General features: G+C 44.0%; 2 protein-coding genes across 7 annotated transcripts; one reads left to right on the top strand and one right to left on the bottom strand.

Moving 5' to 3' along the window:
- Window positions 1-29,213: 29,213 nt before the first annotated feature.
- On the bottom strand, window positions 29,214-121,709 carry LOC137423211 (uncharacterized). Its single transcript, XM_078773616.1, has 7 exons — window positions 121,592-121,709; window positions 120,770-120,910; window positions 119,581-119,769; window positions 115,968-116,099; window positions 111,201-111,739; window positions 106,388-106,784; window positions 29,214-34,974 (listed from the first exon to the last, which is right to left on the bottom strand). The coding sequence occupies exons 1-7, from the start codon at window positions 121,707-121,709 to the stop codon at window positions 34,790-34,792; spliced, it is 1,701 nt and encodes a 566-aa protein (XP_078629742.1). The 3' UTR covers window positions 29,214-34,789.
- A 194-nt stretch (window positions 121,710-121,903) lies between these two features.
- Window positions 121,904-139,443, top strand: LOC144891356 (uncharacterized). 6 transcript variants are annotated; one of them, XM_078774549.1, is made up of 3 exons: window positions 121,904-122,016; window positions 135,869-136,046; window positions 136,495-139,443. In XM_078774549.1, the coding sequence occupies exons 2-3, from the start codon at window positions 135,960-135,962 to the stop codon at window positions 138,307-138,309; spliced, it is 1,902 nt and encodes a 633-aa protein (XP_078630675.1). In that variant the 5' UTR covers window positions 121,904-122,016; window positions 135,869-135,959; the 3' UTR covers window positions 138,310-139,443. The 6 variants fall into 6 exon arrangements, with proteins under 6 accessions (XP_078630675.1, XP_078630681.1, XP_078630680.1 ...); XM_078774554.1 differs by lacking the exon at window positions 121,904-122,016 and adding an exon at window positions 122,031-122,312; XM_078774550.1 differs by lacking the exon at window positions 121,904-122,016 and adding an exon at window positions 122,031-122,375.
- Window positions 139,444-144,179: the final 4,736 nt, after the last annotated feature.

Below are 144,179 nucleotides of genomic sequence, written 5' to 3'. Positions count from 1 at the left end.
CAAGTGCGAAAAGTGGTTTTTCAACACTAACACAAGTGCGAAAAGTGGTTTTTCAACACTAACACAAGTGCGAAAAGTGGTTTTTCCACACTAATACAAGTGCAAAAGTGGTTTCCTGCACCAACACAAGTGCGAAAAGTGGTTTTTCAACACTAACCCAAGTGCGAAAAATGGTTTTTCAACACTAACACAAGTGCAAAAAGTGGTTTATCCACACTAATACAAGTGCAAAAGTGGTTTCCTGCACCAACACAAGTGCGAAAAGTGGTTTTTCAACACTAACACAAGTGCAAAAAGTGGTTTTTCAACACTAACACAAGTGCGAAAAGTGGTTTTTCAACACTATCACAAGTGCAAAAGGTGTTTTTTCCACAATAATACAAGTGCAAAAGTGGTTTCCTGCACCAACACAAGTGCGAAAAGTGGTTTTTCAACACTAACACAAGTGCGAAAAGTGGTTTTTCAACACTATCACAAGTGCAAAAAGTGTTTTTTCCACACTAATACAAGTGCAAAAGTGGTTTCCTGCACCAACACAAGTGCGAAAAGTGGTTTTTCAACACTAACACAAGTGCGAAAAGTGGTTTTTCAACACTAACACAAGTGCGAAAAGTGGTTTTTCAACACTAATACAAGTGCAAAAGTGGTTTCCTGCACCAACACAAGTGCGAAAAGTGGTTTTTCAACACTAACACAAGTGCGAAAAGTGGTTTTTCAACACTGTCACAAGTGCGAAAAGTGGTTTTTCAACACTAACACAAGTGCAAAAAGTGGTTTTTCAACACTATCACAAGTGCAAAAAGTGTTTTTGCCACACTAATACAAGTGCAAAAGTGGTTTCCTGTCCCAACACAAGTGCGAAAAGTGGTTTTTCAACACTAACACAAGTGCGAAAAGTGGTTTTTCAACACTAATATAAGTGCGAAAAGTGGTTTTTCCACACTAATACAAGTGCAAAAGTGGTTTCCTGCACCAACACAAGTGCGAAAAGTGGTTTTTCAACACTAACACAAGTGCGAAAAGTGGTTTTTCAACACTAACACAAGTGCGAAAAGTGGTTTTTCCACACTAATACAAGTGCAAAAGTGGTTTCCTGCACCAACACAAGTGCGAAAAGTGGTTTTTCAACACTAACACAAGTGCGAAAAGTGGTTTTTCAACACTAACACAAGTGCGAAAAGTGGTTTTTCAACACTAACACAAGTGCAAAAAGTGGTTTTTCAACACTAACACAAGTGCGAAAAGTGGTTTTTCAACACTAACACAAGTGCAAAAAGTGGTTTTTCAACACTAATACAAGTGCAAAAGTGGTTTCCTGCACCAACACAAGTGCGAAAAGTGGTTTTTCAACACTAACACAAGTGCGAAAAGTGGTTTTTCAACACTATCACAAATGCGAAAAGTGGTTTTTCAACACTAACACAAGTGCGAAAAGTGGTTTTTCAACACTATCACAAGTGCAAAAAGTGTTTTTGCCACACTAATACAAGTGCAAAAGTGGTTTCCTGCACCAACACAAGTGCGAAAAGTGGTTTTTCAACACTAACCCAAGTGCGAAAAATGGTTTTTCAACACTAACACAAGTGCAAAAAGTGGTTTATCCACACTAATACAAGTGCAAAAGTGGTTTCCTGCACCAACACAAGTGCGAAAAGTGGTTTTTCAACACTAACACAAGTGCAAAAAGTGGTTTTTCAACACTAACACAAGTGCGAAAAGTGGTTTTTCAACACTATCACAAGTGCAAAAGGTGTTTTTTCCACAATAATACAAGTGCAAAAGTGGTTTCCTGCACCAACACAAGTGCGAAAAGTGGTTTTTCAACACTAACACAAGTGCGAAAAGTGGTTTTTCAACACTATCACAAGTGCAAAAAGTGTTTTTTCCACACTAATACAAGTGCAAAAGTGGTTTCCTGCACCAACACAAGTGCGAAAAGTGGTTTTTCAACACTAACACAAGTGCGAAAAGTGGTTTTTCAACACTAACACAAGTGCGAAAAGTGGTTTTTCAACACTAATACAAGTGCAAAAGTGGTTTCCTGCACCAACACAAGTGCGAAAAGTGGTTTTTCAACACTAACACAAGTGCGAAAAGTGGTTTTTCAACACTGTCACAAGTGCGAAAAGTGGTTTTTCAACACTAACACAAGTGCAAAAAGTGGTTTTTCAACACTATCACAAGTGCAAAAAGTGTTTTTGCCACACTAATACAAGTGCAAAAGTGGTTTCCTGTCCCAACACAAGTGCGAAAAGTGGTTTTTCAACACTAACACAAGTGCGAAAAGTGGTTTTTCAACACTAATACAAGTGCGAAAAGTGGTTTTTCCACACTAATACAAGTGCAAAAGTGGTTTCCTGCACCAACACAAGTGCGAAAAGTGGTTTTTCAACACTAACACAAGTGCGAAAAGTGGTTTTTCAACACTAACACAAGTGCGAAAAGTGGTTTTTCCACACTAATACAAGTGCAAAAGTGGTTTTTCAACACTAACACAAGTGCGAAAAGTGGTTTTTCAACACTAACACAAGTGCAAAAAGTGGTTTTTCAACACTAATACAAGTGCAAAAGTGGTTTCCTGCACCAACACAAGTGCGAAAAGTGGTTTTTCAACACTAACACAAGTGCGAAAAGTGGTTTTTCAACACTATCACAAATGCGAAAAGTGGTTTTTCAACACTAACACAAGTGCGAAAAGTGGTTTTTCAACACTATCACAAGTGCAAAAAGTGTTTTTGCCACACTAATACAAGTGCAAAAGTGGTTTCCTGCACCAACACAAGTGCGAAAAGTGGTTTTTCAACACTAACACACACAAGTGCGAAAAGTGGTTTTTCAACACTAACCCAGGTGCGAAAAGTGGTTTTTCAACACTAACACAAGTGCGAAAAGTGGTTTTTCAACACTAACACAAGTGCGAAAAGTGGTTTTTCAACACTATCACAAGTGCAAAAAGTGTTTTTGCCACACTAATACAAGTGCAAAAGTGGTTTCCTGCACCAACACAAGTGCGAAAAGTGGTTTTTCAACACTAACACAAGTGCGAAAAGTGGTTTTTCAACACTAATACAAGTGCAAAAGTGGTTTCCTGCACCAACACAAGTGCGAAAAGTGGTTTTTCAACACTAACACAAGTGCGAAAAGTGGTTTTTCAACAATAACACAAGTGCGAAAAGTGGTTTTTCAACACTATCACAAGTGCAAAAAGTGTTTTTTCCACATTAATACAAGTGCAAAAGTGGTTTCCTGCACCAACACAAGTGCGAAAAGTGGTTTTTCAACACTAACACAAGTGCGAAAAGTGGTTTTTCAACACTAACAGAAGTGCGAAAAGTGGTTTTTCCACACTAATACAAGTGCAAAAGTCGTTTCCTGCACCAACACAAGTGCGAAAAGTGGTTTTTCAACACTAACACATGTGCAAAAAATGGTTTTTCAACACTAACACAAGTGCGAAAAGTGGTTTTTCCACACTAATACAAGTGCAAAAGTGGTTTCCTGCACCAACACAAGTGCGAAAAGTGGTTTTTCAACACTAACACAAGTGCGAAAAGTGGTTTTTCAACACTAACACAAGTGCGAAAAGTGGTTTTTCAACACTATCACAAGTGCAAAAAGTGTTTTTTCCACAATAATACAAGTGCAAAAGTGGTTTCCTGCACCAACACAAGTGCGAAATGTGGTTTTTCAACACTAACACAAGTGCGAAAAGTGGTTTTTCAACACTATCACAAGTGCAAAAAGTGTTTTTTCCACACTAATACAAGTGCAAAAGTGGTTTCCTGCACCAACACAAGTGCGAAAAGTGGTTTTTCAACACTAACACAAGTGCGAAACGTGGTTTTTCAACACTATCACAAGTGCAAAAAGTGTTTTTGCCACACTAATACAAGTGCAAAAGTGGTTTCCTGCACCAACACAAGTGCGAAATGTGGTTTTTCAACACTAACACAAGTGCGAAAAGTGGTTTTTCAACACTAACACAAGTGCGAAAAGTGGTTTTTCAACACAAACACAAGTGCGAAAAGTGGTTTTTCAACACTAACACAAGTGCGAAAAGTGGTTTTTCAACACTAATACAAGTGCAAAAGTGGTTTCCTGCACCAACACAAGTGCGAAAAGTGGTTTTTCAACACTAACACAAGTGCGAAAAGTGGTTTTTCAACACTATCACAAGTGCAAAAAGTGGTTTTTCAACACTAACACAAGTGCGAAAAGTGGTTTTTCAACACTAACACAAGTGCGAAAAGTGGTTTTTCAACACTAACACAAGTGCGAAAAGTGGTTTTTCAACACTATCACAAGTGCAAAAAGTGTTTTTGCCACACTAATACAAGTGCAAAAGTGGTTTCCTGCACCAACACAAGTGCGAAAAGTGGTTTTTCAACACTAACACAAGTGCGAAGTGGTTTTTCAACACTAACACAAGTGCGAAAAGTGTTTTTTCAACACTAACACAAGTGCAAAAAGTGGTTTTTCAACACTAATACAAGTGCAAAAGTGGTTTCCTGCACCAACACAAGTGCGAAAAGTGGTTTTTCAACACTAACACAAGTGCGAAAAGTGGTTTTTCAACACTATCACAAGTGCAAAAAGTGTTTTTTCCACACTAATACAAGTGCAAAAGTGGTTTCCTGCACCAACACAAGTGCGAAAAGTGGCTTTTCAACACTAACACAAGTGCGAAAAGTGGTTTTTCAACACTATCACAAGTGCAAAAAGTGTTTTTTCCACACTAATACAAGTGCAAAAGTGGTTTCCTGCACCAACACAAGTGCGAAAAGTGGTTTTTCAACACTAACACAAGTGCGAAAAGTGGTTTTTCAACACTAACACAAGTGCGAAAAGTGGTTTTTCAACACTAACACAAGTGCGAAAAGTGGTTTTTCAACACTAACACAAGTGCGAAAAGTGGTTTTTCAACACTATCACAAGTGCAAAAAGTGTTTTTGCCACACTAATACAAGTGCAAAAGTGGTTTCCTGCACCAACACAAGTGCGAAAAGTGGTTTTTCAACACTAACACAAGTGCGAAAAGTGGTTTTTCAACACTAACACAAGTGCGAAAAGTGTTTTTTCAACACTAACACAAGTGCAAAAAGTGTTTTTTCAACACTAATACAAGTGCAAAAGTGGTTTCCTGCACCAACACAAGTGCGAAAAGTGGTTTTTCAACACTAACACAAGTGCGAAAAGTGGTTTTTCAACACTAACACAAGTGCGAAAAGTGGTTTTTCAACACTAACACAAGTGCGAAAAGTGGTTTTTCCACACTAATACAAGTGCAAAAGTGGTTTCCTGCACCAACACAAGTGCGAAAAGTGGTTTTTCAACACTAACACAAGTGCGAAAAGTGGTTTTTCAACACTAACACAAGTGTGAAAAGTGGTTTTTCAACACTATCACAAGTGCAAAAAGTGTTTTTTCCACACTAATACAAGTGCAAAAGTGGTTTCCTGCACCAACACAAGTACGAAAAGTGGTTTTTCAACACTAACACAAGTGCGAAAAGTGGTTTTTCCACACTATCACAAGTGCGAAAAGTGGTTTTCCTGCACCAACACAAGTGCGAAAAGTGGTTTTTCAACATTAACACAAGTGCAAAAAGTGGTTTTTCAACACCAACACAAGTGCGAAAAGTGGTTTTTCAACACTAACACAAGTGCGAAAAGTGGTTTTTCAACACTAACACAAGTGCGAAAAGTGGTTTTTCAACACTAACACAAGTGCAAAAGTGGTTTCCTGCACCAACACAAGTGCGAAAAGTGGTTTTTCAACACGAACACAAGTGCGAAAAGTGGTTTTTCAACACTAGCACAAGTGCAAAAGTGGTTTCCTGCACCAACACAAGTGCGAAAAGTGGTTTTTCAACACTAACACAAGTGCGAAAAGTGGTTTTTCAACACTAACACAAGTGCGAAAAGTGCTTTTTCAACACTAACACAAGTGCGAAAAGTGTTTTTTCCACACTAATACAAGTGCACTAATACTAATACAAGTTTCCACACTAATACTAATACAAGTTTTTCCACACTAATACAATACAAGTTCCACACTAATACACTAATACACAAGTGCAAAAGTGGTTGCCTGCACCAACACAAGTGCGAAAAGTGGTTTTTCAACACTAACACAAATGCGAAAAGTGGTTTTTCAACACTAACACAAGTGCGAAAAGTGGTTTTTCCACACTATCACAAGTGCAAAAAGTGTTTTTTCCACACTAATACAAGTGCAAAAGTGGTTTCCTGCACCAACACAAGTGCGAAAAGTGATTTTTCAACACTAACACAAGTGCGAAAAGTGGTTTTTCAACACTAACACAAGTGCGAAAAGTGGTTTTTCCACACTAATACAAGTGCAAAAGTGGTTTCCTGCACCAGCACAAGTGCGAAAAGTGATTTTTCAACACTAACACAAGTGCGAAAAGTGGTTTTTCAACACTAACACAAGTGCGAAAAGTGGTTTTTCCACACTAATACAAGTGCAAAAGTGGTTTCCCCTCCCCCCCCCCCCCTGCTACTCCCACCTGAGGACTCAAAATACCAAAATGACTCCAACGATCCAAAAAACCCCAAGGACCCAAAAGACTCAGAGGACCTTGAAGACACCTAAAACCTTTTTAGACCCCTTTTACCTTAAAAAACCGTTTGGACGCTAGATCCAGTCATCCTTCAGGCCTTTGCACCCTTTAAAAGTACCTTTTGACCCCTTATGCCTTAATACCATTTCGACCCATTGCACCCTTCAGACATGTTGGATTGCTGTGACTTTTGACCATTTAGATCTTTGCACCACTTGGCCCTTTTTAGATCCTTTTTACATACTTGAGAGATTTGACCCTTACACAATTAGAGATTTGTGGTGTTGTGCATAGAAGGTACGCTAGAGGGGGCGTGGCCAAGAGGAGGAAGAGTTTCGGGTAAAGGACAGAGCGTGGAGAGGATTGAAACGGGACGTGCGTTCAATGTTGGATTGAATAAAACAGTTGGACCTTACTGAATTCTTCTTACTGAACTTTACGACACAACAAATTGGCGACGAGAGTGGGACTGAACTTGAATCCACCGACACCCTTTCTGCAAAACCCGGGTGAGCCTTCAATGCATTTTACGGCCTGGACTCGTGCCTTTGAAAACGACGTGCTGGAGGAATGGAGGAACTACGTACTGAAGTTCAGAGGAACAGTATCTGATAATACCTATGCGACTGCACTTGCGGCCTTGAGGAATTTTTTTCTCCCAAGAGTTAATGTCGTGGCAGAACGATATAAATTTCGGCAACGTGCTCAAGAAAATGGCGAGCCTATGTCACAATACATTGCTTCATTGAGGGAAATGGTCGTCACATGTGAGTTTGGAGAGCTGGCAGATTAAATGATCCAGGACCAGCTGGTCGAGAAAACAAATTCACCTCGCATTAGAGAGCGGTTACTGCTACAAATGGGACTGACATTACAGAAAGCTATAACCATCGCTAGACAGACTGAGTCAGCAATGGCGGAGGCCAATATCATAGGCCAAGGGGCTGCTAGCGCCATACAGACCATACACCCTGTGCAGACACAGGATTCGCAGAGCAGCAAAAGACCCTTTCGACTCGCTGGGATAGGTATTTCAGATCAGCGATCCCAATCGGCTGAAGGGAAGATGTGTTATAGATGCGGTTCTGTAAACCACACAGCTAATTACTATGGATGCCCAGCAAAGGACGTACAGTGCAACAGCTGCAAAAAGAGAGGACATTTTGCTAAAGCATGCCGGAGCTCAAAACATGTTCACGAAGTGACTGTACTGGACGTGAATGTGTTGAGTGTAGACAATAGGACTCGAGATGCTGATAAGACAATGTGCAGTGTGCACTGTACAAGTTACTGCTGCCGGGGGAGAAGTAATGTTAGATAGAGGCTCGGCAGTATCGATACTTCCTGAATCTGTCTACAGGCAATGTTTCAATAATGTGTCACTGACTGAGCCAAAACTACACCTGGTTAGCTACCTGAGAAACCCGATTCCTGTGCGTGGTTGCCTGCATGCCGATGTGACTTTCGAGAATCGCTGTGCACCTGCTGAATTTTACATAGTGCGGAGCGGCACTGCCATTCTGGGCAGAGACCTGGTTTCTGCACTCGACATGCAATTGCTGAATGGTAGCATCACTTCTACCACCCAAAACAGGGCAAATCAAACTCCATTCGCAAATGTTACAGGTGACAGCAAGGAGGACACCCTTGGCTGTGCAAAGGGGTTTATTCATCTCGTTAAAATACGACCCAATGTGACTCCAGTCCAGCAAAAGCTGCACCGCTTGCCTTTTTCTGTGAGAGATGATGTTTCTCAGGAGTTGAAAAAGCTCGTTAAATTTGATGTAATTGAGCCATTTGAATCTTCAGAGCGGGTTTCACCAATTGTAGTGACAATGAAGAAAAACGGAGGGATTCGTCTGTGTGTGGATTTAAGAGAACCAAATAAATCGGTGGTGATTGACGGATATCCTCTTCCGCATATGGAGGAGATGTTTGCCGAGCTGCGACGCAGCACTCCTTTCTCCACACTGGATCTGCAAGGTGCATACCACCAGGTTGTATTGCATGAGCACAGCAGGGACCTCACTGCCTTCATTGCGCATGAGGGACTGTTTCGCTACAAACGAATCCCTTACGGGCTCGCTTCACCACCCAGTTGTTTCCAGAGGATGATGCCTGCCATTTAAAAAAACCAGCCTGGAGCTCGGTGTTACCGAGATGATGTAATCGTTTTTGGACGGACTCCCAAAGCACATGATAAAAACCTCAGAGGTACTACAACGTATTGATGCAGCTGGGCTGAAACTGAACCTTTCAAAATGCCACTTTAGACAGACGGAGTTGTCATTTTTAGGACATGTAGTGTCACACGCAGGACTGTAACCTGACCCTGCTCATGTTGTTGCGGTGTCACAAGCACCCCCACCGAAAGACGTGCAGAGTTTGCACTCTTTTCTCGGACTCACGTCATGGTATGCAATATTCATCCCTAACTATGCATCAGTCGTGGAACCTCTGAGAGAATTACTACGGGGACCATCCACCTTCTCCTGGTCAGTCAAGGCGCAGCAAAGTTTTGATTCAGTTAAAGAACTGATTGTCAGTAGTCCAGCTCTCGCTCTTTTTGATCCAGAGCGATACACCATAGTGACAACTGATGCCTCTGATTATGGTCTTGGAGCGGTCCTGATGCAAATCCATGCTGACAAAACAGAGAAAACCATCGCATTTGCATCCCGAACGCTGACTGAATCGGAAAGAAAATATTCCACGGGGGAAAAGGAAGCACTTGGATGCGTGTAGGTGACAGAGAAGTTGAGGACTTATATCTGGGGCAGACATTTCACATTACGCACTGACCACAGTCCTCTCACTACACTGCTTTCCACAAAAGTATTGGGAAGAGCTGGAATGCGTGTGACCAGATGGTCCACATGGCTTCTGTCATTTAATGATGACATTCAGTACAAGCCTGGCTCTGAAAATGTAACCTCTGATTGCTCGTCTCGCCTGCCACTGCCACTGCCTACTTCAGAGCCAAGCGTGGAGGATGATGTTGAGGTCGTCGCGCTCACATCAACCCTCACTGCTATAACAGCTGAATAATTCAAAACTGCCTGTATTTCCTGCCCTGTCCAAGCAAAGCTGCGGGAAATGCTTACAAAGTACTGGCCGAAAACGTCGAAAGGCCTGGATCCTGATCTCCTTCCTTACTTCAGATTGCAAAATGAACTGTCATTACAAGAGGACTGCGCGATGAGAGGTACTCAGCGCCTTCTTGTCCCTGATGCAGTACAACCACCTTTCATCAAATTAGCACATGGCACTCACCAGGGTATGGTGAGGACAAAGCAGTGGTTAAGGGATCTGTACTGGTGGCCGGGAATGGACGCGCACGTAGAGTCCGCAACCAAAGCTTGCATTACTCGTCAGCAGCACGACAAGACAGCTGTGACACACGCATCACCACTGCAGCCGGTTCCTTATCCTGACGCAGCTTGGGAGAAACTGGCAATCGACATAGTGGGGCCCTTCGATTCTGCACCACTGGACTGTCATTTCGCCATCACACCGATTACTTTAGCAAATGGCTAGAAATTGCCTTCACCTCCCAGGTCACTTCCACTACAGTGATCAAGTTCCTGTCATCTGTCTTCAGCAGAGAAGGTAACCCAAAAGAGTTGATATCCGACAATGGTTCACAATTCACTTCTCGGGAATTTGAAACCTTTCTGAAAGACAGAGACATTACACACAGAAAGTCAGCAGTCTACTATCCGCAAGCGAATGGAGAAATAGAACGATTCAATCGAAGCTTAAAAGAAAGCTTGCTCACTGCTAACATCAAGGGGAAAGACTGGAAAACATTTACAACGGACTTTCTTCAAACATACCGGGCAACCCGACATGCCACAACACAGCGATCACCTGCTGAACTGCTTCATGGGAGAGAGATGCACACCAAGCTTCATGTATCTGGATTACAGATGCCAAAGGTCAACACACCATCACGCCAAGACACAGCACTCACAGTACAAGAGAAGCAGAACAAGCAAAAGGCATACACCAGCAAACGGCGGGGGCAAAGGATGTGAACTTTGAATGTGGCTCCTTCGTCCGAGTGAGGAAACCTGGCATCCTCCGAAAGGGACAATCTAAATTTTCAGCGCCTCTCCAAGTTATGGAGCGAAGAGGATCTCGCACGTACAAACTGTCCGATGGACGGATCTGGAATGCTTCTCATTTAGCATCTGCCTGCCAAGGGAATGAAGGACGATATCGAGCAACCACTCCTGCCTGGCATCACCGCACCACCAGCTCAAGACATCAGAATCTGTGCCGGTCGGCCGGGATGCCAGGGTTCAAATAACTCCAGTCTGGACACGAGATTATGTGATGATGTAATCTAAAGTTCTTCGAGAGTAAGATAAAGAAGCTATGATAAACTTTTGCATGTCTATTATTACTTGTTTAATGGTTAATCCACGCTGTGGTATTACTACATTTCATCTTCTAGTTAACTATATATACATATTGTTGGTCACTGAGTTATGGTATGCATGTGGTTAAAGAAAGGGAGACATGTGGTGTTGTGCAAAGAAGGTACGCTAGAGGGGGCGTGGCCAAGAGGAGGAAGAGTTCCAGGTAAAGGACAGAGCATGGAGAGGATTGGAACGGGTCGTGCGTTCGATGTTGCATTGAATAAAAGTTAGACCTTACTGAACTTTACGACACAACAAGATTAGACCCCTTCGACACTAACTACTATTGGAACGTACCCTTTAGAGTTTAGACCATGTAGAACCTTTCAAACGCACACCATGAAAACATCTGTTATCTTCTTGCAAACCACAGACTACTTTTTTCAGCAAGTGATGCGCAAACACTACTGACTCAGTTGCATTTACAGGATCCGGATGCCCTCCACCAGTCGTGACTTTGTGGTCTCCTGTGAAAAAGGAAGTCTTCTGAAGTAGCTCATCAGATAGAAAGTGGGCAAATCTACCTTTGTTTCCTCTAATGCCAGGAAATGATCCAAGACTCGTGATTTAACTTCTGGTCCCTGAATAAGCTCCTCATTGGTCTTCATTTTGATGTCCTCTTGGATCGTGTTGAAAACTTGATGCATCAAACTAACATCCTGTGGATGTAAAACCAAATGCAGCGTAGTGAGATGCAGGTGTTATCGTGCAAGCCAGATTTGCATGTATGAGTGTGCGTAATGCAGATGGGTGCACAAATCCAATGATTTTAGAGGCTGCTGCAGATTGACAGTTTATTCGATGATGAACTAGTGAATATTTTCATATAACTGAGTATGCACTGGTTCTGTGAAAATACACAAATGCTATTTGGAAAATCCAAAATCATAGTTTTGAAAAGTTGCAATAAAAAATTCCTAAAAAACATCCAAAATTATTTTGTATATATTTTTTGTTCTCGATATCAATTAAAATGAGTGAAATTGAATCAATATTGAAGATCTTTCGGTCTTCCTTGATGACATCGTTCCAACTTCCATGCCTGCTATGTGGGCGAGTTCCAGTGGTTAGTTCACAAAGAAATACTTTTTTTGGGGAGACGATGGTCTGGCATATGGCACACGTGACCCAGCTCAATCTTGATGTCCTCACCATTGTGCTTATAATTGTTATGTTGGCATGAACAAGGACTTTCATATTGGTGATCTTTTCCCACCAGGGAATATGCATGATGTGGCATAAGCATCTTTGGTGGAACATCTCCAGCTGGTGTAGGTGTTTGTGTCGGGTAGCCCAGGTCTCACTACCATATAGCAGTATTGCTAAGATGACATGGTGGTATACAATCAGCTTGGTGTTGAGGGATAGACCTGATCGACACCGCCCTTGACTTTGGAGTGAGTAAAACGTGGATGTTACACTGGCTAATCTCCTCTGGATTTCACCATCCAGGCTTCCATCACTGGTGATCATGCTTCCCAAGTACACAAACTTGTCCGTTATTTTTAATGGGGTGTCTCCAAGAATAAGGTGTACCACTCCAGCTGATAGCCTGGTGTTGGCTTAACGGTTAGGGTGCCGGCTTGGGATCCTGAGTGTCAAATCCTGGTCGATTTCTGAATTAACGCCAGGGGGTTGACTCAGCCTGTCATCCTTCGGAGGCCAACAAATTAAGTACCAGCTCACTGGTAATTGGGGCACTGCATCAGCAGCACAAATGTGCTTCCAGAGAAATGATTCAACCAGCAGCCACAGGCTGCATACAAAACAACAACCACTCCAACTGATTGTAATGCTTGGTGTAGTATCTCTGTTTTTTCTTTACTAATTGCCTGTCCCCCACATCATGGAGGCATCAATAATTTTCTGTAGTTCCTCCACCTTATTTCAGGCAAAGGCAGCATCATCTGCATAAAGGAGTTATTTGATGATATCTAGCAGGGACTTGCTAATCCTTAGCCTGAGCAAGTTAAAGAGGTTGCCATCCACCTTGTAGCTAATACCAAACCCGTAGTCTTCCAAACCGTCAAGTGCCATTCCAATCACGTAACTGAATACGATGGTGAAGCAGGTGGAAGTTAGAATGCAGCCTTGGCAGAAACCTGTCATGATATCACACTTTGAAGTTCATTCCCCATTGATCGATACCTTTTCTTGCATACCTACATCGAAGTTGTGGATCATGAGTTTTGATGGAACACCGCTCTTTTCCAGCAATCAAATGCAAGATCCTTGTCTACCGAGTCGCAGGCCTTAACTACGCCAATGAAAAACAAGGTGCAAGTCCTTCCTCTGCTCCCTACATTTTTCTTGCAGTTGTCTCAAAACAAACATCATATCTAAAGTAGACCAACACAAGCAGAATCTGCTTTGGGTATCTGGGAGGAGTTTTATATTAGGGGCTTTAGGTGATTGAGTACCACTCTGGCAAGAACCTTTCCATCAACAGAGAGCAGGGTAATACCTCTGTAGTTTCCACATGTAAAAAGACACTTCTTTTTATACAAGGCAATAATGGTGCCATCTTTCCATTCCTGAGGGAAACATTCACTTTGTCAAATACACTGAATGAGCTGATGGAGACTCCTGAATAGGGCAGGTCCACCTTTCTTCAGGACCTCAGGTGGAATGCCATATACTCCTGGCGCTTTCCCATTGGCCATTTGCTTTATGGGCTTCACCACCTCATCCACATCTGGATCTACTGCCAGTTCATAGAGGATGGTTCTCTGTGGAACCCAATTGATCACTGACCTGTCAACATTTCTAGTTTGATTAAGCAAGGTCTTAAAATGTTCTTCCCAGCAGTTAAGAATGTCTTCTCGCTGAGTCAGGTGGTCGCCAGTGGTAGAGTTTATGGGTTGGAGCCCAAGAGGCTTCCTCCGATTGGAACTTGATGGCTTTAAAGAAGTTTTTGCAGTCATGCTTCTCTGCAAACTCATCAATTTATTTGGCCTTGTTTATCCACCACTGATTCTGCATTCTTCTTAGCTCCCGCTGCCATCGGCTCTTGATCGGCTGGTGTTTCTGAAGCCAAAACTGCTGCAAAGGCCACCCTTTCCTGTCCAGGAGGCTCGTGAAGGCTTCATCATGTGAGTCAAACCAATCTTTATGCTAGCGTGTTTGGGTTCCCAGCATCGATTGAGTTGTGTCGTATATAATTGTTTTAATGGATTCCCATTGTTTAGCATAATTACCGGTCAAGTTTATTGATAGAGCCTCACTTAGAGCTAAACAAAATTCTTGCTGCTTGGGTGATGATTGCAGTAGAGCCACATTAAGATGTGGGCTGCATGGTATCAGATGCTGCCTGGTTGACCAATGGACTCTAAGGCAGGTTCTTGCACATACACAACTTGTAGTCTGTCCAACAGTGAGCACTTCTACTGACATGTTGGTGACAAAATGTCTCCTTACGATGGTATAATCAATCATGTGCCCTACTTTTGATCTTGGATGGTCGGTCCCAGGTGGTCTTATGTACGTCTGCATGGGCAAACATGGTATTTGTGATGGAAAGACCAAAGCGAGAGCATTGATCCAGTAGCATCATCCCTTGGGAGTTGCAAGTACCAATTCCGTAGTGGCCTATCACTTCACCCCATGTACCTGCATCTTCATCAACCCATGCATTGAAGTCTCCTAACAGAAAGAGTCTATCTTTAACTGGTACTTCCATGAGCACTTCTGAGAGCTGGTAGTAGAAAAGGGGTTTTTCTCCTCTAATGGGCACTTAAAGGTTGGAGCATAAGCACTTCTTACTGTGATGCAACAGTTCTTTTTTATACACAGTCGACCATGCATTATTGGGGAACTGACACCTTTCCTTGACCAGGGATTCTGCATTCCCCAAAGCCAGGAGTCTATATGCAGCCTGGACAGTTCCTGAGGCAACAAAGCTGAGCAGCATTCTGTAGCCACTCACCTATAATTGTCATCATTCAGAGGTTCTGACATTCCAGAAAGCCAGCTTTAGAGCACCCAAGGTGTGGCAGGCCTGCCCAGGTCTATCGGGACCATGGGGACCTGCCGGCTTTACCCCTGGCACGTCATTCTCCCACTTGAGGAACCTGAGGTTATCCGCCCTATAAACCTCAAAAATTTATCAATAGCGGGTATAAATTTCACATGTCAAAGCTTGCTCGCCTTGACATCCTAGCGAGTAGGCTGCTCTCTTCTGTGCTCAAATCCTGTATCCAGGTTCACCACAAAGTGACCCCAAAAGGCACATATCACTGAAGCAGCAGGGTGCAGCGGTCTAAATAGGACCAGGGGCTGACCTAAACTGAACTTGTCTGAACATGAACATGAACAGGTTCCCTCATGCACCCTAAAAAGGTCATGTTCGGCATCTACTATTTAACCCATAGCTGGGACATGGATAGTGAGTGCTAGGGCATGTCAGCATGCCAAATGTGCCAGCATACAACACCTCTGGAGCCCATATTCCTCCGAGATCCCTTGCAGTTTAGCCTGGAGGTGCAAGACAACCAGTTACCACGTGTTGCCGTGAAGAGGCACCAGAAGGGTCTTGGCAGGAGAGAGGCTATGTGTTGGTCGAGGGGACTTACACACTCAGCTCCCCCTTTTGCCTGTGGCTAGATAACGGTTTTAAATTAACACACCGCAATCACCTAGCCCTGTTGAAAACAACCAACAAACAGTCCATCATATTAGGTAGGCATAAAAGTATTGGAAGAGATGAATTTAAAGTAAGAAAAAGTAGTATAACAGTTAGTATTTGGTTGCAAATCCCTTGCATGCAATAACTGCATCAAGCCGATGAGCCATCAACATCACCAAACTCTTGGTATCTTCCTTTGAGATGCTTTGCCAAACCTTTACTGCAGCCATTTTCAGTTGTTGGTTGTTTTGGGGAGTTTCGAACTTTACTTTCCTCTTCAACACGTGGAATGCATGCTCAATTGTATTTAAATAACATGATTGACTTGATCAGTCTCAAACCTTCCACTTTTCCCCCTGATGAACTATTTGGTTGCATTGCAGGGTGTTTTGGGTCATTGTCTTGCTGCATGGTGAAGCACCGCCCAATGAGTTTGGAGGCATTTTCTTGTGTATGGGCAGAAAAGAAAATGTTTCTGTTCACTTCCAAATTCATTCTGCTGCTGCCATCATTAGTTACATCATGAACTAGAATGCCACTCAGTAGAGCTCATACTCCTGCCGTGGGTCAAGTTGGAATAATACGTTTTGTTTAATATCCCCCCTCCCCAAAACAATAAATGAAAAAGAAAGTAAGCCGAACTGTCAGATAATTTATTTTGATATATCTCGAAATTAGAGGAGAAAAACATGGATCCGCAATAATATCCTGAGCTTCACCAAAAACTAATCAATTCTTCCTTATCCCAAGGGCAATCATCCCATCAACTTTCATCCAAATACGTTCAGAACTTTTCCAGATATCTTGTTCACAAACACACGAACACACACATGGATGGACACGATCGAATGCATTACTCCCTGGTGGGAGTAATAAAGGTGAGTGAGCCAGTTCCAGAGGCAGCCATGCAAGCCCAAGCCATGACACTACCTCCACCATGATTCACAGATGAGGTTGTATGATTTGAATAATAAGCAGTTCCTTCTTTTCTCTGCACTTTCACCTTTCCATAGCTTTTTTATGGTTTATCTTGATCTCATCTGTCCATAAAACTCTGTTCCCTTGCCCATTGCGAAGAACACTAGCGGTTTCTTTTTTTTTCAAGATATTCCAAATTGTTGTATTTGCAATGCCCAGTTGTGCTATGGTTCCAATTGAATTATTCTGTTCTTTCAGCTTCCAAATTGCGTGTTTTTCTTTTGTAGGCAGTTCTCTGGTCTTCATGTTGGAGTATGCCGACAGACTCCAAAGGCAGACTCCAAAGGCAAAAGCAAATGATAAAACGAAGACTAGACTTTCACAGGTGTTTTAGGTATGAACAATCGATGCAACAATAAACACATGTCAGTCATGTTTTCCAATACTTATGCTTACCTAAAATGGGGGCTGAACATGGAAGGTGCTATTGTTCTACAATGGTAAAACATATATACATAAAAATACCAAGAAATAAAAGCTGACCTTCTGTACTCTTGCCTCATATTCATCTTTTGATCTCAAATCCAAATTTCTTCAGTATATAGCAAAAATAAAAAATTTGACCACTGTTCCAATACCTATGGAGGGCACTGTAGGAGGAGGATACTGCCATTTGACGTCAGCTAGCAAGGACAAACAGTGCTGAATGCCAAAGACCAGTACAGAGTGAACACATTCCTCTCAGTCCTGGATAAGTTGTTCTGTGAGCTCCAATGGAGCTCAGAAGCGTACCAACTAGAGTATAACAATATTTTGCTTCTGTTATTTGCTTTCATTTGAAGAGTATCGATAAGCTTGACAAACCCATTCCAGAACTTCATAAAGTAATCAGAGCCGATATAGCGCACATGATTTATCCAAACGTAGACACAGCCTTGCACATTTTTCTTTGCAGTCTCGTTACCAATTGTGGTACTGAGAGATATTTTTAGCTGCGACGAGCAGCTCTATGAAAGGACCGCGTTGTTGTTCTTGTTGTTGGGGTGCCTTTTTGAATAGCGCATGCGCATACACTCGGCGTGCGTTGGTATGAGGTAAGAACATATTGCAACGGATATCCTCATGATTCTACACGTCGCAGCTGGTGACCACACTGTGGTCATTTTTCTCTTGTTCTTGTCTAAAGTGTGTAAAAATACTTTAGATTATCATTAAGTCAAAAAGGTGGAATAGCTTGGCTTTGCTCGCCAGTGAGTGAGCGTTTGAACACTACATATGATAATGCCATTGATGATGTTAATAAAAGAAAAGTTGGCTCCAAAATGTTTGAGATGATATCCCAATGAACTGTAAAGTTGGTAAACTGCAGCATCCACAAAAGAGTCTCTTTGATCCAGTTTGTGGTGAGTAAGGTAGAGCATGGGTATGTGTCGGTAGTTTTGAAAATTTGCCTAGGGGAGCAGAGAAGGTGAACCTGGCCGAGTAAACCTGATATTATGTGATGTGATTTATATAAGCACATCACTGGTTAAGTTTATATAAGCGCACATACTATTTAATTGTTTAACAAGGTTGTTGCACTCTGCTGAAAGTCCATTAACAACAGAAAAAACAGCGGAATGTGAAAGTAAGAGTGTTCTTAAACAGGAGCAAATTTATGCATTCCACACAAAGACATTTTGCCTGAATGAATGAATGAATGATCGTTTGAAGGCCATTTTCACCCACTAGAGCGGGGGTTAGCCTTGCCGGCCCCATGAAAATCATGGTTCCCTGTTTGAGGCAATGTTTTATGACCAGATGCCCTTCCTGATGCCAACTATTAGTCACCTCTTACGATGTGCAGGGATACGGTGTACCTATTCTAAACCAGGGTACACACCGGGATCATTCATCCCAGCAAGCTGGTACCCAATTTGCCGACCTTGGAAGGATGACAGGCTGAGTCAACCCCCCTGGCATTAATTCAGCGATCGACCAGGATTCAAACTTAGGATCCTAGGATCCCAAGCCGGCATCTTAAACCGCTAAGCCAACACCAGGTTAACCTGCATCATCATTGCAGTACAAGATCACTTATTCAGAGTGTAAGTTAATTTGTTGCACACAAGGGCATAAGAAGAAAAACATTTCAAGGAGTGGAAACATACACCGATGTCTACTTTATATTTTTGCCCAGCATATGATTTATGTACCTGCACTACTACGAGTCTTAGAGCGGTTAAGGTTTAAATAAACAATGCAGAGCATTTAACAATGTAGAGCCTTGCTAGATCCTCTGTCTGAAGGAACATTTCCCACCCCCCCCCCCCCCCTACCCACTACTCCTAGAGACCTAGACTCTTTTACCCAAGATGTTCAATGACATTGCAGTATCCTGATAACTTAAAATAACTATAGAGAAGTATGGGTATTAGAAACAACAAACAATATTTGTACCATTCAAGACATCAGGTGGTAAAACACATCAATTTAGATATAAGAATATATATGGTGAAGGTACATCTGACTGAAAGGAAATAACGAATGTGTGGCTATGCTAATGTAGATGAGCAGAAATTTAGAACCAAGTCAGGGTATTGGCAGGATCATGCTATGAGGGTGCTTTTCAGTGGCAGGGACTGGGAGACTTGTAAGGATAGAGGGAACAATGGATGTAGCCAAATACAGGCAAATCCTTGAGGAGTACCTGCTTCAGATTGCAAAATACCTTAGACAGCGGCGAACATTTACGTTCCTATAGGAGAATGTCCCAAGCATACAGCCAAAGCAATAACGGAATGGCTTCAGAAGAAGAATGTGAAAGTGTTTGAGTGGCCCAGCCAAAAATCCCATTGATAATCAGTGGCAAGCCTTGAGGATTGCTGTTCAGAAACACTCCCCATCCAACTTCACAGAGCTTGAGCAAATCTGCAAGGAATAGGAGAAACTCCCCAAATCCAGATTGCAAAGCTGATAAAGACATACCCAAGAAGACTCAAAGCTGAAATTGCTGCCAAAGGTGCTTCTAAGAAGTATCGACTCAGGAGGTTGAATACTTGTGTAAATTTGACATTTTCTGTATTTCATTTTGAATTATTTTGTTTCCATTTTGAACCATTCTCACATAATGGGGTCATTGGCTTGCTTTTGGCAGCATCATGCTATGTGGATGTGTAAATACATGTGTAGATCAGTGACAAAAAAATCTCAATTTAATCAACTTTGAATTCAGGCTTCAACACAACAAAATGTGAAAAAAGTCAAGGAGTGAGAGTACTTTCTGAAGGCACTGTATACCACTACTGTATTAGAAAGGTACTTTAGGATCTGAAATGGCTTAAATTCCACTACAAAGGATTCGGCCTTCCTGAAACGAAGTCAGAAGGTATATAACTGGGCTGGGATTGCAACTCAGACTAACAGCTCAAAAGCGAGCACTGTCCTGTTAACCCAAAACAATACACCAGGGGAAGTCAAAAAGGTAACAAAGCTAAACGGGGAAAACAGACAACAAATATTGTTACATTCCACACTTACACCATTTATAGCACCGACTTCTGATCGCAAATCTACTTTTAGTATTTTTTGAGATTTCACTACATATCAATGAAACCCACCCACCCTCCAACCCACACCCATCCCAAAAAGCCCTCCAAGTCTTCATGACATGGCACTCAGAGCTTTGTTGGTAAATAAATAAAGAGGAAAGAAAAAGGAAACTATTTATTCCAATAACTTAAATGAAATAGTGTACACTCATTTCATTTGTTTCAGGACCATCTTCAAATGATGCTACTGGCACATTTGGGGAACTTTCAGGCAGATCACTATGCAGATTACATTGACATGAAGGGTGCACTCCACTGTGCAAGACAGGTAAGCACGCTGTGAAATTAAGAATAGAAATAAGAACACAAAACGTAAGAACTTCCCCATTAAAATAAATAAATGAAAATTGCATTGTGTGCATAAATATTTTTTTTATTAGCGAGAATACATAAATACAGGGAAATGTATGCATTCGGCTGCTATCTACAGTGAAGTTAAAAAAAAGGACAGGTCTCTGTGAGAGCATAAAAACAGCATAAAATTCCTCGTGGGACATTGCCCTATAAACACTCACACAAGACGTATACAGCATTATCACACCGAGACAAACCAAGAGATTGGAAAGGGCACGGAAAATCATTATCCTTGGATTATAAGAAAGGGTCCAATAATTTACACAGTCCCAAAGCACTACATGAACAAGAAAACATGACCAGAATCGGACCCTTTCCAGTCTAGCAGCGTTGTGCATGATCAGACTAAACCAGTATGTGGAGAAATGACCAGTCCAGTGGGTGGCTTCATTTTCACTCATTGCAGGAGATCAAAATAAATTACTCGTTCAAGTTGAGCTCAACTTGTAACTGACATTCAAACATGGCAGCCACCTCCCAGGAATCTGCACAACCAAAACTAGACTCCATTGGCAACACCAATATTGGTGGTGACAAATCAAAAATGTGATCTCTTAAGAGATGTAATATTAACTGTCATGTGTATAAGATTATTATACAAGAAAAGACACCACCTTTAATGCATCTCTTGGCATGGCAATCCTCTCGAAAGAGGAATTTGAACAAGGCACCTGCACATGAGATTTGCTTGGGAAAAGTAACGTCAGATAATTCACAAGGAAAAAAAAAAAAAAAAAAAAAAAAAAAAGAACATTAAAACTTTTCTTCCCCTTGACTTAAACACGAATACTTTAAAACTGCAAGTTATCCTTTGGAAACACAATCCATTCATTCTATTTTAATGTGGGAAAAATAAAACACCAAAATCAATTGTTAATCAAATGGTGATTTTTGTATTTTTGTACCTGGGATGTTCAAAAAGAAAGATTCTAAGAACGATATACATGCATCCAAGACATGCCAAGAGATTGAGGCTTTTATTTATATATAAATAAAAAATATATTTATACATCTTATGAGTTACACTTTAAAACATCAGCGAGTCTTGGACTAACGCGAATATCTCGTTCATACAAGTTTTTGAACACTCCTTGAAGGTACGGCATCATTTAGACTCGAATGAAGGATTATCACTGCGCAATTTAATACCGATGAAAACCTGCGATGTACTGGCAAAAACTTCTGCCTCGCAAGTAAAAAGAAAAGAAAAAGACAATGATGAGGAAGAAGAACATATTTTTTAATTAAGTCAGGAACAAACAAGAGGTTGTTTTAAAGACCTTCCGATGTCCAAGCCAGTCAATACAAGTGATATCTATCTATAGTTAATGTGGACGATTTATGGAGAAAAATAAAAATCTAGCTCGGATTTGAATGGACAAGGGAAAGCAAAGTCCAAGAAAGTGCAAAATTACTGCATATTACATTAAATTGTGGGTTTGAAATTGAGCTAAAGACGTTAGACCCACAATATACTATATATTAAAGGGAATACCAAATGCTCATATTCTGCTGTTAAAGCCATCTCCAAACCCTTAGGTTTTCAAAAAAATTACAAGATATGTATTGTATTCAAAATTGGAAGATATTAAATTTAATGATCAAAAGGTCATTGGGGCATGAACATTTATTTTCTTGACTTTTCATCGGTGACAGTGCAGGTTGACATTCCGCTATGATCACCAGTGGCCAATATTATGTGGATTTATATTCCTGTTTTTAATTTTAGGAGTTGTACTTGGAAGTTAAAAGATATTGTCAGGAAAATGCTGAAGCCGTGTTGTTACTGATCTGGTCTGAGGGGTAAACGGGGCATAGTTTAGAATAGCTATTTCACAGTGTATGTTCGCATAGGCGTGATGTAACTCCTGCAATTACAGATAGTGTTGAGTAATGTTTAGCAAGCTTTTGTCTGTCACCTAAATGCCTGTTTCTAAGGCTCCATCTACCCCTCCCAACATTATGTTATGTTTCCTGTGGACAATCTGTTTGTTCGTATTTTTCCAAACTACTCACAGCATGGGAAAATTGTGTGAGAGGTCACACCGCGATCATATGAAGGACTGTGCGACCAGGAGCAAGGCCGACGGGTGATGGGAATTTTCCAGCTCACCCTCCCTGCCGATCAACGTGGGCGCATGAGCCTCACACTTTGTCAGGGCTGCCCAATAAGCACATCCGACATGTGAGCTGAGCGATCCCGAAAGGGTATGGGGGAGAGAGGGGGGAGTGCCGACTAAGGGGTAAAAAGTGTTATAGTTTAGAATAGTTATTTCAAAGTGCATGTTTGCATAAGAGTGCTGTAATCTTACTATAATTCACCAAATGTCCATCTGTCTGTTTGAAGGTACCATAAAAACTGCTGAACTGATCGCAAAGATATTTTGGGTGGGTAATCCTGGGATCTCCAGGAGTAAAATAGGCTATTTAGTTTTCCCAATTTCAGCTTTGGTCTCCAGCATTCTCAGGTTTGGACTCCCGCATAACATTCGCGTATGCATAATGTTCATTGTGACGATGTTCTCATTGTGACGATGTATGTGTTCACGGTAGTGTTTGACGTGACGGTGTGAACGTAATTTCGTAATGTTTTTCGTTTCGTAATCCTTTAATGAACGTTTAATGTTTAATGAACGTTTAATGCCCTTCGATGTCCGGGACCGCACGCGCGCTACACTGGATGGGCCAGCGTGTGCCTTGCCCTTCGCCGTCAGGCTCGGGTAAACCGCTGAGCCCCATCCGTGATGGGGACTGGGGCTTGAGACAGTGTCCCACAAACGAGGAATTCCCAGTAAGCGCGAGTCATCAACTTGCGTTGATTAAGTCCCTGCCCTTTGTACACACCGCCCGTCGCTACTACCGACCGGACGGTTTGATGAGATCCTCAGATCAGCTACTGCATGGGCTGTTCTCGGCTCGTGCCGGTGCACCGAAAAGATGAGCGAACTTGACTGTCTACAGGAAGTAAAAGTCGTAACAAGGTTTCCATCGGTGAACCTGCGGAAGGATCATTATCGGGACAACATGAGAGCGAGCGAGACGCGAGACGTACGTGGTACGTGATCGTCCATGTAGCTACTGTTTAGCCATGTACTGTTTAGATTTTGATGATTTGCGTGTGATATGATTCAACGGATGTTTATATGAATCGATGAAAATAAAAAAGCCTTCAATTTCTGATATTTTACCTTTTCATTTGGGCTTCCCAATTGAAGCCCCGCCCATAGATTAAACTTCGTTTAATCTCCACATGAGAGAATTCCACATAGCTATTTTGGCGGTGAATACGCTAACAGATCGCTGTCTCCATCGATCTTGCCAAGGCCGTAACAGCTATCGGCTCAAAATCCTTTTAACTGTTGATTTGGAAGTTTTTACAATGAAGGAAACACGTATCGGGAGGACATACGACATCGGGAGGACTAACTGCACGCGTCTTCAGTATAAAGCTTAAATCTGTCATGGCGGATCTGAAGAGCGGAATGCTTGGAGAAGTGGTGAACTACTTCGGCATGAAGGACTGGAGGATCAGAAAAGTGGACTCCCACACTGCCACATCCTGCTGATACTTGCTCCCGCATGACGTTATTTTCCCGGGTGCCGCACAAACGGCTGCATCGATCGAGATTTAACAGATGTTTATATAAATCGTTTACAAGAAAAAAGCCTTCAATTTCTGATATTTAGCCTTTTCATTTGGGCCTCCCAATTGAAGCCCCGCCCATAGGGAGGGGTGCTAGTTACTGTAATTAAAGAGTTCTTCATTTTTCCCTGCCCCATTTCTACCCATTTTTTGTGTAATAAATCCGCATTTTCTTAAAATGAGAACCTGTGTGTGGTCATCGGAAATTGGCATACAACTCACAGGTTGGCGTGTTTGGGGTTCGCACAATTAAAAGCGACTGCAAAACTGAATTGTGACAAAAGCTCCGCCTGGATTTTCCTGTTGAAATTTGAAATTTGTTAAATTGAAATTTGCCACGGATGTATTATTTTAACCATCGACTAGTTCCCAAATTAAGGGGGGGAGGAGGAGGGGTGGAGCATGGAGGCCTCATGTCTCCTATCTGCCCGATGAGGCCACCGTCATTGAAGATCTGCGAGCATTCGTTTTTTTTGGAGGATGTAATAACATTTGAAGAGATTGTGTTATCTACTATATAAGAGAGCTGATGGTCTGTGTGTGTGTGTGTGTGTGTGTGTGTGTGTGTGTGTGTGTGTGTGTCTGTCTGTCGCCATTTTTCTCAGATAGCTGAACGGATCCTCGTCAAACTTTCAGAGGTTCATCAGTGAGTGCCTGGGAGTGTTTTAGGCAAACATTTATTTCTTTATTTTTTAAGTTCGTTGTTTTGGAGTAAAAAAAAAAAATCAAGTCGAGACTTTGTTTATAAAAATAATGATCTATATATATAATAGAGCAAATATATGTATGCCTGCACTATACCCATGTGTTGGACAGCTAGTCTGATCCCACCCAAAATTGTATTCTGAAAAAAAAATCATATGTCTGCCATTTTGGTAAGCCCAAGACATTTTTGGAAGTGTCATATTCACAATTGCCATGACCTCACTACAAGTTTTCCATTCAGTGTAAAACAATCAACTGTTAAAATGATCATCGAATATCAAAATGTTGGATCTGATGTGTCATGAGCATTGTGAAGGTGGCAGACAGTATGTAGTGCCTTCACAAACTATTCACAAACACCTTTTTCACATTTTGTTGTGTTACAGTCTGAATTTAAAATAGATTATATTGAGATTGTTTGTCACTGATCCATACATAATACCCCATAATGTCAAAGTGAAATTTCTTTTTAGACATTTTTACAAAATAATTTTTTTTAAATGAAATACAGAAATATCCAATTTACATAAGTATTCAACACCCTGAGTCATTATCATTACTACGTAGAAGCGCCTTTGGCAGCAATTGCAGCTTCGAGTCTTGAATATGTCTGCATCAGCTTTGTACATCTGGATTTGTGGAGTTTCACCCATTCTTCCTTGCAGATTTGCTCAAGCTCTGTCAAGTTGGATAGGGAGCATCAGTGAACAGCAATCTGCAAGTCTTTCCACAGATTCTCAATGGGGTTCTTCTCAAGGATTTGCCTGTATTTGGCTCCATTCATTGTTCCCTCTACCCTTACAAGTCTCCCAGCCCCTGCCGATGAAAAGCATCCCCATAGCATGACGTTACCACCACCATGCTTCACGGTAGAGATGGTGTTAGATGGGTGATGAGCTGTACTCGGTTTCCGTCACCCCTATCACTTTGCATTCAGGCTCAAGAGTTCAATTTTCCTCTCATCAGACCACATAATCTTTTGTGTCATGCTCTCAACGCTCTCAGTTTTTCATGTGCCTTTTTGCAAACTCCAGGCATGCTGTCATGTGACTTTTTCTCAGGAGTGGTTTCATTTGGCCACTCTCCCATAAAGCCAAGACTTGTGAAGTGCTGCAATCATTTATGCTAACAGGCTTACCTTTGGTCAGCCTGTATCCAGGTTGCTCAGCTTGGGGGTCTTAATTCCATTATTTTTCCGCTCAACTCAAGTATGCCTTGCCTCAGAACAGGTCGGTTTCTGTTCAATAAAGCTTCATATCTACCAATGGTAATATAGCTGATATTCATACCTACAAATCGTTGTATTCCTGTATACATCACAATGCTTATAAACGTCAGAGTTCATGCCTTTATTTAATTTCCGCAAAGATCAAAAATCTCTTCACCTGAACCGAATTTCAAATTTTAACGACGGAATTGACCTCAGCAGCAGTTCCAAAAAAAAGTGTTCAACTGTCCAATTCGGTCATTTTGGGACACTGCTGGCATCTTAACAATTGCTTGAGTGCTTAGTTGTTGTTGTTGGAGTGCTTGCTTGAGTGCTTTAAGCTGCTTGGCGAGCACTCTTCAGGCTTCTTTTACAAGTCATGGAGATACAGTAGACAGCGCTCCCTTTTTGTTTTTTTTACGTATGCAGTTTGTTATTACACGAGATCACATTGATTCGCATTTTTGTGCAATCTACTTTCATTATATTAAGTTATATTAATATATCCAAACATACTGGAGTATACTGGAGCTCCACCATGTTGAACTGTAGTTTTGCAAGTGAAAGTTGGACATTTTGTTTGCTCGCTCTGGTTTGCACATTTTGCTGATTTCCTGCTTGATTTTCACTTTTATAGAAGACTATTTAAAGGTAAATATTTGTGGTTGCCGTTTTTGTGCCGTGTTGAAATTTGAGAACAATTTGACTGTCCCCTTTGGGGACAGCTTATTCGTGGGATCTACTCAACTTGCATTTACATTTTAGAGGTACCTCGAGTTGCTTGTTACGGATTCGTCACTTCCGTTGTTGTGATTTTCATCCACTTGAAACATTTCTGGTTCCATGTATTATTTATTATTGTTGTTTGAGGGAAATAGCAATTATTATTGTCAAAAGGTAAAAAGGTTAATGTTTAAATGAAACAGGAACCGGATGGCGATGAAGAGGAAGAGGAGAGAAAGAAGGCGGAGTGAGAGTCGGACAAGAAGGAGCCGAGCTACTTGCGGTCTGGAGCGAACGTTGGCGAGCAAGAGTCACGAGTGAACTATTGGGTTCCCGGGAGAGGGATTCCTGCGACAGAGTTGTCATCGCTGTGACCGATCAACCTGCGTGTCAGGATTTTGGCGGTGGATTCCGAGGAGAATTATCATCGGGCCGTTACGTCTCAAGCACAGGTCGTCGGCCATTTTGACTCACGCGCTTCGCGCGTCGAGCAAGGTTTCTTTGCTTCGTCAGCCGTTTTCACCGCTTTCAGACGTATCTGGTGTGTGTGTGTGCACCGTGGCTTTTGAAGATTAATTTGCGGTTCGCCGACTGTGAGCCGAGAAAGTCCATACCCGAGGGTGTGATTTCCCAGTCGCCTTGATGGCGCCTTTGTGCGGCTTTGGGCTGTGTGACTGTACTTGCCATCCGCACGGGATTCTGGTCTCGATTGGACTTCGTTCTGGCGATCGCTGGAGCGAATCGACTTCGGCTTGAAACCGGAATCAAATTGGGTTTGAGGCCGGGAAAGAGACATTGGGAATGTTCTGGTTTCACTCACTTGGAGCACAGTGAGTTATATATTACGAAACTGATGGTACCATCATAGGATATATTGATTGTACTTTTGATTACTATTATTGTTGTACTGTTATACTTGTGTGATCTTAATACAATATTTGTTTGGTTAGTAACAATTGGTGTGGCTTCACCATTGATCTTTGACATACGGAATAACACTTTTTTCTGCCATGCCTCCTCTCGGGGCTCGGAGGTACACCATGACCAGGGGGTCGGGGAGGAGCACGTAACATGCTGCACACTAAATTAAAACAAATCTTGTTAAAAACGCATGTTTTCAAATGAAATAGATCATTCTGTGCATTCTGCAGGCAAACGTAACAAGTGATTTCATGCAAGGACGTGCAGGCATGATGACACGTTTCCTGTGTGGTTTATCTATGCTACACGTGATTGTACTAATGGATGCATTTTAAGCTGTTACAGTTGCGTTAAAATAAGTTTGGCGCAAATCTGAAGTTTATGAGGGATTATACGCCTTGATGATATCATAGAATTTCAGAGAACTGAAGAATTTTGAAGCCTCGCTGGTAGAAGTATTTATCTAAATGATAGCACATGCTTGCCCATTTTGATATAACTCGATGAGATACCCATTCTATGCCCAGGGAATTCTGAGTATGTGGAGATGTGGGGGAAAGGCGGGAGGGTTGTGGGGGAGTGGGTGGGATTGGGGGGAAATCTGAAGGGGCTTGGTGAGGGAGGGGCCATGAGAGTAGAAAGTTGAGTGGGGGAGATATGTGGTCGCCCAGGTGAACCTGAATTTGGGGGTGTGCATGCGAGCGCACACACACACACACACACACACACACACACACACACACACACACACACACACACACACACACACACACACACACACACACACACCTGGGTAATGCAAGTTGTCATAGCATGTATCACATCAGTCAGCCAACCCTCACATATGGAAAATACAGTGCAGAGGGGAAGGGAAAGACGAGAGGAAGAGGGAAATTCTGCCGTTATTGCGTATGTGATAAATAGATGGTATCGTGTTTTCACAGACAGGTTTTCAGAACCCTCACCTCCTCTTCCCCCCTCCCTCCCCTTCGCCCTCTCTCCCCTTCCCCTCCCTCCCCCCCCCCCCCCACCCCTTTCCTCTCCTATCATCCCTCTCCCTGACATGTGAAAGTACATGTCAGATCTCGTATGGATCATCGTATCTTTGAGACTGTGGGTCTAATTTCTTTCCTTCCTTCAGTCACTTTTTATTTTTACACCCCCATCACTCCCACTGCTTGTAGACTTAGATTTAAGGCAACGTTTTGGTTGTAGAGTGTTTGGTGTTAATGCAGTGGTCTTCGTTGTGGCTACATTGGAATTTGTTGCCAAGGAGAGAGGGAGGGGAAGAACCAAGTTACTGTATATATTTAATGTAGTCTCTACTCCACCTTAATTTTGGTGGTTTGAAGTTTTGGATTGAGCCTTGCCTGAGTCTTGGATTACTTTGAGGTGTGTCTATATTTCAAACTCGTAGGTCTTTGTTCCAACATTCCTCAACAAAATACCTGTGAATCATCATGTCCATTATTGCACCATTCATCTCTTTCATAAAACCAATGTTGGATTCACTTTAAGTGCTGGAGTTATTTTCGGAAACTCAGCCAGTCTCAACTTTATTTTCCATATGACAATGTTTTCTGATGTGGGACATCACACACCAGTACAGGTGACAGAAGTTCAGCTGGAAAACCCCAGATTTGAGATTTAAACCGCTTTTCATTAGCGTCGAGATAAAACTCGTAAGTAATTTTTATATCAAGGGTTTAAAGTCACCTTGCGTAATACAAATTTCAATGATTTATTAAAAATTATACCCCACTTGGTATTCCCTTTAATCAATTTGTATTATGAGCAGCAAAAAGCTGTGCTGCTAGAAATACAAAATCTCATTATGATTCAATCTGTAATCATGACTTAAGTATAAATGTTGCAGTCAGTTTTTTTTTTCTTTATGTAATTTTGGTTCATGAGCCCCAGGTTCTGACTGCAACTGATTCCATAGACACAACACAAGGAAAAGCCTAATGCAATATATGAACACTTGAGTGTATCACATTCACAAATGCAAGAGGTAACTTAATGTAGAACATTTTACAGGGCGAGTCACAAAAATGTACCCGATTTGAAAAATGTATTAAAAATAAATAAAAACCTTCGTAGGTAGAAATGTAGGATCTAGCGAATTAGGAAAGGTAAGCATTCTATTTGAACTCTCCAGACCGTAAACAGAATTAGCGAAGTGAATGCGCGGAGTCCTAGAAAATCAACTAGGCACATTTCACATGAAATTTGCCGTCTCAAAGCAGTGTTGTGAGAGTGTTAAGGTCTAATCTGAAGACTATCTCTTACAAAATCCAATGTATGCAGCAGTTAAACTCCGATGTCGATTGTCGATGTAATGAATTTTGCGTGTAATTCAGTAGGATTATTGTTCAAGCAGGAATCAACATCGACGACATAATTATCACCGACAGACATCATGTTTACTGGAATGATGTGGTAAACAAACAAAACTGTCAGTTTTGGGGCATTGAGAAACCAGCCCACTTTGAGTTACCTTTCCCCTCCCAAAAACGGTGCGTCTCAGTCTTCATCAAATTTACGGCTCATACTATTTTGAAGATTGGGATACTGTGGAAGGGGTGGCTGTGAATGCGGAATGTTACGTACATGTTGAACACGTTTTTCTGGAGTCACGTGAGAAACGTTCCTGGTGCTTGGTTTCAACAGGAATAGGCTGTAATATATTGCTTCTACAAATGGCTAGAAAAACGTTTTTGCACTACCCAATTGCAAACTACGTGGAAATGGTTCTTTCCCATACAGGTTGGTGTGCTGATTTCAAAAAATAACTTCCACAAGCGATATTCCCTCATGCAGAGGAGTTATTCGTCTTTGAATGCATGCATGTGGGGGATAACAAACTCATCGAGTGAATGTGATTTTGGCCAAGAAGAAACACATCTTTGTATTGACAGAGACATTTATCGCAGTCTGATATGAAGTAATAACTGCAATAAAAGTATCGCTTTTATTACCGAGAACATACAAATGTAATGAATTGCACCATTTGGTGAGAAATTTCAAACGAATCATCTTCCTCACTGTCAGACAGAGTATCAGCTCCATCAGGGTTGTACTGTTCAGCCAAGTTTTCAAGTGGTATTCTTATATTTAATTTATATCTTATATATTATTTTCAAGTTTTCAAGACAACATCTCAAGTGGTAACCAAATTCTTCAGGACTGAAGGTGTAGCTGAAAAATAGGACTGTGGGTCCTGAAGCTAATCTGGATCAGAAGCAATAGTCACTCAAAGACCTCCTAAGACCCTGATAGTTTTAATGCCGTGAACAATATTAAGTCCATCACGGGCGATGAAGGTTTTATTATTATTATTTTTGTAGACAAGACAAGGCTCATGCTCATGCCTTGAGGAAATCCAGCCTGGACAGGAAGAGATGAGAGAATTCCATTTAGAGCCACGCGTTGACTACGACAGGAGAGGAAATCCACAAGGCATGCGTGGAGATTTCTATGTATACCATAAGAGGAGGGTTTGGTGAGTAGGGCAGGGTGCCAGACCATAGCGAAGGCAAGAGATATGCCAAGGGAGACGGCTCTGATTTCCTGTCTGGCATTTAGGACCACCATCCATTTTTGAGACAGCAGAAGCAGCATTTCCAGAGTAGAGGACTGAACTGGGCTGAACCCAAATTGATAATCTGAGATCAAGCCATTAGAGAGGAGGAAAGATTTACTATCAGAAGTGATGATGGATTCCATGACATTGCTGATGTTTGGGAATAGGCTGATTGGTCTGTTGTTGGCTTGTTGTAATTGGCTGATTGCACCTTTTTTGTGTAAAGCGGTAATGTTGGCTGATTTCCAAGCAGATAGCAGTTGCCCTTGGGCAAAATAGAGGGTGAATAGAACAGAGAGAGGGTGTGATAGAGCGGCAGAGCAGGATTTTAGCACCCGTGAGCTGATGCCGTCTGGTTCAGTTGCAGAATCGGAGTCAAGGTTTGACAGAAACTTCTCTACCTTGACACACAGACAGAATGACACAGAGTCTAGAAGCAGCTGGGTATGACTGGGTATGGTGGGTACAGAGAGCAATGGGTTTGGGACACAAGATTTTGAGGCAAGCACAGAGTTGAGGCATTCAGCTTTTTCAAGGGCAGTGTCAGATGTGTAGCCATTTGAGGTAAGGGAGCGGATGGAAGGGGAATGAACACCAGAAGGAAGGAGAAAGGTTCGACAGTTCAGTCTTGAGAGTAGAAGATATTGTTTCCTGGCTCTCTTGAGGGTAGACACACACTTGTTCTGAGCTTTGTGGAAGGAACTGAGATTGTCTTCAGTTGGATTTGCCTTGCAAGAGGCAAAGGCAAGTTATTTTAGGGAAACTGCCTCACCACAAGATTGAGTGTACCATGGACGGGAGAGGGAGAGGGCGAGGGTGAGGGCGAGGGAGAGGGAGAGGGAGAGGGAGAGGGAGAGGGAGAGAGAGAGAGAGCAATTTACTTTGAAAGAATTCTCAGGATGAGTTGATGTCAGAGACAGTAGAAATGGGAGATCAGTCCAGAAGTTGGATGGCTGCTTGAAGACCATGCTAGTCAGCCTGAGTGAAATACAAGACTCGTCGATGCTGAGGCGGCTCTCTGAGAATGGCCAGAGAGCTGTCCAATTTAGCAAGCAAATGATCAGATGAACCGATTGGAGCTGAAGAAGAGCAGCAGACATTTGCAGGAAAGTTTGTCATAACGAAGTCTAGAAGAGATAATGTATCGTTGAGTGCGATCCGGGTCGGGAAATTGACAGTTTGTGTCAGTCCCAATGAGTCTGAGTCACACAATTCCTTTGCCGAGGTACTATGGCTGGTGTGGGAGGTACCCACACCCAGCCAGCTGGAAAGTTTCAGTGGTATTCAAGTTTCGGTTGTAGTCAGGTTTCGTCGAAATCATGGGTGGCTTCGGAGAAGAGAGCAAATGCCTACTCGTATTTCAGGGGGTCCAACTCCCCCCCCCCCCCCCCCCAAACTACCCGAGACCCTGATTTTGTGCATTACGAGTGATTATGGTTGTGGTCAAGTTTCATTGAAATCGTGTGCAGTTTGGGAGAGCAAATACCTATTTGGGGGGGGGGGGGTCAAAAACCCTCCCCTACCTCCTGTCGACTCCCTTAATGAGTGCAGATTTTGAAGCGAACAATCCACCTTCGTTAGGCACCAGATATGAAGCTTGTGGCAAAGTTTCATTGAAATTGTGTGTTTGGTTCATTGATAATGACTGAAGTGTTTACGCACTCTCACTCACTCACTCATTGACTGAATTAACTCCAGACAATGCTCGATCACATTAGCTCACCAGACTAAAGTCTGGATGAGCTTGCAATGACGCACTCTGTTAAGGAATCCATCTTTCATTCGATGGATCAAAGTGAATCCAAGTGCATAGTGAAACCTAAGCTAACTCAGAACCCTCATTCCAAAGTTCATTCTCAAAGCTGTCAATAGATTTGACAAGTTTATGCATGCAAGGGTAACAGGAAAACACGGTACCTAGGTCGTTCACCTGACAAATGTTCAGTGACCTATCTTGTAATTTAATTGATAAGCCAACCTACCTTCTTTCATTAGTGCTTGGAACTAGTGTGGCATTGTCGCTTCAAATTCTCGTTGGCCCTCGTCAACAATTTCCATCCATTTTTCTGCAAAATCCACTCTATCCCAACTTTTTTGGTTAAGTTCCTTTAGTCTGTCATCTCCTGGTCCTCCACATGAATAATTCACTACATTTCACAAATTTCAGTAATTTTTACGACGAAAAACAGTGAAACTCTAACCACATGCCCGGACAGCAATCCTCAATGCTGATTGGCTGAGAGCGTGCAATTATGTGACGTGGTGACCGCATCACTCCGAATTTAGTGTGTCCTCGGTACCTGCAGCAAATTGAAACAGATCTAGAGATGAGGCTTGTGGAAAAGTTCCCGAGATTGTATTGTTCATGTGGAAGTTGTGTTTTGAGTTGAGAATGACCAATTTCATGCTCCACATTAATTATATTTTAGTTTGCAAGTGGGTAGCACGTGATGAACGTTTTTGAAGGGATAGAAGGAGAAACTGCACATACAGCTCACCAGTCCACGCATTCGCTCAATAATCACTTTCCTGGCAGATTAACTTCCTATTGATCTGAATTTCCTTGGCCTCCTAGATCTCCTGACCTCTCGCATTTCAATTTGTTTATTTTTCTGTGGGGATTTGTGAAGGAAAATGTTTTCCCAGGGGACCCAATGAATATTCTTGAACTCAAAGATGCTGCAACGAGGGTAGCTTAGAGAGGAGGTGAAACACGTACCCTTAAGCATGCAGAGCTTAGAGAGGTCATTTCGAACATTTGCTAGAGTCAAAAAAAAAAACGTTATGAGTTACTTTATGCATCATATAAATTACATGGTCTTGAATTAATAAAACAACAGATTTAATAAACAATTTATATCGGGTACATTTTTGTGACTAACTCGACATCTTAAAAGAACAAACAACCCAGAAAGGATGAATAAATACACATGTGAAGTAGTTGGCAAAATACAGAATGGTGAGTACTAGTCAAGACAGCCATGTGCAAGGCTGGTCCAGTTTACCTGTCAGGCCAAATCAAACTGGCAAGAAGATGATATGAGAAGCTGCCATTACTTACTTCTGCTATCTACAATGTCATGGGGATTGTCTCAGATGGTTGCCTATGGTCTGTCTTTATGTCACATGGAAAAAAAGTGAAATTTGATGGTGGCTTAAATAAAGTTCCACCAACACAGTCATTCCTTGCAGAACTGATATGAACCATCCCAGCAGAATGTTCTCAGATCTTGATAGTCTAGACATGTTGCAGGATATTTCTTGGGCTCAACGTCTTCCTCTATATCATGGAATTCCAGCGGCATTCGTAGTTTGTGTGTAGTGAGCTGAGAGCACATTTGTGACAGTATGAATGTAAATTACCATTCAGGACGAAGATTCTTCACTTTGTTCAATGCCGAGTTCTCAGGAAACTGTGCCCAAGCATGGAATGCAAGAACAAATTGACAAGCGAAAAAAACAAACCGAGTACAAAAGTCACAATTATATACCTATGACAATGACCTTTGAGTCACCAGCAATTCCGTAGTTGATGGCGTAAATACGGCGGCCACAGGTAGCACTTTCCGCAACCTTGACAGCGGAAGGTAACATCACCATTGCTGTTAGTTTGTAACATCGGCAATGGGCAGGGGGCCTCACTCTTGTCATCTCCTGATGTACCTTCTGCTCCACTCCGCAGGTCACTCGTTCCATCTGGTACAACAGTTAGTGGTTAAGGAGTATAATACAAATTTAAAAGAAAAAATAATGCACAGAAACCTCATTCAACTCTTTTGCATTGGCTAAATCTCATGAGAGAGCTTTGCATTTTTTTTTAGTTAAAAGCATGGAATATAGGCAGGGCAAAGATTTGAAAAATGGGAAGATTAATATTACCTGAAGTTGAATGTGTGCATGAACAAGATAATCAACAGAAAGAGAGACAGGACACAGCTGTGCAGCATCCTACATTAGGATAAATTTACATAAGAGTATGAAGTGCTTGTTTCTTTGGCTCAACCTGCATCACAGCACTCTGGACATACCCATATGCACTCAATCTAATCACCAAACCCCAGTGAATTATTGTATAATCGCCATTAGGATGTGTGTGCCAACAACAAAAGCTAGAGCAATGCGACTGCGTCGCCAATATGCCTTCGCGTAGTCCCTGCCCGTGACAACGGGTAGATGCCCTCGTTGACTGTCCTAAAAATAAATAAGTTGGATTTAAATCCCTTCAGCTGTTCTCAAGGATCACTTTTTTTTTTACAAGACATGACAGGTTTCACATCGATCGGTGACGCGGTTTTGGTGAAGGGTGTTTTTCAAATATCGGCTTTCAAGCTAATATGGCCACCAAACCACGTGAATTATGATATCAAAAATGTACACTCTGCATATGTATGGGATCACATTTGTGAAGTTTTGTGTTGATCAGATAAGGTTCATTTTTCTATCGAAAATGGCTGCCAAACCATGCGACCTACATCATCATTTTCAAACTATAAGCAGCAGTGGTGTTAGATGACATTTGATAAGTTTCGCATTGATAGGGTAAGCGGTTTCTGAGATATCATTATTTTATATTTTCCTTCAATCCAATATGGCTGCCACACCATGTGACCAATGACGTTTTCGTGATCAACTTTTAATCGCCATGCCTAGTCGATGACACATGTTAAGTTTTGAGTTTATCACTTTAGTGGTTTGGGAGAAGATGTTGTTTTAAAGGTTTTAGGTTAAATCCAATATGGCTGCCAAACCATGTCATAAATTTAATATTTCAATACAAATGGGTCATGGATCATGTGCATGAAATTTAAGATGTTTAGGATAAAGCATTCAATTGAAAACATTTATGGCTGGTATACCACTTCATCGATGATGTCATCATTATCATGATTTTGTTCCCCATTGGGAGTACTTGACAATGTGCCAAGTTTCAAATTTTTCCATTCAGCAGTTTGAGAAATAATTTTTGAATTATTTGCGTTTAATCCAAGATGACCGTTTAATCCATACCACGTGACCTATGACATCACAATCATCATAAAAACATTCTAATTGGGTGTTGCTCCTACACTGAAAGTTTTGTCTCAATCGAACATGTGGTTGTTGAGAAAAACAAGGTTTAGCCCGTACGGACAGATGGACGGACAACCCGAAAACATAATGCCTCCGGCCACTTTCGGGGGCAGAGGCATAAAAACCAAACTCAAATCATAGTTGATAAAATCAGCTTGATTCCACAGATGATATAATGATACTCAGATGCACATGTGTTTTGCGTGATATACAAATCGTTCAAAGAAAGAATAAATAAATAAATAAAACATTGCGATCTAGTTCATAACATTTTATGCATTTGTCAACCAAAAGCAAGAATGTCACACATCCTGGGAACAAAAAGTAACAAATAAACAAAACATTTGTCTGTCTTGTGCTAAACTCCTTTCTCCCCTTTTTAAACCCTCTCCCAACCCGTTGTTGAAAATAAAAGTACAACCCCTTTTTCTCACCCTTGCTCTTGCTCTCCTGGTTGCCAGTCATTTCAGCTCAAGACCATCTGAGCAGAAACCACATTGAAAAAATAACCATCTTTACCCATCTCAATCCACTTCGACTCACATTCAAGCTGACTTTAAACCACTTTGGCCCATGACCAGTCAAAAATGTTTGCATCACCTAAACAAGTGCATGGAGTCTTGGTGATAAATCCACTTTGCAAATTTTGTTCCATGTATTTGATCATCAGTGTTTCATTATTGAACTAGCAGGTCAGAAGTCCGACAGCATTACTGATTACATTACAGAAACTCAGATTACCTCAATAATTTTCATTGGATATACTATGAGTATAAAATGCTCTAATATATTAACAATAATAATTTGCCAATACAGGGAATAACAATCAAATAATTAGTGTGCAGCTGGTTTGCATCAATTATGGGTGTGCAGTTGTGCTCTCTTCTACAAGACAATAATTCAAGGCAATAATTTGGCATTTAGCCAAGTCATGGGTGAATACTCGCCTACTCGTCAAAATACACTGTGGGATCTTTAACGTCCACCTAATGCTCCCAGACACACGCCCATATTAACAACCTCGAGGGACTACACACTGAATGATTGCAGATAGACAGCTCAAAGGAAAGTGCACAGTTGGTACCTTTCAGAGAGGAAATCACAATACTGCAAAGTAAATGTCAGTGGAGAAGATTGCATATTAAACGACTGAAAATCCTGGAATAAGAGTTGACACAACAAGAACCGTATAAAATCCCCAAAAACACAACTGCATGGGCAAATTGCTTAAACGGATTAAGATGGATGTTATTTTAATTGGTTGTGAGCTGAAGTGAACTGATACAAAACTTGTAATACAAACTAGAGTTCATAGAACACCTTACCCTGCACAGTGTTGAAATAAATAATTAACTTGAAATAAAATGATTTTAAAGGTCGTATAAAAAAAATTCCGGAAGTTTACCGCCGTTCAGGCAGTGTCTCATACACCGCCTTACTTAATATGTCCAAGTACTGTTCTGCAAAACTCGGGATTTCTGAAAGTGGTAATGAGGCAATTTGCGTTCTACAGTGTTCAAGTACTATAAAACCTCGCCATTAACGGACCCTGTGTATTATCGGACCCCGCATATTCACGGTTCAAAAACGTGACCTGCTTCTACATCCGTGGCCCTGAGCTTCGCGTATTTGTGGTTTTTCGTGGGTGCAAAAACATCCCCACCAGCTGCGCACATGACGACTCTAAAACCATCTTTGTCAGCAGAGCATAAGCAAAAAGCCGCTCCAACCAACCATCTACAGTCACGTTAAAAAGTAAGTACACCCCATGTAAAGTTTTGACTTTTTCAACATATTTCAACATACAGGTATTTGATATTCATTTCAACAATATTGATAGATAAAGGTGATATAATATAACAAATATCATGAAACATTTACATTTTGTAGTCCATTGTATAATTTAAATAAACATAAATGCAAATTTCGCATGTGGAAAAAGTAAGTACACCCATGGCTCTAATAGGTGGTATTGCCCCCTTTGGCAGAAACAACCTCAAGTAGGCGTTTCTTATAACTGTCTACCAGTCTCTGACATCGACTGGGAGAATTTTTTGCCCACTCCTCCATGCAGAATTCTTTCAGTTGTGCGATGTTTGAGGTGTTTCTTGCATGCACAGCTCGTTTCAATTCCCCCCACAACATCTCGATGGGATTTAGATCCGGGCTTTGACTTGGCCATTCCAGAACCCTCCATTTCTTTCTTTTCAGCCATTCCTTGGTGGATTTACTGGTACTAGGGCGTGCCCGTACTATATATATATCTAAAATTATATCCCCCCCCCCCCCCTCTATTTACATGAAATGGTTTGGTCCATTCGCAAAGCCAAAGCGAACGGCTTGCGAGTACGGTGACTATCCCCCCCCCTCTATTTACATGAAATGGTTTGGTCCATTCGCAAAGCCAAAGCGAACGGCTTGCGAGTACGGTGACCATACCTTGGGAACCACTTGTCCGATTAATTTCAAACCTTGAAAAGGCACATCCTCGGGTCCCCAGCAATATACCTGGCAAGTTTCAAGTATATCGGACCGGTAGTTGTCGAGAAACAGCGGTCGCATACAGACACACAGAGATTACTGGAATTATAGATAGATGTTTAGGGTCATTGTCAAGTTGCAAGGTCCACCTTCGGTTGAGCTTCAACTTTCCGACAGATGGCCTCACATTATCGTCAAGCACCCTCTGGTACAATGAAGAATTCATAGTGGATTCTATGATGGTGAGCTGCCCAGGCCCTGATGCAGCAAAGCTGCCCCAAACCATAATATTTCCACCACCATGCTTTACAGTTGGTATCAGGTTCTTGTGGTCAAATGCTGTCTTTGGTTTTCGGCAAACATGTCTTCTGGTACTGTGGCCAAATAGCTCTACCTTTGACTCAACTGTCCAGAGCACATTGTTCCAGAAGTGCTGGTCTTTGCCAAGGTGTTCATTGGCAAACTTTAGTCTTGCCCTGATGTTCTTTCTGGACAGCAAAGGTTTCCTCCTGGCACACCTCCCATGTAGATCAAATTTGTGCAGCCTTTCTAATGGTAGACTCGTGCACTTTGACATCAACAGTGGCAAGAGCTACCTGTAGGTCCTGTGATGACATTCTGGGGTTCTTAGAGACTTCTTTCAGCATCTTGCGGTCTGCTCTCAGGCTGAACTTGCTGGGGCGGCCTGGCCTGAACAAGTTGGCAGTTGTTTGGAATCTTCTCCACTTGTAGATGATCTTCCGGACAGTCGAATGAGTGATTTCAAATTGTTTGGAGATCTTTTTAAATCCCTTCCCAGACTCGTAGGCATCTATAACCTTCTATCTGAAGGCCTCAGAGAGCTCTTTTGATCTAGGCATGGTGACGCCGCACACTTCAACAACAAAGAGCAAACCAAACTAAATGTCTCAGGTTTAAATAAGACAGGCACCTAATCATTTGCACCTGAGCTGGTGCACTTGATTCTAATTTTAGGTATTTGTAGTGATAAATGTAGGGGTGTACTTACCTTTTCCACATGCGAAATTTGCATTTATGTTTATTTAAATTATACAATGGACTACAAAATGTAAATGTTTCATGATATTTGTTATATTATATCACCTTTATCTGTCAATATTGTTGAAATGAGATCAAATTGAAGTATGTTGAAAAAGTCAAAACTTTACATGGGGTGTACTTACTGTTTCACGTGACTGTATCACCAGCCGAGCGCATAACACAGTTATAAAACAATCTTCCACGAGTCATCCACGAGTCATAAAACAAGAGAAAGATGCGGTATTCTGTATTGTCTTATGACGATAGATGTTGAGTTCAAATTGCATAATTTTAAATGCCCTGGCATCACATTCCACATGTTCGAATTTAATTTTAATCTAGATCCAATACAAAAGTTCATTTTTACTTACCGTACCATGAAACAGTCTTGGCCATATCCCCAAAATGTAAATCTTGTGCCGACACTAAGAACAATCTTGTGTCAGGTAAAAATGTAATACTTGAGAACAGCTGAATGGATTTAAATGAAAGTTGGTACAAGTATTATAATAATGTGGGCAGAGGCGTATCGGTCGATGTCGTGACGTCAAAGAGTGTTGTTCTCGCTTTTAAGGTGGTGCTGCGTGCCCTATCAGAGATTACGCTAGCACTCTCTATGTCGGGATGGTGCGGGGGAAAAAAAGTCTGTCCCATCTGCTACATACAAAACTAAAGTTGGATTATCTTCTTTAGAAACTCGCTTAGGCTACATGTGAGAGCCTACTTGGTCTGTTCAGCTGATTGTCGAGGCAGGGATCCCTTTTCAGTTCTCCAGACCAAGGCAAAAGCAAAATAAAGCGACAAAACGAGATCGGTCAAACCCAGGAATTCCTCTTCTTGTTCATAATAATAATAATAATAATAATAATCTTCCCCCGACGGCATATTTCCTAGCTGCCTCTATCAATGGCAATAATTCTGCTATTATCTGACAGAGTTTTACTTCCTGCAACATCCTTTGGTATTATAAATGTAATAGCTTGAAAGGATTCCACGAAAAGTACGTAAAACTACATTCCTTTGTCAAAGAATAGGACCGGGGTAGGCGTGGCTATGGCGGTCTATCAACTTGATGGGGGCAGGGCAGCCAGACATATTTGCGTCAGTGTTGACGTTATGGGTGTTAATGTGGAATTAAATAATATCAGCAGAAATATCACGCTTCGGGAAATGCCTCGTTTTTCAGTGTTACATTTATGAAAATTAAATCATAGCGAGGTACCAGTGCTGCACACCGCACACGTGATCACGAACCCTCCAGTCGAGGGTCAAGACAAAAGCAAACCACGTGAACAATAAATTATGAGTCACGGTTTCTCGGCGGCAGATGCGCTACGTCAGTGCATCAGCCAATGCCTTCATATGGAACAGACTGAACAAGCAAGGAATCTACTCAAACTCTGAATTTAAGGCCAAGTAAAAAAAAAAAAAAGTTTCTCGTCCGGACTTTTTTTGAAAAAAGGAGGAGGGAGGCCCTTACTATATACTATTTTCATTTTTTTGCTATTTTTTTTCCAAGATGGCTGCCATGAATTGAATGACCACTGTGGCTGACTTAAAGACTATAGTTTGTCCAATGTAATGTGAAACATGCCAGTGTTGATTGTTACCGAAAGGCCTGCAATTTCATTTCCAAATTAGCAAATAAATATATGTTTTAACTAAATGGCATATGAATAGAATCAATCAATGGCACATGTCATGTGTTACACCGGACAAACTATATTTGAATAAAACAAAAAAGAAACAATGACAATGTTTAAATTTGGTATGTGTCCTTGTTTAATATAAATACACAATAATACACTAATAGTACAAGAATTGTTCATATTGGGGACGACTCAGAGAACAGACCAAAAGATTGATGAAATCCTAAAAAACAACTACTGTAGTTTCATTGGAAGGCTGATCCTTACATACACGAATATCGTCATATTCCCTACTCAAATTTGTACCATTAAAAGTATGAAATGCAAGATTTTTACACGTAAATTGCACTTACCCAGTGCACAACCGCTGCGAGAATTGACCGTGTTTAGCACAAAGTGTCTGCGTTAAGCCTAGCATGTATTAACCAGGAAGTTCCGTTAGAGGGCGGGATCCATAATAGTTCAGATCATCAATGCACAAGATACGATCAGCAAACGCCCGGAAACGGCAAGTTTTAGACCGAGTTTCTTCGCAAAAGATTTTTTTTTAAACAAGTATATATTTAAAAAAAATAGTATTAAATAGTAAATAAAAGTAGGTGGCGACCAAAAAGGAAGCGGGCGGGGACGAGAAACATTTTTGTTTTTTTACTTGGCCTAATAAATATTTGAACTGATATTTAGTGTTCCTTCCATCTTCCTAGTTTATTTAAGTCTATGCCCTATTGCCTATGGCCACGGGTTGGGGATTTGGGAGAGGGAGGTGGAGGCAGGGGGTGGAGGGGAAAATAGTGATTTAAAAAAATAATTACGCCAGATACCCTCAGTACGCCACTGGTGAGCACGTCTATAAAGTTTGTATGACAACATTTGTAAATCAATAGTAGAACATCATCTACTCAAATATTTTATTAATTATTCAGACTGTGTATTTCTGAGCTGGATCTCTCTCAATGGCAATGACTGGAGTTTTACTTGGTGCAGAATCCTTCGTTATAATTTGTTTCGCCAGTATATTTCTACAGTTAAATAATTACAGATACTCTCTGAGAGCGTGTTCTCTCACACTCACTCAACCAACGCCATCATAGTTTGGCAAGGCCACGCCCTTCCCCACGCTTACTCGATCAACCCTGAACCTTACTATGCACATGCACACATAAGCGTGTCACGTGTACAGTGTATTTCACCAACGTCTTTCTGATGATTTATAGTGAGTATTTTTGTCTGGGGAGAATCTACTCAAGTATTACCGAGGTCTTCTGATTTCTCAGAACCAGAATTTGGATACTACAGATAAATACTTATATCTTGTCTTGATAAAGTTCTTCATTGAAGTTAATTTTACAAAACTATCAGAGAGTGTGCTGGCAAATCGACTCTACGTACTAATGTAGGGATGACGTGGATAAAAAAAATGTCGGCCAAAATGAGAAAAAACAAAAGTTGGAGTATCTTTTTGTACTCTCATAATCATTTATCGAGGACACTTGCAGTTTGAGTGTATAATAAGTTTATTGACATTTCAAGTAAGCAAAACAGTAAAAACCATGAGTGTCTTTCACGTCCGGCCATGCATAAATACCTTTCGAGAGGTGCAGCCCCTCCCCTCTGATACAAAACAAAAGTTGGAGTATCTTTTTGTACTCTCGTAGTCGTTTATCGAGGACACTTGCAGTTTGACTGTATAATAAGTTTTATTGACATTTCAAGTAAGCAAAACAGTAAAAACCACGAGTGTCTTTCACGTCCGGTTGTACATAAATACCTCTCGAGAGGCGCAGCCCCTCCCCTCTGTCCCCACCCTATTGGTTAGAGGGAAACCACACCAGTTATTTTGGGCATTTCTAAGTGCAGGTCATCGTGTAGCCTGAGGCTGGATGAAGACATTACTTGTTGAGAAACGAGCACTAAGACAGAGCTGCAAGATACAGTCAGGGTTACGTAAGACAATATAGAAACACATGCAGTGTTTGACATTGCTGACCAAGATAAAATGGCTTCCCCTTCTCTCCCCATCTTGTCTTCCGCTCCCTCTTTTTGTATATTTTGTTTGTCTGGTTTGTTTTGTTTGTTTGTTTGTGAAATAAATGTTAGCTCTTTCACGAGCCTCGATTCAGTATACAAAAAAAAAAGAAAAAAAAAAAGAAGATATCTTGCTACTTTTGCTCCAAGATTGGGTATCCTCTGAGTCCCATACCATTGTGTTATTCCACATTGTAAAAAATTACAGAAACAAGTGAATAAAAAAATTTATGCTAAATTAAAAAGGCAATGTAGGGATGACAAAATACAGTCTAAAAAAGGTCCGAAACAAGATAGGGATGATGTTGGTTTCGAGAGTAGCTAACAGTATTGCCATCACATTAAAATCCCTACATCACTGCATCATTTACACCATCAATTATTGCTTCAAGCTTCTACAAACACTCCACTGGTTACAACAGTACTTGATTACTCTTGTAGTGTAGCCACAAACTGAGACTCTACAAATTGGCAGCCCAAGTACAATGTTATAATATCAGTACATGATCATCAACTTCTTACAAACTGCACGAACATCTCTAATAACAGCATTCTATAATTACCTGCATTTGTGATTGGTTACTCTAAGTGGATAAAAAAGAAAAGTAGGAAAGACAACTGAAGTTGCAAGAAGTCCCTGAAATTATATAGGAGCTTCTTATACTTAAATACAACAACAACATGCATTTTAAAGGCCATTTTCCCTGCTAGAGCGGGGGTTAGCCTTGCGGTCCCCATGACAATCTTCTCCATTTTGCTCTATTTTCTGCATCTCTCCTTGTTAACCCCCTTGCCCGCATTTCTTCTTCCACCATCTTTAGCCAAGTCTTTTTCGGTCTTCCCCATCCTCTGCTTCCTTCTACATTCATTTCCATCACTCTTCTCAACCAGTCACTTCAATCCTTCCTCAACACATGACCAAACCATCTCAACCTGTTCCTCTTCACAGCATCAATCACAGGCTCTATTCCCATCATCTTTCGCAATTCATCATTTGTCTTCCTCTCTCTCAACGATACTCCACACATCCACCGAACCATTCGCATTTCCACCCTTTCCAACCTTCGTTGCTGCTCTACGTTCATTACCCATGTCTCGCTCCCATAAATCATAACACTTCTCACACATGCAGCATACACCTTTCCCTTCAGCTTCAACGACACTCCCCTCATCATCAGCACGCCACCCAGTTCCCGAAACTTCTTCCATGCACATCTCACTCGAGCAACCGTTGCCGAGTCTGATCCACCTTCTCCATTCAGCATGTCTCCGAGGTAGCAAAATGTTTTCACACCTTCCAGCTTCACGCCGTCTCCAAGATCCAACTCAACATTTCCTCCATCTGCAGCTCCCTCTGTGCACACCTTACATTTGAATGTAGCTGCCACACTGGTTAATGACCCTCTCAGACCACTACATTTTTGATGAACCCACTCAGCGCACATTGTACACTGAATGGAGTTCACTCCGACACCCTTCCTACACACAGCACAGGGCCACTTCCCAGTTCTTTCCACCTCACCACATGCTTTACCACTTGCCATCACCTTCGTCTTTCCGATATTCACCTTCAGACCTTTTGTCTCCATACCTTTTTTTTTTTTTTTTTTTTTTTTTTTTTTGTATACTGAATCGAGGCTCGTGAAAGAGCTAACATTTACTTCACAAACAAATCGACCAGACAAACAAAATACACAAAAAGAGAGAGCGGAAGACAAGATGGGGAGAAAAGGGGAAGCACACAAACACAACATCCGAGAGCAGGGAGATGTGTGGAAGGGAGAGGGCCCGGGGGGAGGAGGCATGGGAAGGGGGGGGGGGGGGGGAGGGAGAAGTATAAAGCACAAGGACACCAAGGACTTCCAGGACAGAAGTTGGTATTTCAAAAAGGGGAATTGGGGTGAAATTAGCGGGGGTAGAAAAGATCAAGGTTTTGGATGGGGGAAGATAAGAGATGGTGGTGAACAGCTGTTTTAAAGACTTGGAGGGCGGAGTGGGATTGAAGAGAGTGAGGGAGTTTGTTCCAGAGGCGGGAGAAAAGAGGAATGAAGGAGTGAAGGTGAGCAGAGAGTCTTGATTTTGGCAGTTTAACCAAAAGAGGGTTGCAGGCAGATCTTGTGCGACCTGTAGGAATATTTGCGGGACAGAGCCCAGAGAGAGCTGGGGGGGGCAAGGCCAGAGAGGAGTCGGTAGAAGACGGAAAGACCACCAACCTGCCTGCGGTGAGTGAGTGAGAGGCCCTTGGAGTTAGCTTCATCGCGGGAGATTCCAATGATTCTGAATGCTTTGGTTTCAACAGCGCGAAGGCGAGCTAGGTGTGAGGCAGGAGCACCAGCCCAGAGGGGAGAGCAGTATTCCATTGAGCTGCGGATGAAAGCCTTGTATGTGGTGAGGAACTCAGGTGTGCCAAGGAAGGACTTCGCACGACGGAGGATGCCCAGTCGGCGACTGGCTTTGGAGGCCAGATTTGAAATGTGGTTTTTCCAGGAAAGATCATGGCAGATAGTGAGACCCAAAAGCTTGAGTGACAGAACTTCTTGGAGAGGATTATTCAGAAAGTGGATAGGAGGGTTGTCCAGTCGGTCTTTTCGGAGAGACATCGTAAGAGTGTGAGATTTGTCAGGATTGAAAGACATGTTCCACTTGTTTGCCCAGTCTGTGATTTTGTCAAGGTCGGCAGAGAGTGAGGAGGCTGCAGACTGCCGATTTGAGGGATGAAGAATGGAGCGACAGAGAGTAGAGTCGTCAGCAAAGAGATAGAGAGGATTTTCAAGAGAGTCAGAGAGATCATTGATGAAGACCAGAAAAAGCACAGGGCCCAGAACACTGCCTTGGGGAACTCCAGCCTGAACAGGAAGAGGAGATGAGAGAAACCCATTCAGGGCCACACGTTGACTACGACTAGAGAGGAAGTCCGCCAGCCATGCGTGGAGATTTCCATGGATACCAAAAGAGGAGAGTTTGCTGAGCAGAGCGGGGTGCCAGACTGTATCGAAGGCACGTGATATGTCAAGGGAGACTGCTCTAATTTCCTGTTTGGCATTGAGGACCTCCATCCATTGTTGAGAAAGCAGAAGCAGCATGTCCAGAGTGGAGTGTCCAGGTCTGAAACCAAATTGATGATCAGAGATCAAGCCATTGGAGAAGAGGAAAGATTTCATATCTGAAGCAATGATGGATTCCATGACCTTGCTGATAATTGGGAGAAGGCTGATTGGTCTGTAGTTGCTGGGATCTGTTTTTGCACCTTTTTTGTGCAAAGCGGTGATGTTGGCAGATTTCCAAGCAGATGGAAGATGACCTTGAGCAAAAGAGAGGGTGAAGAGAACAGAGAGAGGGAGTGAAAGAGCGGAAGAACATGATTTTAGGACCCGTGGGCTGATGCCGTCAGGTCCAGTTGCAGAATCAGAGTCGAGGGTTGACAGACACTTTTCCACCTTGTCAGGAGGAAAGGACACAGAGTCCAGGAGCAGCTGGGTACGACTGGGTACGGTGGGTACAGAGAGGGATGGGTTTGGGACACAAGATTTAGAGGCAAACACAGAGTTGAGGCATTCGGCTTTTTCACGTGCGGAGTCAGCCGTGTGGCCATTTAAGGTGAGGGAGGGGATGGAGGGGGAACAAACACCAGAAACAGATTTTACCAGACGCCACCAGGATTTGGAAGAGGGAGACAGATAAGAGAGTTCGGTCCTGAGGGTGGACACACACTTGTTTCGGGCTTTGTGAAAGGAAATGAGATTTCCTTCCGTTGGATTTGCTTTCCAGGAGACGAAAGCAAGTTGTTTCTGGGCAATAGCCTCACCACAAGATTCCGTGTACCATGGACGGGAGGAAGGGTATGACAACTGAAGACGAGAAGGGATAAAACTGTGCATGAGAGAGAGCAATTTACTTTGGAAGAATTCCCAGGATGAGTTGATGTCAGAGGCAGTAGAGATGGGAGACCAGTCCAGATGATTGATGGCTGCTTGAAGACCGTGCCAGTTGGCCTGAGTGAAATGCCAGACTCGTCGACGCTGAGGAGGCTCTCTGAAAATGGTCAGAGAGATGTCCACTTTAACAAGCACATGATCAGAGGAGCCGATTGGAGCAGAAGAAGAGCAGCAGACATTTTCAGGGAAGTTAGTCATAACCAAGTCCAGAAGAGAAGATTCTCCGTTGACTGAGATCCGGGTTGGGAAATTGACAGATTGTGTCAGTCCCAGTGAGTCACAGAAGTCCTTTGCTGAAGAGCCATGGCTGGTGAGAGAGGTACCCACCCCCAGCCAACTGGCATGGTGACAGTTGAAATCACCACATATGAGGAAGAGAGAGTTGGGATGGGTAGATAGAAGTTGGTCCATATTATCAGACAGCGAGATGTAGATGGAGTCATCACTGTTTGGTGGACGGTACAACACGCATATGAACAAAAGGTGGGAGCGAAGGGGAAGCCGTAGCCAAAGGTATTCCTGGGGGTGAGGTGGAGAGAGGGCAGTGCAGGGCGAGTGAGGAAGAGAGTTTTTTATAAAGATAGCAACCCCACCTCCAGAACGAGGCTCAGGTCTATCATACCGGAGGAGGGAGTAACCTGGGAGAGATACCAAGGAATCAGAGACATCATGAAGGAGGAAGGTTTCTGTTAAGCAGATCACGTCTGGTTTGTCAGAAGCAACCTGTATGGAGAGATCAGTTAAGTTTGAGCGAAGGCCCCGGATGTTTGAGGTCCATACTGTTAAGGAAGAGGAAGGGGGAGCATCGGATACAGAACAGGGGGGGGGGGGGGGGGGGAGCGGTAGGGCAGGATGTGGAAGAGGAGGAAGAGGTAGGGAGAGCTGTTGCAGGTGTGTCAGAGATTACAGAATAGCTTGGAGAAAGGGAAGAATGGGACGGACAAAAGGTTTGATGGTGTTTGGGTGAGGCGCAGTGAGGTGTTATTTGAGGAGGGGGAAGAGTGAGGCAGAACGTTGAGGAAGATGAAGGTGAAAGTTGGAAGGGGGAAGAAGCAGGGAGGACGCTTTGAGGAGGAGGGGTGAGAGGGGAGTCTAGGAGGGGAGGAGTGAGGGAGAGTCTCGGAGGGGAGGGGTGTGGGGGGAGTTTAGGAGGGAAGGGGCAGGGGGGGAGATTTGAAAGGGATGGGTGTTTGGGAAGATTTGGGGGGGAGGGGCAAGGGGGAAGATTTGACAGAGATGGGTGATGGGGAAGATTTGGAGGGGAGGGGTGAGATTGGATTTTGAAAAGTGTACGATTTATGGGAAACGAACATTTATTGCAAAATGAGTTTCTTGAGACATTCGAGTCAAAAATACGTTTGAGGACGCTGAAGGATGGGTGGAGTTCTGGAGAGTTTAGGGAATGAATGAAAGATGCACTGTAAGAGATGCAATTTTTTTTTTGAATGAATAGAATTGGTGAGCAAGTCGAAAGCATCCTTTTATAGAAGAAGTAGAAAAAAGTGTTATAGAATATGGCATAATAATAAAGTTCTTCAGGGGACAGATGAAACATGTATTAACAACTTGATCACGTGATCTCGAACAACGTGGTCGAAGAACGAAAGAACAAATAACGAAGAACGAAAGAGCAAAAGAACGAAGAACGAAAGAACAAATAAGAACGTACAAGCGGATAAGAACAGGGAAGGAAAAAAAATTTTGGTTTTTTTTTTGAGATTTTAAAACAAGGGAGTATGGGTGAAAAGACCGTGAAAAACAGAGACCGACAGTAGTTGCAGTGCGATCGAAGAACCGCTGAGACAAAAAAACAAAAGCCTCAAGCCAAGGTCTGAGGACACGGTAGCCTACTAGTACTACACTAGGCCTCAGAATACACGATACGAAAAAACCGACGATTCTGAACACAGGTATGAAAAACCAACACCGAGAAACCTATTAAAGTCACCCCAATAGGTACATACACCGAAAGAAAGATAAAGATACGCCAAAAACACAAATGTGAAAGATCACTTAGCTTCAAAAGCGTGAGCGCATGGAACAGCTTCGAAAAGACGTGACCTCGCCGTGATCGCCGTGCTTTTGTGACCACTCGTCCTTCCACTTGTTCATCTTTTCCTTTAGTCCATCCATACTTTCCGCAATCAACACCAGATCATCTGCATACAACAACTCCCACGGTAAACCCTCCTTTACGTTCTGAGCCAGTACCTCCATCACAGCTACAAATAGTAGTGGACTTAGTACCGACCCCTGATGCACTCCCACCTTCACCTCAAACTCACCACTGTTCCCGTCCTTCCTCCTTACAGCTGTGCACGCTCTTTTGTACATTGCCATCACTACTCTGATCAACCATTCCTCCACTCCTAACTTCCTCAATGCCCATGTCAATACTTTGCGTGGAACCCTATCGAATGCTTTCTCCAGATCAACAAACCCAAGAAACAACTTCTTCCTCTTCTCCATGTACTTCTCCTGCAACTGCCTCACAATGAAAAGTGCGTCTGTCGTTCCTCTTCCTGGCATGAATCCAAACTGCATTTCGTCGATCTTCACTTTCTTCCTTATCCTCCTCTCCAACACCCTTTCCAATACCTTCATTCCATGCTCCAATAACTTTATCGCTCGATACGAGCCACACTCCAGAGGGTCGCCTTTCCCCTTGTATAGAGGGACGAGGGTACTCAGTTCCCAATCCACTGGAATGCGGCCTTCTTTCACCACCAGATTACAGATCTCTGTCATTCTCTTCACACCCCAACTTCCTGCTGCCTTCAACATATCTCCCACAACTCCCGTCGGCCCTCCGCTTTTCTACCCTTCATTGCTTTTATCGCTTCCTCAACTTCCTTCTCAGTTATCTTCTCTGCCGGTCCTAAAACAGGGTTACTCTCTATGTTGCCATCCCATTCATTCTCTGTATTCAACAGCATTTCCATATATCTTTTCCATCTTCCTTTAATTCCATCTGGGTCGACAACGATTTGTCCCACTTCATCCTTCAAGCAACTCACCCCCATCACATCACACCTCTCTTTCGCTATCTGCTTTGCAATCCTGAATACTGCTTTCTGACCCTCTTCCGAATCCTAGCGTTCTCCGAACATTTTCCTTCATGCCTCCTGCGCCTTTGCTACCTCTTTCTTTGCAGCCTTCCTGGCTGCCTTATAACTTTCATGCTCTGCTGTTTCTGCTCCCGTACCCTTCGCCTTCTGCCACTCCTTGAACTTCTTCCTCTTCTCGTCAATCCTCTTTCCAAATTCATCATCCCACCACCATGTTTCCCAGTGCCTCGGTGGTCCTTTTGTCCATCCACATACCTCAACAACGGCTCCCAACAGACTATCTTTCATTGACATCCAACCACTTTCACGCTCAACCACATCATCCTCTACCATACTCAGCCTCTCTTTTAATGCCTCCCTCACTGTCACCTCTTTCAACCTCCACACCTTCATTCTCGGTTGGTACTTCACCCGCCGAGCTCTCCTCGCACCTTTCACCCTTACGTCGCAGACAACCAAGTGGTGCTGTGAAACAGCCTCCTCCCCCGGGATCACCTTTGTGTCCCGGAGGTGCCCCCTATCTCGCCTACACACCATCAGGTAGTCAACGGTTGTCGTCGATCCACCTGACGTGTATGTAACAAGCTTATTATCCTCTTTCTGGAACTGAGTATTACAAATCAACAAATCAGCTCCATCAGCAAACTCCAAAATCCTTTTACCTTCTCCATTTCTCACACCATATCCGTAACCCCCATGAACTCCGTCAAAACCATCCATACTCCTTCCCACATGTCCATTTAGGTCTCCTCCTACCACAACAACTTCCTCATCTTTCACGTTTTCCATCAACTTCTCTATCGCACACCAGAACTTGTCCTTTTCTTCATCGCTTCGACCAACCTGCGGAGCATATCCCGAGATGACGTTCACCAAGAGCTTTCCAATCATCATTTTCATCACCATCAACCTATCACTCACTCTAGTCACACTCACCACACTGTCTACAAACTCCTCAGAAAACAGGACACCAACACCATTCACGCCCTCCAGGCACCCTTGCCACACAAACTTGTATTTCTGTCCCTGCCTACCCTTCACCATTCTCACACCACTTCCCTTCCATCTCGTCTCTTGCACACAACATATGTCCACTCTTCTTCTGACCAATACTTCCACCACTTCTCCTGATCTCCCTGTCATTGTCCCTACATTCCATGTCCCAAACCTCAGAAACCGATCTCCACTTCGGGCTGTACCCTGCCCATATGTTGTTGTAATTGTCATGGTTCCCTTTTTGAGGCAATGTTTTTATGGCCGGATGCCCTTCCTGACGCCAAACCTCTTTGTCGTCTCTTACGACACGCAGGGATACGGTGTACCTATTCTTATCCAGGGTACACACCGGGAAACTTATCCACAGCTTCTTATACTTAAATGCAGAAATGAAATTTGGGAACTTCGAATAATTTTAGCTAGGCCTAGCCCTTGACAATAGTCTGGTGGCAGTGATAATGGCTATTCTCTAAATCTAAACCAACATCATCCCCGTCTTGTTTAGGACCTTTTTTAGCCTGTAGTTTGTCATCCGTAAATTGCCGTTTTAATTTGGTATAATTTTTTTAATTCACTTGTACCTAGTTGATTTCTTACGAGTTCAATAGCTGAAGATTCTTCTTTGCAATGTTGGCCCACTTAGCAAGACTGCTCCAGTCGGGTTATAATTTGGGAGTCGTCAGGTTCCAATTTCTTTTAAAGATTGCTGATCATATATATTGGATGCTGGTCTGATAAATCACGGTTCGCACAGGCATGGAAGACTAAATTTCCAAGAGTTTTCAAGGACAAAAAAGTTGTTTTCCAGGAAATTTAATCTACATGTTTAATGTACAAGTGACATTGGAATAAACCACAAGAATAAGAACGAAACCTTGTTTGGTTTCTGTTATTCCATACACCAATGAATATTTCAGTAATACATGTACATCTATGGCCAAAATATGCAAGCTGAGCATGTTATACCACAGAAGCATTCCAAGTTGGACCTTTTGCATATTAATCACCGCTTCTGTCACAGATATTTGACTCTTAAAATATTTTACAAACAAATTACCAATATATACAGTCCACAGATTCCTGTTAACATTCTGGTCACTTTTCTACCAAGAATAATTCTGTAAACAGTCTGACACATGAAACGTCAGATACTCATTAACTGGAGGGTCTTCTAATCAAGTTGTTTTTGTTGTTCCTTCAACTCTTCTTTCTCCTTCACAGGCCTGCGCACACACTGTTACATTTGCTGATGCACGTTAAATTTATGTTCTTAGCATTCAGCATTAGTTCATGAGCAGACTGTCATAGCATCAATGTCCATCTTCAGACATTTCTGGTGAGATGTCAAGTCAGCTGTTTCTTCTTCAAGTTTCTTTTTTTCTTTCCACAGCTGGGTTATGTTCTTTGGAACACTTTTGCACATCAAGATAGTCAATATATTTTTTCTTGCACCAGCAGTAGAAATTAACAGCCTCTTCTCCAGCTGTACGTTTTGAACTCCTACAACAGCATTATGATGATCACAGATGATTATTTTGCCCACTATTGATTCTTCCTTCAGGTTTTCAACCTCATCTTACTATAATTCACCAAATGTCTGTCTGTCCGTTCGCAGGTACTGCAAAACGGCTGAACCGATCGCAACGATATTTTGGGTGGGTAATCCTGGGACCCCCTGGAGTAAAATAGGTTATATTGTTTTTCCAATTTTCAAAGTTTTCCAATTTTCCAGTTTTTCCAAACACGATGGAATAATATTTAGCGATATGAACAGTGATGTGGCTTTTGTTGAAATTCTCCGTAACAGGAGAGAGTAGATCGACTCCTGATGGAACTCTTCCGATATAAACGTGCGGCTCCGAAGAAACACGGCAGCCTGTGCAAAGCGACTGAGAAACATGTGTAGCGCCGCTTCCATGTTACAGATTCAGCCTGCACTCTTCACACATAAACGTGCGACTGAGAAAGGCGTGTAGCAGCCGCTTCCGTTTTGCAGAATTCAATTTTTTTCAAAATGGGCGCCATGTACTGTTTCGATTTTGATGATTTGCGTGTGATATGATTGAATGGATGTTTATATGAATCATTTACAATAAAAAGCCTTCAATTTTTGATATTTTGCCTTTTCATTTGGGCCTCCCAATTGAAGCCCTGCCCGTAGGGCGGATACCGTTGCTAGTTCTCTTTATTCACTGAAAACCGACTTTCCACTGTTGCCTGGCCATGGGATAAAAGTAACAGCTGTTTCACAATGGACCACAGTTTGCCGAAATTCCTGTTTCTGTACTAAATCAGAATGCCACAAATGATAGAGTCTATCCTTCTTTGGGTCAAAGTTTGTGTGTCTGAAGGAGGAATCATCTAAGTATCCTGTATACTGTCTAAGGGCCTCGTCCCCTATTTCAGCAGTGATCCACTTTGCATTAAGGTCGTCAGGGCTGTCATGAATTTCACTAAGTCTTTCTTCTTTAAACACCTTACTTCAAAACAGGCCAAGTGTCCAGCAAGGAGCTATTTTATGGGAGATTTCTCAACCAGCTTGAACACCATTTTGACAAGAGTTCTGCATTCCATGTGAAATTCCAGAACACCACTGTCATGCACCTTTTTGGTATGAATAGCTTCCTTCAAAGCTTTCTAGCCAGTCCTACATCAACGTTGGAAAGCTCTGCAAAGTTATTTTGATCACTGGCATCGAAGAAAGACAACTGCATTGCTTTCACAGAACTTTCCTCACTGCTTTTCATGTACCTCTCAAGGACACTCTTGATAATGTTCTTCAGGTCATTGTTGATGTATAAAAACGTAGGTTTCCAAGTTTGATATTCAGTCAAGCTAATGTAAGAGGTGATTTGACAAATACCTGTACAGGGGCAAAGGAATGATTAGTTGGAATCATGATCTTTTTGTTGAGCATGTTCACATAAAAGCAGATGGTATTCTAAATTTCAATGGCTCTCAATGCACAGAGGCTGTCGTCTAAACAACTACTTTTGCGAAACTTCAAAGGTACACTGACACCGTCTGTGGCCTTTGTGTAGTCTTCTCTATGAGCAAGTAAGTCACAGAAGTGTGTCGTACACAAGTAATAGCTTGTCGATACCAATACCAGACTTCTCCACACCTGTTTGGAATGCACCATGAAGGATATGCAGGCTAGAGCTCCCCACATCTAACCAACAAAGACTTACCATAAAAGCTTGTTTCCATTTCAAGTTGTACTCTTTTATGAAACTTGCAGTTGGCACTTGTGCCATTCAAAGAAAATTGAACAAGATTTATTTGACTCAAGCCTTCCAAAACTGAATGAAATTCAGCGTGCATGTCTTCCGTGTGCAGTGTCCAACAAACTTGGAATCAAGATAGTCGTGGAAAAAAATATTTGCACCCTTGCACTTTTTTCAAATAATGCACCATTTCTTCCAGAAAATTGTTGAAATAAAAAATATTTTGGTGTCCACATATGTATTTCTTTGGTTTGCAGTTCAACAAAACAAAACAAAAAAGCTGAAAAAATTACAAAATCTTAGCTTATTCCACACAGAAATCCTAAAATGGCCTGGACAATATGATTGGCACGTTTTATAAGTTGTTAGAAATAATTAGATTTCAAGCAGGTGATTCTCCTTTACTTTGGGAGTGAACTCGCCTATGGTGAGTTGCAGGTGCCTGCAATATAAAATCACTCATTCAACCAATTTTAATAGAGAAAAGGAGTCATTCTGCTGTTTTGTGTCACTGTGTGTACCGCAATGAGCATGGAGAAAAGAAAGAAAACCAGAGAATTGTCTGAGGAGGTCACACACAAGATTGTAGCTAAGCATGGACAATCTCAAGGATACACGTTCATCTCCAGAGACCTTGATGTTCCTGTGGCCACTGTACACAATGTTATCAGGAAGTTTAAGGCCCATGGCACTGTAGCCAACATCCCTGGACGTGGCCGCAAGAGAAAACTTGATCGAATATTGCAACGAAGGATTGTTTGAATGGTGGAGAAATCACCTCGATCAACTGCCAAACAGATTCGAGGTGACCTTCAGACACAAGGTATGACAGTTTCAACTCGCACCATCCGTCACCAACTCAATGAAAGGTGGTTCTATGGTAGGAGACCCAGGAGGACCCCACTGCTGAGAGAGCCCGACTGGAGCTTGCCAAAACAAACCTGAACAAGCCAAAATCCTTCTGGGAGAATGTCCTGTGGACAGATGAGACCAAATTAGAGCTTTTTGGCAAAGCACATCAATCAGCTCATTCATGGCTATAGGAAGCACTTGACTGCAGTTATTTTGTCCAAAGGCTGTGCTACCAAATATTAAGTCTAGAGTGTCAATAATTTTGTCAATGGCATTTCTTTTTATTTTCTGATTTAAAAGGGTATATTAAGTTCAGAATCAAAAACAAAGGTTCTGTAATATTAACAGTGAAATAAAGAATTTTGGAGACCAAATGCTTATGTCCATTTCAACTTATTTTTATAGAAAATTGTGAGTTATTTGAAAAAAGTGCAAGGGTGCCAATATTTTTGGCCATGACTGTATCTGGACTTAACTTCATCATTACTTGTGAAAATCGAAGATTTTTCAAGGATATTAGTTGGTCTTGTGTGTTATTCTGTCTGTTTGTTTGTCTGTATGTCAGTCGCCCACAGGTCACAATTTTCAACTGATCTTCAGGAAACTTAACCAAGTGGTGGAGTTGGTCATAAGCAAGAAGCCTATTGTTTTTGCGATCAAAAGGTAAATAGGTCAACGTAGGCCAAAGGTCAACATGGGCCAAGTTTCTAAAATCCTCAACTTTCATCCGATTGACTTGAAATTTTAAGAGGATTTGCATATCTGGACACTGAATTCAACCACCAATTCTTTTTGAGATCATCCTAGGCCAACAACTTATTTTAGGGGCTTTGCAAGTATCGTGCTATGCACGACATATTTCTTGTTTTCCCATTGCCTTACGTGGAAGTATAGTTGATGCTTTTGATTATTTTTGATCAGTGACTTGTCAAATAGGAGCACGTATTTGCTGTCAACTTACTGTTTAAAGTGACTTTGGAAATGGGGTACAAGACCAAACACATTCAAATAGGCAGTCTTCCTTTTAGCACACTCATTTGCATATTGGGCAGCAATGCCAAAACATTTTATGGAACAGAAGGCCTATGTCTTCACAAGAATTGTACGAATGGTGAAACTCTATCACTTTCAAGGCCCAAAGTATCTCTACTCTGAAAACATCACCTCTTGTTGCATAGTCTGCAAAAAATGAGCTGCTACTTGTACTGGTTGCCTTTGTTACCCTCGCCAGAGGAGAGGGTATTGCATTCGAGTCCGTTTGTCTGTTTGTCCGTACAGAATAAATATGATTTTTCCTCCATTGGTGCGATTGACAGGAAATTGTCACCATAGATGCACCTCCTTCTGTAGAATTTTTTAATGATAATTATGACATCATAGGTCACATGGTATGGGTGCCATCTTGGAAAAAACGAAAAACATCTTGCACCTCTATATCACCGAAAGCTCTGCATAGAAAACATGGCTAATTGCAAAGAACTCTCCATGGGGAATAACATATGTTAATGATGATGTCATAGGTGCCTCGCCTCCATTATGACATCATAATTTGACAAGTACAAAATTTCATTCGATCAAGATGAAATTTCTTGAGTCTCAACATTGTTGGAGAAAATAAATAATTGGTGGAGAAAAAAATAATAATGAGGTCATCGGTCACGTGGTTCGGCTGCCATATTTGTTTTACAAAAAAGCCTTAAAAACACGTCCTGGCGAGGGTCTGCAATCTCTGATTGCTCTTTCTTGTTGGAGCTTTGATCTGGGCAGTCTGTGCCTGGGACGGATCTGTAATGAAACAAAATTTCAGAATGATTCAGTCCAACCTGGCACTCTTTATATTGCAGCCATGATGAAAGAAAAAGTTTGAAAATTTGTATTGCTTACATGGAGTAAACAGCAAATAATAATTATCCCTGTTGTCATAAACATTTGAAGTCAACAAATTATGCTGTCCACATACGAGGTGGATTTTTGTACTACTCTTCATTCACTCAGAGACCATTTATGAAAATAAAATTATCTCCGTTAGGTACATTTGTGCAGCTGAAATTATATACCCCAAACTGTAAAACTATGCGAGGTGTTACGAATGGAGATTTAGAAACTGTATGCTAAATTGGGGGAACGCACTAACAAATTGATTTTATAATAAAATGCTGCGAAATTGGCAAACCAATCGGTGGGTGCCATCATGGCAATCAATCATAAATAAGTATACAAAATGTTACGCCAGGAAATTTCCCAAAAAGTTCATTCGTACAAGATCCTGCATTTTTTTTGATAGAATAAATCAATATTGATGCATGTTTGGATTATATTTGGGAAGAGAGACAACAAATATAATCGAATTGGCTACTGAAGTAGAAATACCTGTCCTGTACCTAAAAATTGGACTGTCATTTGCAATCACGTGTGACACCATACTTTGGTGCTTGGCACCTCTTGTGTGACCCCGAAGTGCACTTTCCCCCTCATGTTCTCGATATTGAATGCCTTCTCACAGACCCTGTATCTGTCCTTGTCAACCAACTCCTTCATGAGCCAATCTCAGTAGTTGACTTCCTTTAGCCATGATAGGCTGGGCCAAATCGGAGTTGATTTTCCTAATTCAATGTAATTTACCTAAAAGTTGTGAGTGAGTATCAGGAACAAAATCATGAAAAAAAAATTCCAAAATATTGACGTTTTACGGTCAGACAGCCCGTTACCATTTTAGGACCAGATGGCATCAGCCCACGGGTCCTAAAATCCTGCTCTGCCACTCTATCTCACCCTCTCTCTGTTCTTTTCACCCTATCTTTTGCTCAAGGTCATCTGCCAGCATCCTGGAAATCAGCAAACATTACCGCTTTACACAAAAAAGGTGCAAAAACAGATCCTTGCAACTACAGACCAATCAGCCTGCTCCCAATTATCAGCAAAGTCATGGAATCCATCATTGCTTCGGATATGAAATCTTTCCTCTTCTCCAATGGCTTGATCTCTGATCATCAATTTGGTTTCAGACCAGGTCACTCTATTCTGGACATGCTGCTTCTGCTGTCTCAACAATGGATGGAGGTCCTCAATGCCAAACAGGAAATCAGAGCTGTCTCCCTTGACATATCACGTGCCTTCGATACGGTCTGGCACCCAGCTCTGCTCACCAAACTCTCCTCCTATGGTATCCATGGAAATCTCCATGCATGGCTTGCGGACTTCCTCTCTGGTCGTAGTCAACGTGTGGCCCTGAATGGATTTCTCTCATCTCCCCTTCCCGTTCAGGCTGGAGTTCCCCAAGGCAGTGTGCTGGGCCCTGTGCTTTTTCTGGTCTTTATCAATGATCTCTCCGACTCTCTGGAAAATCCTCTGTATCTCTTTGCTGATGACTCCACTCTCTGCCGCTCCATTCCTCTTCCCTCAGATCGGCAGTCTGCAGCCTCCTCACTCTCTGAAGACCTGGACAAAATCACAGACTGGTCAAACATGTGGAACATGTCTTTCAATCCTGACAAATCTCACACTCTTACTATGTCTCTCCGAAAAGATCGACTGGACAACCCTCCCATCTACTTTCTCAACAATCCTCTCCAAGAAGTTCTGTCGCTCAAGCTTTTGGGTCTCACCATCTGCCATGATCTTTCTTGGGAAAACCACATTTCCAAGCTGGCCTCCAAAGCCAGTCGCCGACTGGGCATCCTCCGTCGTGCGAAGTCCTTCCTAGGCACACCTGAGCTCCTCACCACATACAAGGCTTTCATCCGCAGCTCAATGGAATACTGTTCTCCCCTATGGGCTGGTGCTCCTGCCTCACACCTGGCTCGGCTTCACGCTGTTGAATCCAAAGCTTTCAGAATCATTGGAATCTCCCGCGATGAAGCTATCTCTGAGGGCCTTTCACTCACTCACCGCAGGCAGGTAGGTGGTCTTTCTGTCTTCTACCGACTCCTCTCCGGCCTTGCTCCCCCAGCTCTCTCTGTGCTCTGTCCCCCAAATATTCCTACAGGTCGCACAAGATCTGCCAGCCACCCTCTGATGGTTAAACTGCCGAAATCTCGGCTCTCTGCTCACCTTCACTCTTTCATTCCTCTTTTCTCCCGCCTCTGGAACAAACTCCCACACTCACTTCAATCACACTCCTCCCTCCAGGTCTTCAAAACAGCTGTTCACCACCATCTCTTATCTTCCCCCATCCAAAACCTTGATCTTTTCTACCCCCACTAATTCACCCCAGATCCATCTTGTTTGAAATTCCAACTTCTTTCCTGGAAGTCTTGGCAGTGTCCATATGTTTTATATTTCTCCCACCCCCCCCCCCCCCCTTCCCATGCCTTCCCCCCAAAGCCCTCTCCCTCCCACAGTTCTCTCGATGTCTCCATGTCTCTTGGTCCCTGCTCTCAAATGTTGTGTTTGTGTCCTTCCCCCTCTCTCCCCATCTTGTCTACCGCTCCCGATGTTATTTGTTTTGTGTGTCTGTTTGATTTCTGTGTGATTAATGTTCGCTCTTTCACGAGCCTCGATCTTGTATACAAAAAAAAAAAAAAAAAAAAAAAAAAACAGTTACAGACGACAAAAAATGCCTAAATTGACGATTTCTCAAGCTGTGTTTGACCCCCACAGTTGATTCTGGTACCAAAAGATGCAGAATTGAAAGCCAAGGATGATTGGATAGCTTAACAATGTCTGTGACACAATTCAATACCACTTTTATCCAAAAAACTGATTTTTGTCTGAAATTTCAAGCATATTTATGGAAAAAAATTGGAAAATTTTGCTTTTTAATCATAGGATAACCATTAATCAAATTAAATTTACTTTAAATTGTGTTTTACAACCTTGTATTGTGCAGTTTTTATAACTGTTATAACGTTGTTTAAATTTGGCCATCTTAATTTCAATAAAAAAAAGTTAACAAAAGCAGCTTACAATCATTAATTTTAATGCCTGCTTTCGGTTGTTACTGTAACCATTCATCAGGCAAGTATGCTGTTTTTGTTTACTTTTATCATTCAAACATTATATTAATAATTGTTTTTTTATTGCAGTGCATCACATAGGCAATTAGGCATGGATACAAAAGCCAAGACCGTGTTGTGGCTCTTCGAAAAGTGTCCCCCCATCTTCAATCTACCAGGAAACCAGGGATTCACTGGCCCTTATCCACCAACAGGGGAACTGGTTGTTCTCCAGTACCATGGGTATCACAGACATCTGCAGGAAACCAGCCACCTTCAGTCTAGCAAAAAGGATGCAGTCAAGCTTGTAGTGAAGGACTTGCAGGACCGTCGGCAGCTGGGAGATATCTACACACCCGAAGAGCTGGAAGACATAACCAGTCTCGCTGCATTCATGTCAGTCTTCTACACTAAAGCGTGGTTGACATGTACCAGTGCTGCAGATGCACCATCTAACGACCTGTACCTGATGAAGAACCTCCTCAAGGCTGAGGCCAGTATCGCAAAGAATCCAACAAAGTGGCCTGCCAAATTTCTGTCCTTTGTGACTGTGGCCCGAGAGAAGCTACAAAACCATTTGTGGTACCTCTCAGAGAGATTGGTCTCTTTGGCACTCTTCTCGGACAGAACGTCATCTGACAAGCAGACTATGAGAAGGGCTATGCTCAGATACCATGGGACTGCACATAACATGATACAGGAGATGCCAGCCTCACAGCAATTGGGGAGTAAAGCCCTCAAAGACTTTGTTGGTTACGACTCTTGGAGCATGTTTGAACTCTTGGGTATTGACTCCAGTTTTGTCAAGCTCCCCGTTGCACAGTGGCCCACCGCAGACAGCTATCGTCATGGCAAGGAAGTTGTGGCCAAACTCCCAGTTGTCAATGACGCAGCAGAGCGGACACTTGGACTCGCCACAGATTTGAACACTAACAAGGCCCCCACATCTGAGGCGCAGCTCCAGGCTCTATACAGGGTTGTGAAGGGCGTCAGGGAGAAGCTGCATGGACTGGCAACATCCACTGAGGTTGTGACTAAGAAGTCATTGGCCTCCATTGATTACAATTGGGACTAGGTTTTTTATTTTGTTATCAATGTTCAATGTCAGACCTTAAATTTGAGACAAAAAAGCTTCATCAATGACAAAAGTTAATTTAAAGTACATTTAATTTGACTATAGCTCTGATTAATGATTATCCTATGATTAAAAAGCAAAATTTTCATTTTTTTTTCAAACAAATGCCTTAAATTTGAGATGAAAATGAGTTTTTGGGATAAAAGTTGTATTGAATTGTGTCACAGACATTGTTAAACTATCCAATCATCCTTGGCTTTCAATTCTGAATCTTTTGGTACCAGAATCAACTCTGGGGGTCACACACAGCCTGAGAAATCATCGATTTTAAGAATTTTTTGAGTCGTCTGTAACGGTTGCTATGGTAACGGGCTGTTTTACCGTAAGACGTCAATAATTTTGAAAAAAAATTTCATGGTTTTGTTTCTGTTACCAGCCACAACTTTTAGGTAAATTACAACCTTGTAGTATGAAAAATTGAAAATCACCCCTGATTTGGCCCAGCCTAAATTGAGGAATCAAAATAGCAAAACTTTGACATTCTTCAAATTATATTCCTTTCTCTTTCCAATTGGCAGTACGCAAGCTAAGTAGCTACTTTATACTCAAATAATCGGGACTTTCCATACTCATTTGCATAATTTATGCATGACCCGACATCATGTTGTAAAACTACCCAGCGTCCAGGTCACATGTTCTCTGCTTTCTAGATGTGGCACGCTGATCTCCTTTGCCGCCCTACAAGTTTTTGCCATGTCTCATTTTCTGCCATCTCTACGCCTGCAGAATGTTTTGCCTCTCTGTTGGGCACAACAACTGTGGGCCGGAGCCCTGTTCACTGTGGAGCACGTTTCATCCCTGGCACCGGTATCCTTTAAAAACAAGACCGAAAGTCTAACAGCAGTGTAGCTGGGCTTGTTTGATACTTTAGTTGAAGAAGATAGTATGACTTGGGTGGAGTTACAAGTGAGCAAATAATGTAAGTATAAAATTATTTTGAAGTACAGTCGGACCCCGCTATTCGCAGGTTCCGCGTATTCGCGGGTGATTAAATGTGACCTTCTTCTTTATTCGCAGAAAAGTGTCCCGTGAATTCGCGGGTTTTTTTCCTATTCGTGGCAGTGTTCCGTGAATTTGCGGTTTTTCAGAGGCGCAAATTTTTTTTTCACGAGCCGCTAGATTGACACATTTATAAAACCCATTTTTCACCAACCAAGCATAAAGCAGCTGGACATATGCAAAAAAAAAAAATCTACGAGCCACGAGCATGACCGGCTTCCACATTCACTGCAGTGTGCTTTGCGTTTTCATTGCTTCCGCGGCCGCAAATTTTAGCCGCACTATAATCGAGAGCTTTGCGGGATGTTTCACCAGCTGCATAACACGTCATTCCCGCGAGTTACTGTACCGAATGAAAACACTCCATAGTATCTATTAGTGAAATTAACTGTCTCCCTTTTCCCCATTGAAACTGGCACGGCATGCATTCATGGATTTTCATCGACATTCACGGGATTTGTTTCACCATTTCCAAAATTTTACGCCAACATTCGCAGGACTTGCCTCGCCATTTGCGGGATTATCGCCGACATTCGTGGGATTTGCCTCACCATTTCCAGGATTTTCATCGACCTTCGTGGATTATCGTCGGCATTCTCGGGATTTGCCTCACCATTCGTGGATTTTGCCTCACCATTCATGGATTTTGCCTAGCCATTCACGGTTTGTTCCTCTCTATTCGCGGATTTTCATGACTCGGGAACCTATCACCCCTTTTTCCATTGAAGCAATGCCCCGTTATTCGCAGTTTCGCAATTCGCGAATTTTTTAGGAATGTATCCCCCACGAATAGCGGGGTCCCACAGTACTCTAAGTGTCTAAGCTGTCCATGTCCAACAATGGAAATTCTATTTTTACATATAGCCTACGTTTGTTGTATTGTATATTTTAGTGAACTATAAAAGGTGCATTTAAAGTATTTTAGTCCATTTAAAGTTTTTTAGTCCATTAAAAAAATATTTTAAAGCAACATTTTATTGGGAGGTATTAGCCCTCCAAGTTTCACTCTCGATCTGCTCCTGAGTTTATATGATCTCACTATAAACAACATTGCGGTTTAGTCGGCCTGCAGCATGTGCAGTTCCTCTCCTTATCTGGAATTCACTCTGGTTGGCAAAGATGCACAAATCAACTGGGTGTCCTAATCTACTCGCTGTAACGTAAAGCTGTCCATGTGTAAAAACACATAAGAGGTTCAACCACTTCGACAACAGGTCAACAGGCTTCGACATGTTCAACCTGTACGGCATATAAACTAAAATGTTGGTCGGTGGAGTCAGCCGTCATAACCCACAACGACATCAGAGACGTAATGATGTACCATGACGGACAGACAAAAAACGTCCGCTACATTAATATATAGAAGATGATATGTTTTAATCTCCAGTAACTTTGCAGTCACTACAAAGGGATTAGTGCTACGATTAGATTTACGATAATATTAAGGTTATGTTATCATTATTTCGAAAATGATATCACCATAAAACTAGAATGGCACTTAGAAGAGAGCATACCTCCGCCTAGTTGGCCATATCACTCAATGGTGAAGAATCACTTAAAAAATTAAATAATTCTCATCCGAATCCATATTCAGATCTTCACCAAAATCGAATCGATTCTTCCTTGTCGCACACAGAACGTGTCCACCAAATTTCGTCCAAATCCATCCATAACTTTTTGAGATATCCCACAATGTATAGTTTTTGGCCCTATCTCCCAATGGTGAAGAATCACTTAAAAAATTAAATAACTCTCATATCCGAATCCATATTCAGATCTTCACCAATATCGAATCGATTTGTCCTTGTCAGACACCCAACCGGTCCAAGAAGTTTCGTCCAAATCCGTCCACAACTTTTTGAGATAGCCTGCTATGTATTGTTTTTGGCCCTATCTACCAATGGTGAAGAATCACTTTATAAATTATAGTAGCCGTATCCGAATCCGGATCTTCACCAAAATCGAATCATTTCGTCCTTGTCACATACGCTACATCTCTGCCAAATTTCGTCCCAATCCTTCCACAACTTTGAGATATTTTGTTCACAAACCGACAAACAAACAAACTAGGAATCGGTCAGAGACCGAGGACTTGCCGGAATGTACTTTTTTTTAATCGGCCATTTTGGATCAAGGTTTTCGGTTTTTCCAAGATAGCGGCCGAATCACGTGACCGATGACGTCATCATTATTTGTTTTCTAAACTAATTTATTCCTAGATTATGCTCAAGAACCTCAATTATGCTCAATTTGAGTACCAGTTCACTGGTAATTCCCTGCTTGTCGTTAAAGGCGGCAAAAAGGGTTGGCGTCAGGAAGGGCATCCGGCCGTAAAACATTGCTTCAAAAAGGGGACCGAAAAACAACAACAACCACAGTTCCCGAAAAAGGCCAACCCCCGCTTGCGGGGAAAAATGGCCTCTAAAAGGTGTTTTTTTTTTATTATGCTCAAGAAATTTCATCTTAATCGGATGATGTTTTGTACTTGTCGAATTATGACGTCATAATGGAGGCACCTATGACATCATCATTAACATATTTTATTCCCCATGGAGAGTTCTTTACAATGAGCCATGTCTCAATTTTTTCTATTCAGCACTTTCGGAGATAGAGGTGCAAAGTTTTTCGTTTTTTCCAAGATGGCGGCCTAACAAAGTGACCGATGACATCATCATTATTTTGTTTCTCCACAAGTTTATGCCGACATGGCGCTCAAGAAATTGCATCTTGATTGGATGAAGTTTTGTACTTGTCGAATTATCGAATTACGACGTCATAATGGAGGCCTTTGGCTGAGAGAGTTAAAAATTGGGCACAGTCTATTCCAGGGCAAGGCAAATATGTGTGTAAAGTATGGCGATGCTGTGTGCAATGATGTAGACGTAGTACTGCGTACAAACAGACAGACAAACAAACCAACCAACCAACATACTTGCCGGAATCTATTCCGGCAATTAACAAACAGACAGGGGTGAAAACATAACCTCCATCCACCTTTGGTGGCAGAGGCAAAAATGGAGGCCAATTCCTTACTTCCATGGTTATTAGTACCATGCAACGCTTATCATTGATTCATGAACCATACACCACTTCAATCCATTAACTTTGCATTCACGACATTGGGATTAAAGTGTTATGGTCATTTTTACTATATTATTATTATTATTATTATTATTATTATTACAAAAACGATACTACTGAAATGATACTACTGTATTAAGAAACCTGGGCTCAATTTGTCCGAAGCGGTCTGAAGGTGAGGCGTGAAGCCTAATCCCTGGGAGAGGTTAAAATTTGTAACGTTTTCCAAAAGTGACTGGCAAATTAACAGTTCTGACCGTGAGGGCAGGCAGATTATTTTTATTGGCACAATTCTCTCGATTTTCCAGGAGTTTCAAGGACTGTGTGGACTCCATTGATGGAACTTGTCCTTCAATTGTGGAGAAATTCTCACACTTTAACCCTGTCGCTCGAGAAAGATCGTAAAAATAACCCACCTATCTATTTCCATGGCCAGCCACTATAAACGGTTCAGTCTCTTGAGCTTCTAGGCCTTACTATCAGCTATGACTTTTCCGAGGGCAACCAAAGCTGCTATTCAAATCCAGCCACAGGCTGGGCATCCTCTGTAGATCAGTCTTTCCTTGGAAAATCGGTAATCCTCACAGTCTACAAACAAGGACTTTGTAGCTCAATGGAATACTACTCTTCTTTGGGCTGGTACCACAGCATTGCATCTGTATCTCCAGAATGCTATTAAATCCAAAGCTCTCAACATTATTGGAATCTCCCGTAATGAGTCTGAAGCACAAGGTATGGTGTTTCAATATCACGGGGAGGTCAGTGGTCTCTGTTCTTTACCAGTTCTTCTACAATATTGCTCCCTCTGTTCTTATAAGTCTTATAAGTCCCCAGTGTGTACCCTGGATAAGAATAGGTACAACGTATCCCTGCGTGTCGTAAGAGGCGACTAAGAGGGTTGGCGTCAGGAAGGGCATCCGGCCATAAAAACATTGCCTCAAAAAGGGAACCATGACAATTACAACTACATGTGGGCAGGGTACAGCCCGAAGTGGAGATCGGTTTCTGAGGTTTCGGACATGGAATGTAGGGACAATGACAGGGAGATCAGGAGAAGTGGTGGAAGTATTGGTCAGAAGAAGAGTGGACATATGTTGTGTGCAAGAGACGAGATGGAAGGGAAGTGGTGTGAGAATGGTGAAGGGTAGGCAGGGACAGAAATACAAGTTTGTGTGGCAAGGGTGCCTGGAGGGCGTGAATTGTGTTGATGTCCTGTTTTCTGAGGAGTTTGTAGACAGTGTGGTGAGTGTGACTAGAGTGAGTGATAGGTTGATGATGGTGAAAATGATGATTGGAAAGCTCTTGGTGAACGTCATCTCGGGATATGCTCCGCAGGTTGGTCGAAGCGATGAAGAGAAGGACAAGTTCTGGTGTGCGATAGAGAAGCTGATGGAAAACGTGAAAGATGAGGAAGTTGTTGTGGTAGGAGGAGACCTAAATGGACATGTGGGAAAGAGTATGGATGGTTTTGACGGAGTTCATGGGGGTTACGGATATGGTGTGAGAAATGGAGAAGGTGAAAGGATTTTCGAGTTTGCTGATGGAGCTGATTTGTTGATTTGTAATACTCAGTTCCAGAAAGAGGATAATAAGCTTGTTACATACACGTCAGGTGGGTCGACGACAACCGTTGACTACCTGATGGTGCGGAGGCGAGATAGGGGGCACCTCCGGGACACAAAGGTGATCCCTGGGGAGGAGGCTGTTTCACAGCACCACTTGGTTGTCTGCGACGTAAGGGTGAAAGGTGCGAGGAGAGCTCGGCGGGTGAAGTACCAACCGAGAATGAAGGTGTGGAGGTTGAAAGAGGCGACAGTAAGGGAGGCATTAAAAGAGAGGCTGAGTAGGGTCGAGGATGATGTGGTTGAGCTTGAAAGTGGTTGGATGTCAATGAAAGCTAGTCTGTTGGGAGCCGTTGGTGAGGTATGTGGATGGACAAAAGGACCACCGAGGCACTGGGAAACATGGTGGTGGGATGATGAAGTTGGAAAGAGGATTGACGAGAAGAGGAAGAAGTTCAAGGAGTGGCAGAAGGAGAAGGGTACGAGGGCAGAAACAGCAGATCATGAAAGTTATAAGGCAGCCAGGAAGGCTGCAAAGAAAGAGGTAGCAAAGGCGCAGGAGGCATGTAGGAAAATGTTCGGAGAACGCTTGGATTCGGAAGAGGGTCAGAAAGCAGTTTTCAGGATTGCAAAGCAGATAGCGAAAGAGAGGTGTGATGTGATGGGGGTGAGTTGCTTGAAGGATGAAGTGGGACAAATCGTTGTCGACCCAGATGGAATTAAAGGAAGATGGAAAAGATATATGGAAATGCTGTTGAATACAGAGAATGAATGGGATGGCAACATAGAGAGTAACCCAGTTTTAGGACCGGCAGAGAAGATAACTGAGAAGGAAGTTGAGGAAGCGATAAAAGCAATGAAGGGTAGAAAAGCGGGAGGGCCGACGGGAGTTGTGGGAGATATGTTGAAGGCAGCAGGAAGTTGTGGTGTGAAGAGAATGACAGAGATCTGTAATCTGGTGGTGAAAGAAGGCCGCATTCCAGTGGATTGGGAACTGAGTACCCTCGTCCCTCTATACAAGGGGAAAGGTGACCCTCTGGAGTGTGGCTCGTACCGAGCGATAAAGTTATTGGAGCATGGAATGAAGGTATTGGAAAGGGTGTTGGAGAGGAGGATAAGGAAGAAAGTGAAGATCGACGAAATGCAGTTTGGATTCATGCCAGGAAGAGGAACGACAGACGCGCTTTTCATTGTGAGGCAGTTGCAGGAGAAGTACATGGAGAACAGGAAGAAGATGTTTCTTGGGTTTGTTGATCTGGAGAAAGCATTCGATCGGGTTCCACGCAAAGTATTGACATGGGCATTGAGGAAGTTAGGAGTGGAGGAATGGTTGATCAGAGTCGTGATGGCAAAGTACAAAAGAGCGCGCACAGCTGTAAGGACGAAGGACGGGAACAGTGGTGAGTTTGAGGTGAAGGTGGGAGTGCATCAGGGGTCGGTACTAAGTCCACTACTATTTGTAGCTGTGATGGAGGTGCTGGCTCAGAACGTAAAGGAGGGTTTACCGTGGGAATTGTTGTATGCAGATGATCTGGTGTTGATTGCGGAAAGTATGGATGGACTGAAGGAAAAGATGAACACGTGGAAGGAATGTATGGAGACAAAAGGTCTGAAGGTGAATATCGGAAAGACGAAGGTGATGGCAAGTGGTAAAGCATGTGGTGAGGTGGAAAGAACTGGGAAGTGGCCCTGTGCTGTGTGTAGGAAGGGTGTCGGAGTGAACTCCATTCAGTGTACAATGTGCGCTGAGTGGGTTCATCAAAAATGTAGTGGTCTGAGAGGGTCATTAACCAGTGTGGCAGCTACATTCAAATGTAAGGTGTGCACAGAGGGAGCTGCAGATGGAGGAAATGTTGAGTTGGATCTTGGAGACGGCGTGAAGCTGGAAGGTGTGAAAACATTTTGCTACCTCGGAGACATGCTGAATGGAGAAGGTGGATCAGACTCGGCAACGGTTGCTCGAGTGAGATGTGCATGGAAGAAGTTTCGGGAATTGAGTGGCGTGCTGATGATGAGGGGAGTGTCGTTGAAGCTGAAGGGAAAGGTGTATGCTGCATGTGTGAGAAGTGTTCTGATTTATGGGAGCGAGACATGGGTAATGAACGTAGAGCAGCAACGAAGGTTGGAAAGGGTGGAAATGTGAATGGTTCGACGGATGTGCGGAGTATCGTTGAGAGAGAGGAAGACAAATGATGAATTGCGGAAGATGATGGGAATAGAGCCTGTGATTGATGCTGTGGAGAGAGCTGTGGGGTTAACAAGGAGAGATGCAGAAAATAGGGCAAAATGGAGAAGATTGTCATGGGGACCGCAAGGCTAACCCCCGCTCTAGCAGGGAAAATGGCCTTTTAAAATGCATGTTGTTGTTGTTGTTGTTTGTTGTTCTTATAAGGCTTCTAGCTCTCTTGCAACTCCAGGAGTCATGCGTTCTTCCAGTAACTCCCTTCTGGTTAAATTAACAAATTCCAGGCTGACTCTGTACCGCATTTCGCCCGTCTTATGGAACTGCCTTCTGGAGGCTGTTCTTTTTCACTCTTCCCTGATCCTCTCTTGTTACTTGCAAAATCGAAGATTTTTCAAGTATATTGGTCGGTTGCGTTTGTGGTTCTGTCTGTCTGTCTATCTGTCTGTCTGTCTGTCTGTTTGTTTGTTACTTGCAAAATCGAAGATTTTTCAAGTATATTGGTCGGTTGTGTTTGTGACTCTGTTTGTTAGTTTGTCACCGGCCTACAGGTCACAATTTTCAACCGATCTTCACCAAACTTCACCAAGTGGTAGAGTTGGTCAAATGCCAGAAGCCTATTGTTTTTGGGGTCAATAGGTCAAAAGGTCAATATAGGCCAAAGGTCACCAACTTTGCTAAATTTCTAAAATCCTCAATTTTCATCCGATTGACTTGAAATTTGAAGACCACTTGCATATCTGGTCATTGAATTCAACCACCAATAATTTTTGAGGTCAACATAGGCCAAATGGTCAACATAGGCCAAATTTCTAAAATCCTCAATTTTCATCCAATTGACTTGAAATTTGGAGAGGACTTGCACATCTGGTCACTGAATTCAACCACCAAGTATTCTTGAGGTCAACATAGGCCAAATGGTCAACATAGGCCAAATTTCTAAAATCCTCAAATTTCATCCAATTGACTTGAAATTTGAAAAGGACTTGCATATCTCGTCACTGAATTCAACCACAAATTATATTTTAGGTGAACATAGGCCAAAAGGTCAACATAGGCCAAATTTCTAAAATCCTCAATTTTCATCCAATTGACTTGAAATTTGAAGAGGACTTGCATATCTGGTCACTGAATTCAACCACCAAGTATTCTTGGTCAACTTAGGCCAAAAGGTCAACATAGGCCAAATTTCTAAAATCCTCAATTTTCATCCAATTGACTTGAAATTTGAAGACCACTTGCATATCTGGTCACTGAATTCAACACCAAGTATTTTTGAGGTCAACATAGGCCAAATGGTCATCATAGGCCAAATTTCTAAAATCCTCAATTTTCATCCAATTGACTTGAAATTTGAAGAGGACTTGCATATCTGGTCACTGACTTCAACCACCAAGTGTTCTTGAGGTCAACATAGGCCAAAAGGTCAACATGGGCCAAATTTCTAAAATCGTCACTTTTCATCTTGTTGACCCGAGCTTTGATCAAGATTGTAAATTTAAATCTTCATGAAATGGCCAATTTGCTGTATCAATGGTAAACTTTTGGGGGAGGGCATATTTTGCAAGTATCGTGCTACGCATGACGTTTTCTTGTTTGTTTGTTTGTTTGTCACCGGCCTACAGGTCACAATTTGAAACCGATCGTCATGAAACTTCACCAAGTTGTATAGGTCGTCCCAATTGAGAAGCCTATTGTTTTTTTGGTCAAAAGGTCAACATAGGCCAAAGGTCACCAACTTTGCCAAATTTCTAAAATCCTTAATTTTCATCCGATTGACTTGAAATTTGAAGATGACTTGCATATCTGGTCACTGAATTCAACCACAAATTATATTTTAGTGAACATAGGCCAAAAGGTCAACATAGGCCGAATTTCTAAAATCACCAATTTTCATTTGATTGACTTGAAATTCTAAGAGGATTTACATATATGGTCACTGAATTCAACCACCAACTATTTTTGAGGTCAACATAGGCCAAAAGGTCAACATAGGCCAAGATTTTTAAATCCTCAATTTTCATCCGATTGACTTGAAAATTGAACATCATTTGCACATTGAGTCACTAAATAGGGAAACTTAACTATTTTTGAGGTCAAAAGGTCAAAGGTCAACTCAAGGTCAACCTTACAAAATCATTTTTCATCTGAAAAATCATCACTTTTCTTCCTGTTGACTTGAGCTTTGATCAAGATTGTCAATTTTAATCTTGATGAAATGGACAATTTGCTGTATCAATGGAATTTTTTTTCTTGGGGGTGGGGGGCAGATTTTGCAAGTACCGTGCTCCGCATGACGTCTTCTTGTTCATTTATTATCTTGCTGGTTGTGCCCAACTATTGCCGCACTACCCTCACTGTCAATTAAATCTTGTTCTTCCATAAGCTTCGCTCTTGTAGAATATTTTTTTCTTATTTTACTTTAGATGCCACATAAGTATGTCACATAAACACAGTATGTTTTCTACTTTAGATACCACATAAACCCCATTCCTAACATCTGGCCATACAATAAATGGTCATACCTCCATAAATATAGAAACAGCTAAATGAGTCATTCCATGTCAATTCGCACATTATCCAGGTACCTCCCTCCCATATGACAACTGAGATTTGCCTGGAAGTAAAAAAAATATAAAAAAAACCTCTTCATACCAAACAAGTTTCAGCTCAACATCTCCAATAGTTTTCAAGTTATAGCCCCTCAGAATATGGGTGCCACGCCCCTTTTTCACACTAGTGAATTGCGCATTTATTTTAATAGTGTATTTGAAGACCCCTATCAGAGAGTATATGCTAGTACTCTCTATGTAGGGATGGCGAGGAAAAAAATGTCGCTCCCATCTGCGACATACAAAACTAAAGTAGGAATATCTTCTTTAAAAACTCACTTAGGTTACACATGGTCTGTTCAGCTGATTGTCGAGGTAGGGATCACTTTTCAGTTCTCCAGACCAAGGCAAAAGCAAAATAAAGCAAAAAAACGAGATTGGTCAAACCCGGGAATTCATCATCTTGTTCATAATAATAATAATAATCCTCTTCAGACGGCATATTTCCGAGCTGCCTCTATCAATGGCAATGATTCTGCTACCATTCGACAGAGTTTTACTTCCTGCAACATCCTTTGGTATTATAATTCTCATAGCTTGAAAGGATTCCACAAAAACTTACGGAAAACTACATTCCTTTGTGAAAGAATAGGACCGGGATAGGCATGGCTATGACTGTCAATCAACTTGATGGGGGCGGAGCCGCTAGACACATTTGCCTCAGTGTCGGCGTTATGTGTGATAATGTTATGTGGCATCAAATAATATCAGCAGAAATATCATGTCATGGGAAATGCCTTGTTTTTCATTGTTACATTTATGAAAATAAAATAAAAGTGAGGTACCAGTGCTATACACCGCACACGGGACACGTGATCACGAACCCTCCAGTCACGGGTTTTCGGCGGCAGATTTGCTACATCAGCGCATCACTGAGGCCTTCGTATAGAACAGTTTCATCTTTGTTTTGGCATACTGCTTTGACTGCAGGGGTCAATGGTCAATTAATTGATACTTAAATATAAAGATCCTAGTTTCCCTACTCGCTCAACCCTGAACCTTGCTATGCGCATGCGCAGATAAGAAAGCTTGTCATGTGTACAGTGTGTTTGACTAACGTCTTTCTGATGATTTACAGTGACTGTATTTGTCTGGCGAGAATCTACTCAACTATTACCGAGGTCTTCTGATTTCTCAGAACCAGGATTTGGATACTACAGATAAGAACTTTTATCTTATTTTGATAAAGTTCTTCATTGAAGTTAATTTTACAAAACTATTATCAGAGAGTGTGCTGGTACTCTCGACTCTCGACTGAATAATATGTTTTATTGACACTTCAAGTAAGCAAAACAGTAAAAACCACGAGTGTCTTTCACATCCGGCCGTGCATAAATTCCTCCCAAGAGGCTCCGACCCTCCCCTCTGTCCCCACCCTATTGGTTGGAGGGAAACCCTCAAACCACAGCAGTTACATTCGAGGAGCGAACGGATGTTATCAGGTCTATCAAAGGGAAAGAACCGCTACAGTGGCTTCCTCCAATACGCCTTCTGCTCAGCAAAAGAAAATAACTCAAAAATAGAAAATATTATGCAAATAACAAGCAGATTTTTTTTTTTTTTTTTTTTTTTTTTTTTTTTGTATACTACATCGAGGCTCGTGAAAGAGCGAACATTAATCACACAGAAAGACAAACAGACACATAAAACAAATAACATCGGGAGCGGTAGACAAGATGGGGAGAGAGGGGGAAGGACACAAACACAACATTTGAGAGCAGGGACCGAGAGACATGGAGACATCGAGAGATCTGTGGGAGGGAGAGGGCTTTGGGGGGGAGGCATGTGAAGGGGGGGAGGCATGTGAAGGGGGGGAGGCATGTGAAGGGGGGGGGGGGGGTGGGAGAGGTATAAACATATGGACACTGCCACGATTTCCAGGAAATAAGTTGGAATTTCAAACAAGGTGGATCTGGGGTGAATTAGTGGGGGTAGAAAAGATCAAGGTTATGGATGGGGGAAGATAAGAGATGGTGGTGAACAGCTGTTTTAAAGACCTAGAGGGAGGAGAGGGATTGAAGGGAGTGTGGGAGTTTGTTCCACAGGCGGGAGAAAAGAGGAATGAAAGAGTGAAGGTGAGCAGAGAGCCGAGATTTCGGCAGTTTAACCATCAGAGGGTTGCTGGCAGATCTTGTGCGACCTGTAGGAATATTTGGGGGACAGAGCACAGAGAGAGCTGGGGGAGCAAGGCCGGAGAGGAGTCGGTAGAAGACAGAAAGACCACCTACCTGCCTGCGGTGAGTGAGTGAAAGGCCCTCAGAGATAGCTTCATCGCAGGAGATTCCAATGATTTTGAAAGCTTTGGATTCAACAGCGTGAAGCCGAGCCAGGTGTGAGGCAGGAGCACCAGCCCATAGGGGAGAACAGTATTCCATTGAGCTGCGGATGAAAGCCTTGTATGTGGTGAGGAGCTCAGGTGTGCCGAGGAAGGACTTCGCACGACGGAGGATGCCCAGTCGGCGACTGGCTTTGGAGGCCAGCTTGGAAATGTGGTTTTCCCAAGAAAGATCATGGCAGATAGTGAGACCCAAAAGCTTGAGTGACAGAACTTCTTGGAGAGGATTGTTGAGAAAGTAGATGGGAGGGTTGTCCAGTCGATCTTTTCGGAGAGACATAGTAAGAGAGTGAGATTTGGCAGGATTGAAAGACATGTTCCACTTGTTTGACCAGTCTGTGATTTTGTCCAGGTCTTCAGAGAGTGAGGAGACTGCAGACTGCCGATCTGAGGGAAGAGGAATGGAGCGGCAGAGAGTGGAGTCATCAGCAAAGAGATAGAGAGGATTTTCCAGAGAGTCAGAGAGATCATTGCTATGCGCAATGGAACATTGCGCATAGCAATGCTATGCGCAATGGAACACATTGCTATGCGCAATGGAACACATCTCCCGATGTCCCTGCTCTCAAATGTTGTGTTTGTGTGCTTCCCCTTCTCTCCCCATCTTGTCTACCACTCCCTCTTTTTATATATTTTGTTTGTCCGTTTGATTTGTTTGTGTGATAAATGTTAGCTCTAGATGATTTTATCACGGGCACGTGACAAGAAGTACCTCAATGAAAGTGAGGAGAAAAAGGCTTCCTCTAAAGCTAGCTATGCAGTGGGCTCTGTAAAGCGCAAAGCTGCTTTCAATAAATACAATAGTGCTTACAGAGCCGAGCTCAAAGCTGCTTGTAGCGAGTACAATAGTGCTCACAGAGACAAGCTCAAATCTGCTTGAAGTGAGTACAATAGTGCTCACAGAGACGAGCTCAAAGCTGCATGTAGTGAGTACAATAGTGCTCACAGAGACGAGCTCAAAGCTGCTTTTAAAAGACACTACATTGCTCACAGAAATATAATAAAAGGTGTTCGTCATGTGTACTACAGTACTCACAGACAAAGAACTAGCTGCTCGTCGTGCACACTATCTAAAGAAGGCCAAGTCTATTCCAAAGTGTGCTCGGACATGTCACACGAAGAACAGAACCCAGCGTTGTGCAGACATGAGGTGGAGGTATGAACTATCTGAACCTAAACCTTATGCAAAGCATCAGTATGTTCTTGAGGTGAGCAAGAAACTACTCTGCAATGCTGAAGCTTTAGTCAAAGCTTTCAAAAAGACACACACAAATATATCCAAAACAATGACTAGTTACCCTTGTAAGAAAGCTGTGTCATCTCTAGCAGCTAAGATATTGGTAAACAAGGCCCTTCAGATGCGTAAGCAGTATGCTGAGGTCTTGTTTCAGGCTATCAGGTCAAGATGTAGCCTTGAGATAAAAGAAAGGGGTGACTTTGGTGAGGGTTTGCACTGTGCTCATAATGAGCCATTCTTTTATGAGGCAGCCTACCTGTTTAATGTGGAAGGTCATACTGTTGCAGCTAAGTCCATCTACCTGAGACACACGGGCAGTCATTATGATGTGGTCATCTCAACTAAAGAGGTTCGCAGTTCAAGTGCTAACCCACCTGGGAAAAACAAACGCACCAATTCACAGCAGAATGTCAATGATGGAAAGTCAGCCAAGAAAATATACCTGTTAATAACAGCAACCCCCAAACAGCCAATATACAGGAATGGCCTGATCATAGGTACTATTCCATCACTGAGGAATGGCAGCGCTCAGCATGCAATATGCTCGGTCTCGTTTTCATCAGGTCCAATGGTATGAGTTGTGGTGGTCCAGATGTGATTCTTACATGTCCAGACCATCACAGATTTCAAAAAAATCAAAGGCGACGGTAACTGTTTATTTCGCTCATTTGCACATATCATCACTGGCTCGCAACAACATGGAGCTGTGCGTTCTGAAATTGTCACACACATGTCTGATATTGAGCCATTCATACTTTCCACTGGTGTGTCCAGTGTTGAAGCCTACATAAGAGCTTCTCGTATGGACAGTGCAGGTACTTGGGGTACATAAAACGAAATTCTTACTCTCGCACATTTGCTGAATACCCCAGTGTATGTGTACAACAGCGAGAGTACGAATTGGGTAAGGTATTCCCTATGCATGTTGACGAAAATTTGCATGAAAATGTCAAGCAGATGGCTATGTACATCACGCTGCAGCATGATCACTTTGAAGTTGTTCTCTCGACTGTAAATCCACAGTAACTATTTTGGCCGTTTCTAAGTGCAGGTCATTGTGTGGCATGAGGCTGGATGAAGACATTACTCTTTGAGAAACGAGCAATAAGACAGAGCTGCAAGATACAGTCAGGGTTACGTAAGACAATATAGGAACACATGTGCAGTGTTTGACATTTTTGACGAAGATATCTTGGCACTTTTGTTCCAAGATTGGATATCCTCCGAGTAACATATACCATTGTGTTTATTGTCTAGTACCATTGAGAACCATGTTGTGTTTATTTGTGACTATTGTCTAGGGCTATGCCTAGCTAAAGGTATTAGAAGCTCCTATATTTTATTTCTGCATAAGTATAAGAGTTCCGATATAGTTTCAGGGACTTCTTGCAGCTTCAGTTGTCTTTCCTACTTTTCTTTTTATCAACTTAGAGTAATCAATCACAAATGGAGATAATTATAGAATGCTGTTATAAGAGAAGTCCATGCAGTTTGTAAGAAATTGATCATGTACTGATATTATAACATTGTACTCGGGCTGCTAATTTGTAGAGTCTCAGTGTGTGGCTACACTACAAGAGTAATCAAGTACTGTTGTAACCAGTGGAGTGTTTGTAGAAGCTTGAAGCAATAATTGATGGTGTAAATAAGGCAGTGATGTCGGGATTGTTATGTGATGGCAATACTGTTAGCCACTCTCTAAACCAACATCATCACTATCTTGTTTAGGACATTTTTTAGACTGTACTTTGTCATCCCTACATTGCCTTTTAAATTTAGAATAATTTTTGTTAGTCACTTGTTTCTGTAATTTTTTACAATGTGGAATAACACAATGGTATGGGTCTCAGAGGATACCAAATCTTGGAGCAAAAGTGCCAAGATATCTTAGTCAGCAATGTCAAACACTGCAAGTGTTCATACATTGTCTTACGTAACCCTGACTGTTTCTTGCAGCTCTGTCTTATTGCTCGTTTCTCAAAGAGTAATGTCTTCATCCAGCCTCAGGCCACACAATGACCTGCACTTAGAAATGCTCAAAATAACCGGTGTGGTTTCCCCATAACCAATAGGGTGGGGACAGAGGGGAGGGGTGGCGCCTCTCGAGAGGTATTTATGTGCAAGCAAGCTGGTGCAAGCAAGCTTATGTTCAAGTGCAAGCAAGCTGGTGATTGCGGACACCTCTATATGGTCCCTCTGATGGAGGATGAGCATGAAGAGTGTTACGACTGTGATTACTGGATATGGAAGGTTGATCGAGTTGTTTGGATTATATATCTAAAATGGTTCATCTTTGGTGTCACTATACTCTTCGTCATCTGTAAGAACTGTGTCTGCTGAATTGTCACATGACTCCCAATCCTCAGAACAGCTGCAAAGGTCTGTGCAGTTCAAACCATTCTTCCTGCATTTGCATTGATTGGTTGCACATCGTGTTCTTTTACAGGAGCACTTCACCAGATCAATTACTGCTTGTGGAGCAGGAGGCAGAGAGGTCATGACATGTTTATAGTGGCCATCTACGAAATCCCAACCAAAATCCCTTGGTTCTGGTAATGTTGGATTTGCAATGATGTCATAGTTCCAGATTATAGCTTGGTAATGAGCCCTTGGGATGGCAGGTCACAGTGCAGCTAGGGTTGGTGGCAAACCCTCTGTTTGGGCTTGCTTCTTCTTGAAGAGCCACCACCTAACATCAGCTATGCTTGATAGGTCTGTATTAGGGAGATATAACTTGCAGACAAAAGCTTCAATTGCAGTAAATACAGACACAGGTCGTTCATCCGTTTTCCCTAAAAGTGTAAGAGCCTCTACTCTCTCATCATTCGCTTTCTTCTCTGCTAGTCAGAGAGCTTATGTCGTGATAAAGAGTCCCGTGGGCACATAATGATTAGAACATACCACCGAGCTAGATACCTTATTTAGACCCGAAGGCACAAGAAAACCATGTTGGCAAAAACTGAAGTGCTGCAGATGGTGGCCCTCTTGGATTTCAAAATGGCCACCATTTGTGAACCCTTGTTGACTATAACTCGACTTGTGAATATTATATGAAATAAATTTTGGTGGCTATATACCCCCAAATGTTTGTCAAATGTTAAAAATGTATACTTTCAATTTACTGTGGTAAACAAATGAATTGGCAGCCATCTTGCTTTTCAAAATGGCTGCCACATTTTATGTTTATTTTAAATATATAAACGTAAATGTCTCAAGATTTTCTTTTTGCAAAAATACATATATAGTTTAATTAACAAAATGCTAAACCCTCCAAATACAACAAGGTGTTGGACTACATCAGAGAGCGGGTAACTTATGGTGACCGTAACTTTCCTGAAATCAATAGGAGGATTGGTGATACAACAGAAAAAACCTTACTTTCTCAGGGTGCGACTTGGCATAGAAGCTGCTACCAGGAGACCTGTCATCCAAATATGTGTAAGAGGGCAAAATAACGTCATGAGAAACAAATAGCCCAAAAAGTAAAATCTCTGCCAGCACCAACTCCTTTGACGTCTGCTCCCACTTTCACTCACTCCCAGTCTAATCCATATGACAATACTGTATGCTTTTTCTGTGAGGAAAAATCTTCTAGAGGCAATCCACTGTTTACAATTAGAACTGACAAAGCTGGATGGCATCTCCATTCAGCAGTTGAAAAAGGCAATAATGACAAATACCATGTAAAACTCAGCACTGCTATAAAACCTTAGGATGCACATGCAATTCACATAAAATATCATTACAAATGTTGGACAACACACGTTACCAATGTTCTCCACAAGCAAAGTTTAGAAGGATCAGAAGACAATGCAGTAGATGAGGTAGCAGCAGATATTGAATTTATAAGTCTGGTTGAAGAGGCTCTTCTTGATGGTGAGGTTCTCAGTATGCCTAATCTACATCCAGCCTATGTCGATATTCGCTCTGCAAATTGTGTTGAGAACCCTGATTGTTCACGCAAGAAAGTAAAATATCTCATTTGATTGTTAATGAAATCCCTGGAGTAGAATTTCATAAACCGAGGCAGAGAAGAAAGCGAATGATGAGAGAGTAGAGGCTCTTACACTTTTAGGGAAAACGGATGAACGACCTGTATCTGTATTTACTGCAATTGAAGCTTTTGTCTGCAAGTTATATCTCCCCAATACAGACCTATCAAGCGAAGCTAATGTTAGCTGGTGGCTCTTCAAGAAGAAGCAATGGTTTGAACTGCACAGACCTTTGCAGCTGTTCTGAGGATTGGGAGTCATGTGACAATTCAGCAGACACTTCTTACAGATGACGAAGAGTATAGTGACACCGAAGATGAACCATTTTAGATATATAATCCAAACAACTCGATCAACTTTCCAAATCCATTAATCACAGACCTAACACTCTTCATGCTCATCCTCCATCAGAGGGACCATATCGAGGTGTCTGCAGTCACCAGCTTGCTTGCACTTGAACAAGAAGATAGGAGAATGCCTACAATATCCCAGTTTGGACAATTTGGATCATACCCCACACCTCCATCCTCCCAAAAATATAAATCGAAGGTAAGCAATTATTGTTGCAGTTGTTCACAACCAAACGCTTTCTGTGCTTAAATCTTTTTGGTACATCATTCCTTAACACCTTTATAAATATGGCGGTTATTACAATACATAACTCTTTTTGAAAGGATACGCTACTCAAAGTGGCATACAGTCACTGAAAAAGTAAGTACACCCCATGTTAAGTTTTGACTTTTTCAACATATTTCAACATACAGCTATTTGATCTTCATTTCAACAATATTGATAGATAAAGGTGATATAATATAACAAATATCATGAAACATTTACATTTTGTAGTCAATTGTATAATTTAAATAAACATAAACGCAAATTTCACATGTGGAAAAAGTAAGTACACCCTTGGCTCGAATAGGTGGTATTGCCCCCTTTGGCAGAAACAACCTCAAGTGGCGTTTCTTATAACTGTCTACCCGTCTCTGAAATCGACTGGGAGAAATTTTTGCCCACTCCTCCATGCAGAATTCTTTCAGCTGTGCGATGTTTGAGGGGTTTCTGGCATGCACAGCTCGTTTCAAATCCTCCCACAACATCTCGATGGAATTTAGATCCGGGCTTTGACTTGGCCATTCCAGAACCCTCCATTTCTTTCTTTTCAGCCATTCCTTGGTGGATTTACTGGTATGTTTAGGGTCATTATCATGTTGCAAGGTCCACCTTCGGTTGAGCTTCAACTTTCCGACAGATGGCCGCACATTATCCTCAAGCACCCTCTGGTACAATGAAGAATTCATAGTGGATTCTATGATGGTGAGCTGCCCAGGCCCTGATGCAGCAAAGCTGCCCCAAACCATAATATTTCCACCACCATGCTTTACAGTTGGTATCAGGTTCTTGTGGTCAAATGCTGTCTTTGGTTTTCGCCAAACATGTCTTCTGATACTGTGGCCAAATAGCTCTACCTTTGACTCATCTGTCCAGAGCATATTGTTCCAGAAGTGCTGGTCTTTGCCTAGGTGTTCATTGGCAAACTTTAGTCTTGCCCTGATGTTCTTTCTGGAGAGCAAAGATTTCCTCCTGGCACACCTCACATGTCGATCAAATTTGTGCAGCCTCTTACTAATGGTAGACTCGTGCACTTTGACATCAACAGTGGCAAGACCTACCTGTAGGTCCTGTGATGACATTCTGGGGTTCTTAGAGACTTCTTTTAGCATCTTGTGGTCTGCTCTCGGGCTGAACTTGCTGGAGCGGCCTGGCCTGAACAAGTTGGCAGTTGTTTGGAATCTTCTCCACTTGTAGATGATCTTCCGGACAGTCGAATGATTGGTTTCAAATTGTTTGGAGATCTTTTTAAATCCCTTCCCAGACTCGTAGGCATCTATAACCTTCTTTCTGAAGGCCTCAGAGAGCTCTTTTGATCGAGGCATGGTGACGCCGCACATTTCCAACAACAAAGAGCAAACCAAAGGAAATGTCTGAGGTTTAAATAAGACAGGATCCTCCAAGATCCTCTCTAACGATGTTCTAATCATTTGCACCTGGGCTGGTGCACCTGATTCTAATTTTAGGTATTTGAAGTAGTGATAAATGTAGGGGTGTACTTACTTTTTCCACATGTGAAATTTGCATTTATATTTGTTTAAATTATACAATGAACTACAAAATGTAAGAAAAAAAAAAAAAAAAAAAAACCCACCTTTAGAGGCCATTTTTCTACATGTAAATGTTAGTTGTAGTTCATGTAAATGAACTACAATGTTGTAAATGTTTCTAGAACTACAAAATGTAAATGTTTCATGATATTTGTTATATTGTATCACCTTTATCTATCAATATTGTTGAAATGAAGATCAAATAGCTGTATGTTGAAATATGTTGAAAAAGTCAAAACTTTACATGGGGTGTACTTACTTTTTCACGTGACTAAGTATGGCTCACCAATCACATATATCTTACTTTGATCATGTCAGATGTATGTTTTACTACTTCCTTGTCATGGTAAATGTAGGTTTTGCCACCAAAATCAGCTTTATACCACATTCAAATCCAGATTTATTAAAGAAATAAACCTTAAATGGTGGCAATTTTGAAATCCAACATGAAACAACATGCTTGAAATCCAAGCCCCCACAACACTTTCAAATTTGCCAACATTATTTTTTGTGTTCTCTGGTAGCTATATAACATGTTTAGACAGGTGGGATCTTCTAATCATTCAGTGCCCACGGGATGACATAACCCCCCTGACTACAAGTCGACGCGTGGAAAAATAAATAAAGCTACAGTAAAGTAGAATAAGTACATGGATGGTGCTACATTTCCCATCTCCTAATCAGTAAAAGCAACAGCTCAAACGAAAGAATAAATAAAATAAACCAGGCCTACTCAAAATGGTAGTACAGTCGAACCCTGACATTCATACACCCCATGCATTCCCCATTCATACAGTGACCTGCTTCTACATTTGCAGCCCTAAGTTTTGCGTATTCACGTTTTTTGCGAGCGCAAAAAACATATCTCACCAGCCACGGGCATAACAGTTCCAAACCATTTTCCACCAGCCACACATAAAGCAGCTGCATGAACGCAAAAAGCATATCTCCCACCAGCCACGCATCAAACAGCTGCATGTATGCAAAACATCTTCCACCAACCGAGCGCACAATACAGTTCTAAAACCATCTTCCACCACCCACAGAAACCATTTGCCACCAGCCACACACACAACACAGTTCTAAAGCCATCTTCCACCGCCCATGCAATCCATTTCCCACCAGCCACGTGCATAACAAAGCTCTAAAACCATCTTCCACCAACCACACATGAAGCAGCTGTATGTGCACATATACCATCCTGCACCACCATCCCCAACAAGCAATGGTCCCATGACCCACCCCTCCTCCATCTACCCACAATCACTGCATGACTACTTATGTGCACAGCATGTTCTGGGTCTCATTCTTTCTTCTGGTCCCGGTGCCTTGGCCTGCTGTGATTCCTCGTGCTCGTGAACTTTTTGCACACATTGTTTGATCATGTGTCCGAAGCGTATGAGTAGTGCAGGAGATTAGTTTGCTATCAAGAGGCAGAGGAAAAGTCATGAGCTTGAGCCAGAAAGTAGAGCTGCTTGACCGACTACAAAGGGGTGAGAGTGTGGCGTCTGTGCGCAGGCACTATGACGTGAATGAGCTGACTGAGCGCCGTGAAAGTGTCACGTTAAAAATCGAAAAGGCAATTCGTGAAAGTGTCGCGGCGAGCACAATACCCAGCACCTAAGTGTTTATCCAGATTAGGTAACTTCCCATCAAAGCAATGCAGAACACATTGAATGTATGGCTTGAGGACAATGCGCAGAAAAATGTGCCATTAAATGAACCTCTGATTTGTGAAAAGGCAAAGTGCATGTACGATCATCTGGCTGGCACGGGTGGTGCTGCAAACATGAGTGATGCGGGTACGACTGATACGGGTATGAGTGGCCCCAGTCCATTCCAAGCTAGAAGGGGATGGTTGGGCCGGTTCAAGAAGCGGTACAGCCTCCACAATGTGAAGGTCACAGGAGAGCGTGCCTCTGCAGACCACAAGGCAACTGAATCTTTCCCCGCTCAACTTATGTAGCTCATCGAGAAGAAGGGGTACCCGAGGAGGTCTTCAATGCTGACGAGACCAGCCTGTTCTGGGAAAAAAAATGTCCACGAGGTAGGGCTGTCAACCGAGCCGAGACCGGGACGAAATCCCGGCGGTTTCGGCTTTCGAGACGGTCTCGGGACGGTCCCGAGATAAATTGACTGACGCAATTTCTCGGTAAAAAAATCCCGGTTAAAATTCCAACTTCTTGCAGATATTTTCCATAACAGAGGCATTTATTGAGCCTTGCTTTCATTACTCTGCTTCTGCACAAGCATCATTTTTCGCAAGTGCAGCTGAACTGACACAAACGATGATAGATAAAGTAAACTCACTGTTCCAGGATTTTCCCCTTGTCAACAATGCACTGCAAACGAATCCGAATTCCGAATCCGGATCTTCACCAACACCTAATCATGTCGTCCTTGTCACACACGCTGCATCTCCACAAAATTTCGTCCGAATCCGTCCACAACTTTTTGAGATATTGTGTTCACAAACAAACGGACAAACAGACAGGAGTGAAAACATAACCTCCATCCACCTTTGGTGGCGGAAGTAACGACATCAGGATGAAGGTCACAATGAAAATCCGCCGCATCGCGGCTTCATTTAAACCGTTGAATCCTTCCGCTGTATCACTCCGCCTCGCCCTCGCCCCGCTACGGTCACGTGTCCGTCCTTGGAGACGAGTTACGGAATGTGGTTGCTATGGTCTTTAGCACATTAATATCGAGGGATTCGCTCGAGCCCCGTGAATGGAGGGACGATGTTTATTTAGATTAAAAACACGTTTATAACGGATTATTCTACACACAATGTATTAATACAAGTACAATACATAATGTAGTTTTATGAAATGAGTTTTTGATGAACGTTTATGTTTAATTGCAACGCTAAATCTATAAATTGTAAGAATCCCTCGGGGTTTGTTGTGACGGTTTGAATGTGAAAGTATTTTGGTTATCTTATCTCCACTTTAGGCCTGATAAGTTGATTACGTTTACTTTAGTCACAGAGTCAAAATAAGGAGGGGGGGGGGGGGGGTGATCACTACACCGCCTGCTTTATAATTTACTCGCAGAAGTACCCGGCATTGCCGGGCGGGGGAGGGGAGGGGAACGGGGGGGGGGGGGGGGGGGGAGCGAGCCCCTTGGCGATCACAACTCACAAAATGATAATGAAACTCCAACCGGGACTCGAATATGCCTGGGCAGAAACATTTTCTCCCTCTCTCTGACATTCCGAGCAAGAAATTACACGACAATACAAACTGTAATGAGATAACCCGGTCCCATCGGTGGCCGATCATCTGCATGTAGGCGGTGTATTTTATTTCATCCCGGTAAATGGAAGCTAAGTCGGAATTTAAGTACTCAACATCAGAAATGAATTTTTTTCATTGTTGTTTATATATTGTAATGAAATTCCATTATTTTTGAAGCCTTATTATTATTATAATTTTTTTTTTTTTTTTTTTTTTTTTTTACTTTGCCGGGAACCGAGCCGAGCCGAGATCCCGTTATGAAAATTGAAAATTTATCGAGACGGTTCCGAGACGGGATTTTGAATCCAGCTAACAGCACTACCACGAGGACATTCATCTCGAAGCGAGAGAGGACAGCAGCGGGTTCAATGCTGCCAAGGACCAGGTATCTCTTATTCGCTGCACCAACGCCAAAGGGGACTGCATAATAAAACCAATGATGCTGTATCATTCCCAAAACCCGCATGCTCTCAAGGTTAAAAACAAGCACACTCTGCTCATATTGTGGAGGGTGAACAGAAAGGTGTGACTAACAGCTGCTATATTTATGGAAAGGTTCAACAACTGTTTCATCCCTCAAGTGGAGAGGTACCTGGCAGAAAATAATCTCTCCTTCAAGGTCCTCCTACTGGTGGCCAATGCTCCTGGCCACCCTGAGGGACTGAAAGCACCCATTCCAATGTCGTCATATTCCTGCCATCAAACACCACTTCCCTGATCCAACCACTTGACGAAGGGTTACTTTCAACATTTAAAACTTATTATACCCACTGCACCTTTCATTGCATCTTGGATGTTATGGGGTCTGTCTCTGACATGACTGGTGGGAAATGTTGGAAGGAGGTTAACATAGCCCAGTGCATTAGTGCCATCAAAGACTCGCTGGACGAATTTAAAACTTTCACCATCAAGCTTACTGTCCACAGGTAGTCGACGACTTCAAAGGTTTTCCCAACACCATGGGAGAGAGGCAGAAAATTGCCGTGTTGGCACGGGAGGTAGAAGGGGATGGCTGACGACATGGAGCCTGAGGATTTAGAGGAGCTCATCACATCACATGGGGAGGAGCTGACTGAGGATGAGTTGCAAGCAATCATCAAGGCTTCTGAGGAGGGAGGAAGGACAGTAAAGAGGAGGAAGAGTTGGCGAGACCCCACCTGACCGTTAAGTTCCTGGCTGATTTCCTGCAGGATATGAGGACAATCATTGATAGGTTGCAAGATGCCGACCCGATGATGGAGCAGTGGCTCCTGTTCAAGAGGGGGTTGGATGATGTTTTGCAGCTGTACAAAGAGCTGCACCTTAACCTGCAGAATTCAGAGAAACAGCTCTCGATCACCCTTTTTCCCACCCCTGCCCATCCACTTCAACACCTTCAGCACCCTCACATGCATCCTCTTCAGCGTCGTCACCTGCATCCCCTTCGGTGCACGATTCATTAGCACCCTCACCTACATCCTCTTCAAAGGACTTCACCGAGTTCACTGAGATTCTAACCCATCATCATCATTACCAATGTCATGACATTAAAGGTTACAACGTACTGTACCGTATCTATAATAAAAACTGGGAAACAGTACTTGCCGTTAAATCGATGCAGGTTGTTTTGATAATATCGCCAAATTAAATCAGTAAAAGTTTATAAATGTAAAAGCTGGATTTACAAGTTGGTAGAATCGACGTTTCAGTGAGAATCCACTCACCTTGTTCACGGCAGATGTTGAAATGAAGAAGAAGCTTGAAAATAGTCACGTGGCCTCAACCGTTGGAAAAATGAATTGGTCCGTTGACCAATCCGGGTATCCCGTGACGATTGCAGATGATGTGGGAGAGATGTAATGGCCTTGTCCCACGTCCGTGGCAGATTAAATCGCAAACCTCCCCTTTTGTTGAGAGATGGTGATTCAACTCTTTCCCAAATAGATTCCTTTACACCACGAGCAAACCACTTTTTTTTCTCTGTCTAAGATGACCACTTCACTGTTATCAAAGCTGTGACCATGTTATACACAGCATCGCCAGTGATAAGAGCATTGTGATCGTACCAGCAGACAAAGGCAGAGGTGTAGTCCTTTTGAATGAGCAGGACTACTATGATAAGTGTGTAAGCCTTTTGGAAGACAAAAAAACATGCAAGAAGCTTGGTCACAATCCCACGTGTGGTATTTGGAAGACAGTATGCGCCATGGTTAATAATTTACACTCATTGGCCACTGAAAGCACAAAACGACTAATCACTCCACCCACGGAACTGAGTATCCTCGCCTTCTATGGTCTACCTGAGATGCACAAGCCGGATCTGATTCCCCTCCGACCTATTGTGAGCAGAGTGGACTCTTGCACGTAAAATTTGGCTAAATTTGTAGGAACGATAAATTATCCCCCTGGTTGGTTTGTCTGATCATCATGCGCGTAACACTGAAGACTTTGTGTTTAAGACAAATGATTTTATTGTGGAGGAGGATGAGTTCAATATTTCTTATGATGCAAGTTCTCTTTTCACCTCCATCCCAACAACGGATGCTGAGGCTGTAGTTCATGAATGTCTTGACAAGGACATCACTCTGAAATAACGTACTAACCTCCATGTGGATCAGATTGTGGATCTGGTGTACTTAGGCTTCAACTCAACCTATTTCACGTACAGAGACCAGTTTTTCAGACGTCTAAATGGTTGTGCTATGAACTCCCCCATCTCACCAATTGTTACTAATTTGTACATGGAAAAGCTTGAAAGTGTTGTGGTTGAGAATTACAGTTGTTCCAAAACTAAGTTGTGGTTGCGGTAAGTAGATGATACCTTTGTATATATAAATTAGTGTGAACAGCAAGACTTCTTTAATTACCTGAACAGTGTGGACGAGAACATGCAGTTCACATAGAACCATAATACAACAATGATCACTTGGCCCTTCTGGATTGCACGGTTCCAGTGTGTGAAATTGGGGCATATAGTTACCAGCCATTTGGGCTGGTAACTTTTGAGAGTTACCAGCCCGAAGAAAAAGTTACCAGCCCGAAGAACTGAGATGAAAATAAGGACTCAAATTGGTGCATTTTAGGAGTGTTCAGGAATAAACTCCTTAAAAACCTAATAGTAACTATAGGTCTTCTCGAATAATTAAATAAAAAAACACTAGTGAATAATATTTTCATGACACCAAATACGTTTTATTGTCAGAAAAGTGAGGAAATTTTATAAAAAGTTTGTGCATAGATCGATCAACATGTGCAGGACAGTCACAGTTGATAACTTGATGGTGAATTAAAGTAATACAAAGTTGAGAAAAACTTGACGTCTTGTAGTCGGTCCATGATCTATCACATTTCTTGTTAGTTTTACATATCTTCCACGGCAGCCTGTAAGTCCTCAATGTCATCCAGAACCACGTCTTCGCAGTCAGTGTCAAGGCCGGACTCATAATCCGACTGTTTGTCAGCTGCTGATATTGGCTCCGGCAGACCAGCTCCCTCAGGTTCACCACCTGCAACAGCAGCAGCATCTATCTCCGTGACCTGATCCCCCACCAGCTCTGGCAATAAGCTGGCGCCTGCTCCGCTCCGGGTGAAGTTGGGCCTTCTCGTTCTCTTGGAACAGCTGTTCCAGAAGTTGATTGCTGGCTTAGGCTCAAAGTCGGTGATGTCCGCAGATTCTAGTTGGATGCAGAGCAAATCCAACATTGTTGTTGACTTGAGCCTGTTCCTGAGATCATTCTTCATGATCTTCATTTGTGAGAATCCTCGCTCACATTCGGCCGAGCTGGCTGGCAGTGTCAATATCAGGTCAATGACTGCCAGGATGTTGGGGGCACACAGGAAAGTGTAGGGCAAAATCTATCCAGACCACCGGGCTGGCAACTCAATAAAGATACCAGCCCGGGACAAAAGTTACCAGCCACGGGCTGTCGGGCTGGCGTTAATTTCGCACACTGCACGGTTCACATGAAAGGTGACAGCCATGTGGATTTTGAGGTTTACATGAAACCCACACATACTAACCACGAGTTGCAGTTTGATTTACACCACCCATTGATCCATATTTATTGGTCACATGCACTCTTTTTGGGCAGACACTATTCCCACCACACAGGAGGGGAAATTATGTGAGAGAACAACAGGAGCGCCGTGAGAAAGTGTGGTTACCACGGTTGGTCTTTTAAAAGCGTGAAGTAGTAAGAACAAAAACACGTCTGGGAAACAAAGGACACGGATCAAGAAAACATGACAAGTGACCATTGCATATGTGGCTGGGCTGTCTGATAAAGTGAGCAGATCCATCTCCAAGTTTGGCATTGTTACATCATGTAAACCACACAGAATTCTGTGCAGCCAGTTAGTTCATGTTAAGGACAAGATCCGGAAGGATAGGAAACGCGAATTGGTGCATGGAATCAGATGTGGAGACCCATCATACACTGAGACCTACATAGGAGAAATAATTCACTAAATGTCCGTCCATCCGTTCGTTCGTTCGAAGGTACCGCAAAAACGGCTCAACCGACCACAACGATATTTTGGGTGGGTATTCCTGGGACCCCTGGGAGTAAAATAGGCTATATTGTTTTTCCAATTTTTCCAAGTTTTCCAATTTTCCCAAACATGATGGAATAATATTTACCGATATGACCGGTGTGTACCCCGGTTTAGAATAGGTACACCGTATCCCTGCATGTCGTAAGAGGCGACTAAAAGGGTTGGCGTCAGGAAGGGCATCCGGCCATAAAAACATTGCCTCAAAAAGAGAACCATGACAATTACGACTACATATGGGCAGGGTACAGCCCGAAGTACCCCGTGGGGGACCCCACTCCCTCTCGTCAAAACTCAACGTGGGGAACCCGATTGAAGCAAGGGTGGAAATCATTCCATTTATGATGACGAAACGTCTGATGCCCGACGTGGAGATCGGTTTCTGAGATTTGGGACATGGAATGTCGGGACAATGACAGGGAGATCAGGAGAAGTGGTGGAAGTATTGGTCAGAAGAAGAGTGGACATATGTTGTGTGCAGGAGACGAGATGGAAGGGAAGTGGTGTGAGAATGGTGAAGGGTAGGCAGGGACAGAAATACAAGTTTGTGTAGCAAGGGTGCCTCGAGCGCGTGAATGGTGTTGGTGTCCTGTTTTCTGAGGAGTTTGTAGACAGTGTGGTGAGTGTGACTAGAGTGAGTGATAGGTTGATGATGGTCAAAATGATGATTGGAAAGCTCTTGGTGAACGTCATCTCGGGATATGCTCCGCAGGTTGGTCGGAGCGATGAAGAGAAGGACATGTTCTGGTGTGCTATAGAGAAGCTGATGGAAAACGTGAAAGATGAGGACGTTGTTGTGGTAGCAGGAGACCTAAATGGACATGTGGGAAGGAGTATGGACGGTTTTGAGGGAGTTCATGGGGGTTGCGGATATGGTGTGAGAAATGGAGAAGGTGAAAGGATTTTGGAGTTTGCTGATGGAGCTGATTTGTTGATTTGTAATACTCAGTTCCAGAAAGACGATAATAAGCTTGTAACATACACGTCAGGTGGGTCGACGACAACCGTTGACTACCTGCTGGTGCGTAGGCGAGATAGGGGGCACCTCCGGGACACAAAGGTGATCCCGGGGGAGGAGGCTGTTTCACAGCACCACTTGGTTGTCTGCGACGTAAGGGTGAAAGGTGCGAGGAGAGCTCGGCGGGTGAAGTACCAACCGAGAATGAAGGTGTGGAGGTTGAAAGAGGTGACAGTGAGGGAGGCATTAAAAGAGAGGCTGAGTATGGTAGAGGATGATGTGGTTGAGCGTGAAAGTGGTTGGATGTCAATGAAAGATAGTCTGTTGGGAGCCGTTGTTGAGGTATGTGGATGGACAAAAGGACCACCGAGGCACTCGGAAACATGGTGGTGGGATGATGAAGTTGGAAAGAAGATTGACGAGAAGAGGAAGAAGTTCAAGGAGTGGCAGAAGGCGAAGGGTATGGAGGCAGAAAAGGCAGAGCATGAAAGTTATAAGGCAGCCAAGAAGGCTGCAAAGAAAGAGGTAGCAAAGGCACAGGAGGCATGTAGGAAAATGTTCGGAGAACGCTTGGATTCGGAAGAGGGTCAGAGAGCGGTATTCAGGATTGCAAAGCAGATAGCGAAAGAGAGGTGTGATGTGATGGGGGTGAGTTACTTGAAGGATGAAGTGGGACAAATCGTTGTGGACCCAGATGGAATTAAAGGAAGATGGAAGAGATATATGGAAATACTGTTGAATGCAGAGAATGAATGGGATGGCAACATAAAGAGTAACCCAGTTTTAGGACCGGCAGAGAAGATAACCGAGAAGGAAGTTGAGGAAGCGATAAAAGCAATGAAGAGTAGAAAAGCGGGAGGGCCGATGGGAGTTGTGGGAGATATGTTGAAGGCAGCTGGAAATTGGGGTGTGATGAGAATGACAGAGATCTGCAATCTGGTGGTGAAAGAAGGCCGCATTCCAGTGAATTGGGAACTGAGTACCCTTGTCCCTCTATACAAGGGGAAAGGTGACCCTCTGGACTGTGGCTCGTATCGAGCGATAAAGTTATTGGAGCATGGAATGAAGGTATTGGAAAGGGTGTTGGAGAGGACGATAAGGAAGAAAGTGAAGATTGACGAAATGCAGTTTGGATTTATACCAGGAGGAGGAACGACAGACGCGCTTTTTATTGCGAGGCAGTTGCAGGAGAAGTATATGGAGAAGAGGAAGATGTTGTTTCTTGGGTTTGTTGATCTGAAGAAAGCATTCGATAGGGTTCCACGTGAAGTAGTGACATGGGCATTGAGGAAGTTAGGAGTGGAGGAATGGTTGATCAGAGTGGTGATGGCAATGTACAAAAGAGCGCGCACAGCTGTAAGGACGAAGGACGGGATCAGTGGTGAGTTTGAGGTGAAGGTGGGAGTGCATCAGGGGTCGGTACTAAGTCCACTACTATTTGTAGCTGTGATGGAGGTGCTGGCTCAGAATGTAAAGGAGGGTTTACCATGGGAGTTGTTGTATGCAGATGATCTGGTGTTGATTGCAGAAAGTATGGATGGACTGAAGGAGAAGATGAACAAGTGGAAGGAATGTATGGAGACAAAAGGTCTGAAGGTGAATATCAGAAAAACGAAGGTGATGGCAAGTGGCAAAGCATGTGGTGAGGTGGAAAGAACTGGGAAGTGGCCGTGTGCTGTGTGCAGGAAGGGTGTCGGAGTGAATTCCATTCAATGTACAATGTGCGCTGAGTGGGTTCATCAAAAATGTAGTGGTTTGAGAGGGTCAACCAGTGTCGCAGCTACATTCAAGTGTAAGGTGTGCACAGAGGGGAGCTGCCGATGGAGGAAATGTTGAGTTGGATCTTGGAGATGGCGTGAAGCTGGAAGGTGTGAAAACATTTTGTTACCTTGGAGACATGCTGAATGGAGAAGGTGGATCAGACTCGGCAACGGTTGCTCGAGTGAGATGTGCATGGAAGAAGTTTCGGGAACTGAGTGGCGTGCTGCCGAGGAGGGGAGTGTCATTGAAGCTGAAGGGAAAGGTGTATGCTGCATGTGTGAGAAGTGTTATGATTTATGGGAGTGAGACATGGGTAATGAAGGTAGAGCAGCAACGAAGGCTGGAAAGGGTGGAAATGCGAATGGTTCGGTGGATGTGTGGAGTATCGATGAGAGAGAGGAAGACAAATGATGAATTGCGAAAGATGATGGGAATAGAGCCTGTGATGGATGCTGTGAAGAGAAACAGGTTGAGATGGTTTGGTCATGTGTTGAGGAAGGATGAAAGTGACTGGTTGAGAAGAGTGATGGAAATGAATGTAGAAGGAAGTAGAGGACAGGGAAGACCGAGAAAGACTTGGCTAAAGATGGTCGAAGAAGAAATGCGGGCAAGGGGGTTAACAAGGGGAGATGCAGAAAATAGGGCAAAATGGAGAACATTGTCATGGGGACCGCCAGGCTAACCCCCACTCCAGCAGGGAAAATGGCCTTAAAATGCCTGTTGTTGTTGTTGTTGTTGATATGAACAGTGATGTGCTTTTGTTGAAATTATATGTACCAGGAGAGAGTAGATAGACTCCTGACCAACTCTTCCTATATAAACGTGCAGCTCCGAAGTAACATGGCAGCATGTGCAAAGCGACTGACAAACAGGTGTTGCGGCCGCTTCCGTGTTACAGATTCGGCAAGGCACTCTTCACACATAAACTTGCGACTGAGAAAGACGTGTAGCGGCCGCTTCCGTTTTGCAGAATTCAATCTTTTTTCAAAATGGGTTCCATGTACCGTTTAGATTTTGATGATTTGCGTGTGATATTATTCAACGGATGTTGATATAAATCGTTTAAAATAAAAAAAAGCCTTCAATCTCTGATATTTTGCCTTTTCATTTGGGCCTCCCAATTGAAGCCCCGCCCATAGGGCAGGTACCGTTGCTAGTAGGAGAAACTCGGCAAACCTTTAAGGCCGTATGAACCAACATCATCGTCCAGCTTATGAAGAAGCTTTGAACTCTGTTGTATATACGCACGTGAACCTGCATGGTCACAGCTTTGATAACAGTAAAGTGGTCATCTTAGACAGAGAAAAAAAGTGGTTTGCTCATTTTGCTCATGGTGTAAAGGAATCCATTTGGGAAATAATTGAATCGCCATCTCTCAACAAAAGTGGTGGTTTGCAATTTAAACTGTCACGGACGTGGGAGAAGGCTATAACATCTCTCCCACATAATCTGCATCGTCGCAAAATGCCCGGATTGGTCAACAGACCAATTCATCTTACCAACAGTTGAGGTGACGTGACGTTTTTCAAGCTTCTTCCTCACGTCAACATCTGCCGTAAACAAGGTGAGTGGATTCTCGCCGAAACATCGGTCCTGCCAACTTTTAAGTTCAGCTTTTGCAAGAGTAACTGCTGTTTTACATATTTGTAAGCATTTTTTGTGAAACGGTATTAATCATGTGCATCTGTGTTCATAAAATTTAAAAATTTTCCCTGATGAAGCACGAACCACTGGGAACCGATCACACTTTTTCCCATTGAAACAATGCCTCGACATTAGTGGATCCAATATTCGCGGAATTTTCCAGGAATGTATGCCCCACAAATTAAGGGCTTTTGCTGTTTTATACACTCCAATATACTCCAATTGACAAGACCAATTTACAAATAACTCTCATTTTGATTTTTATGTTGAAGGCTTAAAATTAATCAAGAGTTTGCTTAAAATTAATCGATAATAGAGCTAATTAATCTACACAATGTAATTTATTTTTCTTCTTAATACAGTTGTCAAGGCTCATGGAGGAAAATTCACAGACTTGTGTAAACCAGTTGTAACTGGGCAGAAAGGAAAAAAGGGAACAGAAAGTCCAAAAATGCAAAGACACATCGCAAACTAATAGTTGAGTCGCAGGAAGAAAATAAAATAAAGAGGAAGAAGAGTACAAGGGCGAAGGTGGTGGAGGGAATCACCTGGAATACAAGATATCAGGGGTTGGTATAAGAAAACAAGAATGACCGCACAGTGGTGACAACCTGCGACAAAATATATACATTTTTTAACCTATGTCACTCAACTACCTCATTACCCTCGCCAGAGGAGAGGGTATTGCATTTGAGCCCGTTTGTTACTTGCTGGAAAAATTCCGTCAAGTATGTTGGTTGGTCTGTCTGTCTGTTTGTGCACAGTACTACGTCTACATCGTTGCACATAGCATCGCCATACTTTACACACATAGTTGCCTTGCCCTGGAATAGACCGTGCCCAATTTTTAACTCTCCAGGCCCAAGATCAAGCTCAAGGTCACCCAAAACGTGAAATCAGTGGGGTCGAATTTTCATTTAAAATATATTTCAAACCACTATAACTCTAAAAGTACAAGAGATATGCATACACTTACTGTTACTGACATATAGGAAGTCACATACGACATTTCATTTGGCACCATGACCTTTTCGCTTGAGTGACCTTGAAAGGTCAAACAAGGTCAAAAATGTTTTTTTTTACTAATAACTCTATCAAACATTATCCGATTCCCTTCCAACCCTTGAAAAAAAAAGTACATTCCGGCAAGTCCTTGGTCTCTGACCGATTTCTAGTTTGTTTGTCTGTTTGTCTGTCCACACAGAATAAATATGATTTTCTCTGCAACTGTTGGTCCGATTGACAGGAAATTTTCACCATAGGTGCAACTCCACCTGTATAATTTTTTTAATGATAATTATGATGTCATAGGTCAAGTGGTTCGCCGCCATCTTGGAAAAACCGAAAAACTTTGCACCTCTATATCTCCGAAAGCGCTGAATAGAAAAAAATTGAGACATGGCTCATTGTAAAGAACTCTCCATGGGGAATAATATATGTTAATGATGATGTCACAGATGCCTCCATTATGATGTCATAATTCGACAAGTACAAAACTTCATCCAATCAAGATGAAATTTCTTGAGCGTCATGTCGGCATAAACTGGTGGAGAAAAAAAATAATGATGATGTCATCAGTCACGTGGTTCGGCCGCCATCTTGGAAAAAACGAAAAATTTTGCACCTCTCTATCTCCGAAAGAGCTGAATATAAAAAATTGAGACATGGCTCATTGTATTTTTACATATTGTCATTCTACTCTGGACATGCTGCTTCTGCTGACTCAACAATGGATGGAGGTCCTCAATGCCAAACAGGAAATTAGAGATGTCTCCCTTGACATATCACGTGCTTTCGATACGGTCTGGCACCCTGCTCTGATCACCAAACTTTCCTCCTATGGTATGCATCAAAATCTCCACGCTTGGCTTGCGGACTTCCTCTCTAGTCATAGTCAACGTGTGGCCCTGAATGGGTTTCTCTCATCTACCCCCTTCCTGTTCAGGCTGGAGTTCCCTCCCTGGAGTTCAGGCTGGGCCCTGTGCTTTTTTCTGGTCTTCTTCAATGATCTCTCTGACTCTCTTGAAAATCCTCTCTATCTCTTTGCTGATGACTCCACTCTCTGCCGCTCAATTCCTCATCCCTCAGATAGGCAGTCTGCAGCCTCCTCACTCTCTGCAGACCTGGACAAAATCACAGACTGGTCAAACAAGTGGAACATGTCTTTCAATCCTGACAAATCTCACACTCTTACTATGTCTCTCCGAAAAGACCGACTGGACAACCCTCCCATCCACTTTCTGAACAAGCGTTACGCCTAGGTCCCCCGTCGGGGAAATTATGTGAGTTGACAAAGTGGAAGACGCAGAAAACATGCTATGATATGATATTTCGCTCACAAGGTTCAGACATACATGGCGGCGGCCATCTTGGATTTTGACGTGGCGACCCAATTTTCAATAGGGTTCTTCCTTATGCCTAGATACACCCACACACCAGATTAGAAGTTGGGACTTCGCTTATTTTTCAAGATATTTCGCTCACAAGGTTCAGACATATATATGGTGGCGGCCATCTTTTGTTTTGACGTGGCGACCCTAATTTCAATAGCGTTCTTCCTTGTGCCTAGATACACCCACACACAAGATTAGAAGTTGGTACTTCGCTTATTTTTCAATATATTTTGCTCACAAGGGTCAGACATCTATATTGTGGCGGCCATCTTGGATTTTGAGGTGGCGACCCAATTTTCAATAGCGTTCTTCCTTACGCCTAGATACACGCACACACCAGATTAGAAGTTTGTACTTCGCTTATTTTTCAAGATATGCAGCTCACAAGGTTCAGACATACATGGCAGCGGCCATCATGGATTTTGACGTGGCGACCCAATTTTCAATATGTTTCTTCCTTCTGGTGAGGTACACCCACACACCAGATTAGAAGTTGGTACTTCGCTTATTTTTCAAGATATTTCGCTCACAAGGTTCAGACATATATATGGTGGCGGCCATCTTGTATTTTGACGTGGCGACCCAATTTTCAATAGATTTCTTCCTTATGCCTAGATACAACCACACACCAGATTAGAAGTTGGTACTTCGCTTATTTTTCAATATATTCTGCTCGCAAGGTTCAGACAAGGTGGAAAAGGTCCCAAGGTCCTTTACTCCTGACAAGGTGGAAAAGTTTCTGTCAACCCTCGACTCTGATTCTGCAACTAGACCTGACGGCATCAGCCCATGGGTCCTAAAATCCTGTTCTTCCGCTCTTTCACTCCCTCTCTCTGTTCTCTTCACCCTCTCCTTTGCTCAAGGTCAACTGCCATCTGCTTGGAAATCAGCCAACATCACCGCTTTGCACAAAAAAAGGTGCAAAAACAGATCCTAGCAACTACAGACCAATCAGCCTTCTCCCAATTATCAGCAAAGTCATGGAATCCATCATTGCTTCGGATATGAAATCTTTCCTCTTCTCCAATGGCTTGATCTCTGATCATCAATTTGGTTTCAGACCTGGTCACTCTACTCTGGACATGCTGCTTCTGCTGTCTCAACAATGGATGGAGGTCCTCAATGCCAAACAGGAAATTAGAGCTGTCTCCCTCGACACATCACGTGCCTTCGATACGGTCTGGCACCCCGCTCTGCTCACCAAACTCTCCTCCTTTGGTATCCATGGAAATCTCCACGCATGGCTGGCGGACTTCCTCTCTAGTCGTCGTCAACGTGTGGCCCTGAATGGGTTTCTCTCATCTCCTCTTCCTGTTCAGGCTGGAGTTCCCCAAGGCAGTGTTCTGGGCCCTGTGCTTTTTCTGGTCTTCATCAATGATCTCTCTGACTCTCTTGAAAATCCTCTCTATCTCTTTGCTGATGACTCCACTCTCTGCCGCTCCATTCCTCATCCCTCAGATCGGCAGTCTGCAGCCTCCTCACTCTCTGCAGACCTGGACAAAATCACAGACTGGGCAAACAAGTGGAACATGTCTTTCAATCCTGACAAATCTCACACTCTTACGATGTCTCACCGAAAAGACCGACTGGACAACCCTCCCATCTACTTTCTGAATAATCCTCTCCAAGAAGTTCTGTCACTCAAGCTTTTGGGTCTCACTATCTGCCATGATCTTTCCTGGGAAAACCACATTTCCAAGCTGGCCTCCAAAGCCAGTCGCCGACTGGGCATCCTCCGTCGTGCGAAGTCCTTCCTTGGCACACCTGAGCTCCTCACCACATACAAAGCTTTCATCCGCAGCTCAATGGAATACTGTTCTCCCCTCTGGGCCGGTGCTCCTGCCTCACACCTAGCTCGGCTTCACGCTGTTGAAACCAAAGCTTTCAGAATCATTGGAATCTCCCGCGATGAAGCTAACTCCAAGGGCCTTTCACTTTCTCACCACAGGCAGGTTGGAGGGCTTTCTGTCTTCTACCGACTTGTCTACCTTGCTCCCCCAGCTCTCTCTCTCTGGGCTCTGTCCCCCAAATATTGCTGCAGGTCGCACAAGATCTGCCTGCAACCATCTTATGGTTAAACTGCCAAAATCAAGACTCTCTGCTCACCTTCACTCCTTCATTCCTCTTTACTCCCGCTTCTGGAACAAATTCTCTCACTCTCTTCAATCCCACTCCTCCCTCCAGGTCTTTAAAACAGCTGTTCACCACCATCTCTTATCTTCCCCCATCCAAAACCTTGATCTTTTCTACCCCCGCTAATTTCATCCCAGATTAAACGTTTTTGAAATACCAACTTCCTTCCTGGAAGTCCTTGCAGTGTCCTTGTGTTTTATACTTCTCCCACCCCTCTCCCCCTTCCCATGCCTCCTCCCCCCAAGCCCTCCCACAGATCTCCCGATGTCCCTGCTCTCAAATGTTGTGTTTGTGTGATTCCCCTTCTCTCCCCATCTTGTCTACCTCTGCCCTTATTATATGTTTTGTGTGTCAGTTTGATTTTTTTTGTGTGATAAATGTTAGCTCTTTCACGAGCCTCGATCCTGAATACAAATTTTTTTTTTTTTTTAATTGTAAAGAACTCTCCATGGGGAATAAAATATTGTTGCGGTTTTGAGAACCCCTCACTTGTAAATACTTGTAAATAATAACTCTTGTAAATATCCCAGCATTTAATACGGTCGCACCAATAGTTAGGCCATATGCAACACGTAGGACACCATAGGACTTTCAGTTATTTCCTTAATATGTGTTTCAGATAAGGCTGTGTTCCCAATAGTTGAATCTGCGTTGCATTAATTAAATAAGATAGGCCCCATTCCGTCCATTTTGCCAGTCTCTCTCTCCAAATTGTATTACGCGCCTCTGCCAGCCGCAGCCGCCTCAGCGTTCGCTCCAAACGCCATTACGTACGCGGTCAAGCTTGGAGAAGAAGGGGGCGGAGCGCCAAGAACGAGGCGTGGCCCTGTCAACGTTCCGTCAAGGGGCGGAGCCGGTGAGCCCGCGCTACCCAATCAGGGCTGAGGTGAGCTCACTGGTGGGCATGGTTTGAGAGTGCGCGGCTTGATTTCTAAGCGGACTACATAAGTGCAAGCACGGCGCCTTTTCACAGAGAGGATTGGAGAGAGGATTGGAGAGAGGATTGGAGAGAGGAGAGAGAGAGGAGAGGGAGAAGAGAGACTGCGGACTGCGCGAGGAGACCGATTGGTAACGGAACGGAGCGAGAGAAAGCGCTATCACGGAACTGCGCGAGGGTACCCTCTGATACGAACATTGAGAGAGAGAGAGAGAGAGAGTTGGCACACATATTACGTATGCCGCATCCCAGTCCCCCGATATATCTATAAGGTCCGGTCGGGCGCCAACGATACAAAAAGCTGCCTGCCATTCTTCACCGTGGACCCAGAGCCTGGAACCATCTGCTTGGACTTTCTCCTCCTACCACTACCATCCCGTGTGAGTCTGTTTGTCCTGGGGTTGTAAGCAAGAGTGTTTAGATAAGCTTGCCCTGTGTCCTTTTGCTCTTGTATATTCCTTTTGTTTCCTCTTCTTTGGGTTTTTGTATATAATTAATAAACCCACTCTTTGTTCTTCTTATTTTCTGGGTTTTCTCTTATTCGATCGTTTGCGTCCTTTCTTTCAATTGAGTACATGTGGCGCGATAGGAACCGCTTTAATCGGGTTTAGTCTATGGTTAACGGCCCGAGTCGTGGCTCGCTTCGCTCGGCGTATCCATTACCGCTGCGGCTCGGGTGGAGTTATCTCCTCGCTTACGGCCGGTGGTAGTACTTAGGTAATAAGACTAATTGGGCTTACAACCCGACTTACCACCGACCGGAAGTGACGTCATAATTTCCAGGATTGGGGGACGGCCAGCTTAAAAGACAAGGGGATTAACCCCCCCCCACCCCCCCCTTGATAAGGGGAGCACCGACGCCCGAATCTGCAACAATATGTTAATGATGATGTCATAGGTGCTTCCATTATGACGTCATAATTCGACAAGTACAAAACTTCATCCAATCACGATGAAATTTATTGAGCGCCATGTCGGCATAAACTGGTGAAGAAAAAAACTAATGATGACGTCATCGGTCACGTGGTTCGGCCGCCATCCTGGAAAACCGAAAAACTTTGCACCTCTATATCTCCGAAAGTGCTGAATAGAAAAAATTGAGACATGGCTCATTGTAAAGAACTCTCCCTGGGGAATAAAATTTGTTAATGATGATGTCATAGGTGCCTCCATTATGACGTCATAATTCGACAAGTACAAAACTTCATCCGATCAAGATGAAATTCCTTGAGCATAATCTAGGAATAAATTAGTTTTGAAAAAGAATGATGACGTCATCGGTCACGTGGTTCGGCCACCATATTTGTTTTAACACAAAAGCCTTAAAAACCACTGAAAATACATCCTGGCGAGGGTTTGCAATCTCCGATTGCTCTTTTTCTTGTTCTTGCTGTTGAAGGTATTAATACAATTCATCTGCGATGTCTTCATGGTTTGGTTTAATATCAATTATGAATCTGACGGACAGCTGGGTCTGGTTTCAGGCAACTAGTGCACCCACTACGACCAGGAGCTGCAGGAAGGGTTATGTTATCTATTTGGGGTGTATAGATTACAGTCGATCAGTAAATCTAGGCTCTAAGTTTCAGTCGATCTCGGCTCTAAATTGCAGTATATGCTCAGAATGTCAGAGGTATATTCAGTTATCAACTTTCTGCCCTTCCGCTCTCTCTGCAGTAATAAACCTTTTGTTCATAAGAACTTGTACGTGGTCAATTGAGGTCAGGGAATTTGCCATTAAGTGCGAGTGAATTGGCTTTCACAAGACCGATAGTCTAACAATGGCATAGCCTCGTTTGATACTGTAGTTGAAGAGGATAGTATGACCTTGGTGGGGATACCAGCTACCAGTTAGCAAATAATAATGTAAGCATGAAAATTTTTTTGACTTCAGGCATGGACAGCCACTTCGTGAATGGCTTGGTTTAAAAATAATAATAATAACGGTGAATGGCAAATTATGAACCAACAAATTCCACATTCCTGTGCCACCTTCAGTCGAACATCAGGCATTGACAGCAGGTTCTCTATATTTTCATTCCAAACAGCATCATTCATCATTCCAATCAGAAATTAATACTACTGTGTTAATACATCAAAATATAATGATAAATCACAATTGAATTGAGATATCAAACCAACGAACCGTCATCATCTGTTCACGTCCCGATTCGGGAGCAAGGTCCATATCAATCGCATTTCAAAATCACAATTGTATTTAGGAATTTCTGAAACCTCCCTATTGTTACGTGCTCCTCCCCAAACCCCGGTCATGGTGTACCTCCGAGCCCCGAGAGGAGTCACGACAGAAAGATGTGTTATTCTGTATGTCAAAGATCAATGGTGAAACCACACCAATTGTTACCAACAACCAAGTATTGTATTAAGATCACACAAGAATAACAGTGCAACAACAATAGTAATCAATTGTACAACCAATATATTGTTATAGATTTGAGAATTGTGTTTTTTTTATAGTTGTTGGAAGATATCACCCTCCTTCCTCCATTTGGTGTATAAAGGTCAAAGGTCGTGCCCGTAGTTATTCCATAAAGAATCACGTAGCAAATCATAGATTTCCTCCTTGTTCAGTAGTTATCTCCTTATTATGTGTATTAGATTAAGGCTGTCTTCCATTAATTAACACTCCATTGCACCAAATTCAAACAAGGTAGATTCTCTGCACATCCCCCCTTTCGTCAATTGCCAACTGCATAGGGCAGTTTGCTGCATTCTGCTGCTGCTGTGGGTTGTGGTTTTTTCGCTGCAAGACTCCATTAGCCACGAGGTCATCTCGGAGCAGAAGGTGGGAGGAGTCAGCCCAGCGCCGGGAACAAGGCGTGGCCTTGCCAACGCCTCCTCTAAGGGCGGGATCGGTGAGCCCTCGCGACCAATCAGGGCCGAGGCGAGCTCACCGATGGGCGTGTCCTGGAGGCCGGCGGCTTGATCGCCCGAGGCGATATATAAACGCGCGCGGAAGCCTTTGCCAGGAGTTCAAGAGAGAGAAGAGTCCAGAGAGCAAGCATAAAGAGTTCAAGAGAGTTGAAGAGTTCAAGAGAGTTGAAGGGAGTTCAAGAGAGTTGAAGGGAGTTCAAGAGAGAGAGAGGAGTCCAGAGAGCAAGCATAAAGAGTCCTGAGAGTTGCGTGAGAGAAACGGCAGAGCAGAGAGAGAGAACCCGTCAAGCCAAACCCACCCCCCCCCCCCCCCCCCCCCCAGCAGCTTGACTCCACCAAGCAGCGTTGGCTCCACCAGGCAGCTTCGACCCGTTACCCCGCGGGAACCAGGATCGGTGGCATCGGTGGCCGTTGAGGTCCAGCCCGACGTCCCGTGCAGGATCAAGCCTGAACCATCTGCCCCAGCTGAACCTTCCTCTCTCCTTCCAGTCCTTCATTCCTGCCATTCCATCCTTCTGTGTACGTGAGTTTGTTCTGTGTGTCTTGTCCCTGGGAATAAGTTAAGCCTGTTTAGTTAAGCTAGAAATTGCACTGTGTCCTTCTGGTCCATCCCTCTTTCTGTCATTATTTTATTATCCTTCCTTCTTCCTTGGTTTCTTTTGGTTGTAAATAGTAGTAATAAATCATATTCGTATTTCCTACCTTTTGTCTTCTTCTTCTTCTTCACATCCGTCGTCTTTGTCTTTTCCCCATTGAAAACCTGTGGCACGATTCGGCCAACGTTCAAGGATCGGGTCTAGTCATTGTTAATAGTTCGTGCCGCGGTTGCTAAAACCGCTCGGCAATTAACATCTGTCCGCGGTACGAACGGGGCTGTGCACCGGCCTTTCCGGAGGTCGCTGGGCAGCGTCAGGGACCACGTCGGTCAGTTATAGAAGAGGGGATTAATCCCCCCTCCATGGGGAACAGAGGCCGACGTTGGGTTCTGCAACAATATATTTCCTATGATGGTACCATCAGGTTCGTACAATAAAACTCACTGTGCTCCAAGCGAGCGAAAAGAAGAACATTCCCAATGTCTCCATTCCCGCATCAGGCCAAATGCCGTATTCCGGCATCAAGCCAAAGTCGTATTCCGGCATCAAGCCAAAGTCGATCCACTCCAGTGATCGTCCGTACGATGTCGTATCAAGACCAAAATCCCGTTGGGTTGACAGTTACACTGCCAAAGATGGGCGAAGGTGTCCTCACACATTTAGTGTCTCACTGGAAATCACACATTTAGGTATGGACGTTTGACAGCTCTCAATCGGCGAACCGCAGATTTCCCACTCCAAAAGCCACGTTACACACACACACACACCGGATTAACGTCTGAATGCGGTGAAAATGGTTGAAGCGGTGAAAAACCTTGAGCGAAGCGCAAAGCGCACGGGTCACAATGGCCGACGGCCCGTTCGAGGCGTAACGGCACTACGATGATTCTCCTCGGAATCAACCGCTAAACCTGACACGCAGGTTGATCTGTCACAGCGATAACAACTCTGTCGCAGGAATCCCTTTCCTGGGAAACCCAAAGTTCACTCGTGACTCTCGTTCGCCAATCGTTCGCTCCAGACCTCGAAGCAGCTAGGCTTCTTCTCCGACTCACTCGCTCCACCTTCTCTCCCTCCTCTTCTTCTTCGTTGTCGTTCGGTTCCGGTTTCATTTAAAACATTAACTTTTTTACCTTTTGAAAATAGTAATATCTATTTCCCTTAAACGACAACAATAATAGCACATGGAATCAAAAATGTTTACAGTGGATGAAAACCACAACAACGGAAGTGACGAATCCGTAACACTATCTACCTTACAACACCTGCATGGACCCCAAAACGTTCCATAGAAGGTTATTATATTTCCTTTTAATAAAATATGAATCTGTAATGGTTACTAAATGCATCCCCCCTGTCATGTGACCAGATCCTCAGCTCTGATTGGTGTACATTTGTGCAGACATACGGACATACAAAGTTTGTTCTAGATGGCATTGCCCTCTACGTCGTACAAATCCGGGATGACGTAGCCCGGACTGATTGGGAAACGTGCGTTTAATGCGCATAATTACGCAACACTATTTTTTTTCGGGAGGCTCATACGGGCTTGGTTAAACCGTACTAATAATTTAACACTCGACCCAAACAAATCCAATGGAAATCTGACGCAAAAAGGCCAGGCAGTGTATAATCAGCAGAGGCCAATATAGGACTAATGTGCAAGACCTGGAAATAATATGGCAGCCATATAATTTCGTCTCAGTACTATGGTGGGTGGAGTCAACCAACAGATGTGGGTGTGGTCCGGCAGCTGTCCAACCAATGGATGCACATTCCAAAAATCGACCACAACAAGCACCCCAATATCACAAACAAAAACAGCAACGCGAAGCTCTTGTCACAGGTAAAATCGAGAGGATGATGAAAAGCACTCTTAAAAATTGGATGGAAGAGCACAAAGCAACAAACACTATGTCGGTTGCAAAGACAAGAGAATAGGATTCAGCATGGACCTTCATGGTGTTCCCATCTGGATACATACGAGGGACATGCAAACTATTTTGCAACTCAGGTATGTAGAAACAAGATAACACATTTTCAACATTATTTTTCAAACAAAGTTAGCCCACTTATTATTCAAATTGGTAATTCCCTGAAAATAGAAATCTTCATACTGCCACTTTAACCATGCAACAGTGAAATTCAAGGAATTGTCTTGAAATGGCTTGCCATGCAGCTTAGACTTCAGATGTGGGAACAAATAATAAGTCACTCAGGGCCAAATGTGGGTTTCAACGTGGATGACTCAACTGTTCAATGTCTCACTGGCAAATGAGGGCCCATGCAACTCTGACCATGGTAACTGGCACATTGTCGTGCAGCTGCAGAACACCACACGTCAACATCCCACAGAGTTTATTGGCAGATGGATTCATGCTGCCGGGCCAGCAAGCCAGTATAATAATGATCAGCAATCGTAGTTTTATATGCCACCTTATCGATCAGCAACACCCTTTTGAATCTCAGCTGGACATAATCTTGCTGGCTGAAGACTAACTGGGGAACTTCTTACAGACAGAGATGCCTGATGCTCCCAATGGACCGACTCGGTCTTGGTCCGGGGCTGACGAGATGTCCTAGTCCTTACAGGTTAGCACACTCGCCTCTAGGCCGTCTAGCCTGGATTTGAATACTGACCCGGCTATAAACTGTGATCCCAGGGTTAAACAGGCAAGGCGATTCATAAATGTGTGCCATCCCTCGGAAGCGTAGTAAACTCCCCTCTGCCAGCATTCATTGGTGGACATTAAAGGTGTCATGGTGTTCTTCGCAGAGAGTATTTCATCAGCAGCACAGCTGTGCCCTCAGCCAGTGTCTGATGCTACACTACAGCGTTGACCCTTGTGCTGGCCTTGATGCTTCAGCAATGTAAGTACAACCTCCCCACATAAGCCTCGATGCTCCAATCCCTTCAAATCTCATGTACTGTTTGATGTCTTTGTCAATTCAAGTAAACGTGCCCATTGTCTACTAGTGTCCTTGTAAATGCACGTAAAAAGCACACAGACGTCCACCAATGTCCTTGTCCTTCATGTAATGCATGTACATGTCACACCATGAGCATTAGATCATGTTGTGTGAGTGGGATGGGGTGGCTGAGGGAGGTTGGGTGAAGGAGGAGTGACAGGAGAGGAGCACTTAGAGGACAAAAATGTACTTCAAAATTACAATTGAGAATGAATCACATTTGTTTTACATTACAAAATCCAAGTGTACCAGGAAAATCAGCTTGCAGCTGAAAATAATAACAACTAAATATATTTTTAAGGGCAACAAATGAACAAAGGTGCTATAAATTAGCTTCCCAACAAAATGAAAAATTTGTGACACTTCCAAGAAAATGCTTCCACTGGATTAATAAGGCTACTCAAGGGAAATTGAGAGAAAATCCACAGAGAAAGAAGAAAAAAAGAAAAAGATAAAATAAGCAAAATATGCTCACCAGAGCACCCAAATTCAGGCGAACATTCCCCAGAAGATGGAGATCGTTCGGGTACCAGTGAAGACACTGCAGTGATCGTACCAGCTCCAATTTCATGGACAATTGGGGAGACTGGAGCGCCAGACGTCATGTGCGACTTCTGATGCAGTGCAAGGGAAGCACGGTGCTTGTATGCCTTTCCGCAGTGGCGGCAGGCAAAGGCGCGGTCGGCACTGTGCGTGCGTTGGTGTCCCACGAGACTGTGCGACCAGCGGAAGTTTTTACCACACTTGTCACAGCGGTAAGGGCGTTCGCCTGTGTGCACACGCTGATGGCTGAGTAACTCATGGGAACGCAGGAACGCCTTGCCACACGTGTCACATTGGAATGGTTTCTTGTCCGTGTGAATTCGCTGATGCTAAACATGAAGTGTTGGGAGTCAGAGTCATGATAGAGGACAGAGTTAATATGTTTCATGATTTATCACATCATTAAAAAAACAAAATGAAAGAATACTTGACTATTTGAAGGTAATACTCATCACCTTGGTTGAGAAGAAAAAAAATAATTCTTAAAGCTCCTTATGATGCAAACCTATCAAAATTTTAACAAAAGTTTAATTTCCCATTGTGAAATTTAATTACCTCCACCACCGAGGGGGTGGATGGAGTGTATGTTTTCAACAATATCTGACTGTTTGTCCGTTTGTTTCTTTGTGAACAAGAGATCTCAAAAAAAAAACCCGTCTGTACCCCGGTTTAGAATAGGTACACCGTATCCCTGCGTGTCGTAAGAGGCGACGAAAAGGGTTGGCACCAGGAAGGACATCCGACCATAAAATATTGCCTCAAAAAGGGAACCATGACAATTACAATGACATATGGGCAGGGTACAGCCCAAAGTACCCCATGGGGGTCTTCACCCCCTCACATCAAAAATCAAGGTGGGGAACCCGGTCAAAGCAAGGGTGGAAATCACTCCATTTATGATGACGAAACGTCTGATGTCCCACATGGACATCAGTTTCTGAGGTTTGGGACATGGAATGTAGGGACAATGACAGGGAGATCAGGAGAAGTGGTGGAAGTATTGGTCAGAAGAGGAGTGGACATATGTTGTGTGCAGGAGACGAGATGGAAGGGAAGTGGTGTGAGAATGGTGAAGGGTAGGCAGGGACAGAAATACAAGTTTGTGTGGCAAGGGTGCCCAGAAGGCGTGCATGGTGTTGGTGTCCTGTTTTCTGAGGAGTTTGTAGACAGTGTGGTGAGTGTGACGAGAGTGAGTGAAAGGTTGATGATGGTGAGAATGATGATTGGAAAGCTCTTAGTGAACGTCATCTCGGGATATGCTCCGCAGGTCGGTCGGAGCGATGAAGAGAAGGACAAGTTCTGGTGTGCGATAGAGAAGCTGATGGAAAACGTGAAAGATGAGGAAGGTTGTGGTAGGATGAGACCTAAATGAACATGTGGGAAGGAGTATAGACGGTTTTGAGGGAGTTCATGGGTAGTTATGGATATGGTGTGAGGAATGGAGAAGGTGAAAGGATTTTGGAGTTTGCTGATGTAGCTGATTTGTTGATTTGTAATACTCAGTTCCAGAAAGAGGATAATAAGCTTGTTACATACACGTCAGGTGGGTCGACGACAACCGTTGACTACCTGATGGTGCGTAGGCGAGATAGGGGGCACCTCCGGGACACTAAGGTGATCCCGGGGGAGGAGGCTGTTTCACAGCACCACTTGGTTGTCTGTGACATAAGGGTGAAAGGTGCGAGGAGAGCTTGACGGGTGAAGTACCAACCGAGAATGAAGGTGTGGAGGTTGAAAGAGGTGACAGTCAGGGAGGCATTAAAAGAGAGGCTGAGTATGGTAGAGGATGATGTGGTTGAGCTTGAAAGTGGTTGGTTGTCAATGAAAGATAGTCTGTTGGGAGCCGTTGGTGAAGTATGTGGATGGACAAAAGGACCACCGAGGCACTCGTAGACATGGTGGTGGGATGACGAAGTTGGAAAGAGAATTGACGAGAAGAGGAAGAAGTTCAAGGAGTGGCAGAAGGAGAAGGGTACGAGGGCAGAAAAGGCAGAGCATGAAAGTTATAAGGCAGCCAAGAAGGCTGCAAAGAAAGAGGTAGCAAAGGCGCAGGAGGCATGTACGAAAATGTTCGGAGAACGCCGCTTGGATTTAGAAGAAGGTCAGAGAGCGGTATTCAGGATTGCAAAGCAGATAGCGAAAGAGAGGTGTGATGTGATGGGGGTGAGTTGCTTGAAGGATGAAGTGGGACAAATCGTTGTGGACCCAGATGGAACTAAAGGAAGATGGAAAAGATATATGGAAATGCTGTTGAATGCAGAGGATGAATTGGATGGCAACATAGAGAGTAACCCAGTTTTAGGACCGGCAGAGAAGATAACTGAGAAGGAAGTTGAGGAAGCGATAAAAGCAATGAAGAGTAGAAAAGCGGGAGGGCCGACGGGAGTTGTGGGATATATGTTGAAGGCAGCGGGAAGTTAGGGTGTGAAGAGAATGACAGAGATCTGTAATCTGGTGGTGAAAGAAGGCCGCATTCCAGTGGATTGGGGACTGAGTACCCTCGCCCCTCTATACAAGGGGAAAGGTGACCCTCTAGAGTGTGGCTCGTACGGAGCGATAAAGTTATTGAAGCATGGAATGAAGGTATTGGAAAGGGTGTTGGAGATGAGGATAAGGAAGGAAGTAAAGATTGACAAAATGCAGTTTGGATTTATGCCAGGAAAAGGAACGACAGATGCGCTTTTTATTGTAAGGCAGTTGCAGGAGAAGTACATGGAGAAGAGGAAGAAGATGTTTCTTGGGTTTGTTGATCTGGAGAAAGCATTCGAGAGGGTTCCACACGAAGTAGTGACATGGGCATTGAGGAAGTTAGGAGTGGAGGAATGGTTGATCAGAGTAGTGATGGCAATGTACGAAAGAGCGCACATAGCTGTAAGGACGAAGGACAGGAACAGTGGTAACTGAGGTGAAGGTGGGAGTGCATCAGGGGTCGGTACTAAGTCCACTACTATTTGTAGCTGTGATGGAGGTGCTGGCTCAGAACGTAAAGGAGAGTTTACCGTGATAGTTGTTGTATGCAGATGATCTGGTGTTAATTGGGAAGAGTATGGATGGACTGAAGGAGAAGATGAAGAAGTGGAAGGAATGTATGGAGACAAAAGCTCTGTAAAGGTGAATATAGGAAAGACGAAGGTGATGGCAAGTGGTAAAGCATGTGGTGAGGTGGAAAGAACTGGGAAGTGGACGTGTGCTGTGTGCAGGAAGGGTGTCGGAGTGAACTCCATTCAATGTACAATTTGTGCTGAGTGGGTTCATCAAAAATGTAGTGGTCTGAGAGGGTCATTAACCAGTGTGTCAGCTACATTCAAGTGTAAGGTGTGCACAGAGGGAGCTTCAGATGGAGGAAATGTTGAGGTGGATCTTGGAGACGGAGTGAAGCTGGAAGGTGTGAAAACATTTTGCTTCCTAGGAGACATGCTGAATGGAGAAGGTGGATCAGACTCGGCAACGGTTGCGAGAGTGAGATGTGCATGGAAGAAGTTTCGGGAACTGAGTGGCGTGCTGACGAGGAGGGGAGTGTCGTTGAAGCTGGAGGTGTATGCTGCATGTGTGAGAAGTGTAATGATTAATGGGAGCGAGACATGGGTAATGAACATAGAGCAGCAACGAAGACTGGAAAGGGTGGAAATGTGAATAGTTTGGTGGATGTGTGGAGTATCATTGAGAGAGAGGAAGACAAATGATGACTTGCGAAAGATGATGGGAATAGAGCCTCTGATGGATGCTTGGTGATGGATAGAGAAACAGGTTGAGATGGTTTGGTCATGTGTTGAGGAAGAATGAAAGTGACTGGTTGAGAAGAGTGATGGAAATGAATGTAGAAGGAATTAGAGGACGGGGAAGACCAATAAAGACTTGGCTCAAGGTGGTGGAAGAAGAAATGCGGGCAAGGGGGTTAACAAGGGGAGATGCAGAAAATAGGGCAAAATGGAGAAGAAAGTCATGGGGCCCGGAAGGCTAACCCCCGCTCTTGAGGAAGTTGTGGTGTGTTGTACATCTCAAAAAGTTGTGGATGGATTCGGATGAAATTTGTCAGAGAGGTAGTGTATGTGACAAGGACAAAATGATTAGATTTTCGTGAAGATGCGGATTCGGCTCGTAGAATTTTTAAGTGGTTCTTCACCATTGGGAGATAGGGACAAAATGATACATAGCAGGATATCTCAAAAAGTTGCAGACGGATTTGACGAAACTTGGTGGACAGGTTGGGTGTCTGACAAGGACAAATCCATTCGATTTTGGTGAACATCTGAATATGGATTCGGATACGAGATTTATATAATTTTAAAGTCATTCTTCACCACTGAGAGATCGGGCCAAAATCCACATATAACATGACATTTAAAAAAGTTTTGGACGAGTTGGTTTGGTGACAAGAACAAGCCGATTAGATTTTGGTTCAGGTCTGAATGCAGATCCAGCCTATTAGTGGGATACAAACAATAAACTGTTCAGCCTGGCAGAGGTATGTGCTCTACCGAGTGCCATTCTCGTCCTTAATTATTTTTCTCCGATTTACCCATTTTGCAAAGCGTTAAGCCAAGACACTACAGTGAAAACAGACAAATAAATTCCATGACAACACTGTACTGTTGTCATGCATGGTTGAAATTGTGAAAAAAAATCCGAAATGTCGGTTAGTATCGGCATGAGCTGTAAAATGTGCAGTTCGTATTCAGTGCAAATACAATTCAGTGGCTGGACTGTTGCAACAATTGCTTGCTAGTTAAAAATAATGATCCCACCTTGAGCACGTCTTCGGGTAATCGGAAGGTCTTCCCGCATCGCTGGCATGAGTAGGGGCGCTCGAGGGTGTGCGTGCGCCCATGGCGCGTCAGATCACGGGCCAGTGCAAAGGCTTTACCGCACTGCACACACTGAAATGGCCGCTCGCCAGTGTGCAATGACTGGTGGCGAAAAAGATCCGTCGATTGTCGGAAGAGCTTACCACAATCTGCACACTTGTATCGTTTCTCCTTTGGAATCACACCTATATGCTGAACTTCTTCATCTGCTCCCAAGCTGCTCGCTTCCTCCTTTAAGCCAAGCAAAGGAGGTGGTGTTGAAGAGTTCAAAACAATATTTACACTTAATGGTCCACCAGTGCGAGAAGATCCGCTGTCACTGTTCAATCGAGCATTTACCCCACCAGTAGTTAAGCCACCTGAGGTGACGGCTATAGTAGCGGCCGCTATGACACAGTCGAGTGGATCCGTAGGAGGATCTGAAGAAGAAGGACGATGAGGAGGATCTGATGGACAGCAACTAGAAGTTGCTTGGGAGCCTGCACATCACAAAGGAGCACTAAGAACTCAGTTAATGGTTCTGCAACACAACGTTGATAATGCTTTTAGTATTCTCCTCGCTAAAAAACAAATGACTGATACATTTCTGGATAAATTCACGATTCCTAACGTCCCTTGCCGAATGCAACTCCAAATGGAAGATTTCTCTTTATGAATGAACAATGAACATGACACCGATGAGAAAGGAAAAAACAAAAATTTCTTTTTTCTCTTTTTTCTTTTTTCTCTTTTTTCAAACGATTTGAACTTCCGGGTTCGGTTGCGAGAGGACGCTGGCGTTGCATATTCGCCGCTTCTCCGACTGGATGGATGTACAGGGTCTGCTTCTACTTTTCTGACCTGACATCTCACACCTGTCCTGCCTTTTCACACCCGCACGTGCCGCGTGTTCTCCGGCTGGATAACGGAATCTGCTTTTGATGGTACGGAATACGGAATCGAAAGGCCCGCTCCCGTTGTTTGTGGCCGTGGCCTTGTTTGCCGGTGGCCTTGTGGTCTTGGTGGCCTTGTGGCCTTGTTTGCCGCTGTGGTCTTGATTAGCGGCTGCAGTCGTTTGCCGCTGCGTTTGCCGCTGCGTTTGCCGCTGCGTTTGCCGCTTTGCCTCCTCGACCTTGGCCTCGTACTCGTCCCTTCGCTCCTGCCTGGCATGGCTCTGAAGTACTCCGCCGCAAGGCTTCTTCTGCTCAATACCCGCTCCACCCCATCATGCATCTCTGCCATCAAATCAAATGGACTCCTCCGACGACCCAGGTACATTCACCGTGGCTCCGGTCGCAAGTTTGTTTATTTGCAATCAGGTCACTCCATCCCCGTCCTCTGGTCGGCTCAGCGCACTCTCACTCTTCGTCCCAGCGCACCTGGTCACAGCAACCCACACGATCGCACCTCTTGCCTACGAACCCTGGCTAAATCACCTGAATTCATCCCTGCTGTTCAAAACAACATCAAGCTCACCCTGTTCAACACCCGGTCCCTCAACAATAAATGCCTCATCCTGAACGAATACATCCTGGATAACAAACTGGACTTTCTCTGTCTCACCGAAACCTGGCAACAACCTCTGGACTACTACACACTCAACCTCACCACACCCAATGGATATTCCTACGTCAATAAACCACGCTCGGAGGGCCGAGGTGGTGGAATTGCCGTTATCCACCGTCAAGACATCAAGACCAACCTCATCTCCATCTCATCTGCTCCATCATTTGAACACCTGGCTTTAAAACTCTCTGGTCACACGCAGTCAGTCATGGCTGTCGTCTACCGCCCTCCCAAACCACACCCATCATTCCTGTCTGACTTCTCCTACTTTCTGACCCAGCTATGTTCCCTCTCCCCCTCAATCCTCCTCCTTGGTGATTTCAATATCCACATGGACTCCACTGACTCCACAATAACCACTGACTTCACTGATTTACTCACCTGCTTTAACCTCACTCAACATGTCGACTTTCCTACCCATATCCGTGGTCACATTTTGGACCTTGTCTGCTCCACTGGATTAAATTTGCACCATCTCTATGGCTCCGACCTCACCCTCTCTGACCACTTAGCCATCACTCTGACCATCAACATCCCCGCCCCAACACCAAGGCATTATCGCACAATCAACTTCCGTAAGCTAAACGCTCTTTCACCTACCTCATTCTCATCCACCCTCTCTGAAAAAATGTCCACTTCTCCCTTCATTGACCTCCACACACCCTTCCGACCTCACTGACTACTACAACCACACTCTCTCCTCCTGCCTTGACCAGCTTGCGCCTGTAAAAACCAAAACAGTTTCTTTCACCCATTCTGCTCCCTGGTTTACCCCTGAACTCCACCTGATGAAAACTCGTGCTCGCCAACTTGAAAGACTCCGCAATAAAACGGGTCTCACAGTTCACTCCCAAGCCTACAAGGACCACATACAACACTACAAAGATGCCCTCTCCCGCGCCCGCTCTGCCTACTACTCTCAAATTATCCACTCTGGCTCCGGAAACCCAAAAGCACTCTTCTCGACAATAAACAAACTCCTCCACCCCCTGAACACCACCACCCAGTCATTCACAGTAGACAACTGCATCTCCTTCCTCTCTTTCTTCCAACGCAAAATTGACATCTACAACAGCTTGACCACCGCCGCACCCGCTCCCCCTCCAACCACCTGCCCCCCCTTGTCCTGCCATCCCCTGTCTCGGTTCTCCCCAATCTCTCCTACTGACCTCTCTGAACTCCTCATAGGAATGAAAACTGCCACCTGCACTCTTGACCCCATCCCCTCCAGCTTTGTCAAAGCCTCCCTCCCTGCTCTCTCTCCACTTATCATTGCAACAATAAACTCCTCCCTGTCTACAGGCATCGTCCCACCTTCCCTCAAAATTGCTGCTGTTACCCCCATTCTAAAAAAAACCTGGTCTAAACCCTGACACCCTAAACAACTTCAGACCCATCTCCAACCTACCCTTTCTGTCAAAAGTTTTGGAACGCGCTGTAGCCACTCAACTCAAACATCATCTCTCTGCCAATAACTTGTATGAAACATTCCAATCCGGATTCCGCTCCAACCACAGTACTGAAACTGCTCTCCTCAAAATCACCAACGACCTTCTCCTCTCCTCTGACGCTGGCAACCTCAACATTCTCGTCCTCCTCGACCTCAGCGCTGCCTTTGACACCATCGATCACACTATCCTCCTCACCCGACTTGAATCCACCTTTAACGTCACCGGCACTGCCCTCTCTTGGATTAAATCATACCTCTCTGACAGATGCCAGTTCATCTCCATCAATAACTGCAAATCCCCCACTGCTCCCCTCCCCCAAGGTGTCCCCCAAGGTTCAGTTCTTGGCCCCCTCCTCTTCATCCTTTACCTGTCCCCGCTCGGTCACTTAATCCGCCGTCATGGTCTCCAATTCCACTGCTTCGCCGATGACATCCAGCTTTTCATCTCCACCAAGTCCGTCTCCACCGACACCCACTCTATCCTGACAAACTGCATCACTGAAATAAAATCCTGGCTTCAAATCAACTTCCTCAAGCTTAACTGTGATAAATCTGAAATAATCATCATTGGCCCAAAAACGCTCACAAAATCCACCCATAACTTTGCCCTCAACATCGACGGTATCCCAGTATCCACCTCCCCTCACATCCGGAATCTTGGCGTCATCTTTGACCAAACCCTTTCCTTCGACAAATACACTAAACAGATCACAAAGTCAGCCTTCTTTCACCTGAAAAACATTGCCCGTCTCCGCTCATCCCTCTCCTCCACGGCTGCAGAAACCCTCATCCACGCCTTCATCACCTCCCGTCTGGACTACTGCAATAGCCTCCTCTATGGTTCACCCTCAAAAATCACCAATAAACTCCAATACATTCAGAACTCCGCTGCCCGTCTACTCACTCATTCCCGGACCCGTGACCACATCACCCCCGTCCTTTACAAGCTTCACTGGCTCCCCATCCCCCAGAGAATCCAGTACAAAATCCTCCTCTTGACATACAAAGCCCTCCATAACCTGGCCCCATCCTACCTGGCTGACCTCCTCTCCAGACACACTCCCACCCGCAACCTCCGCTCTGCTGGTACCAACCTCCTGACCCCCTCCATCCGGACCAAATTCAGATCCTGGGGGGACAGGGCCTTCTCCATCGCTGCTCCCACCCTCTGGAACTCACTACCTCACACCATCAGAGACTCCTCCTCACTCACCACATTCAAAACATCACTAAAGACCCACCTGTTCAACGCTGCATTCAACATTCAACCCACAGCATTTAACCCCTGACTATCTCTTCTCCTTCTCCCTCCTTTTGCTTTAAATATTTCCCTATTGATTCTTGTCTTGTCTTTTTGATTCTTGTCTTATATATATGCCGTATATCGCTGCTGTTTGTTTTCTTGATTCTTGTCTTTTTGCAATTGTTGTTTTCATGTATTGTTATGCATTATGTTTTCCACTCTGTCAAAGCGCCTTTGGGCTTCTGGAAAAGCGCTATACAAAATAAATGAATTATTATTATTATTATTAAAAAGGCCAAATATCTGGTAACCTAACAAAACCAAAATTGTATTGAAAGTGCAAAAATACTTTAAATGTATGTTCTTAGGTATGTTGTGTACAAGTACGTTCTGGACAAAATGCATGCTCAATTCGGCCACCATGTATCCCTGCTACAATTACAAAGTGGCTGTGGCTAAAAGGTCATACCACTTCCATCAGCATCTTGTGGTTGTTGCAGAGCTCCAGTTTTGCGGTCTCGTTCGGCCTGGCCCAATCGAATTCCTGCCATAATGCTGGGGAATGATGGTGGGCTGGCTGCTGATAATTCTGGGATGGTCTCTGCATAAGAGGGCATAACAATAAATTAAAAACAATCGATTCTGAATGGGTTGTTGGCCAAAAAATGAAAGCAATGCACTGTAATTTGCTAATAAGCCCAGCCACCCAAACCGTCCCCAATCTTACCTCAGCCCCCTCAGCCTCCCCATATGCACATGACATGCATCTATGCAACAATGCTAAACATTGATATTTGGTTTAAAATGTTGCAAATTGGCTGGGTACTAGCAATCCTCAAACAGTACTGAAGACTACACATAAATTATATTGATATAAGGGTCATTATATTAAAGCTAGTTAAATAGAAATAGTTGTACCTTACCCATAGAACCACAAAGAGTTACCTTCAGTCGAACATCAGGCATTGACAGCCGGTTCACGAAGGAATTGGGCAACAAAAAAACCCCAAAAAACAACAACACTGCAGCTGAATGTTTCAACACGCCGTCAATGGCGAAACTACAAATGCCGAATCTGCTAATGTCATGCGTGGAAGCCCTCACGTCATTTCCTCATTCTGCTTTAAACTCCATGTCTATAGAGATCCATTCCGGATCGGGAGCAGCTTTGTATCGACCAAATTTCAAAGTCGTAATTGTATTGAGGAATTTATGAAACCCCACACCTACCTTAAGACATCTACTACGTTCCACAAAACCCCAAAACGTTCCACAAAAGGTATGGAGGGCTAGCCCTAAAACAGAGGATGTAGTTTCGGGATGGATGGACAGAGACAGACAGACACTCCTGTTTTATAATATAAATATGTGCAGTATTTGTGCATGTATGTGCAGTATTTTGTATACATAATTGAGGGTCATCTAAGAGCTAACACATTAAACACGAAAACATGCACAGACACAAAGCATACAATAAAGGGAGCAGGAGACAAAAGGAGGGGGGGGGGGGGGGGGGAGAGCATACAAGCACAACAACAGTAGAGAACAGAGAAGTAGGTAGATCTGTGGAAGGGAGAGGCTGGAGGAGGGGCGAGGCGGTACACGGTATAAAACAAATCAACACTACGAGGAATTTCAGGAAAGAAGTCGGAGATTGAAAGAGGTGGATTTGGGGTGTTTTAACGGGGGTAGAAAAGATCAAGGTTTTGGATGGGGGAAGATAAGAGATGTTGGTGAAGAGCTGTTTTAAAGACCTGGAGCGAGGAGTGGGATTGAAGAGAGTGAGGGAGTTTGTTCCAGAGGGGGGAGTAAAGAGGAATCAAAGAGTGAAGGTGAGCAGAGAGTCTTCATTTTGGCAATTTCACCAAAACAGGGTTGCTGGCAGATCTTGTGCGACCTTAAGGAATATTTGGGGAACAGAGCACAGACAGAGCTGGGGGAGCTAGGCCGGAGAGGAGTCGGTGGAGACAGAAAGACCACCAACCTGCCTGCGGTAACATAGGAGGCAAAGAGCATAATTGATAATTATATGATAGGCTACAAAATTAGGGATGTGACATGCAATTGCTTGGCTCAGCCATTTAATGTTAGAAACTAGAACAGCACTCGGTAGCGCACACCTTAGCCAGGCTGAACAGTTTACATTTTGTAGCCCACTGATAGGCCGGATCTGCATCCGGGCCTTAACCAAATTCTAATCAGTTTGTTCTCGTCACCGACCCACTCATTCACCAAGTTTTGTTATAACCCGTCCACAATTTATTAAATATCATGATATACAGTGTCCTCGATAAGTATTGGACCGGTGAAGTCAGATTTGATATCATTACAATATACTCAAGGAATTTGAATTTGAGATCAAAAGATGAATGTGAAGCAAGAGGGCAAAATGTCAGCTTTTATTTATTGTTATTCTATACATATATGTTTTACCATTGTAGAACAATAGCACTTTGTATGTTCAGACCCCCTCCCCCATTTTATGTAAGCATACATAATGGGACCAATTAACTTAAACCAAGTTAAATTAGTAATCTTATTCGCATTTCTCATTCACATTCAAACAACCAAGTAATCATATTTGGTTGCATATCCCTTGCATGCAATAAATAAACTGCATCGAGCCTGTGACCCATCAACATCACCAAACTCTTGGTACCTTTCTTTGAGATGCTTTGCCAATATTTTCCTGGAGCCATTTTCAATTGTTGTTTGCTTTTTTGGGGTTCCTGAATTCAGACTCCATTTCAGCAATGAAATGAATGATCCATTGGAATTAAATCAGGTGATTGACTTGGCCAGTCTAAATCCGTTCACTTTTTTTCTCCTGGTGAACGCCATTGTGTTGGCAGGGTGTTTTGGGTCATTATATTGCTGCACAGTCAAGTGCTGCCCAATAAGTTTGGAGGCATTTTCTCGTGCAAAGCCAGCCAAAATGTTTCTGTACACTTCTGAATTAATTCTGCTGCTGCCATCATTGGCGGAAGTGTGAAAGCTTTGGTATTTTTCCATCACTTTGGTGAAGGTTTATCTTGGTCTCATCTGTACATAAAACTTTGTTCGAGAACTCACTGGCTCAACTCTGTACTTCTTGACAAATTCTAATCTGGCCTTTATTTTTTTTTTATGCTGATGAGAGGTTTGCATCTTGTGGTGCAGCCTCTGTAATTCTGCTGTCTAAGTCTTCTGCAAATGGTAGATTGTGATGCTTTCAGCGCTGCACCTTGGATGTTGCTGGTGATGTCACTGACAGTTATTTTATGGGTATTATTCACAGCTGTGATGATTTTTGTCATCAACTGTAGTTGTTTTCCTTGGCCGACCTGGCCGTTATCTATTGCTAAGTACACTAGTCCTTTCTTTCTTGCTCGTGATATTCCTAATTGTATTTGCTATTCCCAATTTTTATGCAATGTTTCTAATCAAATTATTTTTTCTTTCAGCTTCCAAATTGTTTGCTTTTCTTTCAGCTTCCAAATTGTTTGCTTTTCTTTCAGACAGTTTTCTTGTCTTCATATTAGTTTATGCCTATTGACACCAAAAGCAGACTCCCAAGGCAAGAGCAAGGGCTAAAGCCAAGACTAGACATTCACAGCTCTTTTATGTGAGAACAATCAATGCATCAAGAAACACCTGTCAGTCATTTGTTCCAATACTTATGCTTATCTAAAATGAGGGGACTGAACATAAAAGTATTATTGTTCTGGTAAAGCATATATGCATAGAAATACCAATAAATAAAAGCTGACCTTCTGTACTCTTGCCTCATATTCATCTTTTGATCTCAAATCAAAATTGGTTGAGTATATAGCAATAATAACAAATTTGACTTCACTGTCCCAATACTTACGGAGGCACTGTATATAGTTTGTGGCCCCTTTCTCTCAATTGTGAGGAATCAATTTTTAAAAATCTATTTTTCAGATCCGGATCTTAAGCAAAATTGAATCAGTTCGTGCTTGTCACACACCCAACCCCACCACCAAGTTTTGTCTCGACCTGTCCATAACTTTTTGAGATATCCTGCTTACAGACAGTCAGACAAACGGGTAAAAACACCTTTGGTGGTGGAAGTAATTAACCTGTTGTTATCTCCTTGTTCTTATCTTGTGACAGGGGTAGGCCAGAAGATGGTATTGACAACCCAGAGAAGCTCTGTGTGGGACTATCTTTCAGCAACAATGCAGAGGATGCCAGGCTTGTTCCTGCACTGTGGGATCTTGCGACTGCCATTGCGGGCAGCAACTCAGCCTGAGCTCCATCCACGATGTCTACACAAGGATTGGAATAATCATAAAACAATCTCATATTCCAATCCACAATCATATTGCAATGATGCAAGATTCGTGCAAAAAGGTGCATGTGCATGCAAAAAGGTGCATGTGCATGCAAAAAGGTGCATGTGCATGCGAAAAGGTGCATGTAAACCTAATGTGTGTTATCATGAAAAATTGCAAAAATATGTAAGTCTGTCATGACCAAAGATGGCTTACATGCTCACGATCAAAGGGTAACAGAGAGAAATTTAATTGAACCAACTTATACAAATTCATGAAGGAAATTACATAATTAAGGATTATCTTCTGAATAATAACTTTTAAGAATACCATCATGCATACGTATTGTTCCTTCAGGAGAAGAAACACAATTGACCAGAACGGCTCTCGGTAGAGCACGTACCTCCACCAGGCTGGACAGTTTACATTTTGTATCCCACGATGTATGTATCCGGGCCTTAACCAAAACCTAATCAGCTTGTTCTCTTCACCTAAGCACCCATCCACCAAGTTTAGTCCGAATCTCGAATCTGTCTATAACTGTTTGAGATATCATGCTATATATCATGCTTTTCCTTGTGTCTCAATCATGAAGAATCACTTAAAATTATCGTGTCTGGATCTGCATCTTCACCAAAACCTAAGCAATTCTTCCTCGTCACACATCCAACCTGTCCACAAAGTTTCATTGAAACGCATCCATAACTTTTTGAGATATCCTACTCACATACAGACAGATAGACAGACAGGGATGAAAACATAACCTCCACCCACCTTCGGCGACAGAGGTGTAATAATACATCATGTGATGAAAACAATAAGTAAATGACTTTTTGAACTTGTAGATTGCAAGTAGGACTTGCCGAGTGTGCTGGTTAGTGTCCAAATCAACAACTGCAACATCATCTAATGAGTGAGGGTGTAATTTCCGCAGCATGCACAGGTCCCGATGCCTAAACCCTAAGGCATGGCATCATCAAGGTGGTGTACCCACATGAATTCCAGTCCTTGGAAGATCGTCCACTCCTTGCACAGATCTCTCGCCACATGTGGTACAGGCTGTGTCCTCGTGCCATTTCACGAGCCGATGACTCATTGGCCAAAAACTGCCCAGCAGCCCCAAACTCTTCCATCGCTGTGGATACAAAAAAGGCCCCCAACAGTGTGCAGGTAAAGGTCAACAATGAACGTCCGCAAACACTGAACAAACAAAATGCATGGCATAAATATGGTTGCTTATAGTTATAATATCAGCATTATCACACTAATTTCAAAGTTGCCCCACACCTGCCCCCAATGTATTTTGCAAGGTCTTACTGACCATGATCGGCTCTTCAAGGGCATCACATGTTCATGAGGTTAAAATGAAGCATCACTTGTACTTGCGGTTCATGTTTTTTTCCAATTACATTTTAATCAATCGTATTAATTATCACGAGAACATAAACTAAGGATCTGTACACGAGTTAAAAACCCATCAAGTCATCACGATAAGCGGATTGGATTCCTGAGTGCGTCAAACACCACATACACCTCAACGCACGACCCTCCAGCATAATCAACTTGGATCATGTCAAGCACGGACAGACTCGCCCCGTGACCTCCTGGGCCGAGTTGAAGCCACGGATGGCATCGCTTGCGCCGTCGTCTAGGCCGCGTTGCAATGCGTTCGGGCCGTGGTTAAAAATTCCCGCTTTGTCAGCGGCCATCGGACAACACAATCAATGCATCTGCGCGTTAACCGCACGACGGCTTGCTGCGATGTTGTGTTGTGCAATAACCGAACGACGGCTCACTGAACCCCAACCCTATTCACCTGCTGGGAACCTCACCAAACCAGGACAGGACACGGCGCCGTTAACGTCACGGATCACGTGGTTCCGCTTTGGCTCGCGTCTCATAAATCTGACGTCACTCGCTCGAGGTTTGTACATTTTTATTAACCCTTTGTCTTATGATCGCTTGCTCAAACATTTTTACATCTACCTATTTTATAATAACTCAAAAAAAATCCACTATGCTTATTTTTAAACATTTAGTGTTCCCGTAAAAGAAAGGTTCGCCTGAGGAAAGTACCATATTATTCCTCTTCTTCTTCTTCTTTATTCCCTCTTCCTCCTCCGTCTACTCTTCTTCTTCTTCTAGATTTTCGGCCCACAAGCCTCCACCGAGGCCGGCCCAAGTTAAAACGGGCAGACAAAGGGTGACGTCAGGTCCTTGAAAGTACATCCATTTCTGCAGGTTTCTCTCACGATTTTTCGCACCGAGTTATCAGTATCACTGGACGCATTACTTTCATACATACTTACCATACTTACATACATTAGCAGCCGTGAAGCCGAGCGGCGGCCATATTGGCGGGCCGAATGTTTTGTCAACAAACCATTGCGCCCATCGGTAACTAATACTAGTAATAGACTCGACAGAAGAAGTAAAATTTAAAATTGTACGTAGCAATGTAAGTAATAATGTACGTAATAATGTGAGTGAGGGGTGAGCCGTGTCGGTGGTGAGAGAGGGGGTGCCCCGTGTCGGTGGTGAGAGAGGGGGTGACCTGTGTCGGTGTTGTGGGACTCAGTGAGCCATGTCAGTGGTGAGGGGTGAGTGAGCCGTGTCGGTGGTGAGGGGTGAGTGAGCCGTGTTGGTGGTGAGGGGTGAGTGAGCCGTGTCGGTGTTGTGGGACTCAGTGAGCCATGTCAGTGGTGAGGGGTGAGTGAGCCGTGTCGGTGGTGAGGGGTGAGTGAGCCGTGTCGGTGGTGAGGGGTGAGTGAGCCGTGTCGGTGGTGAGGGGTGAGTGAGCCGTGTCGGTGGTGAGGGGTGAGTGAGCCGTGTCGGTGGTGAGGGGTTGAGTGAGCCGTGTCGGTGGTGAGGGGTGAGTGAGCCGTGTCGGTGGTGAGGGGTGAGTGAGCCGTGTCGGTGGTGAGGGGTGAGTGAGCCGTGTCGGTGGTGAGGGGTGAGTGAGCCGTGTCGGTGGTGAGGGGTGAGTGAGTACACATATGTACACAAAAAATACTGTGACACTGCCAATTAGCCAAAGCCGGTGCCGGATTAACAATGATATGAATGGTACGTTCACGTTCGTACAGGGCCCCCACAATTTGGGGCCCCCCACAAACACATAATATTTTGTTTTAATGTTGGTGCATACGACAATAGAAGAATCTCGAGGTTTTCCCAAATGTGTCTGACGTTGATGATAAGTAACTGCAGAGAGGAGAGTTCATGCTCTAATCGATCAGAGATGATCATGTATATGTATATATCGCTCTACAATGTACATAACAGCAACATTTCACTGTGCTAAATTCTCCGATTTCAGTGCTGCTAAAACGAGAAGGGAGTGTTCATAAATTATGTAGTGGGTGGGGCGGTGAATTGGAAGTAGGTCAGCGTAAAACTTTTGTGACCCCCCATGTACCAAGGGCAAACCTTTTCTCCCCCACCCATCAGCAAAACTTTATTGCCCAACCCCCTATCCTAACTTAGTTAAGAGTATCTCTAACCTTTTCCCCTGACGACTTGTCATAAATAAGACTGTTTTAGTAATCTAATTTATCAATTCTAATGTGGCGGACACAATGCCAGCGGGTCATAATTCCGCGCACTAGTGGGTGACGCGAGCAACCGGACGTGGGAGCAAGGCTCGGGCCACGCCCGGAGCAAAGGAGTCATGAGGCTAAGGGTTGAACTGGAATACATGCCCCGCCTTTCGGCCGACCGGCCATGCCCGAGGGCAAGGCGTGGCCTCGGGATATATACGCGGGCTCGACTTTCCCGCCCAGTGCTGACGTGCGAGCATAGAATAAAGTGTTTGGTTTTGTTCAACGCGTGGTGGCCTGCCTTCTTGATAAACGAATTGTGTGTGCATAGCACCACACTGGTGACCCCGACTGGTTCAGCCGTAGCTGACCCCTGAACGCGCCATGGCTACCAACGCTGTCGCCGTCAAACTCCCGGAGTTCTGGGAAGCACAGGCCGACGTTTGGTTTGTGCAGGCCGAGGCCCAATTCCAGCTCCGGGGCATCACAGCGGACGACACCATGTGCTTTCACGTGGTCGCCGCCCTCGGGCCCGGCACTGCCGCCGGCGTCGTGTCCTTCCTTCGGCACCCGCCGGGCGCCCACAAGTACGCGGCGCTCAAACGACTTCTCCTTACCACATTCGGGCTCACGGAGGCCGACCGCCTCCTTGACCTTCCCGCCCTCGGCGACACACAACCGTCCATTCGGATGGATTATATGTTGTCCCTTCTTGGAGACAAACGCCCGGATATCCTTTTCCGAGCGCTCTTCCTCCGCCAGCTACCTGCGCAGGTGCGGCTTGCGCTGGCCGGTTCGGCCATAACGGAACCCCGCGACCTGGTCAGAGAGGCGGACAAATTTTTTGCGGCCCACGACACGCGGCCGACGTATAGCGCTGCCGTATTGGATCCCGGTGCGGAGGCTTCAGCGCCCCCTGACCCCCTCGTGGCCGCTGGTACACCGCCGTCACGACCGACGTGGCAGCCACCCCCGGGGCAAACCTGGTGCTATTATCATGCCAGGTTTGGCCGCAAAGCCAGGTGTGTGCCGCCCGCCATGCTCTTTCGACGGGTCGGGAAACGGGCGGGCCGGCCATCCGCTCACTTGCGGCCATGAGAGTCGGCCATTCCGGCAGCCTCCTTTTCATCACAGACACCTTGTCTGGTCATCGATTTCTGTGCGACACTGGAGCGCAGGTAAGCGTCCTCCCTGCCTCCGCGTCCGACAAGCGGGCCGGGGCCCCGCCTTGCTCGCTGCCAACGGAACTCCCATCCGCACATTCGGGAAGCGTTGTCTCTCGCTGCGGTTCGGGGGACAGCGCTTCCAATGGTCTTTCGTCACCGCCAGCGTGCCAATGGCCCTGCTCGGTGCGGATTTCCTTTGTGCGCATGGGCTGTTGGTGGACGTTAAGCGCAGACGCCTCGTTCAGGCCGAAACCCTCAGCTCACTCGCTTGCTCGCTGAGGGGCTCGTTGAGCAGCTCGCTGAGCGGCTTACCAAGCGGCTTGCTGAGCGGTTCCGTCCCGGCGAGGTTGGTCTGTACGCTTCCGGCAGCGGACGAGTTTACCCGCCTCCTCGCCAGTTTCCCGGCACTCACGCGGCCCACCTTTTCAGCGGTGGCCGTCAAACACGGGGTGGAACACCATATTCCCACCGTCGGACCACCGGTCTGCGCCCGAGCGCGCCGCCTCGACCCAACGAAGCTCGCCGTTGTGAAAGTGGAATTTGCCACGCTGGAGCGGTTGGGCATCGTCCGGCGCTCCAACAGCGCATGGGCGTCACCGCTGCACATTGTGCCCAAGCCCGGCGGCGGATGGCGGCCGTGCGGTGACTACCGCCGGCTCAACGACGCCACCACCCCCGACCGCTACCCGGTCCCGCACATTCAGGACTTTTCCGCCTGGTTGGCGAAAACGACCATTTTTTCCAAGGTGGACCTCATCCGGGGCTACCACCAGGTCCCCGTAAAACCGGAAGACGTACCGAAGACGGCCGTTATAACACCTTTCGGCCTCTTCCAGTTCTTGCGGATGCCTTTTGGGTTGAAAAATGTGGCCCAGGCATTCCAGCGGCTCATGGACAGCGTCTTGCGCGACTTGTCCTTCGTCTACGTCTACCTGGACGACATCCTAGTCGTGAGCGCGTCCCGGGAGGAGCACCTGCTCCATCTCCGCACGCTCTTCGAACGCCTGGGCCAGCATGGCCTGATAATGAACCCCGCGAAGTGCCGGTTCGGCGTCACCGCCATCGACTTCCTGGGGCACCACATCACCAGGCACTGGGCCATCCCTTTACCGGACAAGGTGGAGGCGGTCAGGAGTTTCCCACGCCCCCGCACGATCAGGGGGCTCCAGGAATTCCTGGGCATGGTGAATTTTTATCACCGCTTCGTGCCCCGCGTCGCCCAGCTCCTGCGCCCCCTGCACGAGGCCCTCCAGGGGAAGCCGGGCAAAGGTGATATCGCCTGGACGGAGCAGATGGACGTGGCGTTTGCGGGCGCGAAGCTGGTCTTGGCCAACGCCACCATGCTGGCGCACCCGGCGCCCGATGCACCAATCGCCCTCACCACCGACGCGTCGGACTATGCGGTGGGCGCGGTGCACGAACAGTGGGTGAATGGTGCTTGGCAGCCGCTGGCGTTTTTTAGCCGGCAGCTCCACCAGGAGACCACCAGGAGATTCACCCCGGTGCCGACGGCACACCACGGTTGCCCGTCCTCACATGTCGCCCCGGAGCTTCGCACGGCGGAGTACGTTTTTGTCCGGCACGACGCCCACCGGGCACCGCTGCGGCCCCCATATGACGGACACTTCCGCGTACCCTTTAAAATTGTATGTAACAATGTAAGTAATAATGTACGTAATAATGTGAGTGAGGGGTGAGCCGTGTCGGTGGTGAGAGAGGGGGTGCCCCGTGTCGGTGGTGAGAGAGGACCGGGGACAAGCACTTCACCGTGGACATCGGCGGTACTCCAGATCGCATCTCCGTGGACCGCCTCAAGCCGGCCCACCTCGATCTGGACCACCCCCTCGCAAGCAGCTCTGCCTCCGCGTCGAGGCCGCCCTCCGGCAGGCAGACCCCCGGCACCCCCCACCCCCGCCGTCCCGCCACCCCCCAGCCCTGCACGCATCGCCAGAGGGCGTTTCGGCCGGGTCATCCGGCCTCCCCGCAAGCTCACCCTTCAGTTGCGCGGGAATTCTGGGGGGATGCGTGTGGCGGACACAATGTCAGCGGGTCATAATTCTGCGCACCAGTGGGTGACGCGAGCGACCGGACGTGGGAGCAGGGCTCGGGCCACACCCGGAGCAAAGGAGTCATGAGGCTAAGGGTTGAACTGGAATACATGCTCCGCCTTTCGGCCGACCGGCCACGCCCGAGGGCAAGGCATGGCCTCGGGATATATACGCGGGCTCGAAAGTCGAGCCCGCCCAGTGCTTACGTGCGAGCATAGAATAAAGTGTTTGGTTTTGTTCAACGCGTGGTGGCCTGCCTTCTTGATAAACGAATTGTGTGTGCATAGCACCACAATAATACATAAATAATCATAAAATACGTGTCAGACGGAGGACACGGCAGGAAAAGTCCGTTGCAAAACAATCACCAACTTCCCCAGTGACAAAAAGACGAACAAATGCTAACCTTTCTAGTGTTTCTGTTGTACAATAATCTGTTGTGCACAACATTATTCCACTTACCTATGAAATGATACATCGGAGCTCTTCCCTGTGGCATTTGTGCAACCAAATGGAGCACATTGAGGCATATTTTCAGCGTGAGACTTATGCAGAGCTGTCTGTGTCAAAAAGTTTGAAGCAGCTGACAATCGGCCCTCCAAGATGGCCGTCTCATTACTTCTGGCTGCTTCAAAAGAGAGGCTTCATTGGCTCTCCAGATTATATTTATAGCCGGCGAAGCCGGTGTTGTGAATGAACGCGTATGTATTATGTTGAAAAGCCAGATTTTCCTGGATCGCACAAGATCTGCCTGCAACCCTCTTATGGTTAAACTGCCAAAATCAAGACTCTCTGCTCACCTTCACTCCTTCATACCTCTTTTCTCCCACCTCTGGAACAAACTCCCTCACTCTCTTCAATCCCTCTCCACCCTCCAGGTGGTATGTTTAGGGTCATTGTCATGTTGCAAGGTCCACCTTCGGTTGAGTTTCAAATTTCCGACATGTGGCCTCACATTATCCTCAAGCACCCTATGCTACAATGAAGTATTCATCGTGGATTCTATGATGGTGAGCTGTCCGGGTCCTGATGCAGCAAAGCTGCCCCAAACCATATTTCCACAACCATGCTTTACAGTTGGCATCAGGTTCTTGTGGTCAAATGCTGTCTTTGGTTTTCGCCAAACATGTCTTCTGGTACTGTGGCCAAATAGCTCTGTGTGAGTTATTAGCCTGCATTGGACTGAGTCCAAAACGGGGGCTTTAAGGGTTGGGCCTCGTCCGTCTGCAACCATATCTCGGACATGTGTTACGTGGTCCTCCCGGTAACTACCTGGTCTTGGTGACCCCCGGACCGTGGGAGGGACCCCGCCAGAAAGATATATGATTTATACGCTTTCGTAACGCAATCAATATGAAAGACACAACAATTCAAGTCAATAAGAAACCCCACACCAAGGATCCGGATTAATTAATAATATATTCTCAATCCATCAACCAACAATCAACAATCCATCAACAATGTTACTAAGATGGCCATCTCATATATTTCCCCCCTTTCCCCACTCACGACCCCTCAATGGTCACTGTCCCTCACAATGTCTCTGGGCCCCTCCAGACCAAGGTGAAGGTCGACTTCTCCGCACACGGGCGGTTGAACGAACCCCTGGCTGACGTGCTCCAAACGTGCACGTCGCGTACCGGGAACAGCTGCTGCAGCGCACACCTCCTTGCAAAGCAAAGCGGGCAAAGCAAGGCGCAGCTCGCAAAGCGCGCGAGGCCCAAGGTGTGACCCGTATGCGTCCTTGTAGACGTTGAGGCGAACTGTGCCGGACGCTTGGTTCCGTGCACGAACCCACGGCAACTTGACGCGTAACCGGTAATTACCCCGCGCAGGTAACTCCTCTCACCAGACGGGCTTTCAAACGCAGCGTTCCCCACGCTGCTCAATATCGACACCGCTCGCGTCAGAGCTGGGCGAGGAAGAAGAAGATCACCGCTTCTCCAGGACCTCGTGTCTCTCTTTTCTTCTTCCGGTTCACTATCCCGTTTCCGGTCTCCTGTTATCCGGAGCCTCTCTAACCATTTAACCACAACAACCTTTAATAGAATAAACATTAATAAGCAATGACATGAATAGTAATTCACCTAAATCCGGGATCCGTAACACTCCCCCCCTTCAAGAAAGAAAGTTTGAACCCCGCGAAAACTTTCTGGGCCGGCCAACTTTGATAAACAAACCCGATACCCCAAATCATCAGTTCCCCCCGGGCACAATTATCGCATCTCAAAAATAAAGCAACAAACTTTCACCAAAACCCCCCAGAGATTCCAAGGTAATTCCCTCTAGACCAAGCGTCAACAACTTCTAGCTGCTCTTGGATGGAGGCCCAGCTGAGTACTTACTACATGGACGCTTTAAGGAATGTGGGGTTCACGGTTAGTCCGGGGAGGAAAGTTCATCACATGGACGCCTTTAAGAACGTGGCGTTCACGGTTAGTCCGTGTAGGAGCCCAGGCTCGGCGGCTCCGCCGTATATAGAGTGCTTCAACTTCTCCGGACTCCTAACAGTTACGGTGGGACCCCTTGTCCCAGCAGTCACCTGACTGGCGGTCTCCTTCTCGGCCAGTCCTCTGCCAATCATTCTTTCGGGAGATGCCGTAACTCTGGGAGCCTCCATAGTAATATCGGCTGCTGCCAACACCAAAACTACCGCCAAGTGGGCCTCTTCTGTAGACCTCTCGACGCCTACGAAATGCCTTCCCTACTGTTATGGTCCGACCCTCCAAATCCTTACCATTCCAATTCTTCTCTGCCTCCCTGGCGTCTTTTGTGCTTGCAAACGTGACAAAGCTGAACCCTCTTGACCGTTGCGTTTCCCTGTCTTTTACCACCCGCACTTCCACCAGCGGCCCATATCTGTTGAAGACAGAGGTCAGAACTTCTTCCTCTGTGTTGAAGTTCAGTCCCCCTACAAATAACTTGGCACTTTTGTCGCCATCCCTAGCTGGGGTGGTGTTATTTCCCCTGCGGTGCTCTTTACCCACCCTCGGGTTACCATAAATTTGCCCCCCGGCCAAATCATTCCCGATAATCACAGATACTCCCTCTACAAGAAGCGTGGCTTGTAAACTGACGGTGACCGGTCCTGACACCAAATCGGATTCCAAATGGATAACATGAAGTGGGGCACTAACACAGCCACCGATCCCTTGTAACCGAACCCTATCACCAGTTGCGGTACTCTTTGACAATGGCAAAATGCCTTCAAGCATTAAGGATTGATGGGCTCCTGTGTCCCTCAATACCCTAACAGGTCTTGGGTTAGTCAAGTCTCCCTCGAGTGAGACCAACCCCTCATAAATAAATGGTTGGTAACTCTTCTGTGGGCAATTTCTTACGCTTGCCATCGCATTCGGAGTTGTAATAGTCGGACTCCGCTCTGGGTTTTCTCTTTTCATGAGGTAACAACTGGACATCAAGTGTCCAGGTTTCTTGCAAAAAGCGCAAGTAGGTCCGGAGGAAAAACTCGTGGTCTGCCTCGCGCCCCCCCCCCCCCCCCCCGAAAAATAAGTTTGTCCTGGGCCCGTCGCCCTCTGATTTCGAACAGTTCGGGTATCAGCGTTGTCCCCATAATCATCTCGAGGCCGCCGCCATGTATTGTCGTTCTCCGCACCGGGTGTTCCATAACTCCCCTGCTGAAGTCTAGGCGAGGAGCTAGGTGTGTGGGCCCCTATCCGGTGTGTTAAGGCATAATCATCTGCCATGGTGGCTGCGTCCCACAACTTTGGTACTTTCTTTTCCTGCAGGTACACTTTGATGTCCTCGTGGACACACTGTTGAAATTCCTCCACCAGCATCAGGTCACGCAATGCTTCGAAGTCGTTCCCGACTCCTTTCGACTCACACCACCGATCAAACATGTTTTCTTTCACTCTGGCAAACTCCACATGGGTCTCACTCTCCCTCTTCCTGGCATTCCTGAATTTTTGCCGGTAAGCTTCAGGAACCAACTCATAGGCTTTGAGGATGTGCTTCTTCAATACCTCATAATCTGCACATTGGTCCATTGGTAGCGCCGAATAAATCTCTTGAGCTTTACCCACCAGCACACTTTGCACTAGTATGGTCCAGGCCTCCTCCGGCCAGTTTAACTGTCGAGCCACTTTCTCAAAGTGTGGAAAAAATTGAGTGACTTCCTTTTCACTGAAGGGTGGAACCAGCCTCACATGTCTGCCCACATCCCAGGTTTTCTGGCTAGGTGTCGACCCCGTCAGCAAGGGTGGTACCTCTCCCCGTTCTCTCATTAAATCCAGCTCCTTGAATTTAATCTCTTGCTGAAGCGCCAGATCACGTTCCTTCAACTCCCTTTCGGCTTTTCTCTCCTCTGCTTCGAGTTCCCTGGCAGCTCTCCTCTCCTCTGCTTTTCTCCCTTCTAACCTTTCCTGGAGTTCTCGTTCCACTCTCCTTTCCTCTGCTTGTTTCTCTTCTCTCCTCTCTTCTGCTTGCCTTTCCTCTTCTGCTCTTTCCTTTTCTGCTTTCCTTTCTTCTTCTGCTCTTTCCTTTTCTGCTTTCCTTTCTTCTTCTTTTAACCTTTCCTGGAGTTCTCGTTCCACTCTCCTTTCCTCTGCTTGTTTCTCTTCTCTCCTCTCTTCTGCTTTCCTTTCCTCTTCTTTGATCCATTCCTGGCTCCGTAATTGCAACTCCAGTTTCCGGAGCTCAACGTCTTCTGGTTCTTCGGGTAGCCACTGCCAGGCTAACTCGTCCCATGTTCCTAATCCCACCATAGATTGTATCACCGTGGTCTGCAACTCTGCCTTCCTCAAATTAGTTCGGACCTCCAAGTTAAAATGTTTGGCCAATTTCAAGAGGTCCGCTTTTAGTAACGCTCGGAACTGTGCCTCACTAGGTGTTACCACAAAGTTCTGTGCAACAAACGCCATGGTGACTATCGTTAACACCTGTTACCCTTCACCCAAGACTTTACCACAATTTCTCAAAAATTTACCAATTAATTAATAAATTTTAATTACTAAAAATTATTATTTTATTATGTTATACAATTTTATATCCCGGAATTCAATTGGAGGAGCCCCCAATTCTGTAACGTGGTCCTCCCGGTAACTACCTGGTCTTGGTGACCCCCGGACCGTGGGAGGGACCCCGCCAGAAAGATATATGATTTATACGCTTTCGTAACGCAATCAATATGAAAGACACAACAATTCAAGTCAATAAGAAACCCCACACCAAGGATCCGGATTAATTAATAATATATTCTCAATCCATCAACAATCCATCAACAATGTTACTAAGATGGCCATCTCATATATTTCCCCCCTTTCCCCACTCACGACCCCTCAATGGTCACTGTCCCTCACAATGTCTCTGGGCCCCTCCAGACCAAGGTGAAGGTCGACTTCTCCGCACACGGGTGGTTGAACGAACCCCTGGCTGACGTGCTCCAAACGTGCACGTCGCATACCGGGAACAGCTGCTGCAGCGCACACCTCCTTGCAAAGCAAAGCGGGCAAAACAAGGCGCGGCTCGCAAAGCACGCGAGGCCCAAGGTGCGACCCGTACGCGTCCTTGTAGACGTTGAGGTGAACTGTGCCGGACGCTTGGTTCCGTGCACGAACCCACGGCAACTTGACGCGTAACCGGTAATTACCCCGCGCAGGTAACTCCTCTCGCCAGATGGGCTTTCAAACGCAGCGTTCCCCACGCTGCTCAATATCGACACCGCTCGCGTCGGAGCTGGGCGAGGAAGAAGAAGATCGCCGCTTCTCCAGGACCTCGTGTCTCTCTTTTCTTCTTCCGGTTCACTATCCCGTTTCCGGTCTCCTGTTATCCGGAGCCTCTCTAACCATTTAACCACAACAACCTTTAATAGAATAAACATCTATCTATAATTCCAGTAATCTCTGTCTGTACGTTTGTACGTTTGTACGTCTGTTTGTCTGTGACCGCTGTTTCTCGACAACCACGGGTCCGATATACTTGAAACTTGCCAGGTATATTGCTGGGGACCCGAGGATGTGCCTTTTCAAGGTTTCATATTAATCGGACAATTACTTACCGAGCTATGTCCAAAAAACGATTCAACCAATCAGAGAGCAGCGAACGATCGCGTGTGCCGAACGTGGCGGACACACTCTGCCTCGGATGGCACATTTGAGAGCGTATTCATTTATTTCATTTCACGTTTGCAAACTATGTTGGCGTTAAACTATGTTTTACAACTAATAAAAACGAATTTGCGATTCATTCGCTTTCCTGCGCGTTTGTGTACGCGATGGCGATTTCTTTACCAAACTCCGGAAGCCGTTCGCTTTGGACCGAACCATTTCATGTAAATAGAGGGGGGGGATTGTCACCACTCGCAAGCCGTTCGCTTTGGACCAAACCATTTCATGTAAATAGAGGGGGGGGATATAATTTTAGATATAGATATAGTACGGGCAATGCCCTAGTTAATAAGCAATGACATGAATAGTAATTCACCTAAATCCAGGATCCGTAACACATGTGTGGACCAATTCTGTTCATACATGGCACAAAGACAACACATGACGGTATACATATGCGTGTCATTTAGTTTCATTGATACAATCAAAGATGGCCGACTGGAGGCCATTTTAGTTGTAAAAAACCAGATGATGAACATGACCTCAACCATTTCTCGGACATGCATGTATCGATCCTCTCCAAGCTTGACACACAGATAATGAATGATGGGTTACATGTGCACGTCATTTTATTTTCGAAATCAGATCCAAGATGGCCGACTGGCGGCCATTTTGTTACATAAACATGTCCCCAATCATTTCTGGAACATGCATGGACCGATTTTATTCAAACTTGGTACAAAGATAATACATGAGAGTTTACAGATGCAGATTTTGTTTTGTAATCCGACTAAAGATGGCTGACTGGCAGCCTTCAAGTCCATAAAGCTAAATTACTTTTGAACCATTTTGGTAATACTTTTACTTTCGGTAATAAGAATCAGTGGAATTACTGATTTACCAGCCACGATGATTTACCAACTCCCAACTGGCAGCCACGATGTTTGTCTCCATGAGCGGGATATTTCAAAAAGTGATGAACAGATTCGGACGAGACTTGGTGGAGTGGTTGAGTTCGTGGCAATGACGAATCAATTTGATTTTGGTGAAGTTCCAAATCCGGACACAAGAGCTTTTTCATTTTTATTTGATTATTCACCATTGAGAGATGGGGCCAAAAACGATATACAGCATGATTTTTCAAAAATATATGGACAGATAACTTACAGATAACATAACAGATAACAGATAACAGATAACAGATAGATAACAAGATAACAGACAGATAACAGATAACATAACTTATTGGATGAGTTGGTTAGGTGACAAGAAAAAGGTGATTGGATTTTGGTTCAGATCGGGATCCAGATGCGGCCTATCAATGGCATACAAAGAATAAACTGTTCCGGCTGGTGGAGGTATGTGCTCTTCCAAGTGCTGTTGTAGTTTATATAAAGTCAGGCCCCGACATTAGTGGTGGACACGTTCCTGGAAAATGCTGCAAATGTCGAATTCACAAATGTGGGGGCATTGTTTCAATGGGAAAAGGGGGGTGGGTGATAGGCTCTCAGCAGATCCTGATTCGCGGAAAATCCCACGAATGTCGACACCGCAAATGTCGGGGCATTGTTTTAATGGGGGAAACGAGGGATAGCTCCCTGCAGTTCCTGATTCATAGGGGAAAATCCCACGAATGTCATCACCGCAAATGTCTGGGGATTGTTTCAATGGAATAAAAAGGAATTTGTCCCCAGAATTTTCTGATTCATAGGGGAAATACCCAAAAATGTCAACACCGTGAATGTCAGGGCATTGTTTCAATGAGGAAGAGAGGGATTTGTTCCCGGCATTTCCTGATGCATAGGGGAAAATTTGAAAGTTAAAAAAAATGTCTTCGACCATGAATGCACATGATTACAGTTTCATAAAATATTGTTGCGGTTTTTGGAATAAAGGCAACCCCCCTATAGTTAGTTACACCACAACATGTAGCCTCGCTTAGTTAGTTATTTCTTATCAAATGTGAAGTATAGTCTCCTTCCCAGTGTTAGTATGCGTTGAGGCAGGTAGAGTGATGGTAGGCCTCATTGCAGCCTGAAATGCCATGTCATGGGCCTAGGACAAGTCTTGCAGGCCTGAGGGAGGAGGTACAGGGATTGGCCAGTAAATTACAGCCAATGAGAGCTAAAGGGAGTGGCCAGTAAGTAACAGCCAATGAGAGCTAAAGGGAGTGGCCAGTAAGTTACAGACAATGAGAGCTAAAGGGAGTGGCCAGTACCAATAAGGGGCTGTCACGACACGTGACCCCCGGTGGCCAGTGGAGGCCCATGGAACATTCGAGTGTGGCTCCGGGGGGGCTATAAAACCCGGCCCGGACCCCCGTTCTCTCTCTCTCTCTCTGGCAGGCTGACTCTCTCTCTGGCAGGCTGACTCTGTCTCTGGCAGGCTGGCACTCTCTCTGGCCCGGGACTCTGAATGCTCTCTCTGCCCTGACGACCTCTGCCTGGACTCCCTGCATGTGTGGTCTGCCTCACTGACCTTGGGATACGCTCCACGGATTTCTGTTACGTTACGTGCACGACTGTGATCAACGCCGCTGCCGCGAACAGCCTTGGGGGGGGGGGGTCCGCAGAACGAGCCCATCCGGGCCAACTGCACGAGCCGCCGCGCATTGGGTGCATTCCCCTCTTCCTCCCCTTCCCCGAACAAGTCTGTGGGCCCTTGTCTGGGAACGTAAGTAAGGCCATTAAGATTCTCCACTGTGTCCATTTTCTATAACTATTGTGCATTTGTGAATAAATCCTGTGGTTCGTTTCCAACCTGGCCATCATCGTCTTTTCACCATTGACCTAGCATTGCACGAATTAAAACCGCTCGATCGGGTTCCATAGTGTTAACGGCACGAGTTACGCGACACACAAACGCTCCGGCGTTAAAGACCAGCTTGACTCGTGCGAGGTTCAGCCCCCGTTCTCACGGCTGCGTGTGTTGAAGGTACTCGGGTCGTGACCGTTAACCCTTCCGCGCGCAGCTGCGGGCTCGGCACCTGGAATTGCCCAGCAATCCATCCACCACGAGTATAGTGTGGGGGGCGGCCTCGTGGACTCGAAGCTCGAGGGGGAGCAGGGCTTAAGCCCCCCTCAGTACGTCCACGAGCTCGAGACTCGCAACAATATGTTTAGATAATAAAAAAACGATGACACCAGGTACTGTTTACAATGTTTATTGAAGGACTGTGATTACAGTTTATTAAAAGTGCTTAACCATACGGTAGTAAAAAAAACATCATGTACCGTTTCAAATTTTTATTTCACAAACATACAACTTTTTAGATGATGGTGATGAAGATGAAGATTGCAAATCCAACATTGCATTTCGATTGCATAAGGTCAATAAACTGCGACACGTCCACATAACGGAGCTATGTGCCAAGGAGGACCACCTCAACCCTTCATAGAATGTGGATCTCGGAACAGTACCACCATGTGGAAGTTTAGAGCAGCACACAAGGTGGGTGATCTATCAGATTGGAATCTGGAAGAGGGCCCACATCGCTAAACGCGATATTTCAGATGTAACCGTTGTCCATGGATGGGAGTTGATGGATGGTAAGCTGGAGTCACTGAGGTATGTTAGTAAGGGAAACATTTGAAAATCTGTTAACTAAATTGTTACCAAAAAATTTCTTCACCAATATGTTTGTAAAGGTGTGTAATAACATGTGTTAAAATGTTGAAGGTCAACTCCCGTGGGAAACCCAGAAAAAAAGCTGTTGAATTCGGGTACCGAAAAATTATTTTCGAGAATTTTTATTTTTTTTAATCGGCCCTTAAGTAACTTATGAGGGGTCAAATAAGGGTTTTTCATGATTCTGAGTTGATTGTTAACTTATATTTCACCACAGACACTCCTTTGTGGAAAAATAATTTCTAAATATATCTCATTTTCTACTTTGCAGGACATGGAGTCTAGCAATATGGATGAAGACGTTACTCCACCTGTGCTCAATTGCTTCATCTGTGCACGCTCGGATACACCAGCTGAAAGGCTCATACAGGCAACTCCAAAGGGATACTCAACTTTATTGAAACAAGCAGAAACTGTCGAAAATGTTACTGTTGTGGAACGTATGAAGGAGGCTCAAAAGAAAGGAAAACTGAGGTACCACCAGAAGTGTAAAAATGATCTGTACAACAATTTTGTTGCAACCACCAAGAAGTCAGCTCAAGCATCAAAGGCAGAGAAAGAGTCATCAAAGTTGAAGAGAAGACGCACTACTTGTGAGTTCAGTTCATCAACTGGCTGCAGTTCTAGAAGATCACAGTCAGTTGACCCCCTGTATAAGGATGTATGCATTCTTTGCAACCAACCAGCCCAGCTCTACAAAAATAATCCAGCACAAGCTAGAAAGAAATACAGAGTGCCAGATAATTTGACTGCAGATACACTGAAGGCAAGCTTGCTGAAGACAGCACGGAGTCGCGGGGATGACTGGGGCACTGAAGTCACTGGACGCCTGGAAGGGATCAACGACTTGGTAGCAGAAGAAACACTGTACCATTTGCGATGCAAACTTATGTTTGCGAGAGGTGACAGTTTGTCCAAGACTGATGAGGAAGGAAAAAGGAAGAGAGGACAGAGGAGTATTGATGAGGAGCGAGAGGCAGTTTTTATTGAATTCTGCGAATGGTTAGACTCAGAATTAGAGCATGGGGTAATGAACATGGACCAAGTCCATGAAAAGCTGCAGGAGTTTGATCAGTCACCAGAGAAGAGCCTTTCTTATTCAAAGCATTGGCTAAAGATAAAACTTCTAGAGAAATACGAAGACACCTTGTATTTCACAACACAGGAAAGAAGGGCAGATGTACTCTGTCTCAAAGATGGCACCGACAATATTCTGCGAGGGCATCATGCTAATCTTGACCATGGAGATGAGAAGACTCAGATCATAAAGACGGCACTCAAGTTCATATCCAATGATATTGCCTTGATTGATTTAGGTCCAAAGTCATACCCCACCACACACAGTATGACTGACATCGATAGTCAGCTGACACTTGTTCCTGCAAGCCTTCGGATGTTCTTGAGACCGATTGTCAAGACAGACGAAAGAGTTGCCGTTTGGGGGCAGAATTTTATTAAGGCCTGTCGACCTCGGTCTGGAGTATTGCCACACCAAATGGGGCTTGCCATACAACTTGATCATAGATTTGGGTCAAAATGGATGCTCAACAAGTTCCACCGGCTGGGATACACTGAGTCTTACACGGAGACACAAAACTACAAATACTGCTTCCTTAATAGTAGGAGTGGAGATGATGTTCCAGATACTTCTGGCACTCTTGACACCATTGTGGAGGAAACCGATGAACAGATCAATGATGAGGTTGCGGTTGATGCTGCGCTTGAGGATCAATCAGTGATGACAGCCAAAGTGCCAGCCAGTGAAAGTGAATTGTCAAGTAATGATCAGGTGGTCTTTATGGAGGTTGGGGAAACAAACAATGCAGTCACTCAGTTTGTTGGAGACAATATAGATTTAAACATTGTCTCTATTCACGGAAACACTCCCTTTCACTCAATGGGTTGGATCGAAGTCACCTCTCCGGCACCACCTTTGCCAGATCCACAGACAACAGCAGCTTTCCCCCGGGTGAAGTTGAAGGCACTCGACAAAGCTAAGATCCTGAGAGGAACTGAAGTAAAGATTATTCCATTTACGAACAGGAAACATAGGAATGAACGCGATCATGTTTCTCCCCCTCGCTGAGCTTTCCTCCTCCCTGGCTCATGATCAGCCACTCCTCACTCCAGGTGACACACTCTGGGCAGGATCCCGGGACTGGATCCTTCTACAGAGCATGTCTCTGAACCCCAGTGACTATGGATGGACAATAGGTGTGCATGGGTATGAGCCAGTTCCAACACTGGACCCCACGGCTCCTGAGTAGCTATTGCAGTTCACGAGCTGTAATTGTCATGGAGATTGCAGCAACCGGCGATGCAGCTGCAAGAAGAATGGGGTCACGTGCATCTCGGCCTGTGGAGTCTGTAATGGCATTACATGCAGAAACTGCAGTCATGATGTTGTTGAGTCTGAAGAAGACATAGACAATGACTGTTGAAACTTCTGACATTGTGAATGAGAAATAACTCTTGAGTATTTTCTACTTTGTAGAAACTTTTCTGCTTTTCTTTCTGCTTTGCACTACTTTTCTGTGCTACTTTTCTGCTTTGTGTGTAAATGTAAAAGTGAAAATATAAATGTTAACAATCAACTCAGAATCATGAAAAACCCTTATTTGACCCCTCATAAGTTACTTAAGGGCCGATTAAAAAAAAAAAATTCTCGAAAATAATTTTTCGGTACCCGAATTCAACAGCTTTTTTTCTGGGTTTCCCACGGGAGTTTAACTTCAACATTTTAACACATGTTATTACACACCTTTACAAACATATTGGTGAAGAAATTTTTTGGTAACAATTTAGTTAACAGATTTGTGAAATATCTCATAAAATGCCCTTACTATGTAGGAAATGTTCTGCCACAACAGTTCATCAATATCATCGACAAACCACTATATTTTGAAGATGTGGAGTCAGATGAGTCGGATACAGAACTGCCAGATATCCCATATCGGTTTGGTGGAGGCAGCAATGACAGTGATCAAGGTTGACAATGTTCACCAGTGAATGAACCGTGTGCCCACTCGTTATATTGAATATATTACCCAGTATACCTTGTGTGGTGGTACCTTGTTCATTTGTTAATGTGCATACATTATGTCAGTCTAGTTTCGTGCTTCATGACATTCGTAATCTTTATGACGATATGTTACATCAGAGAAACATAAAAGATTCAATTGGTACATGAGTTGTTGATGTATTAAATCCCATGAATGTATGCTCCCTGCTCTGCTTTCTTCTATTAACGAGTGCTATTTTTTAACTTGCCATAACTTTGTCAGTTTATGTCATAGAATCAAGTTATGGTATCAAATGTTAGGTATATTGACACAGTGTATTTTAATATCTGACATGGATGAATATAGTCCCACATATGCACTTCGAACATATGCACTGTTCAGGATAGTCCAGGGCATCAGAAAATATCGTGTCAGAAAAAAAAGAAGAAGGACAGGGTGATGATTTTGTTGACCTGGAAGGACCAGAGTGGAAGAAATGCGTGATGGAGAGCTGCCTGGCACATTGCCGCCAGTTTCTGTGCAGCTCATTGAAGGGAAGCATCACGTCACCTGACCCCTCTTAAACTTGAGGCAAAGCACCATGACTGGGTCAGCTCGTTGTAGGGGTGCATCATGTCATTGTTGTAGGGTGTGCTCGTTGTAGGGGAGCATCATGGTAACGCTACATGACTGGGTCATCTCGTTGTCGGGGAGCATCATGTCATTGTTGTAGGGTGTGCTCGTTGTAGGGGAGCATCATGGTAACGCTACATGACTGGGTCAGCTCGTTGTAGGGGAGCATCATGTCATTGTTGTAGGGTGTGCTCGTTGTAGGGGAGCATCATGGTAACGCTACATGACTGAGTCAGCTCGTTGTAGGGGAGCATCATGTCATTGTTGTAGGGTGTGCTCGTTGTAGGGGAGCATCATGGTAACGCTACATGACTGGGTCAGCTCGTTGTAGGGGAGCATCATGTCATTGTTGTAGGGTGTGCACGTTGTAGGGGAGCATCATGTCATTGTTGTAGGTTGTGCTCGTTGTCGGGGAGCATCATGGTAACGCTACATGACTGGGTCAGCTCGTTGTAGGGGAGCATCATGTCATTGTTGTAGGGTGTGCTCGTTGTAGGGGAGCATCATGGTAACGCTACATGACAGGGTCAGCTCGTTGTAGGGGAGCATCATGTCATTGTTGTAGGGTTTGCTCGTTGTAGGGGAGCATCATGGTAACGCTACATGACTGGGTCAGCTCGTTGTAGGGGAGCATCATGTCATTGTTGTAGGGTGTGCACGTTGTAGGGGAGCATCATGTCATTGTTGTAGGGTGTGCTCGTTGTCGGGGAGCATCATGGTAACGCTACATGACTGGGTCAGCTCGTTGTCGGGGAGCATCATGTCATTGTTGTAGGGTGTGCTCGTTGTAGGGGAGCATCATGTCATTGTTGTAGGGTGTGCTCGTTGTAGGAGAGCATCATGGTAACGCTACATGACTGGGTCAGCTCGTTGTCGGGGAGCATCATGTCATTGTTGTGGGGTGTGCTCGTTGTAGGGTGTGGGTGTCGTTGTCGTTGTAGAGTGTGCTCGGAGGGGAGCATCATGGTAATGCTCCATGATTGGGTCAGGTTCTTGCCCACATATCCTGCAGCACCTTACCCTAGGAACTTGACCGTAGGGTTGGTCTTTTGCTTTCAAGCTTGCAAGTGCATCTCCTCTTCCTCTTTTTGTGGTGCATTTTATTGGTGTACATCTTTTTCAGTCTCTTTATCCACTTTGTAAATCAGCAAATAATCCATCGAATTGCCAAAGAATTGCACACAACATGAAATCATGAAAGATGATTTTGTAGATGTTAATCTCCACCATCTCTTCCTCCTGGTCTTCCATTGAAATGAAGTCCAGACATTCTGAAGGGTTTGGGTTTGCAATGAGCAAAACATGGGTCAAAAGAAAGAGAAATTTTACTTGGATGACTTTGAAATCAAATTAAGCAAAACAAACGCAGATCAGCCGTTCGTCACTCCAAATTCCTCTGAGGCTTAACATGGTGAAAGTTGTTGCCACTTGTAAGAGTGGAAAATAATTATGATTCCAACATTTCAGTGTGAAAATAAAACGAGGCCAAATATCATTTAAAATCACAAAAATCACAGTTATACAAGTAATTCTCAACCTGTTGTTATATCTGCAATGAAGAAATTATCACAAAAGGTAATGCAATGAAACAGTCCGCCCAACTTACGAATCACTACGATTTCCTTGTTCTCTCAACATATTTTACAATCAGCATCAAAATCAACTTACGGTGAACATCCATATCATCCAGACATGCGGTTTCATTTCCAGGGATCTCAGTTGCTGGAGTCAACCAATGTGTTGGAGCGCACTTTGGGGAGCTCCACATGGAGGCCTCCCATGGGCAGGTGTCAGGTTCGATCTATAAAAAAATGTCAGAAAACTGAGTTTAAGAAAAATGTTTTAGTCCCACAACGCATTTAGACAAAGCATTATTAAATACTTCATACATTATAGCTATGGATCCCACTTACCCTTACACATGATACAAATACATGCGCATTTACACATAAATATATTTTAAAAAGTAAGCAGGTTTTTGTAAAGGTCATACTGGGTGGTTTGCCATAACCTTCCCAGCAATAGTTATATAAGAAATTTGTAATTTGTTCATGGTGCCAGTGATAGGTTGCCAACTCTTCGCGAATGACACCACGGGATATTTAATGTCCAACAACTAATGCCGGCAAACGGGATGACCGGCTTTACCGACATCCGCAGGATGACACATACATTGAAGAAACACCCTGCCTGTGGAACACCAGAATGATCGTTTCAATGAACACAATGACAGAACACTGGAACCTAATTGTTTTTGTTGAGTTTATTAATATTTTTTATTCTCCCGTTTTTGGACGTTTATTTTCTTTTAAATTCATTTTCTCTGCAATCCGCTTGAGCGATTGCCACGGAATTTTCACCAAAGGAGCACCTCCTGTAGAAGAATTTTTTTAATAACAATAATGATATCATAGGTCACGAGGTGCGGGTGCCATTTTGAAAAAAATAAAATAAATAAAACTGCACCTCTGTATCTCTGAAAACGCTCTATGAAAAAAATTGAAAATTGACACACTGTCAAGAACTCCCCATAGGGAGCATCATGCTTGATCATGACATCTTCGGTGCCTTCATATACAAGGCTTAATCCGGTCATAAGTACAAACCTGGCCTCCAAAGCCAGTCGCCGACTGGGCATCCTCCGTCGTGCGAAGTCCTTTCCTTGGCACACCTGAGCTCCTCACCACATACAAGGCTTTCATCCGCAGCTCAATGGAATACTGTTCTCCCCTCTGGGCTGGTGCTCCTGCCTCACACCTAGCTCGTCTTCACGCTGTTGAAACCAAAGCATTCAGAATCATTGGAATCTCCCGCGATGAAGCTAACTCCAAGGACCTCTCACTCACTCACCGCAGGCAGGTTGGTGGTCTTTCCGTCTTCTACCGACTCCTCTCTGGCCTTGCCCCCCCCAGCTCTCTCTCTGGGCTCTGTCCTGCAAATATTCCTACAGGTCGCACAAGATCTGCCTGCAACCCTCTTATGGTTAAACTGCCAAAATCAAGACTCTCTGCTCACCTTCACTCCTTCATTCCTCTTTTCTCCCGCCTCTGGAACAAACTCCCTCACTCTCTTCAATCCCACTCCACCCTCCACGTCTTTAAAACAGCTGTTCACCACCATCTCTTATCTTCCCCCATCCAAAACCTTGATCTTTTCTATCCCCGCTAATTTCACCCCAATTCCACTTTTTTGAAATACCAACTTCTGTCCTGGAAGTCCTTGGTGTCCTTGTGTTTTATACTTCTCCCACCCCCCCCCCCTTCCCACGCCTCCTCCCCCCAAGCCCTCTCCCTCCCACACATCTCCCTGCTCTTAAATGTTGTGTGCTCTCAAGTGTTTGTGTGCTTCCCCTTCTCTTGTCTTCCGCTCCCTCTTTTTATATATTTTGTTTGTCTGGTTGATTTGTTTGTGAAGTAAATGTCAGCTCTTTCACGAGCCTCGATTCAGTATAGAAAAAAAAAAAAAAAAAACCCCCGCTGAATCCAATCAGTTTGAAATGTATTGAGCATCATCTCGGCAAAAATTGTATGGGAGAATTATTACCTCCGCCAACAAAGGTGAAGGAGGTTATGTTTTCACCCCTATCTGTTTGTCTGTCCTTTTGTCTGTGAACAAAATATCTCAAAAACTTGTGGACGGATTCGGACGAAATTTGTCAGAGATGCAGCATATGTGACAAGAACGAAATGATTAGATTTTGGTGAAGATCCGGATTTGGATCCGGCTACGAGAATTTTTTTAATGATTCTTCACCATTGGGAGACAGGGCCAAAAACTATACATAGCAGGGTGTTTCAAAACGTTGTGGACGGATTTGGACGAAACTTGGTGGACCGGTTAGGTGTCTGACAAGGACGATTCGATTGGATTTTGGTGAAGATCTCAATATGGATTCGGGTATGATAATTATTTAATTTTTTCAAGTGATTCTTCACAATTGGGAGATAGGGCCAAAAACGATGCATAGCAGAATATCTCAAATGTTTATGGATGAATGTGTACGAAACTTGTTGGACAGGTTGTGTGTGTGACAAAGAAGAATCGATTCAATTTTGGTGAAGATCCGGATCCGATCCAGCTTGCAGAGATTTTAAGGGATTCTTCACCATTGATTGATATGGCCAACCAGGCGGAGGTATGCTCTCGACTGAGTGCCGTTCTAGTATTGATGATGTCATTGGTCACATGATTCGGTAGCCATATTGAATTGAAATTGCAAACCTTCTCCAAAACGGCTCACTAGATCGATGTGAAACGCCACACATATGATCTGAGAGCCTTGGGCAATATATGGTGAAAACGATCAAGTCAAGTCATAGGT

The sequence above is a fragment of the Myxine glutinosa genome, chromosome 3 (assembly GCF_964187855.1).
Source record: "Myxine glutinosa chromosome 3, kmMyxGlut1.1, whole genome shotgun sequence".
NCBI classification, from domain to species: Eukaryota; Metazoa; Chordata; class Myxini; order Myxiniformes; family Myxinidae; genus Myxine; species Myxine glutinosa.
This window is presented reverse-complemented; position numbering and strand designations above follow the sequence as displayed.

Coding starts and splice junctions, on each gene's coding strand:
- LOC137423211 (XM_078773616.1), bottom strand. CDS start 121,709: ATGTACAAACCTCGAGCGAGTGACGTCAGATTTATGAGACGCGAGCCA. Junction 119,770..120,769: donor TTCCAAGGACTGGAATTCAT/GTGGGTACACCA, acceptor ATCCTTGTGTAG/ACATCGTGGATGGAGCTCAG. Junction 106,785..111,200: donor TACCCGAAGACGTGCTCAAG/GTGGGATCATTA, acceptor CTTCATGTTTAG/CATCAGCGAATTCACACGGA.
- LOC144891356 (XM_078774549.1), top strand. CDS start 135,960: ATGTGCCAAGGAGGACCACCTCAACCCTTCATAGAATGTGGATCTCGG. Junction 136,047..136,494: donor AGTTTAGAGCAGCACACAAG/GTGGGTGATCTA, acceptor TCTACTTTGCAG/GACATGGAGTCTAGCAATAT.